This window comes from Streptopelia decaocto (assembly GCF_964273445.1).
Source record: "Streptopelia decaocto genome assembly, chromosome: 4".
NCBI lineage: Eukaryota > Metazoa > Chordata > Aves > Columbiformes > Columbidae > Streptopelia > Streptopelia decaocto.
The window spans coordinates 76,418,938-76,557,620 of NC_138658.1; the positions used below are offsets into that span (position 1 = coordinate 76,418,938).

The following is a 138,683-nucleotide window of genomic DNA, read 5'->3' on the forward strand; positions in this document are numbered from 1 at the left end:
CAGATGTGTGCACACAGAGCTATCACTCAGGGGACACGGGCTGAAAGGGGCCCTGAGGGGTCTTACAATGCTCTTACTCAGCATGGGACTTGTCCTTCCAGCACAGCTCAGGCTTATAAGACTCCCTTGTTGAAGCTGGTAGGGATGTTAGAATTGACCAGACACTAAGTACCATCAGCACCAGGTTTTTCATAGAAACAAAAAGAGGAAAGGCTCTAAGCAGACACTCCAGACAGCCAGTGGAGATCCTTTCCAGCCAGCACCTCTGGAATTCTTCAGAATGCACGGAAAACACATTCTGCAAATGAAGAGAGGGGCTTGTCGCATGCTGAGGATCACAGAGCTTTGTAGCACCAGAAGATCTCCATCAGAGACAGAGCTTGCCCTGGCCTGGTTGCCAGAAACCCCATGGTCATTCCCGAGCCCTCAAGGAGAGACCAACATTGCAAGCTCTACTTGAGAGACCTCCCAGGACCTCTGCTCTCTGTGGGTTATGTCCAGGGAGCGAAGTCCAGGCCAGATATGATGCTACCAAGACTATTTCACAGAGAAAATGGCCAGCAGTTCTTAAGGCTGGTTTTACACCAAGATTTTGCCTGAACAACGTTGGAGATCCAGCACGTAGCTGATGGGCATCCAAAAGGGCAGTCACGTCGCTTCTACCTGCTCCTCCATCCTTAAGCCTGGACACAAGACATTCCCACTGTGATGCCGGACGACTGAAAGGAACAGCATTGTGTTTGGGGTGGCCCAGTCTCTGCTCTGCAAGCCCTGGAGAAGATCCCGACCTCCTGCTGAAAATGGAGCAGAGCTCCATTCAGCAGTACTCAAGGGCCTGTTCTCTAGCAAGATGGAGCAGGAAAGAAGAGCAGCTGTTTCCCATCCCAGAAAACACTGTGTTTTTCAAAGTTTAATGGATAGAGTTCTCCAGCCAATTGTCTGGTGGCTTTTTTAAAAGGTTTTGTGCATGTCACTCAGTGACAAGGGTTTCAAAGTGTGTCATCGTTGATTTTCTTTTGTCATTAACTGGCTGGTTGGAGGGGCGGTTCAGAGCTGAGCCAGAGGAATATTGGAGGCAAAGCGGACGTGATTAAGACTGTGTTTTGAAACCTTTCTACATCTTGTTTAAATTGTTTTTTCTTCCGCTTCTGCTCAAAAAGAGGAAGAAAAAATAGAAGATCTCCATCCAAGGGAACATCAAAGGGAACTGAGCTATTTTCACTGCTGGTATAAAACCGAAAAACATGCAAAGACCAAACTGCACGACTGATGCTAATAAAGTGCCTGGGAACAGAGCCCTGCAGAGACAAGGCACAGGAACGGACAATAATACCTTGACTCAGTCCTGAGATACTTGCAATACAAAAGCTTCACGTGAACAAAACCCTCCTGCAAAAGACACTGTTGAGGAGACAGCGCGATGAAAAGAATCATGCCAGGAATTATTTGAAACTCAAAGAATGACTAAACTTCATCTTGCAGTCATGGCTTTTCTTTCTGGAAAGGGCAAGAAGGGAGAGAAAACCCAACAAAATGAAGCATAAGAAAAAAAAACAGTTGAAAAAGCCACCTGTTATTTTTATGCCCAGGAGAAAATTAGGCTCTTTGTGCAAAATGTGGCTCATTTTGGATTCACTAAGCCAAGCCAGCAGAACAACTTGGCAGGTTGAACTCCAGCCTTTGGTTGTCTCAAAGACTACATTAGGTCCAAAAGGGTAAATGCACACCTTGCCAGAAAATTAGTCCAAGAACTGTATCGAGTTGATCCAGATGGGAATAGTAAGGTGAATATTCATAAACAAAAGGGACCTTGAAAGGGTGTTAACTTTTTCTTGTTCCTCGTATACACCACTGAGCACGGGAATAACTGGCTTCTCACAATGAAAGTGTATGTTGGCACCAGGGACTCCTCGTCTACACGTTTAGAGGTACCTCTTAGATCAGTCCTTTTGCACTGATGTTGTCTAAGGTGACTTAAGGACTCTCTTCTTTTGTCTTTACCTCTTCTCTACCAACCACAGCCAGAAGCAGAAGGGACAAAAAAGGGACCATCCTTGATCGAGGAGAGCCACAGAGGTGAAACATTTTCCTTCTCAGCCTAGTCCCAAAATCTGTGTCTGTACTCATGAGCTGAGCAGTGGCCTGAACTCAAGCTGCTGAATTGTTGGTCCATCCTGGCACACGTTTGGCCTTAGCACAAAGCACTGTATGACTCTTGCATGGGTCAGCCACTTAAATGCCCCATGAATCATCCCAGCAGACAGTTTGCTGAAGGCCACTTTGTTTTGAAGGCAGGAGAATTTAATAACACAGATGAAGACTGCCCTGTGCCATTGGCCTCAGGACCCCCGAAACGTTCCCAAGCACATTTAATCTGCGAGCACAGCAATGACCAAAACTCCTTGCCCTGCAAGCCTAGGGATGACAAAGTGGATGAAGTCCATCAGTCACAGAGGCTGCTTTGGACTGAAACCACTTCTTTTCTTTATGCAAACCAATGAAGTTTAAATTATGTCTTTATGATGACAAATTAATCTTATTCCAGTTTATTTAAAGCACCTTTGGGTACAAAAGAAGTGGCAGTAATAGCGATAAATAGCCCTCTGTCCCTGGGTGAGTGTCCCACCAGCTTTCCCTGTCCAAGTATGAAGGATGGTGAGCAACATCCCAACCTTCAGTGCTCTTCTGCAAGCAAATGAAGTGGAGGTGTGGGCTGGGGGGTGATTGCAAACTCAACTATTCTCCTGGGCACTCTCAGCCCTGTTCAGTCCCTCGTTAGTCATGACTGTCCTCTGCATGCATCTCATAGCGAATAATCAGTGACCACTGTGTAAAAGAGCCCAGGAAAGCACTTTGAGATGTGTTCCTCAAGGCAGTAATTCCATGCATCTTTGCTAATCAGGCCAGATTAGCTTCTTCTTTGTTTATATATCTCACTTGTTGACAGAGCTGGACACCGGGATCTCATACCATTCGAAGCCACACTGTGGTGTTTCCACCCCCATTTCTACATTCTCCAGCTTCCTAATTTTACTTCTTTAGAATGGTTTCGTTTGATTTTCTTAGCCGAGCATTTGGGACCAAAACACAAACATTACACATGCTCTCTGAAATCCAGGTACAGCCCTATCTCCCCTCACAGATGCTCTTCAAACCATGGTGGACAGCAGAAGCAGCGTCTTTGCATCCAGATGCCACATCATCGTGAAGCCACCAGGCAGGGCTTCTCCTCAGCTCCAAACATTGTCCAAACTTGCTCTGATTTCTTAACTTGTTTCTCTGCGGAAGGTTTAAAAACAGAAAGGAAAAGCTGGAGAGGGAGAGCTGCTTTGACACTGCTGACACAAAAGTGCTCCATCTCCAAGCTCACTTTGTACTTCACAGCACTGGGACTTGAAAGACACTCAGTTCTTTAAGACGCACTTGGAAATTAGAGAGATAAGACATCAGCTTTAGGCAACACTTCAGTGACAGAACTCAACGGGACCCCAGTCTTTTTAGCATGTGCGTATGTGTGTGCATAATATTATGTTTATTTCTCTCCTTCCCTCCTTATATATAGAAATGTTGACACCGTGAATTAAAATCAAGCTGTGCTTTATGCTTTCATTTTTAATGGGACCATTCTTGGCTCTAAGGAGAGAGCCATCAGCCCCTGAATGGGTGGAGAGAGCAATCGCCTTCTGCCAAAGACAAATAAAGTATAAGGAAAGAAAAGGTGCTGGAAGATGATGAAAGGCTCAACTCCCTCAGCTGTGGGAACCTCTTCATTAGCTGCCTCACTGCCTTTTTTTCCCATTTTTCAATTCTTTCTTCCTTTCGCCTCTCTGCCTGCAGCTCTGCATGTCCACAAGCATGTTGTCTCCCTGCAGCTGGTCCCAGTTCAGGTGTCCGTCCCTTTCATCTCCCCCACCCCAGGATGCAACATTAAAATGAGAAAAGTAAAAGGTTGGTTTACATTTTACACAAGCAACATCACCTCAAAGCCACATCCCAAGGGACAGAGCCTGCCTGGTGCCAGGACACCCACAATGAACTCAGCGCAAACTCAAGGAACCTTGAAATTCAGGCTCCAGAGAGCCAAGGGGGACACCTCATTTCCCAAAAAGTCTTCCCCAGAGTGCTCCAGAAAAGCTCCACAATTTCGGAAGCTCATTGGAAGTCACTGGGGATTCAGCATCTCAGTGCAGGAGGATGATGGAGACTGTAAAATCAGATCAAAAAGTTGGAGAACATATTTGTACCATGGGGAGAATGAGCAGGAAGATGCTCCCTGGAGCAGTGTGGGGTCTCCATCACTTATAGGTTGAAGAACATAAGGGCAATTATACCCAGATAGAAGGCTGGCACCAGGCTCCATCAGTCAGGTTAAAATCTGAAAGGAGCTGGGCTTTGCTCCACCTGTCTTCTGAAATATCTAGATCTTGTTGCAGTTCGAAATTGGATTTCAGACTAACTGGACAAAGGGGATGGGCCCATCTTGTCTTCCAAGATGTTACTGGGAATTAAAAGTGTGGTTGCATATACAAGCTACAGCCATAGGATTTGATATAGGAGCTTAGTCTTGAGCTAGAGAGGTTTTTGTCGTCCCCATTTTGATCTCACAAGCTCCGCCACATAGTAAGTACAAGTACTGCTGGATAAATGAGAAATGAATATGCAAAGAGACGACTCAAACCAGCAGTAAAGCATTAGCCTGAGCCTCTCAGCCTCAGCCCTTGCTCAAGACATCAATTGATATGGATTGTTTCAGGACATCTCCACAAGCACAGTCCCAGGTTCTCTCCTACCTGACTGGAGGGGAAACAGCGAGGTCCAGCGTCCCAGCAGATGTGGTATTTTGTGGACACTTTAATCCCAAAAGGCAACAAGACCAATGCCAAAAAATGCAGGTGGGCTAAAGCAGGTCACAGCACTCAGTGTACTCACCCTGGTCCTGGTCTCCACATTGAAGTGCCTACAGGGACAGACGTGATGTATGAGTTGGCCTCTACAGCAAAGCTGAGACAAGCACCCAAAAATGCCAAGGTGATGAAGGTAAAAGTGGTCTGATCTTCTTACCCACACTCACCCCCTCCCAGCAATAGATGGATGTCTCAGTGTCCCCAAGTTTCAGTGAAATGACTGAGATGGGACAGCCACCGTGAAAGTCTTCTCCTTTCTCCTTCACCAAGCACATGCTGTCTGAGCAAGGCTCAGTTGGCCAAGAAAGTGCCTTTGATGCTTGAAGACAGTACAGTGAAAGGCTGTGGTCATTTTCCAAAGGTACCCAAGCTTGCAACAGTCCCCTTTAGAAAGGAGAAAGCTCCACTGGGACAGAATTCAAGCTCAACAGCTCATCAGAGGAACTTGGCAGCTTTTATGTCCAGCTCACGCTTTTAATGGATTTGCAGATGATGGAACAGGGGAGAAAGAACAAGGAGAAAAGCTGCACGTGAGGATCTGGTCCCTGGAAATCCCGGCAACAACTGAGAGGGAAGGTTGAGCAGGGGATTTGCTGGTGATCTGCTGCCATCTAGTGTCATCTCAACACCCAAAAGCCCTCTCTGGTTTCATGAATTTCTCTAACCAGGCCTCAAGTTCTGCCCAGCCCGTGGACCACAGGCTACATCTTAATATTTGTGGGTGCATCAGGATGTATTTCATCCATCTGCACCCCCTATGGCCACCTCAAGTTAGACAGAACCAGCAAACAGACCAATGTGCACCATCCCTAAATGATAACCCCTCCTTATATCGCTGCTCCCAGAGGGGACCCAGCGTGCAGGTTGTTCTGGGCATGAGGACTAGGAGGGTCATTCCCATCTCTGCTTCTCTTACCTGGGGATGCAACGGGTCATTCTGCACCACAGCACAGCCAATGTGCCTCAAGAAAAACCCACTGGTGCACACAAGGACATCTCCCAGGCAAGAGAAAGGGTCTTTGATAAGGGTAAAAATACCTTTGAGCACTTACTATGCTGCTGAGCAGAGCCCTAGACCAGTACATCTTTGCAGCATCCCTGTGATCAAAAATGGGGGTTTCTATTAACTCCTTTCTAGCCTGGATATCTCAAATTTAGCCCCCAAATGTGCATGTCCTGGCTCAGCACTGTCGGTGAAGTTTGGGTGGCTGTAGAGGGTGAACTCCCCATTTCTCCCCACTGCCAACATAAGGAGACAAAGGGAAGTGTGATGGCCAGGTAGGTAACATTAATGGGCAAGAATCCATGGCCAGGGACATTGCGTCAGCTTGACATCATTACTTAATTGCTGACCCCCAAATTAAGTTGAGATTTTTTGACTGCAGCACCATCATCCCTCGCTTTGTCATTAAGCTAATGGTCCAACTCATTGAGAAAAGCTTTTCCAACCACTTCATCATTGCAGTGGCTTCTCCAAACCCTCTCCAACTCTTCAGCCCATAGAAGGGGGGATATACACAGGCAGGGAGCAGGGTTTCCCCTCTCCAGGAGCTTTGTAGGCTCTTCGTCAAGTCTGACCATGCCCAAAGTCCTTGGGAGATCACTGGGAAAAAATGAGACCTCGGAAACGTTTAGGGGGCAGTTCATTTATCCTGTCCTCTGGAGGTCCCTTTCAACCTAAATGGCTCTGTTATTTAGTGGCTTGTCATCGGATTAAGACAAGCTGCTGGATCCTACATCCTGCCTGGATGTCCCACTGACCAAGAAAAATATTTAAGTACTAGAGATGCTTCAGGGAAGACCCATGGGCATGACTAAAGACCGCGAAACAAAGCCTGATCATGGAACGACAGCTTAGGTTAAGGTGGCCTTAACCACAACCTGTGATTAGCAGCCCATTATTTAGCATTGAGGGTAATGAAACACCAGAACAGTTTCCTGAGGGTTGTCCCTGAGCCTACATCCTGAAGAATCTTTACACTGGTTGGACATCGCTCAAAAAAAGATCTGCCCTAGGTCAGATGGGATCTACCCAGGGTAGATGATATGTTGGACCAAATGATCCCAGGTTTAAGGGCTAACAGAAGGGGCTCCAGGGACATCTGTTTGCACTGGTGTGTGGTGGGAGACACAGAGCTTTCAGTGTCTAAAGCAACTTCTGAGCAATAAAAGAGCCAGAGGAGCCAAGGGACTGTACAAAGCCTTTGTTCGCATTTCAGACCCTGACAGAGCCGCATGTCAAGTCATAGGAAAGTGGCACCATATAATACTGTGCAGGTCAACAGCACCTTTCATCTGAGGATTGTAAAGCCCTTTCAAGATATCAGTTTGTTAAACCTCACAACACCCCTGTGAGGTAGGTATTACCCCCCCATTTTACAGACGGGGGGAACTGAGGCACAGAGAAATGCAATGGCTTGGCCAAGACCTTTGGGCAAGCCAATGACTCAGGCAGGAGGTCTTCCTGCTCTTGTTCCCGGCTTGTGGCTCCTTCCCCCTTTGGACAGCAGAGTGGTAGCAGCTCACAGAGCCACTGCTGGGCTTGTCCCACGAGCGGGGAACATGCAACGTTGATGGGGGGCTCCTGAGCCCCTTGAAAGCACCCTGGTAACCAGTTGCCACCAGTACTCCAGACATTAAACCATTTCCCAGACATCTTCTCCTTCCAGGTAGAACCCCACGATTGTCACTGTTTTTTCTTGTGCAGTCAGCCAGGAGGAGCCTGAGAACTTGGATCCTTGATGGAAACGTCCAAGCACAGTCCAAACTGGGAACCACGTTTTTTTCATGACAAATGTCTCCCCGGAGACAATGCCCAGCATTGGTGGCAATGGGTGGGGGTTGAGGGGTCTCATCAGGCATGGAGGAGAAGGTGGAGGTAGCTAGTAGGATATTACACGGCTTTCGCTGCCACTGTCATCAGCATCTTTCATCAATGTTGGATGTTCCCTTGACCCCAGGTCACCCCATCCCAGCCCATGTGCAATGTCAATAGGAAATTAAAGCTGGGGGGTAGATTGGCCAGGAAGCGATGCCAGGAGTGGTGGTGGAGTCTCCATCGTGGCATCCCCACCACCAGCCCACCCGAACCCTTGGTTATGTCATGGTACCGATTTCCCGTCTCCTCCCCCCACCACTACAGTTTTTGTGCTGAATACATATTGTCTTATAAAAATAGTCCTCTGGTATCAAAAGACAAATAAGAGAGGAATAAAAGACCCCTGTCGCCAGCATCAGTGCAAATCGGGAGAGCCAGCTCAGGAAGGATGGGCTTAAGGTGTCCTTGGTCTGTCACTTCTTCAAGGGGAAGGAGGTTGATTGGACTTTGATGGCTGGGACTGGCCTGGAGCAAGAAGAAAGGAAACAACTTATTTGAGTGCAAAGACCAAGCATCCTTCACTTCCACCACAACCATCTTTCCACAGCTCAGGGAAGACAGACTAGCTGCTGTCCCTGAGACCCGAGGGGACCTGGGACAGTCATGCTCACCCATGTCCTCTCTCAAAAATACAACACCAAATTGTATCACTTGGAGGTGTTTTCCTTTGGTGTACCCTCAAAACGCCAATAGGATGCAGAGTCCACCAAAGCATGTGATGGCACCGGGCAGTAACCAGCAGTAATCAACTGGGACCCCACCGGCCGCAGGAGTGATGTCCCCCAAGGGGTTACTGCTCGTGGCTTCCCAAAAACAGCCGAGGTGGTTTGTCCACTACCAAGAGACATCACCAAATCAGACAACCCGATATGGACCCTATAGTCCATCTTGGGAATCCATGAAATCTTCCACCTCATCCATCCAGGAAAGACAGCAGTTCCCTGGCCCTCTCCTAGCACATTGACAGTCTCAAGTCATGAATCCAGACCAGGACCACAGGCATGTCCTGCCCCCTGGTACAAGTCTTGCCCTGCCAGTCAACTCTTTCTGATCTGGGCACCATTTCAAGAGAAGATGGCCAGGGACTGCTCCTGGAGCAAGGACAAAACCACACTGCCTGGGGAGGGAGCCAAGTTTGGCTGATGGGATGTGCCAAATGTCCCTTTTGGGACCACGGAAAGGCCTGTCATATCTACTAGAAGAGACCAGCGATAGTGATTGAGTTACACTGAGAAATTTTGGGGCATATTCAGCCTCCTTGTGGTGACAACTACAAAAGCATTAGAATCTAAAATAGTCCAAGATGGTCAAAGCAGTAATTAGCAAAGCAGACTGTCTGGACATGAGGGTCAGCTTCAGTCCAGAGTGATGCCTTCTCTCCGTGGTCTACAGGAGGATATGGAAGTGCAGTCCCATGAGGTTCCACTGACCCATTTCCAGAGGATTTAGCAATACAGCAAGAGCTGAGAGCATTAGCGATATTGTAAAGGACTTAGACTGAATCTCCCAGTTCCAAACTGGGAAGTCCACGTCCTCCATTCCCTTGGACACAGTATTAAGAGGGGCAATGTCCCGCTCATCTAAGAGCCCCTGGGAAGGGGTCCCAGCCCAGTGCTTAACCAAAGGCCACCCCCCACAAGCAGCACAGACCATCCCCCCGTGGTCCTGCGTGGTGTCTGTGACTCACCTTTGAGGTGGCATCGGCCTGTAGGGAGGAAAGATGAAACAGAGCATCAGTGTCCATCCCTTCACTCCACTTGCTCCCAGCATCTCACCAGCAGCCCTCTCTGTGCTTTGAGACTGGGGGCCGTACACATTCATTCACGTCCCTTAACCTATCAGGACCCTATAAGACCCAAAGGCCCAAACTTGGTCACCACTGGCCAACTTTGGCCAAACCCTGTAGGTTCCTATCAGGTGGAAGCACTCCTACAGACCCCAGACACCCACAGCTACCTTGTGCTGGTGGTCAGGAGGCTTTTCTCCTGCACCATGCAAGATGGAGCATGGGTACAGGGTTGTTTGTGTACATAGGGTACACTGGGACATCTGATTTTCTTTCTATCTCTTGTTGCTGCCCCAAGATGCTCCATACAAGATCCCCAACAGCCTACAGACCAGTTACCTCAAAGCTGGTGGGCTTCAAATGCCTCTGTAGCTACAGCAGCAGGTACAGACCTGCAGAACCCAGAGCCCAGAGCATTTCTCCTGCTCCTCAGCAGCCTGACCTGTACACACCAACCATATTGGGGAGGAGCAGGAGAAACCCCGGTCATGGTGAAGACACCACGAGGGCCAGACCAGAGCACATCAGTGACATTTGGAACGTCCCACCCAGACATGACCCACAAGACCCCCCACTGCATCCACCTGCAGGACCCCAGTGGTGGTTGGAGGTAGCTCAGCTCCTATCTCCACTTACTTTAATGGCCTCGTAGGGTGGCTCATGGCGCTTATACCCGACGCCTTGAAGTTGGTAGGAGGGACCATGACCAGCAGGGTCTGTCCATGTGCAGGAGGCAGCTCTTTGGCCAGAAGAGGACTTCCAGGCAGAGGGCGACGGGGAGGCTGGTGCTTTGGGACGACCTGGGATGGGGAGAGAAAACATCCTTAGAAAACATCCAGTGACCTTCTACAAACATCTATCCCCTGCTGCAGAACTGAGATGCTTCAAAGCATGTAGGAACACCACCCAAACTACCTTAATATATTCTCATTACCCAATGAGCTTTCCTCACCATTGGAACAGATTAATCTCTTAGGGTGGAATGACAGCCCAACCCATAGAATCATAGAATCATTTTGACTGGAAAAGACCGTCAAGATCATCGAGTCCAGCAGTCCACCCAGCACTGCCAAGTCCACCACTGCCCCATGTCCTAAGAACCTCATGTCCGTCTGTCCAGCCCTCCAGGGATGGTGACTCCAGCACTGCCCTGGGCAGCCTGTTCCAATGCCCCACAGCCCTTTGGGGAAGAAATTGTTCCTAAATCCAACCTCAACCTCCCCTGGCGCAACTTGAGGCCGTTTCCTCTGCTCCTGGCGCTTGTTCCTGGGGAGCAGAGCCCGACCCCCCTGGCTCCAAGCTCCTTTCAGGCAGTTCAGAGATCAGAAGGTCTCCCCTCAGCTCCTGTTCTCCAGCTGAACCCCCCAGGTCCCTCAGCCGCTCCATCACACTTGTGCTCCAGCCCCTCACCAGCTCCGTTCCCTTCTCTCCACTCGCTCCAGCACCTCAAGGCCTTTCTTGGCATGAGGGGCCCAAAACTGCCCCCAGGATTCGAGGTTTGGGCTCCCCAGTGCCCAGCACAGGGATGGTCACTGCCTTGGGCCTGCTGGCCACACCAGTGCTGGTACAACCAGGATGCTGATAGCCTTCTTGGCCACCTGGGCACACTACTGGCAACCCAAAAGAGCCACAGGCAGCCAAAACACAGGGGATTTCTTTAAGTCTGGAAGGGAAGTACAGCCAACCAGCAAAGCTCACCAGTGGGGTCCTCACGGGGCTGCAGGGAAGAGGTTTCTTTGGAGGCGGCAACTTGACCTGTGAGACAGCTGTTTTGGTGGGGACCATGGGTGATCTGGTGGCTGGTGGAGGTGGCCTGGCAGGCTTGGGGTCTCTTGGGCGTGGAGGGATGGAGTGTGGAGCCGGGCGAAGAGGATGGACAACATTGACAGGCTGGGAGCTGGGCTGGTAAGCGCTGGGTTTGGGGGGGAATGTGGCCCGTGGTGCCTGCAGAGATAAGAACAAGAGAATTATGGAGAAAATCCTTAGACATGGTTTCCTGGGTGCTGAAACGCAGATGTCACCTCAAGGTCTGGGTGCTAGGGAGTTGCAGGAGGACCATTGGGTATTTATTACATTTTCTGGGACCACCACTTTCACCATCCTGCCTAAAAGCTGAAAGGTTTTGCTCCTCGCTAACCCTATGAGAGCACACAGGGATGAGAAAGGTGGTGGGCTCGGGAGATCTGGAGCAGGGCCAGCTCTGGTGAATCTATACCAGATCTCCACCAGACAGAAGACATCATCCATTCTGACCTCTACCTGTTGCTTGTCCAGTTGGTAGAGGGAGATGTGATCACCCACGAGTATCAAGTCTCAGAGAGGGAAAGCAAACCTGGAAGGTGAATTATTACTTACTTTATTAGTGTGGCTTGAGGTGGAAATGTTCCGCAAGGTAAAAGCAGCTTTGGGATGGCCACCGGTTGACTTCCGACTGATGGTTTTGTTCCTGCCCGGGATCGAAACGTAAATCACAGTTGGCAAAATAAAGCAACCACTTTTGCAACATCTGCTTCCCGAAATGCCGCACATCAGCGAAATCCTGTCACCATTAACAGATCGTTAACAGTCTCGCAGTGCTGGGCGAACAGGGATGACAAGTCTGTCTTGAGATAATGAGGGTAATGAAGTAGATTGTTTGGTTGTGGTGTTTTTTTCTTGAATTATTGCAGGGGCTTTGACGTTTGTGTGTGTGCATCTGTACTGAGAGGGGAAATAATGAGAATATCTAAATTCGGTGCTATTTCAGAGCCCTTCCGACTCTTGCAGCCTGCAAGGAGCACATGGTGAGAATCTCCTCAGTACCAGGCCAGGTTCATCATCACTCTCTGGGATTGTCCTGTCCAAGAGACCATTCCTGCCCTCCTCAGACTGTCCCAGGACAATCTGAGGATGCTTGAGATGCTTCACATCTCAACCAGGTCTCCTATCAGTTGGGAACAGGCCCTGTGCACCATCAGCTCCCCCACACCCATTCCTACCAGGCTGGATGCTGCCAGAAAAAGTTTCAGGGTCACACTGGGTCTTCAAGAGAAAAGGGGGTTAGGACATAACACCCACCTATATGTCTCCTGGCTCCTCCTCCTCATTTCCTTTATCCATTTATTCAGGAGCGAGTTCTCCCGCCGGTACCAGAAGTAAGTGATGATCATCAAGGCCGGGAGGAAGAGCAGGAAGATGAGCAGAAGGGATATGAAGATGGCTTCGTGATCTGGGAGGGAAAGCACAAAGGTGAGCGTGGGCCTGGGAGACCCAGCAGCCTCCAGCTTCACTCAATGCAAACATCAGTCCATTATCCTCATTCCCAGCCACCCAGGCTGGAAATATCAGTGCTGATCGCACCTCCAAAAAGGGAGCGGTACCATCTGGTGGCTTCTGATTAAAATCGGTGGCCACAGAATCACAGACTGGATGGGATTGAAGGGACCTCTGGAGATCATCCAGTCCAACCCACCTGCTAACGCAGGGTCACCAGAGCAGATCACACAGGATCATGTCCAGGTGGCTTTGAATGTCTCCAGAGAAGGAGACTCCACAGCTTCTCTGGGCAGCCTGGGCCAGGCTCTGGCACCTCAAAGTGAAGAAGTTTCTCCTCATATTGAGATGGAACCTCCTGTGTTTCCGCCTGTGCCCATTGCCCCTCATCCTGTCATTGGGCACCACTGAACAGAGTCTGGTCCATCCTCTGACATCCACCCTGGAGATATTTATCAGCATAAATAAGGTTCACTCTCAGCTTCTCTCCTCCAGGTTGCCACCAAGAAACAAGAGCTGGGCACAGGCTGTGAGTCAACCTGAACGCACCCAACCCAGCACGTCTGGGAGCAGGGCTGTCAGCAGCTTTATGGCCCCATCTACCCCTCTGGTGTCATCACTCCAGCCCCACCAGTGTCACAAGGCACTGCACCAGGAGTCATGACTCACTGTCGCGCTGCACGGGGCCACTGTCCACGCTGCCACCCAAGCCTGGCTTCTCACAGTAGGGGGGAGCCCAGCCGGCATCACAGTGACAGTTCTTGTTGCTGTTGCAGACCTGCAGGATGAGAAGGACAGTTGGAGACCACAAGGGGCACATGGAAGTGATGGTCCATATGGTGGGGATGAGAGGAGGTCGCCAATGATAGGAGTCTGGGTTGAAGGAGCTTAATCCCTCCCAATATTCACCCCTTGAACATCACTCAGATTGTGACTGTGTGGCCCTCAAACGTGTGATTGCAATGTACAGAGGTGTTTTCTTAATGACACTTCCATTACTCTGCTTTTTGCAGAAACCTTGAACTGGTATCTGATATCCCCAGTTTTCACACCACTCAACTAGACAAGCTTGATGCCCTTAATACTTTGCATTAGGCCAGAAGTTTGTTAAAAATCTTCCCTGAGGGTTTTTCCCATTAAGCCGCAGCAGTTCTGAGGTGGAGAACCCAAACCAAGAACCTTAATGACGCTGAGCAGAATGGAAGGGTAAATTTGAGTGTTTCGCATATCACATTTCTCTACATAATCCAGCAGTGATTTTCTTGTTGCTTTATCTGACTAAGTCCTGCATTTTGCAGAGGTCAAATCTTTGTAGCCTTTAAGCTCTGGACAACAGCAGCTCCTATTTGCTGGACCATTTTGCTGCCTTTTTGCAGCCCCAGCTGTGTTTCTGACTCTTGCTTTGCTCTCAGAAGGAACAGCCACCTGCCTTGAGCTCTAAACACTTCTCCATTTCAAACTGGACCCTAATCCAAATTTTGCAGATGGTCCTTACATCACGAATGATCTCCTTCCTCTAACTTGGACACGGGTAAGCAAAGACCTCAGCTCTGTCTCACCCATAACTGATGCATGTTAGAGTTATGAAAAGCAGGTGCCCGCCACCCTGCAAGGCTCATCCCTGTGGGAGATGCTTAAAAATCTGCTCTCATCCCAGGAGTCTGCCGTAGGTCTCGGGCAGTAACTCACCCCATGGCCGTTGCACCGGGAAACACACTTTTCCAGCTCAAAAAGGGAGGCATTCTGGCACCGGCGATCTTTGCAAACCTGGGAGAGAGCCAAGAAGCTGAGGTCAGAGAAAGACCCAAGAGAGGGGGTATGGCGATCTTCTGGCTTCACAGATGGGAGCCCTCTGGAAGGATGTTGTCCTTTGGAAATGCAGGTTGGTTAAATCGTATTGTTGCAGGTCGATGCATTTCACTCCAGTTTTCGGCACAGCCCAGGAAACCTCTGCCATCCCCACATCCAGGACAGCTCGGCAGAGACCAGCCACCCTCCTCCCCTGACAACCCACCTGGCAGCTCCTGGAGAAGGCATTTCCCATTTGGCCCTAAAAGGCATTTCCTATCTGGCCCTAAAATGCAGTCACCAGCCAAAAAAAAAAAAGACACGGTGTTGCAAAATAAGCCATCCTTTCTCATTAAAATGTCAACATTTTGGCCTTCCATCCCAAACCGGTATGAAAATTTCACAATTAAAACAGCAAATAGCAGAGGTCCCATCTCCACCGCGAGCTCTGTCTGGCAAGCACCCCTGCTACCATGTTGTCTACCAGGCTTCTGCCCTTTCTCAGCTGAACTGACCCTCTGTAAAGTACTTGGAGATGCAGGGGATGTAAAAGAGACTAATGCTCAGTTACCAGCATCAGTTTGGATTCGTCATCTTGATTCCTACCACGGCTTTCCCCTGGGAAAGTTTATTCGTAGGAGGAAGCCTCATCCATCAAGCCCCGGGGCATGAAATTCTTTTTGGGGTTGCTCCACAATGTATTAAATCAGTAAAGTGTGGAGGACAGAGAGAAAAATTTGGTGGCCTACACAAGTATCTGGTGATGTCTAGAAATGCCTCAGCTGAGATGTCACCAGGGCAATGTCTACAAGTGTGTGGGAAACCACATCCCACGGCCAAGCTGTAACACAGAGAAGAGTCAACGATCACATTGGTGCTGGGATAAGAATCATAGAATCAAAGAAACATTTTGGTTGGAAAAGACCCTCAAGATCAAGTCCAGCCATTAACCCAACCCTGACACTACTCCATGTCCCTGAGAACCTCATCTCCGCGTCTGTTCAACCCCTCCAGGGATGGTGACTCCACCACTGCCCTGAGCAGCCTGTTCCAATGCTCCTGACGGAGACCGCAGCTCTAGGAAGATGTACTCACCATCCCATCTCCACATTTTGTCCCAGTCATCACCAGCCCGGGGTCAGACAGGTCTTCTTCATCATCCTTCGCTGTGTACATGTAGGTTCCCCGGCACTTCACCTCCCGCCCATTGAAACGGATGGTGGTGTCGATGGAGACAGTGTTGGTCCCCTGGGGCTTCTTAGCTGAGCTCTGGCACTGGATCTTCCCACACATCGCATCCCTGGGAGCAGGACACAGCCGAGGTGAGGGCAGGAGAGGTGGCTACCGGCCACCTCACCCTCCATGCCCCTTCACTCCCTGCCCGCAGGCCCACCTCCCTCTGAATTTATAGCCACAGGAGGTTGTGATGGGAGAGGCCCAACAGGGTCATAGAATCATAGAATCATGGGATCATGGAATCATAGAATCATTTTGGTTGGACGAGACCCTCAGGATCATTGAGTCCAAACGTAACCTAATGCTAGCACTAACCCATGTCCATGAGAACCTCATCTCCATGTCTGTTCAACCCCTTCAGGGATGGTGACTCCACCACTGCCCTGGACAGCCTGTTCCAATGTCCAACAGCCCTTTCCAAGAAGAATTTTCTCCTAATATCCAATCTAAACCTCCCCTGGTGCAACTTGAGGCCATTTCCTCTCATCCCCTGGTCAGAAAGGGCCTTAGATAAATCATGGACAGCACAGAGAAATGCTGGAGGGAACAGGCGAGGTGGTCTCTCTAACATCCCCAGTTTAACTGGGAACACTGGAGAGCACACTCTCCCTAAATAGCATCTCCTGCTGATGCTGCCTCTGATTTTCCCTCCAGGCTGGGCTGGGAGGTGGTGCGTGGTGGGACAACCTCCCAGCACTGATGGGGACTAAGCCAAGGAAGAACCTGGTGGCTTCCTCAGGTCCAAAATGGAGCTGTCCCAAGCGGTGATGCCAGGAGGGTGGACAGCAGAGGGCTGTGGGTGCGGGAGGAGGAGATGAGGCACCCATGGGTGCCAGCGCTGCACCCACCTCTTGTCACATTTCACGTAGCGCCCCTGGCTGTCTTTGCCGCAGTTGCCATAGGTGTTGCCAGCCATGTTCACATCCTGGAAACAGGCGTCTGGGGCTGGCCAGGCACCTGCAGGGAGGGAGGAAAGGTCCTGTATGGGATGGGAAATCATAAAATCATAGAATCACAGAATACCGTGTTGGAAAGAACCATGAGGATCATCTGGTCCAACCTTTCTTGGCAAAAGCCCAGTCTAGATAAGCTGGCCCAGCACCCTGTCCAACTGAATCTAAAACATGTCCAATCTTGGGGAATCCACCACTTCCCTGGGGAGATTATTCCAATGGCTGATTGTTCTCATCATGTTCCAGCCTTGGATCATTTCTGGGGCTCCTCTGGCCCCTCTCCAGCAGGTCCATGTGTGTCCTGTGCTGAGGACCCAGAGCTGGACCAGCACTGCATGGGGTCTCACCAGAGAGGGGCAGAATCGTATAATGTATGGGCTGTTTGTAATGTATGGGCTGTAGATAATGTACAGGCTGTATTTAATGTACAGGCTGTATGCAGTGTAGGGTCCATAGGCAGAGGGTAGATGGGCTGTGCAGAGCAGAGAACCAGGCACCTATGGATGTGTGTGCAAAGCACCCCTAGACCTCCATGGCAGCCCCATGGATGCAAACGCCAACCCTGGATGGGGCCATCAAGGACCATGGGGATGCAGAGACCCAGTGTGGCTCCTGCTCTGGAAACAGGCGACAAGGAGGCAGGGCTGGGGCTGGTGGGACTCACCAGGTCCCCAGAGCTGGACACATTGCTGGTGGTGGGTCATGCACATGCCGTTGTTGCAATAAGCCTCGCCGTAGGCACAGGAGGAGCCGTCCAGCAGGTAGACGTTGGCCGGGCAGTAGGGTGAAGCACCCGTGCAGTATTCGGGGAGGTCGCAGGATCCCGCTGCCTCCCTGCAGATCGTCCCAGCCACCTTGAGCTGCCACAGGAGGAGAGAGAAGCATCAGGACCAAGGGGCAGCGAAGGGGCTAAGACAGGAGTGACGCTGCCTCCCAGCACAGCTTGGGGCCATAAACCATCTATAATGTCCCCTGTGGAACTACATGGGGCTGCCAAGGTATAAATCTACATAAATGAAGATATCTATATAGATATATATATAGATATATATATAAAGCTGGGCTCCAGCCGCAAAGCAGCCAGTAGAGATTCCCCTGCAGACACAAGTCTATCAGTAACCATCTGGCATCAGGGGGGCTTTGGCCATAGGAACATGAAGCACACGAGTCCTGAGGGAATGCTGGGGATATGTATGTCCCTGCTCAGCCCATGGGCATGATGGGGGTACAGTGGGGTCTTACCTTGCAGTTCTGGCAGCAATCGCCATGGGCACACTGGGCTCCTGCCTTCAGCGTGCAGTTGTGCGCGTTGCAGCATGGGTTGGTGCATTCCTGGGTGGGGAGAAGAAGAAGAAGAAGACACCACCATGACCAGTGAGTCCATCCCTTCCCCTTTGCTGCCTCCAGCCCCTTCTCCACCCATCGCAGCATTGCTTTTGTCACTTTGGTGATGGGGAAACTGAGGCAGGAGGAGGATGAGGAAAATCTGAGCACTCTGGGGTAATGTCAAGAAGAAAGCCAGGATGCTTTCCAGAGGTGGTAGATGTTCCATCCTTAGTGACATCCCAGGCCAGGCTGGACAGGGCTCTGAGCAGCCTGAGCTGGTGAAGATGTCCCTGCTCATGGCAGGGGGGGCACTGGGGGAGCTAGGAAGGTCCCTTCAACCCAAATTATTCTGTGACCAGGCTAAATAGATTTAGGATGATGGGACCAGGAAAAACCTTTGGGATGGAGACCCTGTGGTGACCAGCAAACACCTTTCCCTTGGAAATACCCCTCTCTACATGGTTTACATCCTGCCACCCACCAGCTGAGCTGAGCTGAGCTGCAAAAGCCTCTGCAGGAAAGCGATGCAGCACCCATCACCGTACCTCCACCTCCCCGCAGTCACAGTCTTCTCCTTCCTCCAGAAAGCCGTTGCCACATTTCCGTCCCACCACCAGGTCCTTGGTGTCGGGCAGGTTGAACAGACACATGCCACCTCCCTTCTGGAAGTAGTTCTCCAGCTGCCTCTTGCTGCAGGAGCTGAACACGCGAGGGAAGGGGTGTCTGTGCAGGGGAGACATGGGGAGGGATGAGAATTGAGGTGATCGGGACGTGGAGAAGGGGGAAAACCACAGTGAGAGCTGGGAAATAAGGACACGGGAAAACAGGCACAAAGCCTTCCAAGAGCAGAAGACAACTTCATGCATTAAGATCACTAACATAAGATGGCCTCAAGTTGTGCCAGGGGAGGTTGAGGTTGGATGTGGGGACCAATTTCTTCCCCAAAGGGCTGTGGGGCATTGGAACAGGCTGCCCAGGGCAGTGCTGGAGTCACCATCCCTGGAGGGTTGGACAGACGGACATGAGGTTCTCAGGACATGGGGCAGTGCCAGGGGTCGGGGAACAGTTGGACTCCATGAACTTGAGGATCTCTTCCAACCAAAATGATTCTATGAGCCCCTAAGTTCACCCATGTCTGCAGGCTCTGCCAGCTCGATGCTGGTGTAGGTGTCTCCTCTGTGCCTCGGTCCCCTGCACCTGGGACACCGCAGCCCCCCTGTCCCGACCACAAGGCAGGTCTGCACATCTGCAGTGACTATCTGCCCAGGATGTGTGCTCAGGATGTGCCTGCTCGCACTGAGCCGCTGACGGGAAATACCCGTGTGGGGCTACATAAATAACTCTGAGCCCGAGATGGAGAAAAACCCTCTAAAAAATAAAAATGGGAAAGAAACACAAAAAAACCTGTATTAAATCATTCACAAGGCCTGAGTAGCAGAAAAATAATTAAAAAGACCATTCTACATTTTATATCATTTTTCTAACAGCACAACTGGCCTTTCCCCTAAGGAGCCAGAGAGAAACGGTGATTTTCTAGAAGAGCTCTGAGCACATCTCTTCTGTAATTTTGCACAAGTTCATGGGGTTTTTTTGGTGTGCAATGCATAAAGAAGGAGGAAGCAGAGAGTACGGGCTGTGCAGCGCTCTCCACTTCAGACCTGGTTTCATTTCCTTCTACCGCTGAAAAAACACATTTTCATTGCATATGAGGACATCTCAATTTCCGAGATGACACAGAGGGCTTTTTCTAAAAGTAATTTTGAAGTCTGGGGGAAATCTCTTGAGCTATAGGGAAAGCTCTAAGTCCACGTAAATTATGGGAGGGTGAGCAAATAAATATATCTATAAGCTGGTGCGTGAAGGTGCAAAGAGGGACAGGCTGAAGATCGCCAAAAATTTGTTTTCTGCCCATGTGGGGAAAAAGTAATTAAGTAAAAGAAGGAAGAAATGTCACAGGAGACGTCAGCTTTGCCTGGGTGGGGTGAGCAGGGGCAGAGCTACAGCATCTGCTGTTGCTTTGCACTGGTGGGTGGGGGCAGGATAATTAATTAGTAGGAAGGCAGGATAATTAATTAGCAGGAGAACTAAACAAACAAGGGCACAACTGTCTCATCCTGGAAAACTGGTGATTTTGCCCAACACAATCCACCTAGGCAGAGATTAACCCTGTGAGGTCATGGAAAAACAGCGTGAGGACACCCCCAAACCACAGCATGGGGTTTGGATGTTATTTATTAATTGGAAGAGCTGGTGGGTTCAAATAAGGGGAATAAACAGCCACTTTTCTGCAGTGCAGTGAAATTTGGGATGACCGTGTTTTCGGGAGCTGGAAAACCCCACAGGAGAAGGAACTTTGAAAAGTGGCACCAACCAGCTGAATTACATACGGTTCTGGGATGAATTAAAGGGAAAAAAAACCTGGAGGGATGTTAGAGGGTTTAAAAGCCAATGGTGGCCTCTCCAGAGCATCCTGCACACAGATTTAGTGGGGTTGGGGTGAAGGATGTGAGCTCACCCCCCTGCAGCATGGCTGGGGACTGGGCACCCCTTGGCTCCTCTGGTCTTACAATAAAGAACAATTCCATTGTGCTGAGGTGTGGGTTAGCACAGGAAAATATTTTGGATTCCTGTAACGTGTCTAGCAGATAACATGATAAGGAGGCTGAGGGGAGACCTTCTGATCTCTGAACTGCCTGAAAGGAGCTTGGAGCCAGGGGGGTCGGGCTCTGCTCCCCAGGAACAAGCGCCAGGAGCAGAGGAAACGGCCTCAAGTTGCACCAGGGGAGGTTGAGGTTGGATGTGGGGACCAATTTCTTCCCCAAAGGGCTGTGGGGCATTGGAACAGGCTGCCCAGGGCAGTGCTGGAGTCACCATCCCTGGAGGGTTGGACAGACGGACATGAGGTTCTCAGGACATGGGGCAGGGACAGGGGTGGGTTATGGTTGGACTCAATGATCTTGAGGGTCTTTTCCAACCAAAATGATTCTCTGATTCTATGCAATGGGACACTGCACCCATGGGAGACTTGCAGGATAGGACCCCTTCCCTTCTATTCAGCCCACTACATCCCATCCCACCCCCATCACCACTTACCCAGTGGCCGCTGCCATGACACAACCACCTTGTTCTGGGGTGGCCTCCACACAGCAGCCAGTGCTGTCGTGGCTCATGCCAAAATTGTGGCCAATTTCGTGGGCCATGGTGGCAGCTGCTCCGATGGGCTGCTCCGAGTGGTCCTGTGTAGGGATGAGCAATGTGTCAGCACAGCAGCTGGGAGCAATGGAGAGGGGTGATCCCACAGCAGAGAGTGGGGCTGGGGTGATGGAGGGACCACAATATCCCTGGGATTGCAACTGGATCCCGTGGGAGGGATGGAGGAGGATTCAGGGTAGAGTGTGGTTTGGTCTCCTAAAAGTCCAATGTGGGACTGTTGGGAAGCTCTTTTGCTGGAGCCAACTGCTGAAAACCTGGACCCTTGGAAGGTGCATCCCAAAAACCAGAAACCTCAGTACCCCATACCAACACGCTACCCAGGGACCACAGGTTACCAGGGCCACCATCTCCCCATCAGGAGGAGAATAAGAGTTATCTGACGTGGAGGTGGCCCTACAAATCCGGAGAGTGCAAGCAGGGAATAAGCAGGGGCTGTTCAATATGAGGGGCAGAAGCAACATAGGAGATCCCAATGCTGCTGCAAGCTGGGGGTGTACATGGGGTGGGAGACCTTCAAATCAGCCCTTACTCTCTTTGGCACTTGGCCAACATCAATGAGGGTGGTAAAACACTGGCCCAGGTTGCCCAGAGAAGTGGTGGATGAACCATCCCTGGAGACATCCCAGGCCAGGCTGGACGGGGCTCTGAGCAACCTGAGCTGGTGAAGATGTCCCTGCTCATGGCAGGGGTGACACTGGATGAGTTTGGAAGGTCCCTTCAACCCAAACTGTTCTATGATTCTATGATATGAGAGGAGTAAGGGGCTACCAGCACCACTATTCCCTCTCAGTCTGTATCCCAGGATCAACCCCAGAAGGTTGGTCCTCCCATCCCATGAAGAACCCCAGCAAGACAGGATGGTGTTGGGTTCTCCCAGCCTGGGAGGAGCATCTGGGACCTCCCTGTGTCCCTCTTACCACGCTGACACCCCCGGAGTTATCCGCACTGCACATCCCCTCCAGCGGGGCCATGCCGATGGTTGTCCCCCTGAACGTCTTCCCTCTGTCCGGAAAGCAGAACAAGGGGACAATTAGCACCCCAGGGTGGTTTGGAGACCCCAATCCAAGCTGGGACCCCTGCCCCAATGTCCCCATGTGCATAGGGCAGCTCACGTCAGCAGCTGGGCATTGTCGTGCTTCTTGCGTGACCTCAGGGCCTTCTTCCACTGCAGGAAGGCCCAGAGCGTGGCGTTGGCATCGCTGGTGACGGCACACTGGTCCCGCTCCGTCCACACCTCCAGGCCAATCAGGGCCACCTTGATATTCAGTGACCTGTAAAACTGCAGGGAGGGGACAGGGATGGAGAGGACAGGAGTGGCATTTGCTGTACATCCTCCATCCCTGGCACCACGTTGCAGCTGATAGGTCTCCATGCTTTCCTTCCAGCTAGGTGACCCGGGGACACACTTGTCCCAAATCCATTGGCAAGTGTGAGCTCTACAGGCACAGGTGTGGGCACAGGAGCCAGTTAGGGTGGCATGATGCCATCCATCAGCTGACAACACCTAAACAAGTCCCTCTTTGTTTGAAGGATACCGGCATGATCCCCACCACCATCTAATTCCTAGCCCTAGTGACATGGGACAGTCCCTGAGAGCCACCACCAGGCTGGCCCAGAGCTCAGGTGCTTTCACAGGCACTGGGAATGATGGAGATGGTCACAAGGGACCTGCAGGTCCCTCTCACTGGCAGTTACCTTGTCCACGTAGTTTGCGATCTCCACGATGCGCTGCTTGGTGTGGCCCAGGTTGAGGTTCTGGTTCCTGTACTGCAGAGAGATGGGGATGGGGAAGAGTCAGCAGAGGAAAAGCAGGGAGGGAGACACAGAGGAGTCCTGGCTTTCAGCAAAAGACCAAGTTTCTGCTTCCCACAGCACTCACCAGTGTGTGATCGGCAACAATGAAGAGCTCCATGTACTTCATGGTCCTCCATGCATCTCGCTTTGCCTGCATGACAGACAGACAGCAAGGTTTGGAGGAACAAAGGACTAAGCAGTCCATGGCTCTGGGAATCTGAGGCTTCCCAGAAACCACGGAGCTGCTCAGGAAGAACAGCGGAGAGGGGAAACTGAGGCACGAGGTGACAAGGAAAGTTTCATAGACTCATAGTATAGTTTGGGTTGGAAGGGACCTTCAAAGCTCATCCAGTCCCACCATGAGCAGGGACATCTTCACCAGCTCAGGTTGCTCAGAGCCCCGTCCAGCCTGGCCTTGATTAAAATTTGACCGGCTACAGTGTGATGCCCAATGTCACCTCACACCATGTCCCACACGGTGTGATGCAGCACCAGTACCCAACCCACACATATTCCCTTTGAGGTCTCCTGCCCAGACTCAAACCAGATCAGCTGCTCACACAGACACCTCACAACCCATCTGCTTGTGCAACCCTGACCAGAATCACCAAACTGTTCCCCCAGCCCTGGCACTGCCCCATGTCCTGAGAACCTCATGTCCGTCTGTCCAACCCTCCAGGGATGGTGACTCCAGCACTGCCCTGGGCAGCCTGTTCCAATGCCCCACAGCCCTTTGGGGAAGAAATTGCTCCCCAGACCCAACCTCAACCTCCCATCAGGATGATGCACACCCCACCCCACTGCAGGCATGTATTAGGGACACACACAGTTCCTCTGCCCCTCCATGAGTGAGGGAACCCCAGGCTGGACTTACTCGGTGATTAACTGGCTGGAAGAGCTGAGCGATGTCAGCGATGGTGCTCCCCAAATCATCACCATGGCCACAGGTCCCACCTTGGATGGGCAAGTGCTCTGCTCGGTGGATGACATGTTGGTGGCCCGGCTCAGCGGTCCCCAGGGGTTTCAGGTAGTAGCTGGAGTTGTTGCTCAGCACTATCAGACCCCTGGAAATGGAGAACAGCCCCTATGGCTCCTGTGGTGTTTTCACTTCACACCCGCAGCCCCTGCTGAGGCCCCACAAACTCACTGCACCTCAGCTTGGCCAACACTCGGGGAGGGAAGGGGACAGACAAGAGGTGGGTGTCTCTGTCAGTACATCCTTGGCATTAAAACCCCTGCACTGGGCAGACCACGCAAATGCGGGACAGCAGCTGGTGGTTGGAACAAGACAAAGCTCATTTCTGGGGCACCCGCTGTGAGGTGCAGGGTCTTGTTTTCCCCAGAGATGAATTTCCTTGAAGGCAGCTCGTCCTGCCAGAAAAATGTCCTCTCCCCATTCTGCCCACCCTCAGGGTCGGGTGAAGGCTGGGAGAATCATAGAATCACAGAATAGTTTGTGTTGAAGGGACCGTCCCAGCTCCCCCAGTGTCCCCCCTGCCATGACAGGGACATCTTCAGCAGCTCAGGGTGCTCAGAGCCCCGTCCAGCCTGGCCTGGGATGTCTCAGGGATGGTTCAGCCACCACCTCTCTGCCCAACCTGGGCCAGGCTCTCACCACCCTCAGGGACAACAATTTCTTCCTCATGTCCAGCCTGAATCTCCCTCCTTTATCTTAAAACCATTACCCCTTGTCCTATCACAACAGGTCCTGGTGAAAAGTCTGAACCCATTGGGGAACAATGGAAAATCAGCCCCACGCAGCACCCAGAGCTGGGCTTGCAGGACCATCGGGGCTGCTCTGGGGGGGCCCCTGCAGAGAAGAAGGGGGCAGCCAGATCCACCTCCCCATCACCAGCCCCACAAGCCCCCCCACCCCACACCTCTCCATACCGTATTCCTGAGCAGGTGCTGAGGACAACCCAGGAGCCACCATAACCCTGGACGTGCCCATGGTAGTAACAGTGGTCCTGGGAGAGAGGCGATGGAGATCTGTTAGGAACCACCTTAGAGGGCTGGGCAGCAACAAAACCCACATGCTCATCCCCAAAAAACCCGCCTATTTTGCATTTCTCAGCACCAAGGAACAGGAGGGATGGAGCAGAGAGGCTGCCGGCTCCGGCGGTTCAGCCCAGGACACAGACAGCCCCACGCCGAGCTCGGTGCTTTGGAAGGGTGACAAATAACCGGTGGAGGGACATCGGGGAGAACGAGAGCTGCTGGAGCCCGGCGCTGCCTGTGTTTATCTCCCGAGGTGCTGTATCGCGGCCAAGAGATACAGGAGCCACGTGCTGCTGCATTCCTGCCGCGACAGGCGCCGGGGATGCCGCCAGCCAAAGCACCGCGCCGGGTCCCGGTGGGGAGGCGGCTTCATCCCAAATACCAAAGCACCCCGAAAAATGGAGATAAGCTACAGCAAACCCCCAGCACCCACCATGTGGTTGGGGGTCACTGTCACAGGCTGACCATCCGCAGCGTAGTGCGTCTCGGTGTAACCTGGGGCCAGCAGCCTGTGGAGAGAAAAGGGGAGATGGGTGAGGACACTTGAGCTGTTCTGGGTGTCACAGCACAGGGACAGTGCTGGGGAGGCCAAACCGCGAATCCTGGGGTCAGTTTTGGTCCCCTCACACCAAGAAAGGCCTTGAAGTGCTGGGGCGAGTTGAGAGAAGGGAACGGAGCTGGTGAGGGGCTGGAGCACAAGTGTGATGGGAGCGGCTGAGGGACCTGGGGGGTTCAGCTGGAGAACAGGAGCTGAGGGGAGACCTTCTGATCTCTGAACTGCCTGAAAGGAGCTTGGAGCCAGGGGGGTCGGGCTCTGCTCCCCAGGAACAAGCGCCAGGAGCAGAGGAAACGGCCTCAAGTTGCGCCAGGGGAGGTTGAGGTTGGATCCGGGGAACAATTTCTTCCCCAAAGGGCTGTGGGGCATTGGAACAGGCTGCCCAGGGCAGTGCTGGAGTCACCATCCCTGGAGGGTTGGGACAGACAGAGGTGAGGTTCTCAGGACATGGGGCAGTGCCAGCGGTGGGGGAACGGTTGGACTTGATGATCCTGAGGGTCTTTTCCAACCAAAGTGATTCTGTGATTCTAAGGTCCTCCTGGTCTGGGACAGGGAATCTGCACAGGGGCAGCACCCAGCCACGGGATGAGGGGCCCCCTTGTCACCACTGAGGACAAGGAGCCAAGCAGGGTGACATCACCTCCCTGGGGACTGAACCCCATGGGACTACCAAAGTCCCCTGGGAGAAACATCTTGCTGGGAGAAGAGGTCAACCCCACGCTCGGGGTCCAGTTGGAAACAGGAGGTTCGGAGTCTCCGACACAGACAGCCCCTCTGGCCCTGGGCATGTCACTTTGCCTCACCTACATCACAGCGAGCGTGATGCTCCCAATCCAAGATCCCAGCATCAGGGCAGGGGATCCCCAAAAATCAGAGATGCTCATAGCAAAGCTCAGGCTGATTTTAGCAAATCCTGCATCTCCCTTCGCCCCCTGCCTCGACTTCACCCAATGTGCCTCAGTTTCCCCCCAGCTGCCAACTATCTCCCCCCAAATCTGGTCCTGGAGCCACTTGTGATGCAGCCCTGTCAAATGCATGAGGCTGTGGGTCCCGGAGAGCAGACGTGGGGGATTTAGAGTGAAACAACCCCACGTGTGGTGGGAGAGAAAAGAAGGGGATGAGGGTTTTCCATGCTGACAAAGGCCATATGATCCTGCCCAGATGCCGGGGTGATGGACACCGCACCACAAGCTGATGGCCTCTGTGGGGACAGCAGGTCCCGCAACGGACAGCACGCACACAGGCGTCTCGGTCACCCGAGAAAGGACAAAGCAGGGCTGGATTTACCACTGCAGACAGTTTGGTCCTCGATTTGTGGGGTTTGGCCTGGGCCCAGAGGTTTTATTTTGCAGCAGAAAATAAACCAAGCAGTAGGTCCCAGAATAGTCCTCCCGCCTCTTGGTTTCTATTTTGCAACCGGTTCAGCCTCAAAAATGTGGCTGTGGGCACATTCCCGGCTTCCCAGCCCGCTTGTGAGTGGGTGCCTGGCAGCAGTAACTCCAGCAGCAGTGGAGAAAGGAGACAGGAGCTCAGTCTGGGTCCTGGAAAAGGAACCATGGGCAGCCTGGTGAGATGAGCACCTGGCGAGTGTGGGGACAGATGGGTGGTGGGATGGGGACAAGGATGGGGACAGGGATGGGTCAGCTGAGAAGAGCAAACAAGCAAAAGCCTCCATGCCATGGCTGGGAATGAGGGAACTAAGAATGATAGAATCATGGAACAGTTTGGGTTGAGGGGACCTTTTAAGGTCCCCCAGTGCCCCCCCTGCCATGAGCAGGGACATCTTCACCAGCTCAGGTTGCTCAGAGCCCCGTCCAGCCTGGCCTGGGATGTCTCCAGGGATGGTTCAGCCACCACCTCTCTGGCCAGCCTGGGCCAGGCTCTCACCACCCAAGAAGGAAGGTTGAGTCAGTCTCCCAACCAGGGGCACAGCAAGTCCCAGCACAGCTCAGACCCCCAGGATGTCCTCTCCAGGGCAGGCCAAGGACCAGGAGCTTCAGGGAAGGGAAGACAGGGAGATGCGGCTTCTCTTCCTGCACAAGAGAAGACCTTGCTGGAAAACAAGTTGCCCCAGAGGAGGTTTAGATGGGATTTTGGAAACAATTTCTTCCCCAAAGGGCTGTGGGGCATTGAACAGGCTGCCCAGGGCAGCGCTGGAGTCACCATCCCTGGAGGGCTGGACAGACTGACATGAGGTTCTCAGGGACATGGGGCAGTGCCAGGGGTGGGTTATGGTTGGATTCAATGATCTTGAGGGTCTTTTCCAACCGAAATGATTCTATGACAAGATATGTAAACACCAGCAGGCCTAGTGCACCAGTTAGAACCAAGACTAAGCTTTGCACGTGAGCTTTCAACCCCCACTGCCCACAGTCATAAAACACAACGTGCACAGAACCCCCAGCTCTCCATCCCACACACCAAAAGCAGCTCTGTGGGTCGCTGGGACCTGCTGCCTGTTCGAGGGACACCATGGTGGCTGCTTTTGTACCCAAACAGCAGCAAGAAGAGGGTTCTGCCAGGCACAAGCCTCCAAAGAGCTGCTGGTGAGAAGCAGAAGTGGCAGGAGAAGCCCGTCCTACAGAGATCAGCTCCCTGCCCTGCTCCACCACAGGCATCAGGAGGGACCTGAAGCCAAAAAGGGACAAATGCCACAAGGTCTTGGGGAGAGGGACTCTGAGAGCAGGGCAGGAGATGGAGATGGTTCTTGTCCCTGCTCCAGCCCCAGCACAACGGGATGCCAGGCTGGGTGAGTGTCACAGGGGACAGATGCTGCTGGCACCTCCATCCTGGCCAAACCAAAGGAGAAGCCCAGAAAGGGTCAAGCGAGGCTACACGGCAATGTCACCCAGGAAAGGCACCCATAGAATCATAGAATGTTCTGAGTTGGATGGGACCCACAGGATCCTGGAGTCCAACTCCTGTCCCTGCACAGGACACCCCACAGTTCACACCATGTTTCTGAGGACATTGTCCAGTCTCTTCTTGAACACTGTCAGGCTTGGGGTCATGACATCTCCCTGGGGAGCCTGTTCAGTGTCCAGCACCCTCTGGGTGAAGAACCTTTTCCTAATAACCAAACTAAACCTCCCCAAGACCAGTCCGGCAGAAGAACAGCTGAGGTTTCCAAATCCCTGCCAGCAGCCAGCATTGCCCACCAGAAAGACACTATAAAGGCCTTGCAAGATGAGCCCTACAGTGGGGTGGCAGCCCAAGAGCCCCCAGTCTCGCTGACCTGGCGCATCTCCATCCCTGTAACACCCCACACCACCTCTGCCCATGCTGGGTCCCGCACCGTGGAATCGAGCCAAGGCTGGTTCTTGCACAACAAGGGTGTGGACAGTGGAAAAAGGAACATTTTAGCCCAAACTGCCAGCAGGAAGCCACAGTGGGCTGTCCCTTCCCTTGCGGGCAGGAGAGCCAGGACGGGGTGGCCAGGATGCTCCTGCTCCAGGTGGGACCGCGCCAGAGACACCCAACGCCCCTTCCCCAACCCGACACTTACTGATTCCTCTCCAGCACCAGGACGAGCTCTCTGCCCTCAGCCACCACGGCCACCTTTGCCCGGGTTGGTGCCGGCACCTGCGGAGGAAGCAGAGGGATGAGGTTAGAGATTACATAGCCAGACGGGTGTCTGTCCATGCTGCTGCCTGCTTGTATTACTGTAGAACCTACTGCTCTGTTGGCAACACAAAGGCAAGCAGGTGCAATGGATTTTGAGCATCACAGAATCACAGAATAGTTTGGAAGGGACAATCAAAGCTCCCCCAGTGCCCCCCCTGCCATGACAGGGACATCTTCAGGAGCTCAGGTTGCTCAGAGCCCCATCCAGCCTGGCCTGGGATGTCTCCAGGGATGGTTCATCCACCACCTCTCTGGCCAACCTGGGCCAGGCTCTCACCACCCTCATCACCCCTGTTTGGGAAAGTGGGAGCTGCTTTTCCAACTGCAAAAATGCCATGGGAACAGGGACATCACACATACCCCAGAGCAGGGATAGGCATGAGTGAGGACAAGGGGACAGGAGGTCCTTGAGCATGCCCAGCCACTCCTCAGGGGACATCCCGCACCGACCCACACCACCTCTCACCTCCCAGAAACTCAGTCCCTTGATTCAAGCTGGTAAAGGATCAAGGGGCACCCCCGTGCTGTCCCCACCAGACACCATCTCCTCTCGCTCTCTGCAACTGCCTGAAAGGAGCTTGGAGCCAGGGGGGTCGGGCTCTGCTCCCCAGGAACAAGCGCCAGGAGCAGAGGAAACGGCCTCAAGTTGCGCCAGGGGAGGTTGAGGTTGGATGTGGGAACAATTTCTTCCCCCAAGGGCTGTGGGGCATTGAACAGGCTGCCCAGGGCAGTGCTGGAGTCACCATCCCTGGAGGGCTGGACAGACGGACATGAGGTTCTCAGGACATGGGGCAGTGCCAGGGGTGGGTTATGGTTGGACTCCATGATCTTGAGGGTCTTTTCCAACAAAAATGATTCTGTGATTCCATCCCATGGCTGATCCTGAGCCAGATCCCCCACAGGCTGGTCCCGGGGTGGGTCGGCACCTGTGTGCACCCCCGCAGGGTACAGAAATAAGTAGCAATCACCCGGGCACCGGATAACTGCACCGTCAAAAATACCATGAAACAGCAAGAGGAAGCGATTGACTCAGCTTCCCCAGGATGCCGGTGGTTTTACTCACTCCCTCACTTTGGAGGGCGTTCAATGGGAACCCTCCGCAGGATCCACAGCAGCATGGCCTGTCTGCACGTGACAGGATGGGCTGGAGCCCAAAATCCTGCCCTCCTCTGATGTCCCCACATCCCTTCTGCAGCTCCGTGGATGCTAAAAGCATCACCCTGTCTCTGTTTATGGCCCAGCTGGTGGGGTTGGCTCCATCTCCCTCGCTTGGTCCCTCCCCATCCTTGACGGATGCCGGGAGCCCAGTGGGATCAGCACCTCAGCCACGACCTGGTGGGGTTTTTTCCAGCTCTGGAGGGAAAGGGGAGAGGAAGGAGCCGTCCCCGCAAGGCTCTGGATGCTCTGAGCATCACGGGGTTTTGCAGGAATGCAGCGGGGAGGGGGTGATGCTGGGTGAGTCACAGCTTGGGCTAAAACAGAACCATAGAACCATTTTGGTTTGAAAAGACCCTCAAGATCATTGAGTCCAACCATAACGCACCCCTGTCCCTGCCCCATGTCCCTGAGAACCTCATGTCCGTCTGTCCAACCCTCCAGGGATGGTGACTCCAGCACTGCCCTGGGCAGCCTGTTCCAATGCCCCACAGCCCTTTGGGGAAGAAATTGTTCCCAAGATCCAAAAAACAGGCTAAATCCTGCTGTCTCCTCTCATCCCTACAGAGATAGCAAGGAAGACTTTGCTCCTCAGTCCCACCCCTATGCCCTGGGCACTGGGAACACTGGGGACACTGGGGGGACCTCCAGCCTCACAGCCCCAGCGCCACCCTCCTGGGGACCATCATATTTTTAAGGGACAGCATCAGGGGACAAAGCATTTTGCAGTGCAGGCCAGCTGCTGCACCCAAGAGACAGGTTTGTGCTCGCAGAATGGGTGTTCCTGCAGGTCCACCCCAAAATTGAGCCCTGGGGATGGAGACACCTGGTTAAGCTGCTCAGACTGGCCATGGTGGGGATGTTTCTGACCCCAAGGAGAAACGGGGGTCTGAGCCCTCTTTGCCCCATTTCCCGCGGGTGGCGGCGTGGGGACGTGGTGACGGAGTCGGGCTGGCGGAGCCACCCCCCTCCCTCCTCCAGCACCATCTTCCCAGCTCCAAAAAAGGAGACCAGACACAGTGTTTTAAAAAAAAATAAATAAATAAAATAAAATAACAGCCAAGCAAGCTGAGCGCAGGGCTCTGCCGCTTCCTTGGTCACGGTCACGGGCGATGCGGGGAGGGGGACGCTGGGGCACAGGGCTCCCGTCTAGCACTGGTGGGAACGGGCTGTATTTTTAGAACATGATCTTATACAAACATCACTCCCTGGCCAAACATGGGCTGTAGGTTTTTCCTGATGTTTCCCTTCTTTTCCCCCCCACCATTCCCTTTTATCAAGCCCATTTCTCCCCGTCTCTGATCTCCCCGACGCCCTCTCCCCACAGCCCATCTCTTCCTCCTCCTCCTCCTCCCCAAGTCCCTGCCGACTCCTTCCCGGTTTTGAATTCCCCAGCAATTACTCCTCGCCTTGACTTAGGGGCCTTTACTGGCAAAATGCTCTTTCCCAGCTGCCGTCTTAAAGGGACACGTGTGTGCACAGAGTAATCCCGGCATTTGCTGCTCCCCGTGCACAAACTGTCACGTCTCCCAGGCTGGAAAACAAACCGCTACTAATGGGATCCGTGTCTGACCCCTGGGAGGTGATTTGCTGCTCCCCGTGCCTCAGTTTCCCCTCAGAGCACACGGCAAGGCAGTGGGGAGCAGGGGATTGATCTCAGTTTCAGCTGGGATGGACTGAAACCAGCTCAGCCCCTGGAGAAATAAATAGCAGTAAAAAGGGGGAGAAGAGGGTGCGAGCATCACTCGTGCCTGGCAGGAGCCAAATAACCCAGCTCTAAGGCCAGGAAAGGTTATTGTGTTAATTAAGCACTGATTATTTTGCCTTAAGCCTAACTGGCAGGCTGTTGGGTCCCCAGGAGATGCCGCCAAAGATGTTGTGCAGTAGGAACGAGCAGGGATCAGCATCTACTTGGGCTTCAGCAGCATCCCAAACTCCAGCATCATCCCAAGCTCCAGTACCATCACAAGCTCCAGCATCATCTTGGACTCTAGTATCATCCCAAGCTCCAGCATCATCTTGGACTCCAGCATCATTCTGGGCTCCAGCAGCATCTGAAACTCCAGCATCATCCCAAGCTCCAGCATCATCCCAAGCTCCAGCATCATCCCAAGCTCCAGCATCATCTTGGACTCCAGTATCATCCCAAGCTCCAGCATCATCTTGGACTCCAGCATCTTCCCAGGCTCCAGCATCTTCTCAGACTCCAGCATTGTCCCAGGCTCCAGCAGCATCCCAGGCCTCCAGCAGCATCCCAAGCCTCCAGCAGCATCCCAAGGCTCCAGCATCCTCCTGGGCTACAGGACCTTCCTGGGCTCTGGCATCTTCCTCCTCCATCCGAACACCACCTGCTCCTTCCTCCCACAGATACCAAAAGGATGCTCTGGTCCCCACCAGAGGCTGCAGGAACCACTTTCCATCAGCTCTTGCTGGATGCGGAGCTGGTGGCCCTTCTCCAGGACATCCCAGCAAAGTCAGTCCCACCAGAGGCTGAGCTGGGACAGGCAAAGAGCAGCCAGGACAAATCTGCCCTGGCCGGGACCCAGCCCACGAGCAGCCCAGAAGACGCACTAGGCCAAGCTCAACTCCATCTTTCTTTTTCAATCCGCTGATCAGAAAAAACACAGCGATGTTTGTGGAGAAGCTGAGGCCAAGACGTTTGTGCCGCTCTTGGAGAGGAAAGATGATCTTTGTTTCTCCACCACTCCTGAGCATCCTTCTCACCCAGGGTCCCTCTTCCATCCTTGCTGGAAAGCTCCAGGTCACCTTGCCCAGGAGTGTGCTCAGCACCGAGCTCCTTGGGAAATCACTAGTTAAGCCAAAATCCAAAAGCCATGTTCAAATCACAGCCCGGCCATCTGCTTGGCCAGGTCCCACAAACCCTGATTTCCTAAGTAAATACATGCGAGCCTGGACGTGACGAGGAAGCTGGGGCTCAGAGTCACCAGGAGATGCTCCATAGAGGATTCGGTGATGGGTTTTGCAGCTGGAGCATCGTGGTTGAGCCAGGTCCTCCCCAGGCAGCTGGATCCCAGCAGCAGAGTCGGGATTTGAAGAACACGGCTTGGGGAATGCATCGCCTCGTCCGAAATGGTTGGACTCAATGATCTTGAGGGTCTCTTCCAACCCAAATGATTCTGTGATCATATGATTCTCCACCTTGGTCTCCGCCCTGGTGAGACCCCATCTGGAATATTGTGTCCAGTTCTGGGCCCCTCAGTTCCAGCAGGACAGGGAACTGCTGGAGAGGGTCCAGTGTAGGGCAATGAAGATGATTAAGGGAGTGGAGCATCTCCCTTATGAAGAAAGGCTGAGGGAGCTGGGTCTCTTTAGTTTGGAGAAGAGGAGACTGAGGGATGACCTTATTAATGTTTATAAATATATAAAGGGTGAGTGTCAGGAGGATGGAGCCAGGCTCTTCTTGGTGACAACCAGTGATAGGACAAGGGGTAATGGGATCGAGCTGGAACACAAGAGGTTCCACTTAAATTTGAGAAAAAACTTCTTCTCAGTAAGGGTGGCAGAGCCTGGCCCAGGCTGCCCAGGGGGGTTGTGGAGTCTCCTTCTCTGCAGACATTCAAAACCCGTCTGGACATGTTCCTGTGCGACCTCACCCAGGCGTTCCTGCTCCAGCAGGGGGATTGGACTAGATGATCTTTTGAGGTCCCTTCCAATCCCAAACATACTGTGATTCTGTGATCATATGATTCTAAGTGCACACCAGGATTAGGATCCGAGACCTCAAGCACAAGGCTCCTGCTGGAAAAGCACCCTGGGGGCAGCCAGCTCCAGAGGAATTGCGGGAAACCAGGGTTTTGGTTGTTTGGAAGCAAACTTGGCTCAGGGATCATGTCAGGATTTGCTCTGTCCTGCCACAGGTTGCCAAGGGTTTCGCTGCAGGAAACAGATTGCAGGAGTGCATGTCCTCAGCACCTGCAGCCCATCCCAGACCACGGGCGGTTCTTCTCCTCTCTTCCTCCTCAAGAGCAAGGCTGTGACCCCACACATGTGTGATGCTCCCCAAGGAAAGGTCAGAGAATCACAGAAGGGTTTGTGTTGAAGGGACCTTCCCAGCCCCCCAGTGCCCCCCCTGCCATGACAGGGACATCTGCACCAGCTCAGGTTGCTCAGAGCCCCGTCCAGCCTGGCCTGGGATGTCTCCAGGGATGGTTCAGCCACCACCTCTCTGCCCAACCTGGGCCAGGCTCTCAACACCCTCAGGGCCAACAATTTCTTCCTTATATCTAATCTAAATCTCTCCTCTTGCAGTTAGAAACAGTTGCAGTGAAAAAACACACTTGGGAAAAAGCAATTAAGAAGGGAAAGAAATGAGGCCGGGAACAGCACAGGCAGCAGAACAGGCTGGCTGGGTCCCCAGGGTGGGGACAGGCGACTCCGGTGCCTTGGGGCTGGACACTGGTGGGACACCTGGGCCATGATGCTGGGGACACCTCCATCTCTAGCTCTGAAGGGCTGGAAAAGCCCATGGTCAGCTCTGGTGGCCTTGGGGTTGGAGTGGGAGGAGGATGAGGAGGATGGTGGCAGCAGCAGCAGGATCCCACCCCAAGGCAGCAGCGACCAGGGAGCTGTTTGCAATCCGGGTCCCCACGACCTCCTCCCTGGCCTCTCTGAAATCGCTTCCATGTGTGTCGGGAGCCGTGGAGCCCGCGGGGAGTTCAGCCTCAAACAATAGGAGAGAGGAGGGTGTAGAGGGGGGAGGAAAGGTCCAGCTCCCCCCAGCATCATGCCAGCCCGCACACAATGGGACCGCAGGGCCACCACCAACCTCCTCTTCCCACTGGCCTGACCTCACTCCTCTGGGATGAGGGACAGGAGATGGGGTGATGTCCCCTGGGACCGTGGTGTGGGCCACCCCACAGCACCCCACCCATGGGGGAGGGATGAAGGAGCTTCGAGCGGTCACCACGCTTGAACCCATCATCATTTCACCCACTGGGATGTTGTCTCCTTGCAGCCTCCCCCCCCAAAAGCCGACAGTGCCCGGACAACCAGAGCAGATCTATTTCCAGCATCTTTGCTGGAGGGCAGGAGGAGACGGGACGGGATAAATTTATCCAAAAAGAAAAACACATTCAGCAATACCAGGGCAAATAGGGACAGTTTGGGGCTCTGTCTGCAAAACAGGAGCCCACTCACCTCCACTCCATCCTTTTGTTGCCACCGTCCTTCCCCAAAAAGCTTCTCCGCTCCCGATCGTGACCCCCCTGCCTCTCCCTACCTTCCCCCCGCTCCCAGGAACAGGAGCCTCCTTGTTTCGGGCTGGCTGGGGCCAGCGGAGGCAAAGCAGATGTCAGGAAACACGCCAGGACCAGCACAGCCACCCCGTCCCCAGCTGGTGGCCACCCCAGCCCCAGGGTCCCCGGTGACCCCCCAGGCCCCCTGTGCTCACCCAGAAGAATTCTGAGCAGGGGGGGTGTAAACAGGAGTATAAATAAACCTCCCACTGCCACATGTTCCCCGTCTCGAGTGCCCTCCAGCCTAAATTTAGACCAACCCGGGGCTGCTAGGAAGGGAGGGGACGTTTCTGCAGGGTGACCACAGCATCCCCAGCACCATAGGCTATTTCAGCTACTGGAGACGCACGATTCCCAGCAGCTGGAGGATGAAGCGATGCTCCCGATTCCCCCAGGAAAAAGCATCGTCCAGACCCTCAGAGAAGACACAGAATCACAAAGCTCCTCTCTGCTTCACTGCTGGGAATCAGGGCTGATTCCCCCCTTGTATCTCCTGCCTGGAACAAGGGCACCTCACTTGGAGGCATCTCAGGTGGCTTCACTGAATTGTAGAATCACAGGATGGTTTGGGTTGGAGGGACCTCCCCAGCCCCCCAGTGCCCCCCCTGCCATGAGCAGGGACATCTTCAGCAGCTCAGGTTGCTCAGAGCCCCGTCCAGCCTGGCCTGGGATGTCTCCAGGGATGGTTCATCCACCACCTCTCTGGCCAACCTGGGCCAGGCTCTCACCACCCTCAGGGACAACAATTCCTTTCTCAAGTCCAGCCTGAATCTCCCCTCTTCTTAGCCCCATTCTCAGCCCCTTCTCCAAGGAGATGCCACCAGAGAAGATGACTTCCCAGCACTTAGTTCTTCTCAACCCCAAAGCGCAATGGTTTCCTGCAACCACTCACATATCAGTGCTTGGTCTGCTGGGAAGCAATTTGATCCGCCCTGAAGGAGACCACAGCCCTGGGGACCTTCCCAGCTGCTGGGTACAAGGACCAGCTGCTGCGGCGATGGGCAGCTGTGGAGCCCATTGACCCCAGAGCTGGGCAAGGGGCCAAAGCCAGGGGAGAGTCACCACAAGCACCTCCTGACATGGATTTGGAGACACTGGGGGCGGTGAGGAGGGTGTGAGAGGCCAGCAGAGCAGCCCTGGGAAGAGATGTCCTCTCTGCCACACAGCCCAGCTCCTCTGCAGTCTTCCCCAGGACATCGCTCCTAAATCCTGCGGCATTTTCCCGTTACCAGATACTGTTGTTCTGTCTGTCCTGGCAAAGCCACCGGTCTGATGAATTACCTCCATCTCCTCTCTCCAAACTGCCCAGCTCCTTTCTGCTCACCCTGTGGCTCCTGGCCGTCCTACCTAGGCCCCAACACTTAGGACCACACTTAATTCACAGAAAAATAGAACCATTTTGGCTGGAAGAGACGCCCAAGATCGTAGAGCCCAACCATAAACCCAACACTGTCACTAAACCATGTCTCTAAGAACCTCATCTACACATCTGTTAAACCTCTCCAGGGATGGTGACTCCACCACTGACTGGACAGACTATTCCAACACCTGACAACCAGGAAGAAATTTTCCCCAACATCCAAGCTAAACCATCCCTGGTGCAACTTGAGGCCAGTAATTAACTCGCTGTTGAACCTTCTCCTTTCTCTGATCATCAGCTAAAGAAGATGATGGGACCTGCAAACTCAACGTCTCCACCCAAGTCCCACCATGCAGAGCCCTGGGTGAAGGACCCAGCATGCGGTGCAGGAGAAAGGAACCATCTCTGCCTTTACCTTTTCATCCAGGCTGACGGCTCGTCTGGTTCGTCCCCCGAGGAGCCAGTGAGGGGTGACACGTTCTCCATGGGACAGCGGACCTGGAAAGGAGAAGACCTGATGAGCACGAGGACGGACCATGCAAATCGCTGAGAGAAGCGGCTTCTCTGCAGCCACATTGAGGGAGAAATGGGGGGAAGACACAGAGCTGGGGGCTCTGCCCAACATCCAGTGCTGCCCCTGCCACCAACCAGCCAAGGAAAACCCTATCGAGCATCCCCAGGGTTTCTTTTTTTCAGCTTTATACTTTTACACCATCGATCATCGTTATTTACAGGATGGGGTGAATGATGCAGTTTGATCTCCCAGAAATCAAACCATCATCTTTCCAGCCAGAACTTGGCTGGAGCAGGAGAGCTAAAATAACCACAGCACGTTACGGGTTTCTCTGAGCGCCCCCAGCTCCCCCAGGCAGAGCAGCACAAGCAATTAATTCCTTGGCTCCATTAGACACAGGCAGACTTTCTAAGATATTTTCTTCCCTAAACAACGTGTCTGCCTTTGATTGTGGCAGCCAGTGATGATTTAAGCCTGGACAACAACAGATTAAAATACAATCTGAAGATGCTGCAGAGAGGGGATGAGCAAAAACATCGAGGGCTGGACCGCTTTGCCAAGCCAAATGTTGTCAGAGAAAGCTCAGACCCACTAACCTCACCCAGCTAATGATAAAGTTATTTACTAAGGGAGTGGAATAACAGGGCTTCATAATTTTATATGCTTGTTTTGGTTCCTCGTGCCATGATCTGGGGGGATTTGGCTTGAGGAATGATGGAGTTATTGGAAATAAGAAAGAAAATTAAAATAAAAGAGTTATGGGTTGGGAATTGCAGATTAAGTTACCCAGCCCGGCCACGTCTGTCCCACCAGGCCCCAGTCGCCGCTATCGCACAGTGGCATTTAATCAGTTTTCATTATATATAGCGTGTAATCAGATTCCAGGAATAACTGCAGATAAGGTGGTGGCACCATCCCAATTTCCTTCTCCTCACCTCCTCCCAAAGCCTCGGCCAGGCCCCCCAGCCCCCCCAGCCGTATATGAGCCTTCTTATCTGGTGGGGAAACTGAGGCACAGCCGCAATGTGACTCGTATTCAGCCACAAAGAAGAGGCAGCTCGGGTTGGGGGGGGGGGGGGGGGGGGTTGCCTTCCCATTACAGAATAAAAGAGGAAAATATCCTATTTTTGTCCCCGCTGGCCACTGCAGAGGGAGGACAGGGAGATGCTCCATGCTCAGAGCTCCTCTTTCTCCCACGCTGCCTGGGGAGGGGACGCGGGGGGCGGCCGTTCTGCTGGGATTACTGGTTTGGGCTCCAGGCCACGTCGTAAAAACCCCTTGGTTATTATATTAAAGCTTCTCGCTGTTTTGACTTCAGCTTTTGCTGGGAATGGGAGAGACCCAGAGCATGAGACAGAGCCTTAAAAATCTAAGTCAAATAAACCCAAACGCCGCGCAGAGGAGGTTTCCCACCCCCTCCCCTTCTCTTTTAATTTCTTTTCCTGGAAAACACACATTCCCAGCCCTTTCTGGGAACGCTGCGTTGTTTCGGCGGTTGGGATGTCGGCACCATTGCAGCCCTGTGTTTTGGGGATGCTTGACCCCAAAACTGAGCCCCCCCAGCACCCGGACTCCACACGAAGCCACCGGCTTCCCCGTCTGCTTTTCCTCTCCCATTTAATCCAAACAGAGGGTTCTGGCTCCCAGCACCCTCCCCGTTCCTCTCCCAGCTGCGCGTCCCTCTCCGAGTTGTCGGAAAACTTCTTTTCGGCAGCCGCAGGGAAGCCAGAAAACTCAAAAGTATAAGAATAATAATAAAAATGGTGCTTCGAGTGGAGAAGCAGCCGCCCCAAACTTCTCAGTGGGGTTGTGGGAGGAATTAGGGATGGAGAAGAGAAACCAGAGGCTGAACCCAAGCGGGTAACCCCCCCTTTCTCCTATTTGAAAAGCGATAGGAAGCTCTAAGGAAAATAATGTGTTTTCTCAGCAACAGAAAAAGCCAAGTTTCACCCCAAAACATGCAGCAGCAGCACAAGCACCGTCTCCCTTCTGAGGTGCCCCCGGCCGGGCCTGGGAGGGTTGTGGGGACCCAAGGGAGGTGTGAGAGGGGGGGACAAGGGGGGTCTGTGCCAGTTGGGGGGTGAGGAGCCGAATCCATGGCCTCTGAAGGGAAGGGGGAGCTGGTCCCAGCCCTCCCATCCCAACCGGACCATATAGAGTCATAGCGCAGAGTCCACCCCCCCCACCCCGGGCAGCGCTGGGATGGGGCTTGGGGGGGAACCCACCCGAAAGGGGGATTTGGGGGATGCACATCCCCAGCAGTGCGATGGGGCCAATGGGAGGGAGCGCTGCCCGCCCCCCGCCCCCACCCCGAGCCCTGGGACCCCCCCCAAAACCCAAATCCATCCCCCCCCTGCAAACCCCGGGGTACCCGCCCCCCCCTCCCCGCGGGGTGAACTTGGACTTCGCCCCCTCCCCTTTCACCCCCTTTTTTCTCTTACCTCGTGCTCCAGAAGCATCTCCCCTCCCGGGCAGCAGTAACAACATCCCCAGGACAAAGATACGAGTCCCCCCAAAATCCGCCGAGCCCCGGGGGCCGCAGCGTTTGCGGGGCCCCCCCCCGGCCATGCCGGCCGCTCCCCGGGGCTGTCACCGCCTCTGCTCGCCGGTCCCGGCTCTGCCGTCCCCTCTTATCGTCTCGGGTCCCCTCCCCTCCGCCCGGCTTCCCCCCACCAGCCCCATTCACTCGCCCCGGGGTCGGTCCCGGTCGCCCCCGATCCCCCTCGTTCCCAGGCGCCCGGGCTGGATGCGGGGCCGGGCGGAGGGTGGGGGTTATTGTTCGCCTTTATTTATTGCTGTGTTTCTTGGCCCAGCCGGATCGCTCTAATGAAAACCAGACCGGAGGAGAAGGCGGCTCCCAGGCTCCCCCCGCCGGGAACAGCCGCTGCAGCCGCGCCGGCAGCTGCGCCCCCCGAACCGGGGTCCCCCCGCCGCCCCGGGTCCCCCCCGCAGCTTCAGCCCCTTCCCCGGGAGGAGAAACGGGACGGGGGGGGAACGAGGCGCTGCGTGCACACGAGAAGGGGGAAAGGCGGTTAATCACTTTTAAAAATACAATTTAAACATTAATAAAAAGAATAAAATTGAAATTAATAAAATTAATAAAATTACAATTAATAAAATTAATAATATTAAAAGTAATCAAATGAATAAAATTAAAGTTAATACAATTACAATTAATTAAATGAATAAAATTAAAATTAATACCATTAAAATTAATACAATTAATAAAAATAAAATTAATCAAATTACAATTAATCAAATAACATTAAAATTAATCAAATTATTAATAAAATTATAAGTAAAAATAAATGCATTCATTAATTTTATTAATAAAACTAAGAATTATTGATTAATATTAAGTATTGATAAATTAATAACAAATGATACATTGATAAAGTTAATAAATGGCAAAAATTAAACTAGTACAATGAATAAAATAGAAAATAACTACAGTAAAGATAATCAAATGTACACAATTAATAAAATACATAAAAACAATAAACACAACTTTAATAAAATAAAATTAAAATAACATTAATAAAATAAAGCTAATAAGAACAATTAAAACAAAATCAAATTAATAAAATTAATAAAAATAAACCCATCCACCCCAACCAGGGCAGGATGGAGCAGAGGCGCTTCTGCAACCCTCACCACACTCCACAATGCTTATTATTATTTTTTATTATTTTTTATTATTCTTTATTATTTTTTATTATTATTTATTATTAGCAGTGCTGGAGTCACCATCCCTGGAGGGTTGGACAGACGGACATGAGGTTCTCAGGACATGGGGCAGGGACAGGGCTGGGTTATGGGTTGGACTCAATCTTGAGGGTCTTTTCCAACCAAAATGATTCTATGACTATTATTTATCATTATTTAATTTTTATTATTTATTACGATTAAGATTTTTTTCCCTGAGGAACCAGCTCGGTGAGCGTGGGATGAGGTGCCGCTCACTTTCTGTCCCACTCACACCCCCCCCTATCCCACCTTCACTGCTTTGGCCCTTTTGGGTCCTTTCCCTGGGTCATCGCTATTTATTAAAGTCCTAATAATATTATTGATTAACAGTAGTAATTAAAGCTTTGTGAATTATTTTACCCTAAAAATGGGGGTAGCTGCAAGATGCCCCTACCCGAAGGGCTCTGGGGATGCCCACTCGAGGTGACATCTTACGAGAGGAGGGGACAAGGGATGTTTCTGGGGTTTCCCAGCACAAAAGGACAAATCTCAAGCCCTCCCAGCACCCAAACACATGAGCAGGTCCTGTTACAGGGCCCTGGCATGCGACCGGCAGATGCAAACATCTGGACGCAGCGAGTCTTCCCCTTCAAGTCCCACCATAAAGCCTCAGATCTGGCGAAGAACCAGGAAGGACTCCCTGGGGAAGTTCAGCATATCTGGGTCCCACCACTTCCACGAGAGGACAAACGCTGCAACAAACCAAGTCACCCCAAAGAATAAAACCTGTGAGAAGCGGAGGGCGATGCCGTCCCGTCTCGGGTCCGGGCAGCTCGGTGGAAGCCGAGCGGAGCAGCTGGAGATGAGCGGCCTGGCGCACAACGAGGAGACGCGCAAACTCACGACGGGGCTTCCAGACATTGGGAAACCATCAGCAGCAAGGTCCAGAGGGATGAAGATACGTGGAGCTGCGGAGAGGTGGGAATGTCTCCAAGAAAGGGCACTTGGTGGCCAGGAATGCTGCGGAGAACCAGGGGCCGGGATGGAGTAGGGACCATAAGCTGGAGGAAACCCTGAGTAGATGACAGACTCCAGTCTATACCTCAGCAGCCTGTTGCTATATGTGACACAACGTTTTTCGTCATTCCTTCACTTTCTCAACCAGTACAAATTACAGAACGTAGGACACTAAAAGAAGGCAGAAGTTTCTCTGCTTCCCAGCAGCACAGGGAACACGAGTGTGGCCGTTGGCCATGGAGGGGAACGTGGCCCTACATGGGACTAGGGATGGTCCACAGCAGCTTATAAAAGGCCTTTTTGTGAAAGGAACAGGCGTTCTTCCCCGTCTGCAGCCTCAATCACTTGATATCTCTGCTGACAAAAGCCGACAGAAGCCGTGGCACCCGAGCGTGGTCCACAGCTGGGTCACCCAGCCTGGCAGCTGAGAGCGGGGATTTCTGCGTCCTGGTGTGAGCCAAGAGCAGCACATGTGGAGCGGAGGCGGGATCGCTCACAACTGGGGAATGAAAGGGAGAACCCGTTGGTATCTATTTTCAGCACAGAATCATAGGATGACAGAAAAGTTTGGGTTGGAAAGAACCTCCACAGCTCCCCCAGTGCCCCCCCTGCCATGACAGGGACATCTTCAGCAGCTCAGGTTGCTCAGAGCCCCGTCCAGCCTGGCCTGGGATGTCTCCAGGGATGGTTCATCCACCACCTCTCTGCCCAACCTGGGCCAGGCTCTCACCACCCTCAGGGACAGCAATTTCTTCCTCATGTCCAGCCTGAATCTTCCTCCTTTAGTTTCAAACCATCACCCCTTGTCCTATCACAACAGGCCCTGCTCAAAAGTCTGTCCCCATCTTCCTTATCAGCCCCTTTTAAGTCCAGAAAGGCCGCACTAAGGTCTCCCAGAGCCTTCTGTTCTCCAGCTGAACACCCCAACTCTCTCAGCCTGTCCCCAGCAGAGCTGTTCCAGCCTCGGGTCATTCCTGTGGCTCCTCTGGCCCCTCTCCAGCAGGTCCATGTGTGTCCTGTGCTGAGGACCCAGAGCTGGACCAGCACTGCAGGGGGGTCTCACCAGAGGATGCTCCTGTGCTCCCAGGAACTCGTGCTACAGAGTCATGAAGGAGACACCAGCACATGGAGCACACAAGCACAGGAGATGCGCTCAGCGAGATCCCGGGCACCCAACCTTGGGCCTCCCACCACGGTGTTGTCAGCGCAGTCTCAGCCTGTCACGGGTCCTTCTGCATAGGAGAGGACAGTTGTAGCATAGCAAAACAGCTCTACATCATTCATAAACACCCATTGCCCTGACAGACCAAAAAAATAACATCTCCCTAGGCCAAATTTCACATAATCTCCTATTAAAATGACTATTCCATCTGCACACATTGCCACAGGATCTCAGTTCTTCATGCACTGACATTCAGGAGGCTGCAGCTTGTAGTTGACATGGCACCTGCTCCAGACCCAACCGGGAAGTCTCAGAGTCTGGTTACTCAGGAGATGACTCACCAGAGAGTTCCCTACGGCAAAGTGATTCATGGGACACACCAAATCGAACCTGGGTACAGGAGTCACAGAATCACAGAATCACTTTGGTTAGAAGAGACCTTCAGGATCATCGAGTCCAACCGTCCCCCCACCCCTGGCACTGCCCCATGTCCTGAGAACCTCATGTCCGTCTGTCCAGCCCTCCAGGGATGGTGACTCCAGCACTGCCCTGGGCAGCCTGTTCCAATGCCCAACAGCCCTTTGGGGAAGAAATTGTTCCCACATCCAACCTCAACCTCCCCTGGTGCAACTTGAGGCCGTTTCCTCTGCTCCTGGCGCTTGTTCCTGGGGAGCAGAGCCCGACCCCCCTGGCTCCAAGCTCCTTTCAGGCAGTTCAGAGATCAGAAGGTCTCCCCTCAACCTACTTTCCAACACAACTTTGGGAAGATGAGCTGGAATCTCTCCTTTGCATCACAATCCCAAGTTTTAAGTAGCTTCTGATAAAGCTACAAAGCAACTGGGCTGCAGCACATGAATAAAATTAGATTGCATTACAAAAAAATAAAATAAAATAAACAAAAACCAACTTCTCCTCTTTTGAGACTTCTCACAACTGTCCTCATCACCGTGGAATTTGAGCGCCTTCCAGAAGTGTATTAATCAACTCGGCTTTCATTTGTCACGCGGAGGTCAGTCACCCTCCCGCAGGGTCTCATTTGGCCTGGAGAATTCAGTTTATCTGCTGATGTAGGGAGAAAAATATTAATAAAAAGTTTGACTTCCAAACCTCGCTTGTGTGAAAGAGCCGCATCTTTTCCATTTACAGCCGTTCAGCTGAATTCCTTCCCCAAGCCCACGACGAGCGTCTCCAGTGACTTCACGGGACACTTTTAAGCCTTACAGAAGCACAGTCGCCCAGCTGGCCAACCAAGAACTGCAGCATAAAGGAAACAATATGTTATTAATTATTGGATTAAAGTTTGGGCTGAGCTAATGAACAGCCAGTCAGGAAGTCATTTCTTCGTTAGGGTATTGTTTCAGGAAAAGTGGATTATAAAACAGCAGAAACCACTGGTTTACCTGCGTTTGCATGGGGCAAATCTCTTTCTTCAGTCTCTTCCTCTTCCAAGTCGTTGGGTTCTCCTATAGACACAAATTCACCCCTGACAGCGGCAGGAAGCAGAAGTGCTCCTGGGATAAAGTTCTCCAGAAGTCAACCACCCCGGACCAGGCCAAATACCCAGTAACACAACTATATTGTGTGGGGAACTTCCTTTTCCAAGGAAACTGGCACTTCAACTGTATTTTTACATCATCCTTGTAGTTGCTTTCCATAGCGATCTTGCCGGTTACCAGAGACGTCTCAAACATCACTTCAAGCCTCATCACTGATCACAGAACCATGGAATCATTTTGGTTGGAAAAGACCCTCAAGATCATCAAGTCCAACAATTAACCCAACACTGGCACCAACCCACGTCCCTGAGAACCTCATCTATGCATCTTTTAAACATCTCCAAGGATGGTGACTCAAGCATTGATGCGACAGACATCTAACTTGAGACTGGTTCTCCATAGAAAGGTCCCCAAAAACATGCACCAAAAGCCAAAGGACTTACCGTGGTCTTATAAACGGGCCATCAGGGTGGAACACAAAAGGCAGAACTAGTAGAAATGATCATGAAAGAGGAAACTGAAGTTGTTTCCGAAAGGCAAACAAGCCTCTTATCTTAAAATAAGGAACCGTTCAAAGCATAAGGTGGCTTTTTACATCCCCTTTCTGCTGTTTCTTTGCCATGTCCACCTCACCCACACATCCATCACGCTTCCCACCTCAAGTTCAGTTCGTAGACTACACATCTACAGGCAATCCAAAGCCAAAGACCAGTCGTTGTATTTACTTAATGATGAACACGATGCAAATGAACAACAATCAAAGCTACTTTCAGTTTCTAGAGACAACACACAACTGTGCTCCCTTTTCCCATTTTTGAGATAGCAGCTCCAAAATCTGCCCTTTGGTGAGACTCAAACATGCATTTGGCATCTAAACAATAAGCATTTTGCATAGCAAATGCTGATCAAAGAACATTTCTGATTAACTAAGAAAAGCCTGTTCCTGTAGGGTTAAAAAAAAATATAGATCTGCCCTCTTCAAACTCACAAAGATTTGCAGAATTTACCCTAAATGTCCTTGTGTAGCAGTGGATTAAGATGCGATTACTCCACTCTGGAATCAACACAAGCATAATTTCCTGAGTATTTGGAAAGATGCTTTGCATGTTGGAACCAAGGACTCCAAATGTCAACAGCCTGCTTCCACGGAACTGTAAACACGGGATGCTTAGACCCAGAACAAGCTTTATCTGACCTGATGACAACAAGGAACGGTGGTGGAATGGGTGTGAGTCAGATTCATGGGCATCCCTCAGGAAGGAATCGAGGGAAGGAAGGAAGGACAATAACGCAGTCAGAGTAGGGGTTGAGGAGCAGAGCCGCCTCCTTTAAACTATGGCACACAAGGCCTACTGCTCAGTAGTTCTGAGAGGCTGCAGCTCCTGCCAGTTTCATAGAATCACAGAACAGCTTTGGTTGGAAGAGACCTTCAGGATCATCGAAGTCCAACCATTAACCTCACACTGCCACGTCCACCTCTACCCCATGTCCTGAGAACCTCATGTCCGTCTGTCCAGCCCTCCAGGGATGGTGACTCCAGCACTGCCCTGGGCAGCCTGTTCCAATGCCCCACAGCCCTTTGGGGAAGAAATTGTTCCCCACATCCAACCTCAACCTCCCCTGGCGCAACTTGAGGCCGTTTCCTCTGCTCCTGGCGCTTGTTCCTGGGGAGCAGAGCCCGACCCCCCTGGCTCCAAGCTCCTTTCAGGCAGTTCAGAGATCAGAAGGTCTCCCCTCAGCTCCTGTTCTCCAGGCTGGGATTGCAGGTGCTCACTCCTCTGGGGAGAAAAAGAAAACCAAACTCATACTGTTCCTCTACAAAACTTTCTTTTTCCTTTGTGTGCAAAGCAAAGAGAACATTTGCTTCACGCTATTTCAGAAAGCAGAGTGTAAACTCTTGGTGTGGCCCAAGACCAGGGTAAAACATAGAATGACAGAATGGTTTGGGTGGGAAGGGACCTTCAGATCCCACCCAGTGCCCCCCCTGCCATGACAGGGACATCTTCACCAGCTCAGGTTGCTCAGAGCCCCGTCCAGCCTGGCCTGGGATGTCTCCAGGGATGGTTCATCCACCACCTCTCTGGCCAACCTGTTCCAACATCCAAGCCCAGCGTTCAGATCACCGATTCTGACACATTAAAGCATTCCAAACCAGACGATTGTTAACAGAAACCAATGCTTCCCTCCTGGCAGAGAAAAAACACACCACAAAATTACCACCAAACGAGGAGTTGCAGCTCCTTGTCACTCAGCCTCTCAAGCTGCAACTCTGACAACTCACAGAATGACAGCGACTGCCAGACAACTTCTGTAGTGAACATTTTTAAGCAAGGTAAAACATCAAAGATATGCAGCAGCTCTTTGTTTTGCAAGGTTTTCCAATGCCTGCTTCCCTACTTAGATGAAGATGGGTACTCCAGCCAGCTGAAATTAATTGCCTCTACCTTCCTTCAATTTGCAATGTGCTTCCTTATTGACCTCTTTGTTTTCTTAACACAGACACACTACATTTAAATAAAAACAACCATTCTCCGTGTTATCTGACTGTAATAAAACTTCCAAGCACCCCCTGAGGCATCAGCAGGGCCCTTAAGCTCTTTTGTTTTTTCATTAGTTGAAAGCTTAAAGGCATATTTATGAAGGTAACTGGCTTTAAATGAGCAAGAGCTTGTCCTGATTCCAACACAGGACAAGTCTATTCATATGGATATCAGAGAATCTCAGGACAAATCTCAGTACCAGCACATTTTAGCACCTTCTGCTTCAACATACAAAGCTGCTTTCTAGCCCCAAAACAGCAAAAGCAGAGCGGCAACTTGCACCCAAATTGATCCCAAGGACAAGACAGTGGAAGGAGCATATAGGTAAAAAAACAGGTTTTAGAAAGTGGAAAGGGGTGAGGAGATCAGAATTCTATGAGCGGATCTATCGCAGCCATGTAATAGTGTATTATTGTTAACCTGCACTTTTAACTTCACATTTCTGAGACCAGATGTATTCTGAGATCTTCTGACGTATTAGATCATGGTTTTGTGGTGGTTGGGCTTTTTACACGCTATTCTGGTAAGAAGAGTATATCTAAATAAAATATAAATCTTATACATGCATATGTTCTGTCACTTGACTCTGGATCTAACAGCACATGGTACCACCAGCACAGGGCACAACTTGAAAAATACTGTGTGCAACCTTTGTCTGGTGTGATTTAGTGCAGGTGTAATGACCTTCAGGGAATCACGTTATTTCCCAGCATCTGAAGATTTGATTCATTACAGCCCAATGTGAACTCCGGGGGTTCACAGCAGAGCTGGGCAGCTCAGCCAAGGCCTGAAACAAGACGTTCTGTGAAACTCTTGGTGAACATCAGAAGCCAAAAGTTGTGCCTCGCCCTTCTCAGAACCCGGTGCACCCTTGCAGCTGCTCCTTGAACTAAATCGCTATGAATAGCTGAAGAAAGGAAAATAGGAAACCACTGTTCACACCCATTTAGATTTGCTCAGAGTCTTTTCCTGTTCAATACAAACTCCGTTACGATAAGCGGATGAAACTCAGAGTTCAGGTTTCTATCAACAAGAACCACAATCTTTGTATTTGTATTTCATCTGTTGCTGGTGAAATGTAGACCTGTCAACCCATGAGCATCTAATGAAGTGAGGGGGACTCACCCAATATCACAGAGAATGTCTCAGATTAGACTCTCCTGGTTCACACAGAAAGATGCAAATCAGTGATGTACAAATAAAACCCAGTTTAAACAGCTCTTACGGTTACCTGGCCAGTTCTTACGTTCTGTGCTGAGCAGAGGAATTGCTGATTATATCCCACTTTCTTTAGGTGAGGTCCATACGGACAGCAAAGATGTATTTCACAAGCGCTGCAGTAGTTACTACAAACTGATTCGATGTTATTTATTTAAGGGGTTTTTGCAGTACAAAACATTACAAGTATTTTTTCTACATCAAGATAAAAAATTAAAAATCATTGTTCAAAGCAATTAAAAAATATATATTAAACTGCTATTTCCATCAGGTAGTTATAAATATATTATGAACCAAGTGCTTCCAAACTATGTTTAGTTTGGAAGTGCATAACACCGCTACAAAAACCAGCCATTTATTTAAAAAAAAAAATCTGTCATTTATATCAAATCATTGATTCTTAAATACAGCACGATTATATTAGTACAAAAATGACACAAGTGAATAGCACAAAACATCCACTGCACAAGTATTTACTGCATTAGCTTTTTCACATCACAATTTCCTTTGTGCTACAAGTTGATGAAGCACAAGAACAGATCGTTATCAGTTCCAGGGAACCTTCCTCCCTAAGACACGGTTGGTGATTTTCTGAAAAGATAAAAACAAAGTGAGAGATGAGTATTACTGCTCTAAAAATTAAAACCACTAAGCATGAAGGTAGTGGGAGACACAGAAGGTGTTTTCTATAATAAATAGTAACTGGTTAAATGAGGATTCCTCATTACAGTGGGAGGGATGAGCCACAACTGAAGGGGAAGGGATCAAAGTCTGTACAATCCTGAGCAGCCTGAAGCAGGTGAAAATGTAACGTTATTTGCAGATTCTTCCAAAAATAATCTGGGGAGGCATAATGTAAAACAACAGATTATAAGTTTTAAAGAAACAAAACAAGACGACGCAGAATACTTGTAGAGTCCCAGCCTTGTGCACTTAAGCTGTGGGACCCTGCCGGTTACACTTCACAAAGCAAATGGACAAATCCCTGCGAAAAAGAAAGTCCAAAGATGGATTCGAAGCCCCCTGGACACGAATCACAGCAGAGCGTTCGAGCACCTTTGAGAATCGCTGCTGCAGCCGGCTCTGTCATGGTGTTCTTCCCCACGCAATCCAATAACGGAACAGCACCTCATTCTCCAGCTCACTGATGTTTTGATGTGTGGAATATATATATTACGTGGCTTTATAGATGCGTACGATAAGGTAAGAGCTTTGGGTAACTCAGGTGTTACTAACAGCAGTGGGGATGATACAACCGTTACCTTAGGAGACCTTTCGTATCGCACAGATGAACGCAGCTCAGCTCTTCATACACACACAATATATGCAATATATGTGTATGTAGATACTCTATATAGTGTATATACCAACACAGAATCCTCTGGACAGCCCTTAGAGCTCACAGACCCTTTTGCCATCCAAGCAGCAATTCGATATGATCTCCCCTCTTGGCTTCACTTCCAGGAAGCGACTGCAAACCAAACCAACCCTTAACATGTTGCTGACAGGAGCGAAAATGTAGCCAAGGGGATGAAAAAACAAATATTAAACAAAAATAAGACTCTGAAGCAGCCAAAGTGTGATGCAGTTTTACACCTCTAGAAGAATGTGCTGTTTCCTTTGGGGTAGTGACACCTTGTGGCCTCTACCTTGTATTGGCTCTAAAAGACACGTCCCACCCATAAATAAAATGGTGTTTAGTGTTCCTGAATGCTGATATATTTTTAAGGATTAGAGGGAAATACATAAATTAATAACTTTGCTGTCTCCTTTATGAAGGTTTCTCCCATGCGCCCTATTTACAAAAATGGAAAAGGCTCAGTAATGGAACCAATTTGTATCTGATAAACTCATAAGGTTCATTTTCATTTCACTGAGGGTAGAAAGAGTTCTGATTGGTGCTGCCATCAGCTCCGAAATCTGTCCTGACCATACGGTTTTCAAAATTAAGAGCATGCACCATTCCCTTATCTGACTAGTATAATTTTATGCTCTTTTTGAAATTAAAAGTACAAAAGCAAAGGGACACGGGGAGAGAACATCAGCCCAGACCCATGCGCATCCTCTGATAAAAAGAACTTTGCTATCTTAATAAAGATAAGTATTTAACAATTGGAAAAATTAAGAAAGCTTGTGCAAGCCTCAGTCGCTTTCCAGCACAGGAATTTTAATACATTTTAATAGGTTTTCAGTTCTCTCCTCACCCAGTGCAAACAAAACTCATTTTGTTCTCTCTTCACCTCCTGTTGCTTTGCCCCACATCAGCACATAAATGCCTTAAAACGGGGTGTCCCGTATAAGTATTTCCCGTTGTACTTTACAAAAGGTAAGTAAATTTTGTTCATTTTTATTCACTAAGTTGGGGCCTTATTTGGAGCCAAATAAACTCAGTTTGATCTCATCCCTCAACCTGGACACTAAGATCATTATTCCCTAAGGGGGATGAGGAGAAGACGCCACCTCCAGCGAGCAGCACATCCCAGACTGGCTGTTATTGCTGCGAACATACAATTCTGCTTTTCTCCTCACAATATATTTCCAAGAAGCTGGTGTTCATTTTCCTTCTGAAGCATCAGCCCATAAATGGTATCAATATGCAGTTATACCTAACATACCTTTAAACTCTGGTGTGAGGATTCTTCAGCAAACAATCCTTGTCCACATTCACGTGTTGTGTGTGTACATGTTTAATTCATTGCTTCCTTGCCCAAATTTTTATCCCCTGGGTGCCCTCAACACCCTGTAGAAATGGCATGAACGATGTAGCGCTTGCTAATCCCATCCTCGGAGCCAGCTATTAGTGAGGTGTACACCTAGTTTTACTTCTAAATGTCCGCTCCTTAGGTTATCAGCGACAGAAACAGAAGAAACCAGTGTCCCAGCGCTGTATTCTATCCCAGCTGAGGTGTAATAAATGTAAGATATAAACACATTTCATTATTACAACAAAGTGTTCAGCCAAAGGTGCTGGAAGAAGAAAATAAGTGCTTAGTCTCTCCTTCACTAAGCCAAATTATCTGGCAGTTTTAAGACAATCCCACCTGCCCAGCGGTTTCCTCTGCCAGGTGTTGTCTGCACAGCAGAAATTCAGCCAGGAAGATACAAATGGAGACCTCGGACACCCCAGAACAGGATCCCCAGCACACACTTTCACCAGCAGTTTCACCTACAAGCTGCTCTCTGGGGTGGCGGGGACACAAATTCATCCTTTCCCCATCAAGGTGTTGAGTGCTGGCTTGTTAAAATCCAAAAAGTGAAGAATAAAGAAGTTAATCATTAAGGATGTGTGTCTGGGTACACGCCAAATGCTCTTGGGAGGAATTGTCCTCTACCATCAGGCATAACAGGACTCCATTAGGTGACTGCAATTAAAATAAATTAGATTTATTCCAGAGTACTGATCTGCTGGTTTACATCAGCAGTTCACAAACTCAGCACTGAGAAGGATATGATGCTACAGATAATTTAAATGATACAACCCTAGATTACATACATTTTCAGTCTAACTTTTTTACCAACTGTTTTCTTCTCCTAATAATCTCCTAATTCCTGTGTTATCTTCGGAGTCACTCCACACAATCTGTGGTTCTTTTACTTCGTGCATAATCAGATCAGCTTAGAAACTGATGCTCTCAGCAACATATTAACCAAATTCTACACAACCCATTCACTGTATTTACAGAGACTCTCTACAGCTATTCCACATCATTGAAGACGACAAAAAGATGACAGTGTTTTACTGCAATGAACCATCATCTCTCTTCCAATCAAAACCACACTTGGATACAAACCTTCTGATCTGATTCCCTTTCTGCTTCCAGCTGACTTCGCTACTTCAAGTCAACAATTCCCAGCATTTATTCCCTCTTAAGACCTTACTGAGATTCTCAGACTAGTTAAAGAAATATGTGCTGGATATACCCTGCAAAAGCACAGCATGGAATTGAAGCAATTCTAGCGGCAAGTACCCACAATCAGATTAGGGAAATATTCTGGATAACCCATTGCGTTACGAACCCTGACTTTTAAAATCCAATTCCTGCTGTTCCCAATGAATAACTAACCCTGTTATTCCAGCTCTGGTAGGACAACTCAGCCAGAAAAGAGCTGCAATGCTAAAGCTGAAGTGCAACCTTAAGATCAATAGGAGAAAAAGAAAATCAGGTTTAATTAGTGTCCTTAAACCACTGAGGTTTATTTATTTACAATGTAGTTTATTGCCTGCTGTCAGTGTTCTCCACAAGGCCACGTTTTATGGTATATAGGTTAGTTAAAAAGTGAGAAGGTAAGTCAGGTTAGAATGTCAGTGTTTGTATTGCAAACTGTTGCATCTTAATAAGTCTTAACAGAAAGCTTAAGCATATGGATGCCTAGAACAGCTCAAAACGCAATAATGTATACTGGTCAGGTTTGGAGATGCACTTCTCAGAGGGGACTGATGGGTGTCCTCTATCAGAACATTTATTGCATGACTGTATAAACTGATATAGCTTGTTACACAAAGATATCAGATAGGATGATGTGGGCACATAGGAGGGGACAAGGACAGAAGACTCTTATCAGGCTTAAGCCAGGGTTTTTCAATCTTTCTGTCATTAATTACACTTGTGTTTAGAGAGAGACACAAAGCACGCGTTACACAGCTTGAAGAGCACGAGCAACAGTGTTTAGTGGGGACAGAAGCGGGGATCTCACAGTTTCACAGCAGAATGAATCCTAGAGAAACCCAGAGAAACGGGCCCCACTGGCAGCTTCTGCTGCTCCCCAAAATCCCAGAGCCCTCACCTCAGTCTGCTGCTGGTTGTGTGGTGAGGCCCCCAGCATAGACACCGTTCTTGAACTGCTGGGTAAGTGTTTGTGGTCCAAATTTAGTCCTATCTGCTCTCAGGGATACTGGTTTATTCAACAGAGGAGGTCCCGTGCTGTTCAGTGCCATGATGATACAACAAACACTTACTGGTGAATCAGAGAATCATGGAATAGTCTGTGTTGAAGGGACCTTCCCAGCTCCCCCCGTGCCCCCCCTGCCATGAGCAGGGACATCTTCACCAGCTCAGGTTGCTCAGAGCCCCGTCCAGCCTGGCCTGGGATGTCTCCAGGGATGGTTCATCCACCACCTCTCTGCCCAACCTGGGCCAGGCTCTCACCACCCTCAGGGACAACAATTTCTTCCTCATGGCCAGCCTGAATCCTCCCCTCCTTTAGTCCTCTTGTCCTATCACTACATACCCTTGTTGAAAGTCCCTCTCCAGCCTTCTTTTCAGCCCCTTTTAAGTACAGAAAGGCCGCAATAAGGTCTCCCTGGAGCTTCTCTTCTCCAGGCTGAACACCCCAACTCTCTCAGCCTGTGAAACCCACAGCCCCCCCCAGTTTAACAGGTTACCACCAGGATGGCCAGTTCTCCACTGGAGCAAAATAAAGAGTGATGACTCCAGGCTTTGTTAATCACGATTTTGTGAGAGCTAAATCCATCTACAGCAAGGGTACATGCGACCAAAACCAGCAGCCTTCAGTTCAAAGAGCCCATCCATGGAGTATCTTCTTTAAATATGCTCCACAATCCCTCTTGTTCTGCCCTCAATACCTATTTTATATGGTTTAATCAGGACTGTGCTTCTTTGTCTTTTTCTCCATATACCACGCGTAGCTACTGGAAGGATTTCAGGTTAGGTAGGGGGATTCTGTGTCCCAGGTTTTGCTAAGCTTGACTGCTTTCACCCTGATTAAATGTTAATATATCCTAACCACCTAGAAGCTGCAAAATCATATCACAGAATTAATGTGTAGTAAGTGTTACTATCACGCTTGTGACCTCAAGAAGAAAAAAATTCTGCAATGTTTGAGTATAAATACTTGACCAGAACACTCACTGTTTTGTAAAGCTGTGCTTTCAGGCGGTATGAGTCGTATTCCATTTTCCTCTTCTCTTCCTCTCGCTTCTTCTGCACCTCTGGCAGCTGCTCATAGATCCTGCAGTGTAAACAGAAAAAGCCAAAAATAGTGACTTGGAAGGAATTTATTGATATTAAAAAAAAAAAATTAAAACATCCTCTGTTTTATCTTCACATTCTGTTAAAAGCCACTGGCCAACCACATCACAGAAACATTTATTTGGGGGTTTACTAGTGTCACACAGGGAAAATGAGGAACACGGAACAGTTGTGATACCGGAAATTCCCACATCCCATAGTACTTTTCTTTTACAAGCAGCACCCTCCTGAAAAGTAATATTTATAACATTAAAATGAGCGTACAGCTGATATGATTATCCAGCTGCAAAAGGTAGAGTTCACTATCTTCAGTACAGAACAGCCCCATTGCTTTGAGACTATTCTGGGGATATTTACCTATCAATACCAATAGTTTTATTGCAAGAATAACTTGATTTAAGCTATTCAGGCATCTTCCGCCCTGTTTAGGTCAATGTTTTGTCTTCTCCAGTGCTGAACTTCTCCCTATCAGAGCCAAAAAGCGAGGGATGCTTCGTATTGATGGAAGATGACTGAAAATACTTCAACGCGCCCCATTTTGAACATTTTAAATGAATACAGCCCGCTGGCCAGGAGGGGCAGCTCTGACAGTTGTCCTGGTACTAATTCCAGTAGGAAAATAATATTTCAAACCAGCAAGAGAAGTGATGGAGGCAAATGTGCATCGGTTTGCACCCGTCTGCTATTCAGTCGGTACAAGTTGGGTGTCGCTTGAGTGTTTCAGAAGAGAGAAGGACGAGAAATTAGCTGGAAAAGTAATAGGAAGCTGTAGGATAATGCAAAACTAAGAAAGGAGAATCAAGAAAGCAAAGACGTTTGTTTACCAGCTGTGAGAGTCGGTCTGAAGATGGAGCAGAATTTGCCTGACCATCGCCATCAAGAACTTAGAGAACTGAGGCCCTGACAGAAAGAACAGATGGACAGTGACTTGGAGAGAGGCCCGAGGAGCAGCATTGTGTTGCACTGGTTTCTCTGACATGGGGGGGCTGCTGCTCACAATGGCTGATGTGTGGACTTTGCTGCTTCAGCCAAAGAAGCCCCAGCCTCCTGAAGGCTGTTGGTATGAGGGTCTCTTCGACCCAGGGACAACAGCTGCTGTCCAGCAGATGTGTTCTCACCTGCAGCCTCAGTTGCACGTGTCCCTCACCTGCTCCCCCAAACAACGGCCAACGACAAGGAGCATGCCCAGAAGCTCACCAAGGGTCCTGAGCTCACCCAATGGACCAGAGAAAGACCCCTGAATGCTGGACACGTAAGCGTTGGCAAAAGAAAGCGTGAATCTCTCGAGCCTGCGCAGTACGAGCCTGGGATGCAAAATCAAGGCAGAGATTGGCCTGAAACAATGGGAGCAAGGGGGGTGAAGAAGCATAAAAGATGAGACCAGAATGAACCACCAGAGGATCCCAAACCACGACAGAGGACCGGCAGGACTCCACGGGACTGGAGACCAGACAGACGCTTCTGGAACTCAACTGGTGATAAACGCAACCTCATTTCTCATCTTTACTTTTACTTATCCCTGTTTCTTTTCCCTTTTCCTTTTCTTACTCTCTCCCTCTATCACGTGCCGCTTTACGGGCAAATTAATAAAGTGACACTGCTTGATTGAATTATAACCCCTTGGCATTTTGGTTGCCTTAATTTTGCGCTCTGAGATCAAAGTGAAAGAACCATCACAAGTCCATCACTGAATGGACCGTGACACCAGCCCATCAAAGTTCAGACTGGAACTGATAAGCAACCAAATACACACCCAACACCTAAAAGATAATTTAAAAAAGCAACTGTAGTCTTCCAGCAACCTGTGTTCCATGTATCCCTATTTTCCTGCTCTGTCTGCAGCTGCTTGTAGGTCATATTTTCTAAAAATGTCACTACCCACACTACCACTATAGAAAAGAGGAAATAAATCACATTTTGATGTTTCTTTTACTCCTCTTACACTTTTCTGGAAGGCCTATTGATGTGATAATGGATGGGGGGAGATACCACCAAGATTTGGGGGTTTGCTTTATTACCATCTCACCATCCTCTCGAGGTTTTTGCCAATCCAGGGCTCCCTCAAAGAAAGATCAAGATTCCCCATTATAATCCATCCAACCATAAAGATGTTTAAAACAAGAAGTGAACAGCGCAAAATTGTAGGTAAATTCATTGCAAATTGCTTTCACTCCCTCTAGCTAATTTGCCATGAGAAATTTCATTTATAGGCTCACAGCGAAAAAGCTTCTGCACTCATTATAGGTGTGGATTCCAAAAGAATATTACGGAACAGATTATTTCTCAGCTCCAACCGAGAGCTGGAATACGACAGCACAAGAACAAAAAGAAGCGGCCAAGCGTGACGGCCTCGATCAGTCTCTGTGCAAGTCCTGCTGACTTGGGTTATTCTGAAATCAGAGTTCCTGAAAATTCCTGAGTTCAGACACATCGACCTCCCAGTCCAAGAGACTCAAACACGAATCCTACCTCAGCTAAAACACATGGAGGTGCATTCCCTCACAAACTGGTATATTTACCATATTTACCACTTTTGCCACCTCTCTATTGATGCCCTAAAAATACTTGTAAATGCCACAGGCTATTAAAATAAAACATTTTTTGATTCTCCCAGCTTATATATCAAGGGGGTTATTCTATATACTGTGTATGCCAGTAGATATTTTGTAGAATCACAGTATAACTTATGTTGGAAGGACCTCTGGAGGTCACCCAGTCCAACCTCCTGCTCACAGCAGGACTCACTTCAAGGCTGGATCAGGATACTCAGTTCTTATCCAGCCAACTTGTGATTATTTCCAAGGATGGAGATTCAGCCACATCTGTGGGCGCTGGTCCAGCACTTCACCACCCTCCTTGTGAAAAACTCATCTCCAGTTGGAATTTCTCCTACTGTAACACGTCACCACGGCTGCTTGTCCTGTCACTCCTGTGCACCTCCAAGAAGACTCTTCCTCTGCCTTCTCCAAATCTCTCTTCTGGTAGGGAAGCACCACTGCCACCTATTACTTAGTTCACACACCCCACATTTCCTGTCCTTTTGGTACCTGCAGAGTTTGCTGCAGTGCTTGGAGGGCAGATACCACAGCAGAATACTCAGGTTTAGGTAAAAATAACTTTTCCAAAGTTATATTGTTTCTTGGGTTTTCTAAATAGGTGCTTTCTTCCTCTGATAAGGTGTCTACATCTTGCACTGAAAAATCTGAATTAGGCCCAACACCCAACTCTTTGACTGCAAGTACAATTTATCCATCTTTCCCACCCATTTACTCAAGTCACTTATCTACCCGAAACAAAATTTACTTAAGCTTACCGTTTAGATCTTTGAAACATTTCACTCTTTGGAACTGTTCTTCTCTTTTCTCTCATCAAAAAGCCTAAATGGAAAATGTTGAGATAAGAGAATGGTGAGCAAGTCTGTTTCTCAGTAAGAATACTGCCGCAACGATAATGACTCCTTTGTAAGTTATGGGTTTTTATAGATAGGAATGTTAAATAACTGTAACACTTTTATTAAAAATACACGCAAATTTAAGTAGAATGTGGGAATTCCTTAATTTCTATAGGATGTACAAAGCAGAACCATGGAGGTACCTCTGTCAGACAGCACGTGACTTGCGTTCCTGTAGCCCTTTCTTTTCTCCGGGGGGTTAAAAAGCTCTTGTCGCTCGGCCTGCAGGACGCTCTGCATCCTCCTTTCCTCCATCACCAGCTTCAGGTGCTTCACGCGCTCTCCAGAGCGGGAGATGAAATCAGGACGATGCACTGCAAGGGCCTCCTAAAATTGATGGAAAAAACCAAAGGGTGAAGTGGCCGGATTGTCTCCCTACAGCTGGAAGGGAATAATCAAAATATCTAACACCATTAACCAAAGCATGGAGAAAAATCCTAACAAAATACTATTTGCTATAATAGACAAACTCTTGTATCCTTGATGCTGAGTAGTTCCTCAGAGATCTTGTTTAACAAACTATAAATGGCCAGAAATAATAATTAGCAAAAAGGACACAAACCCCTTCGCCAAAGAGTGTAGCGATGTTCACAAAGTTGAGCCCACAGGACAGATGATTTTGTAACTTATTAGTGTCTCCCTTGCTATAAATCAGTGGGCACACCACAATCAGCAATTCATTTTGGATTAGAAGTGGAATTTTGAAAGCGATCTGCTGATATCTCCATTTGCCGCACTTCAGTTTCCACCACAGGGCAGTCTCAGAACATGAGCAGATGTAACGCAATTTAAAGAAACTTCAGAAGTGGCCCTTAATTACCAGCTCCTCCTTTACATTTCTCTTGTTGCGGACAATCTCTTTCAAAAATATTTTTTATGGCTACATCTGTATTTTTCCACAGATATTTAGTGATCCCACCTGCAGCGTACACTGCATATGCATGTTAAGCATGCACACAACGGACGTCTTTTGTGCTGTATGAATTAAAGTCCATTTTAATCGCATACTATGTATATCACACATTATTATTCTTGCATGGAAGCAAGTACAACACTACCTCAGCTCCATACCCTCTAGTTCCTGAAGCCAAATGATTTAAGCCTTAAAATATCAGGTCAATTCAAATATATTAGCACATTGTAGAAAGCCAGGTTACCATAACAAAACTCACAAATTCATTTGGTTTCTTGTTTTGTTGGCTTTGTGTTTGGTGGCTTTTTGTTGTTTGGTTTTGGTTTTGGTTGGTTGGTTTTGGGGGATGTGTTTGGTTTTTGTTTTAAGCAGAAGCCGTCTGTAACATGTTGACTTTCACTGATGACAAAGGTGAAACAGCAATATCCAAATATCCAGTCTTCCTCCCCAAATCCCACCGAGGCCCCGGCAGCCTCTACCTGCAGCGTGAGCTTCACGAGCGGCCGCGAGGGCCTGTTCTCGGCAGCTCTTTCTGGGCCCGCTGGCTGGATCCCGTTGCTGCGCTGCTGCTCCTGCCAGTTCTTCTCCCGGAGAGGTTCTCGCCAAGGCTTTGTGCTGGTCAGAGGTTCAAACCAAGCAGGACCGGGACCAGGAAAGAAGTTGGAATGGTTTTCTTTCCTAGATTCAGATTTCAGGTCTTCTGCTTGGACAAACCATGAAATCCCTGTTGAAAGGCCACAGAAGACAATAAACGTCTGTAGACAATACACATGTCTATTTTCCATCCCCATCTATGGCCCTTCGTAGAACCACAGAATCATTTTGGTTGGAAAAGACCCTCAAGATCATCAAGTCCAATCGTTCCCCCACCCCTGTCACTGCCCCATGTCCTGAGAACCTCATGTCCGTCTGTCCAGCCCTCCAGGGATGGTGACTCCAGCACCGCCCTGGGCAGCCTGTTCCAATGCCCCACAGCCCTTTGGGGAAGAAATTGTTCCCCACATCCAACCTCAACCTCCCCTGGTGTAAGTTGAGGCCGTTTCCTCTGCTCCTGGCGCTTGTTCCTGGGGAGAAGAGATGGTTCGTGCCCAAGGTCTTAGACAAATCCAATCAGAGGCCCAACAGCGCAATAAATACTTCAGTTTAACAACAGTGGGACTCTGCAGCAAACACCTTCAGCAGTTTCGAAAGAATTTGTTTGCCAAGTGTCATAAAACCAGCAAGTCTTTATCAAACAATACTTGTGAAAAAGCACAAAATGGCTTAGTTTGCAAGTATGTCTGTTGATAGAAAGAATAGTTATTCATCAGCAATTACACATTGCTGTCCTAAGTCCTACGTCTTCTTATAGATATTTTTGAAGATCAAATGCTTTACATCTTCCAAATGTTAAATATGTGTATAAGAATTAGATTACTCACAGTTTACATCCATAATTGAATGGGAATGCATCAGCTAGTACTGAGTAGATATTCTAAATTTTCTAAATCAAACTGGTATAAGAGAGAATGATGTGTCCCTACAACAACAATGATGACTAGTGAAAATATTTTTAAACATTTAATCATGACATTGTGAGGACTGACAGGAAATTTAAATGAAAAAAAGTCTGGAAGCTACACAATCAGCTCAAAAACGCAGCTCTATCCAGAAGAGGGAGATGAGTCTAGTTCTTCTGGTACAACAACCTTCCCCCATGTATTCCTGAAAAAATGCTGGTTGAAGTCTCAGTACATGAAACATTAAGTACAACTTAGAGTGACTGAACTTAGAGCTTAACGGAACCTTTTATACCTTGGAAATCAAATTTAAGTATCTACATGATTCCCACCTCATCCATCTTTCCTCGCCTTATTCTTTGCTCCCTATCTACAACCTTTCCAGGTTCCAGTGTAAGTTGGGGAATGACCTATTAGAGAGCAGTGTAGGGGAAAGGGACCTGGGGGTCCTGGGGACAGCAGGGTGACCATGAGCCAGCACTGGGCCCTTGTGGCCAGGAAGCCAATGGGACCTGGGGTGGGTTAGAAGGGGGTGGTCAGTAGGTCAGAGAGGTTCTCCTGCCCCTCTGCTCTGCCCTGGGGAGACCACACCTGGAATATTGTGTCCAGTTGTGGCCCCTCAGTTCCAGCAGGACAGGGAACTGCTGGAGAGAGTCCAGCGCAGCCACCAAGATGCTGAAGGGAGTGGAGCATCTCCCGTGTGAGGAAAGGCTGAGGGAGCTGGGGCTCTGGAGCTGGACAAGAGGAGAACGAGGGGTGACTCATTCATGGGGATCAAGATGGAAAGGGGGAGTGTCAGGAGGATGGAGCCAGGCTCTTCTGCGTGAAAACCAGTGATAGGACACGGGGCAATGGGTTCAAACTGGAACACAGGAGGTTCCACTTAAATTGGAGAAGAAACTTCTTCCTGGTAAGGGTGGCAGAGCCTGGCCCAGGCTGCCCAGGGGGGTTGTGGAGTCTCCTTCTGTGCAGACATTCCAACCCGCCTGGACACCTTCCTGTGTAACCTCATCTGGGTGTTCCTGCTCCATGGGGGGATTACACTGGATGAGCTTTTGAGGTCCATTCCAACCCCTGACATTCTGGGATTCTGTGTTTCTGTGACATCTAACAGCCTGATTGAAAGTGCCACTATATTCGAGCACTAGAGAGCTCACTTGATGTGGGGTTTTTGCTTAAAATTCAGTGATTAAAACCAGAATAAGAACTGGCCATACTAGTGACGGACAACTCCATGTCCTAGCTAATCCTCCTCATGGATTTTGCTAGTCGCTGTTGAGGTGTAGAGCTTTTCTGGTCTGGTGAGAAAGCAGATCTTAGGCTGACCTTGTGGTAAATGCCGCCTGCTCCTTTTTGTCCTTTTCTCCAAGAACAAATGGCCCGGCTGTCCCTCCCGCTTACCCTTGTTTCCTGCTGCCCGGTGATCTGCGACCAGACCAGCTGACTCTCCAAAAATACCCTGGACACGATGCCAGGGTTCCTGCGGCCGTCGATTCGGCTGGTTGCATCTCGGGGTAGGAAAAGTCACACCAACATCGCGAGTGTTTTTCTTGGTTGCGCTGTTCACTATTTCCAAGTCTCCTGGAGTCAAAAATGAAGCAGTAACATCTTATTCCAGAGCAGTTGGAAGTATAATATTAATACTTACAACATCAGCACATGTGACGTGCATCACTCAGGAGGTGAACCTCAATTTTTACTCTGAAGGGTCACTTTCTTTATGCCACCTTCGAAAGGGAAAATCTTCTATATTTTCATTTCCAATTCAAGGAGAGTTTACAGTGACTCAGGTTTGTTACTACATGATAACCTGAGTAACACTAACATGGTGTAAACCAAGTACCCCAAGGAAAACAAGCACACATATGTTTATATATGTATTAAATATATATATGTTTTTAATTATTTAATTCTTACCCCCCATATAGATATATATCTACACAGATATCTCACCCCCATATAGATAGATATCTATAGATATATATCTATCGGGGGGGTGAGAATTAAATTATGAACTGATTATACTCCTTGCTGGGGATCCAAGTGGACTCTCTCAACTTCAAAACCAGCTGCTGAACAACACAATGGCAGGTCAATGTACAGCTTTACATTTTCGACAATGGAACTACAGGTTTTCTGGATCTGGTTTGCCCAGAGCACCACAAATATTTGACAGAAACAGCACCACAAATATTGAACAGAAACATGTGAAGTGGAAGGTTTCAATGAACGTTCAAAAAGTCGTAACACGATCCTGAAAACAAGCCATGCAACTGCTTTTCTGATTCAATCCACTTGCATGTGGGGAGGAAAAAAACAGTGATAAATAAATAACTGATATGTCTGACAAATAAAACAGTCATTAATCAATCTTAGGATGGGAAGGAAGGCATTGAGTAAGGCATTTGACGCAGTCTCCCACAGCATCCTCACAGCTAAACTGAGGGAGTGCGGTCTGGATGATCGGGTAGTGAGATGGACTGTGAACTGGCTGAAGGGAAGAAGCCAGAGAGTCGTGGTCAATGGGAAGAGTCCAGTTAGGCCTGTATCCAGTGCAGTGCCTCAGGAGGCAGTGCTGGGGCCGGTATTATTCAATATATTCATCAATGACTTGGATGAGGGAATAGAGTGACTGTCAGCAAGTTTGCTGGTGACACCAAGCTGGGAGGAGTGGTGACACTGGAAGCTGTGCTGCCATCAGAGACCTGGACAGGCTGGAGAGTTGTGCAGGGAAACATTTAATGAAATAGAACAAGGGCAAGTGTAGAGTCTTGAATCTGGGCAGGAACAACCCCAGGTTCCAGTGTAGGTTGGGGAATGACCTATTAGAGAGCAGTGTAGGGGAAAGGGACCTGGGGGTCCTGGGGACAGCAGGGTGACCATGAGCCAGCACTGGGCCCTTGTGGCCAGGAAGCCAATGGGACCTGGGGTGGGTTAGAAGGGGGTGGTCAGTAGGTCAGAGAGGTTCTCCTGCCCCTCTGCTCTGCCCTGGGGAGACCACACCTGGAATCTTGTGTCCAGTTGTGGCCCCTCAGTTCCAGCAGGACAGGGAACTGCTGGAGAGAGTCCAGCGCAGCCACCAAGATGCTGAAGGGAGTGGAGCATCTCCCGTGTGAGGAAAGGCTGAGGGAGCTGGGGCTCTGGAGCTGGACAAGAGGACACTGAGGGGGGACTCATTCATGGGGATCAATATGGAAAGGGGGAGTGTCAGGAGGATGGAGCCAGGCTCTTCTCAGTGACAACTAATGGTAGGAACAAGAAGAAATGGGTGCAAACTGGAACACAGGAGATTCCACTTGAATCTGTGAATAAACTTGTTCCCGGTGAGGGTGGCAGAGCCTGGCCCAGGCTGCCCAGGGGGGTTGTGGAGTCTCCTTCTGTGCAGACATTCCAACCCGCCTGGACACCTTCCTGTGTAACCTCATCTGGGTGTTCCTGCTCCATGGGGGGATTGCACTGGATGAGCTTTCCAGGGCCCTTCAACCCCTGACACTGTGATTCTGTAACTTGGTGTGTGAATGAAAGCAATGGAGAAACTGATAATTGCCACCAGAAAAACCCAAATGCAGAACTGCACCAGTCCAGGATGAGCTTGTTTTAAATAGGATATAACATCCAAAATATTACCAAGAACATGAAACACTGCAGTTGGCTTCTGAAATAGCACATGCCTACAAAATACATTCTGTGAGTAACAGATGGCTTGAGGAGAAAACAATACATAAAAAATTATAGTTAGTCCACCTTTACTATTGAAATGGATCAGAAGTTTATTAGGTTAATAAACTTCTAAGTGAGAAAAGTGGCTATGCGAGCAGACCAAGAACGGAAATTAAATTGCTTATTTTAATTACAACGTAACACCTTTCTCTAAAAATATTTGAAGGGAATTTGAAGAATGCTGCATGTACGTACCCGTCACCAGCAACACGCCACAGACTTTGGAGACGGTTTCCAAAGAGATGAAAATCAGAAGCAAATACAGAAAAGTCTGGAATTCAACACCTCACCTGCTTGGATCCCTTTGTTTAACATCCGTGTGCGGCGCTTGGTACTAAGAGCAGAGCTTGGCCCCCAAGAACCTGCAGAAGTCGAATCAGACGAAAGGGAGATCACGTTCTAGAAACAAAAAAACAGGCAAGAGAACGGAAATTCCTGAATTACTAAAGGAACAGAAAGCAGGTTTTAAACAGCAAAAAAAAGTCATCACTCTTCCCTTGATTTTCCTGTTACTGCTGGAGGGACAAACTGTCTTGAAAGACGAACACGTTGTTTTGTAAATTCATACCGAAGCACTTGTATGAAAGAGCAAAGTTCTTGCAAACCATGGGAAGGTCCCTCAGCCTGGGATCCTCGTTACACAAAGTTCTCCAGGTGGGGAACATTCAACTCGACAAAAGCAAGAAATAGAAGACGCTTGGTAAGGCCACAGCTTAGGCAAAATAGTAGGTTCACATCTTCAGAACTCACCCAACCAGCAGTTCCAGGTGCAGGGACGTGAGCAGCACAACGGCGTCACAATAGATTAATTTAAATTTTATGACACGTTCTAACTTTACAGCCATTTAAAACGGAATATACTCTACAAGTGTATCTAGCCCACAAGTTTTTGGTGCTATAGAGAAGGTTAGTGCTTTATTAACAGCAATTAACTGATAGAGCATCCCCAGGCTTCATACGCAGTGTGGCACAGACCAATCTCTGCAACTCCGTTTTTCATTAGGAAACAGATTTTTTTTTCCTCCTTGATCATAGCAATTAGTATCCTATTAGTAACTCATAACGCCAGCCCCGATGGACGTGAACAGAGGCTTTTTAATTACCTTTTTATTGAACCTCTGCTTTGCTGCAGATCGTAATTTCATTTCAACATGAAAAGGAGGCGACTTTTACTCTGGTGCATACTGACAAAAATTGGGTTTAGTTTCATAAAGCTATTTCAGCTCTTGTAGAGCGCACCAGACAGATGTAGTAGTTGTGCATCTTCTTTGAGAGAACAGAAGCAAATTTGAATATGTGTTCGGCAAAAGACAGCATAAAGGAAAAAACTTCAACATTTCCATGTAGATCGGCTCACAGAAATAAATATAAGCAGCTGCTCAATACTGAATATTGACATGAATATTCCTCTTTGGGTTAGAACATTCAGCGCGGTGTTTTCAAAGCCGTTGAATAGCGTCACCTTTTAGCTTTGTACCTGCTACCAGATGGCAGCTTGAAAAGTGCTTTAGAAATACCAGAAACTGGAAGAGAGAAAAACCTGCTGGGCTGGGTTTGGCAGCTATAAATACATTTCTCAAAAGCTGGAAGCAGGTTTTCTGGAAGCAGAGCTGACAATAGGCTCGTATTGAAACAAAATGAGCTGCAAAATGCAGCATTTGCCTGAAGAATTTGTACAGGGATCTGTCTAGGAGGAGGGATCCTAAACAGATCTTAATTTCTGTTCAGCCAAGCATCACAGAAATCCCCCAAATTTGGATATTAAATTAAGTCTGCCATCAATTTCCTCTCATTCCTTATTCGAAGTGGGTCCTGTGTCTCTGTACGTGTATTTTTAAGAAAGAACAGTGCATTGGCAGGTAAAATATGCTGCTTTCTAAAGCCATAGGGGTTCAACGCAATATCAAGCACTGGGAACAGCGAGCTTTTAATCTAAATATTACTGTAATCAGAGATTTTAACAGGCATAAGCCTAGATATTTTTTTTAAGGTCCAAATAGACACAGAAAGATTAGTCTCATGAATGGAATATGGAATATAAGCTCCTCCAACCACGCAAGAAATGTTGGATCCTAATTTCATTGTTAGTCAGGGTTCTGATTTATGATCACAAAGTTTATGACAATTTTCTTTTGCCTTAAAATAAAGATTATAAATAAAAATATTAATTAAAAACATTTCTAAACCATTCTTAGTCTTGAAAAGGGCTGTTTCTCCCCCAGACATGCACTCACAGAGTCACAGAATCCCAGAGTGTCAGGGGTTGGAAGGGCCCTGGAAAGCTCATCCAGTGCAATCCCCCCATGGAGCAGGAACACCCAGATGAGGTTACACAGGAAGGTGTCCAGGCGGGTTGGAATGTCTGCACAGAAGGAGACTCCACAACCCCCCTGGGCAGCCTGGGCCAGGCTCTGCCACCCTCACCCCCAACAAGTTTCTTCTCAAATTTAAGTGGAACCTCCTGTGCTCCAGTTTGAACCCACTGCCCCTTGTCCTGTCACTGGTTGTCACCAGAAGAGCCTGGCTCCATCCTCCTGACACTCCCCCTTTCCATCTTGATCCCCAGGAATGAGTCCCCCCTCAGTGTCCTCTTGTCCAGCTCCAGAGCCCCAGCTCCCTCAGCCTTTCCTCACACGGGAGATGCTCCACTCCCTCCAGCATCTTGGTGGCTGCGCTGGACTCTCTCCAGCAGTTCCCTGTCCTGCTGGAACTGAGGGGCCACAACTGGACACAAGATTCCAGGTGTGGTCTCCTTAGCTTACTTGACACACAGACTAAGTTTGACTTGTTTCTATTAAAAACTAACTCATTTCAATGAAATCTGTTAGTACTGCTGACACTATCACTTTCTTCTGCTAATACAAAATAAAAGAAAAATATTTTTGCCTTGTTCCTATACTTTTCAGCATCAATGTTTATCACAGAGCACCAAAACTCTGGATGTTCTTACTGTAATCTTTTAATACGCCCAAACTGCCAAGTACAGAAGTTAAAGAAGAAACTGAACCACCAACACTCCACAATACAAAATAATTCCAACATTTCAAATAGAAAAACAGTAATAAAATTCAAATAATTTTCAATTTTTATGAAATTTTCATTTCCAATTTTTATGAAATGCTATTTATCGAGATATTGATGCAGCAACATGGAGTCAAAAATCTACAAGCCCAACGTACCCTGTGGTGTTCAGGGTTGCGAAAGCACAGACCCTGCAGAGAACTAGAAATCAGATAGAGCAGGATCTGCTTCCCAAGATAAATAAGAGGAAAAAAAAGACAAATACGAAGAAAGGGGAAGAAAACACGATTGATGTTTTAAGATCATTTGATCTCATCCTTATTCTTGGAAAGGCAGAGACTTGTTAGACCTGCTTGGATCAAACAGAGAAACCAACCATATAAACAATGCGCTCTGGGAAATTTTAAACGATTCTCCGAGTAACAAACTCTACAACTTATATAGTAGTCTAAGAGTTTCCATAAAGACTATTTAAAATTGTCTTTTGGTCTAACTGACCACATACCTGGATCTCTTTCCTTTTCCTGTGTCTCTCAGAAGTAATTTTGGAATATTCTACAGCCACCGCTTTGTCGCTTCCCTTGTCCCGCTTTTCCGAGCGGTTTTTCTGGTGGTCGATGGTACAATAAAGCCGGGAGAGCCTTGGTGACACCCGTACCCTTTGGTGCCCAAAAGCCCTGATCAGCCTGGCCGTGTCGATGGTGGAACTGGAACTGCTCCCCTCGCTCTGGGTGGTGGTTTCCACCTCCGTTTGGGTCGCCACGTCCCATTCCGAGGTGGTGGAACTGATGGTGGTGCCGTGATCTCCGCTGAGCCGCGGCTCCGAACAAGTGTCACTGGGAGTTTCCAAGTATTGCTGGCGCTCCAGAATTTTATTCATGTGACAGATAATTTTCTTGCTTGACCCATTTTTCCTGAGCTCAACAAAACTATTTTTATCATGGGTGATGCGTGGTCCTTCTTCAACACCAGACTCTAAAGTACTTTCAGACACGTTCTTTTCTGGCAGTCTTATCTTCTTCTGCTCTCCTCCATCAAAAACATCCTTTTCAGAATTTGCTGGTATTAGTGTATGCTTGATGGGGTTCTGAAGGACCCTGGCCAGTCGATCGAGGCGTTCAACAAGGGAGAGCTCACCGCTCCTCCTAAAATCATGGCACTGGTGTCTCTTCTGGCGCTCCAAAAATTTAATCCAGAGCTCATCTAAGCTGCCACTGGAGCGGGTTCGGTGTCTCGGTGGTAGATCTTTCTCCAGAGTCTCATCGACATGAGTCGTTTGGCTACACAGCAAAGGATAATTTCTACCTGCCTTTTGTTCTGCTTCTCTTCTGCCAGGCTGAAGTTGCTCCTTCCCTGACGTATCACTCTCCAAAGATGCGGTAACATTTAGCTCCTCGTTCTTGCTGTCATCTGCTTCTGCGGTGAGTGGAAAGAATTCATTGTCACTCTCCTTTTTATGACGAACAGAGAGAAGCCGTTGATGACGATGTGCTTTTTTCCGACTGTGCAGCACAGCTCTTGAGGAAGGTCTGGGGTGTCCGACACCAGAACTGTCTTCTGACAACTCGCTGTTGGACAAGAAGAAGCTCTCACACGTGGGCACTGGATGATGAAGGTAGAACCGGGCAGATTTGAAGAGCGAATGAGTTGTTCTGATGGCCTTCGGGTGATCTGTGTGTTCTAGGAGAGAAGAAAACACTTAAAATTGTTGTCTCTCTACAGCAAATCTTAAACAGGATGATTTTCATCCTAACACACGTCGAAGGGTTAAAAGCAGGAATCATTGTACCCATTCTCAAACTGCAACAAATATAGACGTTTCAGCATTATTAAAAGAACATAAAGAATATTTTCTATCATTTGCAACATGGAACCCAAGTGAATATTATACCCAACTGAATCTGAAGGACGAATCTCATTACACCACAGGTAATTACCCCGACCAAAATTTGGACTGAGGGTTTATTTATATATATATATGGAAACTCAGGACAGGCAGCCACAACTCATTTTGCCTCTTTTTAGACCAATGCCCAGGAGCAAACATGCCCTGAACATCCTCTCTTACCTCACTCAGAATACCACTATATATAAGCCAAATAGTACCACTTACTCCTAGAACCATGTCTGATATCACACCAAGATCCAGATCTAGCTCTGCTTTGCTTTCAAGCTCAAATGACACATTTTAGTTCAAAGCAGCAGCGAAAATCCCCCCAAATATGCTTCTATCTGAAATTACAAAGGACTAGATGCAGAAATCCAATTATAAACTCATTGGTAATAGACATACAATTAAGTACATGCACAGCACGTGCGAGCAGGAATACACTCCAAAATAATTTTAAAGCCATTTGTAACCTACTGTAAAAAAAAAAACAAACTAAAAAGCAAAAATGTGTTTCACATTACGTTCTTTGCATAATGGACCAAATTATACAATGAACCATAAGGGCTGAAAGTAAAAGTTACAGACACGAGTGCAAGAAGGATTTCCCAAGTTGCTACACTTACTGCAAGAAATTCCACGCTGTTTTTAGCCAAGTACGTCATTCAAAGATGCTTTATAGTGTAGTAATAGCTTTAATATAAATAAAAAGTCAATGCAAAAAAAGAACAGTCCATTGACTAATGGTAAGAACAACGAGTCGATGATGCGGAGCTGGTTTGCTTTTCTGTCTGCATTTTTGTTGGTTTGTTTGAAAGAGTCTTGTGTCAATGACCTACAGATGACAACAGACCTGGGAAGCAGCTTTTCTTTGCTTCATCCGAGGAAGTTTTGTCACTGATTCTGCAGCAGGGTGGCAAGTCAAGTCCCACAGCCAGGAGGAAAACAACCACCCACCTCAGCAAGAGCCACAAGCTATATTGGTATAAAACCTCAGTTCCAGGTGGGAAAAAGATAAGCTCAGGAAGGGTAAAACTGCATTAATTCATACCTTATTTTTATTTAGTCACTTGTTTTGCTCACGTTTTATCCATCTCTTGTTTCCCAACACAGAAGATGCTTGAGTACAATGTCAAAACAGCATCACCAGAGCTGGTCTCAGCAACTCTGAAAATGGAGGAATTTGTCTTTCCCTACAAGATCAGCAGTTACGTATTTATGGAAGACAATTCCTCCTCATCCTCCTGACAAATGAGATCAGGCTTGGGAATACTATGCAGAATTGTTGCTATTTCTGTATTTTTTAAAAGTTGCCAACAAAATGGAAGGAATGCAAACAGGCAAAAAATAAAAATAAGTTTATACAGCGAAACTTTACCACCACATACATAACTTGCATAATTTTACACTCTAGACAAGCCCTGTGGGTAGAGCTAAACTTTTATTAGACCATCTAAAAATAAAGTTGCAGAAGTCAGAGAAGGTTTTTGACATACAAGTCTCTTCAGAAAACCTGTTTAAATTTCTACCCATACTGGCTGGTTTAACAAAAGATCATTTCTTCCTACAGATCTTTTCTTGCCTGTGTCTTCAGACCATCACAGCTACAAGAAAATACTATTATATAATTTTATATTAACACATGTCTTACCCTTTTCATTTTTATCTGGGCTACTCAGAGACAGGTTTCCATTGATTTCTGCTCCAACAGGATATTTTGTCTGTTCCTGCAGATTTTTGCTCAGAGAACTCACTTCTATACACAGACTCGTTCTCCACAACCTCCATTCTTCTCCTGAGTCACCCACAGTCAATGAAGAAAAGCATTTTTCTACCTCACTCCACTTGTTTCCTCATCCTCGCATTTAATAAATGCTCACAGAGAATTATTTCTTCCATTAGAAAATAAGACAACGTTATGACACCAAACTGGGAGGAGTGGTGACACTGGAAGCTGTGCTGCCATCAGAGACCTGGACAGGCTGGAGAGTTGGGCAGGGAAACATTTAATGAAATAGAACAAGGGCAAGTGTAGAGTCTTGAATCTGGGCAGAACAACCCCAGGTTCCAGTGTAAGTTGGGGAATGACCTATTAGAGAGCAGCATAGGGGAAAGGGACCTGGGGGTCCTGGGGACAGCAGGGTGACCATGAGCCAGCACTGGGCCCTTGTGGCCAGGAAGCCAATGGGACCTGGGGTGGGTTAGAAGGGGGTGGTCAGTAGGTCAGAGAGGTTCTCCTGCCCCTCTGCTCTGCCCTGGGGAGACCACACCTGGAATCTTGTGTCCAGTTGTGGCCCCTCAGTTCCAGCAGGACAGGGAACTGCTGCAGAGAGTCCAGCGCAGCCACCAAGATGCTGCAGGGAGTGGAGCATCTCCCGTGTGAGGAAAGGCTGAGGGAGCTGGGGCTCTGGAGCTGGACAAGAGGAGACTGAGGGGGGACTCATTCATGGGGATCAAGATGGAAAGGGGGAGTGTCAGGAGGATGGAGCCAGGCTCTTCTGCGTGAAAACCAGTGATAGGACACGGGGCAATGGGTTCAAACTGGAACACAGGAGGTTCCACTTAAATTGGAGAAGAAACTTCTTCCTGGTGAGGGTGGCAGAGCCTGGCCCAGGCTGCCCAGGGGCGTTGTGGAGTCTCCTTCTGTGCAGACATTCCAACCCGCCTGGACACCTTCCTGTGTAACCTCATCTGGGTGTTCCTGCTCCATGGGGGGATTGCACTGGATGAGCTTTCCAGGGCCCTTCAACCCCTGACATTCTGGGATTCTGTGAACGTTGCCTTTATCGTTGCATTAGTTCAACTATTGGTGCTAGGTACACTTACCAAAAAATATAAATGAACATAAAATAATGAAGTCCAGTGTGTCTTCTACAAGCATTTTAAATTGTCTTCTAGAAGTACCAAAACCTCTCCATTCTGAAGAGGAAACCTTCCAAGAAAACCCCTTCTAAAATGAAGAATTAAAATGATCAGAAGGAATCCTTATTAATCCATTGGCGCATCTCTGTGGGGTAACCTTACCCCAGGCATATTGAGCTGCCTGCTTAAAAAGGACAATAATAATCACACTGACGTATTCCACAAAAATCTGTTTCATTAAATGTCTTCATATAAGGAATTTATGTGATACTAAGAAAAAAAAATGGGCTCCCAAGAAGCCTATATAAATATATATATGAGTGCCTAGGAGAGAGCACAAATTGTCTAATTCAGAATCTATTATGCTGATGTTCATATATTTTTGGGCCTCATCCCTCGTTAACAGCCACAATTATATTACCTCCTTGCACAATTATATTACCTCTCTTTGTTTAATACATGTTGCATAATGCAGTATGTGCAATAAACAGCTTCCCTTAGGAATTAGTAGCTGTATTTAGGAGATGGCAGCCACTCAGCAATTCTCTGTTCCCAGTTACTTCTGTCCAGGAACAAGATGGAATTCTCAACCACCACAAAAATCCTTGTCCTTGCTCAGTTTATTGGTCGCTCAAAATCACAGAATGAGGTTTAGTACAAAAGGAGTGTCCATCAGGACTAATTTTAGCTATTGTCATAAGATAAAGTGTCAAAATCATCAGTTAGCACAGTGCAGTTTCATTTTATCAGCATTCTCAACAAATAAAGTCTTAAAGCAGGCTACTATAGTAGTAAATCCTGACCTTCATCCTGCAGGAGTACAAGGTTAACGGAGGGGAGAAAGAGACATCAGTCAAATCAAATTAAAATTCAGTGAAATACCAATGTTACAGAGATACTTTACATGGCATCACCAGACAGCAGTGGATTTGTGGGCAGGAACATAATCCCAGCCTGAGCAATTCCCACCTGCTCTTATTTACCAGGGAATTTATCTCATTTGCAACATGGGCATCCTTGCTACACTTCAAGACTTCACACTTCACAAACTTAAGAGTGGCCAAAAAATATATATAATACTAAGGTCCAAGTATTTGGACAGTCAGGAAAAAGCATAAAGATGGGGAAGAGAAAAATGAGTCGAATTCAGCATCTTCAGGCAGATTCTCAGCAATATCATGAGACCAGAAATCATGGATCCTGAAACGTAATTCTTTCTCTCTACTTTCACGTGTATGAAAATACATGTAAATTAAATAGACATTTGAACTACCTGAGGAAGCTCCCAGTGGTACCACCTGCTCCTCAGCCCAGGCCAGCTTGGGCTTGACCCTTTTACTATAAATTCCTTCTTTATGGTCAATGGCTGCAATGTCGGGAGGATTTTCATCCCTTAAATGGAGCAGGTTTGCTGGAAACCTTGGAAGAGGAGCATCATTTGACCCTAGAGGGAAAGAGAGCAACAATTAGGAGTAATAACAGAAAGCAGGAAAAATACTGGTGTTAAAACACAACATCTGAAAGAAAGCTGGTTATCCAATATCAATGCCAGCACATTCACCACCAATCACGATCCCTAGAGAGCAGTTCCTGTGACTAATGCGGCAGCAATTGCACCGTATTATTTTCCATGATTTTTGGTTCTTCCCCGAGAGGTAAATTAATTTTATCTATTCTACAAAAGAACACAAGAAAAATGAGCATTAGACAAGGCTGCTAGGAAGCCAGACACAGGATTTGGAATGTCCAGACTCCCTCCTGTTCTCATTAAAATTCCAGACATTTTCACTGATTGATGTAAATATCTATTTTCCGAGCTGAGAATAAGCAATGGAGGAAAAACTGGAGCACTAGGTCTGTGTAACCTCTAAATAAGAATCCAGGGCAAGAAGAGCAGAGCACTCTTACTATCGTATCGCTGTTACCCAATGTTAAAAACCTAAAATGTCCCTTCAGTGATTGATCATCCCTGTCAACACCACCTGGTTACATTCAATGGACTTGACTTAGTTTCCTTCAGCTACTGCTCCAAACTGCAGCAGGCAGCTTAAAAAACAGATTTAGTTTTGAATTGTGCCGTACATTTGCTGGAACCTTGCATTGCCTCGTATGCATATGGAATTTTTACATCTAGCGTCGTAGTTTCTGCAAAACAACAGACTCGCCTCGCATTTGTTCTCTCATTTTGACCATATTACAACAGACAGAGTGGGAAAAAATAATGATGGGAGACACTTAAGGAATGACAAGCAGGATTTGTGGCTATAATGACCATTCTGTGCACTTACTGTCAGTGTCGTATCAAACTGCTCCCCTGGGGCACATCTGTCAGGAATGGGACATCTCTGTCCTATTAGTTTTGTCTACAAATAACTTTGGATGTCAAAAAGTTCTGACTGGAAACAATCTGCACATAAGATCTATAACGCTTAAGTGATGCATTCTGTACGTATATATAGGAGAGAAGTGAAAAATAACAGCAGGGAAAGCAAAAGAAGTTGATGAATCACAGACCGCCCTTTCCTCCGGTAAATGAGACGTGTTTTTACTGGGAGGATGTGGGGAAGACGTGAATATATGTTTCAAAGCAGAGTTACAAATGACATTGTTTATAGAAAGGCTTTCTACACTGGATTCATCTAACGTGGAGGAAAGAAATTTAGGGCTGAAAAAGCTATTATCTGGAATGGGTGGTGTATTATGCAGATACTTCAGAACACACACATAGCAAATTAATAAGAAAAGGTGGAGAATGTACATAAATAACGGAGCTAAAAAGGAGAACTGGCAGAGATATGAAAGAGTTCAAAACTGAACAGTAATTCCCAAAGGAAAATAAAGAATTTCCAAGCTGTAAAATATGGAGCCTTGTTTCTTGTCACGGCCAGAATGGAGCTCTAACATCCTTTTCATCACAAAAATTGAAACCGCAGCCTTCAGCCAGGACTCGTACATCTTTGTGTTATGAAGTGGTGTGAACATGAACAATTTTTCTAGTAAAATCAATGCATTTACTCTAAACTGGTAGGACAAGAGCTCTGAGCTCAACTGAGCCAACTCCGCATAAGAAATGGATACATTTTGAATTACATGAACTACAACCATCATTTTGCGTTTGGGAGACCCAAGATAAAGAAGTACCTGAGTGAGAGCTCCCAACGCTGGTTTCTGACCCGAGTGGAGGAATTTTGGATCCCGCCTTTCGATAAGGAACATAATACATCCCAGTGCTCCCAGCAGGTTTATACGGCAGCAGCAAGGGCTGGTCTGTGGGGACAGAAGGCAAAGGTTTAAATCCTTTAATGCAACCAAAGATAAAAGCAACAAATCAGGAACCAAAGAGACTCCTGAAGACATTCACTGTGGTAAATCTGGAGAAACAGCATATTCTTTCGGAAAATAAATTGTAATTATTGATTATTTCATTAATACCCACCCAATGGGTTGAAGGTTGACTGTCGCTTCACTACAACAAAATAGTTTCCTTACCTATTCAATATTAAATTTCTGACTAAGGTGACAAATACTAACTTAAAAACAACAACTCACATAAACATGGATCAACTGGGAGCTATGTGGGTAATGAAATTATTTGAAATGAGCATGGATATCTGTCTCTCAAGCCAATAAATCAGTATGTTGTCCTAACAGAATGCCAATAAATGTTTGGACCAGGACATTGGCAAAGAGAAGAGGTGATCATGTAAAATACGCATTTTTTTGCGCTCTAATGAAAGAATCTGCTCTGTCAACTCATACTGTTTTAAACACCTTGGAACAGAGACACAAACCCCAGGAAAAATAATGAAAATGACTCAAGTTTACACACAGCAGTGGTAGAAACCACCACTGTGGGAAACCACTGCTCACCATCCCCATTCTTCCATTGACAGATTGTAAAGTTCTCCGTGTCTTCTATTTTACTCTACAGAAAACTGTGATGTTCCTATTCTCCTCTCAGCTTTTGTACTCCCTCGACTAGAGAGTAAATCAGTAATTTGATATATCTCCTGCTAAACTCTAAGCAGTGAACTACATCAAATCATCTAGAAAATGTTGGAAAATCATCTGGAACCAGACTTGTACCCAACAAATCCGGTTCCAGACAAACCAGAACTAAACTGTATCTATACAACACCCTACCATCAAGACTACAGAGCACAAGTTTAAAGGTTGGGCTTTGTCCCATCTGAGCGACGTTAAAGATCAAAATTATCTCAAGAATGTTATTTCCACAAAAAAAGTTGGGTTTGTTTTTGGTTTTCTAATACCTATGAATACCTTGAACTCGACTAGATGATCTTTTGAGGTCCCTTCCAATCCCAAACATACTGTGATACTGTGATGCTGTGAATAAAGTCTACATATACAAATAAGCCACTAATTTGCTCACCACCCTGCCGTGGGAAAGAGGAAACCTCATTAAGAGATGAAGTTGTAGTGGTGGGAAGTTCATGTGCTTTCTGGAGGGACGACTGGCGGGCATCATTTTCACTGTCTTGCGAATTAACATAAATTTCTGCTGAAAAGGTGGTTTTTTCAGGACTTTCTGTTGTTATCTGCGTGGCAGCATCCGAAGTACTTTTCCCAGTTTGTGCAGGCACCGAGTTGAAGATATTCTTCACATTACACCCCCCTGAACCCAGAACTTGTGGCCTCTCGCTGCTTTGCGGGGGCAGCTCTGAGCTTGTAACAGGGGGAAGCACCAGGCAGGGGTCTCCCGAAGATCCTGGTGTCCAGAAAGGTGAAGATCTTTGATCTTCTGGAATGACATCAGCAGCTGATAATTTAGAAACAGCTTCTGGAGTTTTTAAAGGCACTGGTGGAGCATCAACTACAGGTTTATCCCACGACCTCGTCTCATTTGCAGTATTCAAGTCGCTACGCAGCTCTGAGTCGTTACACTTTGGGGACAGGGTGATGTGGACACAGGACAGAACTTTCTTAGTTGGTGATGAAGGGGATAGAGATGTGGTGGATAAAATCTCATCCACAGGCGAGTGGTGAGACATACCGATTTGTTCTGTCGTAACCTCCTTCTGAATGAGAGCTACTTCATCAGAAGGGCTTTTCTCTTCTTCTTCCAACAATTTAATCTGGTCCTTCAGCAAATCAGTTTGTACGGCTGGACCTGAACCTTCTAAGCTTTCATAGAAGCGGCTGTGGCCAGGTGAGCAGCTTTTGTCCTGCTGGTAAGAGCTTCTAGAATGGGGTTCATTAAATCTGTTTGTTTCTTGGCTGAATCCTGTATCGCAGTCAAGCCCCCCAAGCCTGGCACTGTGCCTGCCAAATTCACTCACATCTTGCGGCGGAACGTCACCATTTTTTGCAGTAAGGGTCTGTCTTTTAGCAGCACGGATGCTTCCAGAATCCTGCTCTGACAAACAGTCTGTTTCTCGATAAGCTCCAACTCTGTTCCTGTCAGTGGAGAGACGATGAAACCCGTCTTTCCCAGCGGTAAAAGCAGTTTCAACAGACACTGAGCAAGCAAGTGCTGGACTCAAAGGACGGGTCCAAGATCTTCCCCAGTGCTGGCTGCCATGGCTCTGTTCCTCAGAACTGGTGGAGTCAACCTCCAAAGGCATCATCCCATCCAGACCATCTGTGGTCAGACCGCTGCTGCGTGCCAGGGAAGCCAACGGTGACTGCAAACGTTTTCGGGACGAAAAGGTGATGGATGTAATTTGCTGAGCCGGATCTTCAGAACACTTCTCCATCCACAGCTGCTTCTGAGCTGGTAAATCAGTGTCTGTTTGTGGATCGGAAGCAGCTACAGACCTGATTGCACGTGTGTCCCATTCCTCCTGCACTGGTGGATGAAGTTCAACAGCATCAGAATGACCAGTTTCAACTGTCTGTTGCTGGTTGCAATGAGGTGTTTGAATGGTACTCAGAGACGTAAGCTGCGTGTCCTTCAGCAGGCAACAAGCGGGAGGATCAGCTCTATAGAACGGCAGGACGTGTCTTAAGCTGGTCTCTAAAAGTTCCTTAGTCTTGACTGCTTGTGTTTGTCTGTCAGTTTGAAACCTTTTGTCCCTTGGAGCTTTGAAACGCTCTGTGTTCTGTTCCTGATCACGGTTACACTCAGAAGCAGCTTCCAAACCACATACCCACGGATCCTGAAAAATACAGAACAATTCCCATCAATTATGTGGGGAATTTCCTGCCTTTGCCAAACTCTGCATTGCAGAATTCAAAGAAACACCAGGGCTGTCAACCATCAGGAGTCTGTCACCACGAATGAGCACACGCTTTCTCTGGAACTCATCTGTTAATGGAACTAATTAAACATTTGTCACATTTGAAGCGCCAACAAATTAGCTGGCGTGGTTTTGAGGCTGTAACAAACAGCAGTGACATCTATCACGGAACACATTCATTTTGTGAACTATAAAGTTGTAACTCTGATAAATAGGCAAAGTTCCTTCAACATCACTCACAGGAAAACAAGAATAAAACTTTCTATCAGTCAGCTTAATACAGAGCTCAACATTTGTCATAAACCCAGCTCAGAACATACTAGGAAAAATTATTATGTTGAATTAATATCCACTAAGTTCAAGGGGATTTATAGAGATGCACATGCATCGCTAAAGCTTTGTGATTTCAAGTTTGTTAATTAAAATATAGTCAATTAGCCACACAAAATCACAGAAACACTTAGGTTGGATGTCTGGAAGTCTCTCACTCCGAGTAGGGAACTTGAACTTGGAACAGGTTGCTCAGGTCCCATCAAGTTTTGAAAATCTCCAAGGATGGGGATCTTGTATATGACTCAACTACATGTGATCTGTAAATTACTGATGAAAAGTGTCTCTCCAAAGCTCCACAGAAATAATAAAACACCACAGAAACCCACATTTACTTCCAGTTGTAAGACTCAAAACTTTGATCAAGAAATCACAGACATGCACTAAAACCCTTCTGGTTTGGACCACGGTCCGAACAAACTCCACGCTATTAACGCTCTACATACGTGACATTTTAGGGTTACAGGGACGCTTCTGCATCAGATATTTGCTGTGCCATAACTATCAACACACGAAACAGAGCTGGATAGAAAAGGTTTCCCCTTGCGCTTGAATTATTTCACTCTAGCGGTTATGAAACAAATAAAATGAAAATAATTCAGTTAAACGGGAACAAGTGGGAAGAAAAGCTGTTCATCACAAAGCATGAGAAAATATTTAATTAGAAAAGGGTTAATTTTCTCTAACTGATATTGCTCTTTTCCCCTAAAACAAGGATGCCAATTTCCCCCTCAGACAAGACCTGTAATAAACCGTATTATGGTCCCCACCCACTGCTGACAATAATTAAAAAATGACTGAAAATAATCAGAGCTTTGATTTGCTCTCTAAGGTACATGATAACGTGTGAAAAGTTTCCAGTTCTCAGGTGCAGATCATTTTCCTTCTCCCACCAAAACAGATCCATTTGCCACAAATATTACTTTTTGGTTGGAAAGCTGGTGACGATGCCGCAAAAATTAAAAGATATCCCTAGAAAATGACACAAATCCCACCAAAACTAAGTTCACTGTCAGTTGTCTCCACTCATTAAATCTTTTCTATAAATAAGTTATATTTACACATTTGTTTCCATAAAATTGTCCCACATCTGTATCACCCCCAGTATCACAGCCACTATATTTGGGATTCTGCTATTTGACTACATGTATTCAGGCATCTCTGCTGCGTATTTACGTAACGGTGTGTCTTAAATTACCTACCTGTTGTCATATGGGAAACCGACACTAATCATTTGCTTTACTACTAATTTCAGGCCTGGCTTCTTTCCCTGATTTTATGAACCATTCCCATTTTCAGCATTCTCTCTCATCCTCATTGCTTGATTTCTCCTGTACCTCGAGCCCCTTTCCACCATCAAAAAACAAGTCCCAAGAGCAACAATCAACAGCAAATTATCATACCAGGTAAATAAAATTAAGCAACATACAGTATTGCCCCTCAGCAGAATCAGAGCAAAAAAATCCACACCCAACTCTGAGCAGACTCAGATGATGCTGCCTTTCAGCTGCCTGTTAATGAGGCTGATTACTGATGGTTAATTGGGAAATTGCCAGGGTTACAGGAACCTCCACCCTCTTCTGGCATCTCAAAACGTAACCTGATTTCTCAATGCACCTTTTGCAGACAAAGCGCTAAATATACAGAGATAAAAGGTATGAAGGGCTCAGCAAACGGCCCTCGTTACTTGCCAAGTGAAGCAGAAATGTTACTAAATACTCAATGAAGTTTGGATATTCCAGACCCTTCGGCTCATTGTGAACAGCAGCTACTAACAGAGCACATTCATTTTCCTGCAGAGATTTACCGAGGTTGATAAAACAGATCAAACAAAACGTGATCCTTTCTTTCCGCCTGGTTCCCCACCCTCGTGTCCCTACTTTCTGCCATTCCCAGTGCCCGCGGAGGGACCAGGAGGGATCTTCGCTTCCAAGACTTCCCTCATTGCAGCAGAAGCTCCCAAACGCCGCCAGCTGATGTTTGCAGCTACTTACCTGGTTGGTGGTAAAGGAGCAGGTAGTTTGGAAGAAAAGAAATGCAAATACCTCTAGATTAAAGGTCACGCGACAAAAGAAGCGAATAAAACATCACGCTGCCAGGTGCATGCAGAAAGCCTGTCAAAGAGCACAAAGAGAGCCTTGCTAGCGAAACTGGGAAAATCTTAAGTTCCCACTCTTAGTGATTTATTATTGTCAGCATTGATCAAAAAACTGCAACAGATTTTGCCCTGGAGCAAATTAAGGCAACTACTCAGCTGATCTGTTACCAATGCACCTCCAAGGAGGGGCAATAACCAAGCAGCTGCAACACCAACCTCTGGAAGCAGCTGGATTGATTCTGGAGAAATGAACGTTTATTTAAACACCAAGATTCCCTTCAATTCAATAGGCTCTAACTAAAATGGGTATCGTACAGTCAGTCCCACACCACACTTCACACCACATGCTAGAAAGCAGCTCCTCCTTACATTAATTCCCTCCGATTCTTTCAACGCATCAGTTTGGAGTCAGGGCCGGTATCAGGGTTAGTGGACACTGGAAACAGCCAAAAGACAAATAATTTCATCAGCATCCAAACCTTGCATCAAAATCATTAGAGCTCACATTAGTGTGTGTGAAACTATAGGTCACCAGAATTTAAGTGTGGACATAATTTTATTAATTTACCAGTATCTGCACTTCCTTAATTCAAATGTCGTTAAAAATGGCAATACTTAAATTGAGGTGCAGAGAGTTAAACTGAGATAAATGTACTGCCATGGAGAGAGAATCACAGAATCATTTTGGTTGGGAAAGACCATCAAGATCATCAAGTCCAACCAGAACGTAAATGAAGCACTACCCCATATCCCTGAGAACCACATCTATATGTCTTTTAGACCCCTCCAGGGATGGTGACTCCACCCCTGCCCTGGGCAACCTGTTCCAATGCCCAACAGCCCTTTATGGGAAGAAATGTTTCATAAAATCCAATCTGAACCTTCCCTGGTGCAGATGGTCCAGATAAGCTTATTTAAAAAAATAAATCTAGACTATATCTATTTTTTCCTACTGATTGGAACTACTATGGAAACAGCAGAGCGTATTACATTAATAAAGTGCATCCCTGGATGATGACATCTTCAGCAAGAAGGGACCGTAGCAACTCCTACTACAGAAAGCAAGCACAGAAGTTGCTATAAACTCGTCTTCCCAAACCTTTCACATGTGTTATTGTGCTTGTTATGTGTCATCTTTCCAAAAAAGAGCTGTGTGGCATATGATCCGCAGGAGATCGCAGCGCAAATTTAGAGCTACAACTCGGTGAACTTCCTGAAAAAGTGAGAAAGCACAAGGAGTGGAAAAATACAGCATCTAGTGGAAGAAAACCACATACTAAAGGAGAATATTCTTAGGTAAGTCAAGAGGTAGCTCTTTGGCACCCATCAAAATACAGGTGGGTAATAAGGTCCTCAATTTAGAAGGAAAGTTCTTTGGTTTAATATGCTGGAGCTTTACCTGCATCTAACAGCAACTCAATCTCACCTGGGGGACCAAAACACACGTACCAAGGGCACAAGAAGGTGGTTAAATCTGACAGTGTTCCTGGAACAGAAGCCCACCTGCAAGCCTTTGGTTTTTCCCAGTTTCTTATGCTTGCAATTGAAGACTCTGATGATTTCAGTGGAAGAACAATAACGGTTGATTTCTGGAGCCCAGGATCCACTTTTCGCTTAAAAATCCCAACAACCTTAATGTCCTATCACTCTTTATGACCGAAGAGCATCATCCACCCTCGTGTTAAACTCCTCAAGCCTATCAACATAATAAATACCACCAATTTACCGGCTCAAGCAAAAACGAGATCTCTACAGCCACACCAGGAGGGTCACAGATGCAGGAATTATTTATCAGACACAAAACTATCTAAGGAATGTCTTGGTGACTCTGCTCCCTCCATCACAAACAGGTTTACAGCAAAGTACCATCACAAGTTTCACAAGACCCACCTTGTTCCAAAGCATTTCTGCCAAGTTTTAGTGTTTATTATAAAACACAAGTGTATTTTTCTCCTGGTGTAATGGACAAGCTATAAAATCACCAGGAAGACTCCACAGATTGAGGGTAAACAGATTGACTATGCAAGGATTGTCAATTTTACAGCAGAGAAAACAAAACAGAGAAAATAAAGCGGTGCGGTCTGCTCATGAGCACTACTCGCTATTAGAGATACCTCTTCAAAATTCAATTTTCATACCAAACGTTCCCTTTTTTGGGCTGTGCACTTGCGTACATATTTGCAGCCCGTTTATGAGCGTATGTCCCAATTACCTCCTCAAACGCTCAGCAAGAACTCGAGAAATCATTCTGATGCTTCTTTCTAGAGCGTCTGTTACCACATCACCAGTGACAAACAGCCAAACAGACCCTCGACTCTCTCAAAAGCTGGAACAATCTTTAGAAATAAAAGATCCCTGAGAAGAACCTTCCCAAGCCGTCCTGCTCCTTCCTTGCCTTGTCTTTTTATAGCCGGGCTTCACGCGCTTCCTGCGGGAACAATAAAACATCACAGCGCCACATTATAGTTCTTGAGTTGTCACTTAGAAAAACGAAAGGCAGAGCCTAAAGTTTCTAAAAAGAACACTCATCACAAGGCTGCAGCAGCAGCACTAAATAAAGATGAGGGTCTGACGAAAGAATTGTTTGGGAACAGTTTGTCTTTCTCAGTCTTCAGAGTTTAGAAGCAAAATATCTTTTCAGAATCTCCGTTCCGTTCTTTTGAAGTCAGCACATTGGCAGCTTTGCTCTTTAGATTCAACAGGTATTTTACAGAACAGTTGCTAGTAGATTATTTTGTCAGCAATAAGAGCGGCTGCATTTCTTTCAGTTAAACAGTTTTCAACGATCTGTATTTTTCAGTGACATGTTGTTTTTCTTGGAGGGAAAAAAGACATTTATCTCCAGCATAACAAAAAAGAAATCCAGCCACCTTCATTCTGTAAATCCCAAACCATTTTTTATCTCAAATTAAAGTCATCGCAGAGCAAAAACATTTTCAAGATACAGGCAGAAAGTGTTGTGCTTGGCCTGAGGCAATTTCTTGGAGGCTTGGTTTGAAAAGCTGATTTGTTTCTTATTTTAAATCAGTATAAAACAATTCATCGCTGACACTGAATCACATAAAGGTAAAACACTTGGGTCCAGTCTGTACCAAGTTAATGTCAGGGACAAAGCTGTTACCTGATAAAACCTAAAAGCTGGAAAGAAAGTAGGTTCAAAGCCTCCAGTTTTTAATGAGCAAACTGAAGCACAAATGCATTTTGTTCATTTTTTCCTGCCTAAGAATTGCCTGAATTTCTAAAAGCAAATCAAATTGTTAAAATAGATTGTTTTTCAGGCTCCCCACTCAAAGATAACGTCAATATGCGAATAACCAAGAGCTCAGTCTGATGGGTTTTTGGAAGCTGATATTACCCACACTTTTCATACCCCAAAAACTACAAACACAGGCACACACTACTGTTAAATTACTATTTTTCATTCAAGGGCATTTATGTGAAACACCCAATTTAGGACAGATGATGATTCTCTGCATAGTGCCCTATTTGAGGACACTTGGACAGCCCCTAGAAATCATGACATAATTAGACTGGACATGAGATGGATGCTGGAAATAAATATTTCAAGTCAAACGGAAGGTGATACTTTCAACTTGGATACACTCTGTGTTAATATATGAACTAGGAATGTTCCATATGAGATACGCAAAACATGACAGCAACACAATGTGAGGTTTCCACAGGAAAATAGAGCTGCGAGAGACTGAAAGCTCACCCAGGCTACATCCCTGCCCCAAAGCAGCATTAACTACACTTAGATTATTCTTTACTGATACAAACACAAGCTCTTCTTAAAAAATACCATGATTAACAGTACATGATCTTGCTCTCATCATCCTTACCATTAAGGAGTTTCTTTTTTAATAAGGCTCTTCCTTGCACTTGAAGCCCGTTGCCTTTGATGCAATCAACATAAAGGAGGAACAATTTCCTCCCTTCTCCCCTGAAGCATCCTCTCGAAAATCATTATCACGCTCCTTTGTAAACGTTTCAGAACACACGGGAAGTAACACGACAAATGCTCCTATCACCAAGATAATATTGCATCGTACAATCAACTCCTTCCACAGAAGGAGGAGTTTACAAGGCACCGTCTGCCTAAATAGTTTGTGAGAAGCAGAACTCATTAAGCCAATTAATGAGCTTAATGGCTGGTCCAAAAACACACATAAGAACTGATTAAAACAAGCCTCTCTGCTAAACAGAGCTCTCATTAGTTTGCATCCCCCTCTCCCTGTCTAAGCACTAATCTTCAAAAATCTTGCAGGAATAGAATTCATCATTTTAGGACGACAGGCCAGACCGCAGCATTTATCCCCCACTTCAAACATTCTCTCCAGAGCAGCAGGTCTGGTGGTTTGTACCTTGGCTGGGGCAGATTTCTTGGCGCTCAGAAGCAGCTCTGCCTTGATTTCCTCTGTTCTTCGCTGATCCTCTTCATCGAAGCCGGACACAGATTCCTGGGAGCGGCTGGTCAGGCTGAGCTTCATCCATGCTGCACAAACAACACAAACCAGAAATCTATTCCCTTTCTGTTTCTCACATCATGTTTTAGAGTGTTATGACTTAAAAACAGAAGTTTGCTAAGCATTTCTAGCTACCATGGGAACAAAGGCCGCTATCAAACACCAGAGCTCATGAACTGACCAAGAATACAATTTTAAATGGCTGTTTCGAGCATTTCATTGGAGAAATGGATCCAAACCCCATTGCCTGGTTCTGCCATCTTCACAGTCTCAGGCACAAGATGACACTTTTGCACAAAATCCCTTCCCAAATTCTTCACCAAGCCTAATAGCTATGTGGACAAAACACTTTGTGTCAATTTAAGGCAAAAGAACGTATTCAAACTGGGAAGGTCTAATTCTACCCCATTCCGTCATACTACGTGAGATGACTAAAAAACAGTGATTTGAGCCCCATCCCATCAAAGCTCATCACAGTATCACAGTATGTTTGGGATTGGAAGGGACCTCAAAAGATCATCCAGTCCAATCGCCCTGCTGGACCAGGAATGCCTAGGTGAGGTCGCACAGTAACATGTCCAGGTGGGTTTTGAATGTCTCCAGAGAAGGAGACTCCACACCCCCCTGGGCAGCCTGTTCCAGGCTCTGTCACCCTCACTGAGAAGAAGTTTTTTCTCAAATTTAAGTGGAACCTCTTGTGTTCCAGCTTGATCCCATTACCCCTTGTCCTATCATTGCTTGCCACCGAGAAGAGCCTGGCTCCATCCTCATGGCACTCACCCTTTATATATTTATAAACATTAATAAGGTCACCTCTCAGTCTCCTGCAAACTAAAGAGCCCCAGCTCCCTCAGCCTTTCTTCATAAGGGAGATGCTCCACTCCCTTAATCATCTTTGTTGCCCTACGCTGGACTCTCTCCAGCAGTTCCCTGTCCTGCTGGAACTGAGGGGCCCAGAACTGGACACAATATTCCAGATGGGGTCTCACCAGGGCGGAGGAGAGGAGAAGGAGAACCTCTCTCGATCTACTAACCACCCCCCTTGTAATACACCCCAGGTACCATTGGCTTCCTGGCCACAAGGGCCCAGTGCTGGCTCATGGTCATCCTGCTGTCCACCAGGAGCCCCAGGTCCCTTTCCCCTACACTGCATAATATAATAGAAACACCTTTAAAATCAGAGGAACACACTCAGGACATCTATGTCCATATCTCTTCATTTCAAAGTAATCCCTTAAATTTATACCTAAGTACTTGCCGTTCTAACCTAACGCTTGATGAAACACAATCGAGCCATTTTCTTACCTCGCGCTTTCCTCTCCTCTTCATCTGCACTCTTCTGCAGTTGTGTTGCGTGTACCGCAAACAAGCCATTTGTCAGGTTTTTGACCCGAGCAGCTAGAGAATCACCACTGCTGCTGTCATCGCTCTGTCTCGTGTCTCCTGCTTTGCTTCCAGCCACACTGGCTTTAGATAATGTGCTCTGGAAGCCTCCTGGGACATTGGTGACACTGCCCAGAGGCTCTGAGGAAGGAGGATTCTCCAGAAGGTTTTTGACGTGGGCAGCTAGAGAATCTCCACTGCTGCTGTCATCACTCCCTCCAATACCTCCTGCTTTGCTTCCAGCTGCGCTGGTTTTAGACAACACACTCTGGATGCGTCCTGTGACATCGGTGACACTGCTCGAAGGTTCTGAGGAGGAAGGATTCCCCAGTTCTGAAGTTTTCCCAGCGCTGACTTCACTACTTCCGCTGCTTTGGGCGAGACCCACAAAACCAGGCTGATTTCTGTCTGAAGTTGCACTACTGCAGCCTTCTGGCTCAGATCTTCCTACAGATTTCCCTGCCCTAAACTCTTTGGTCATTTCCTTCATCATCTCTTCACTATTGCGCAAACTGACGTCAAAGGAATTTTCCCACCTTGAATTCCCTGTGTTATAAATCAGAGGTTTCACTGCTGTCCCCTCTTCCTGCAAACTTCTTCGGGTCACAGTCTCATCCCGTGACAGTATCTTCTGACCCTGAGGGACGTTGTCCTTCCCTAACCTGGAATCTTCGGGACTGTTCTCCTTTCTAACCAGCACTGGGGAAGACTCCCCAGTTTCTCTACAAGAGACAGTGGAAAAGCCGGGATCACGCCACCTGCCAGCTATTTCCTCCGCCTCTGCAAAAAGCTTCCGTATTTCTTGCAACGCACCAGACCCAAGCAAAGAATCACTTTCTTGACCCTTATTTCTCTTACTACCTACACTTGAAGTTCGTGATCCTCTGTCAACTTCCAGTTCCTTTTTAACTCCAGCCAAAGAGCCGGCAGCCCATCTCTGTAGGCCGATATCCACATCTTTGGACTCATTTTTAGCTAGTGGATCCTGAAGGCTTTTTGCAAGAAGCATGGGGCTGTCTCCGTCCGAATGGCAGGCAGGTGAAACACTCCGTGGACGCTGGGTTGGTTCTCGCAGTTCGGAGGCAGCTGAACACTCTGTCTCTGGTTGTATGGAAAGCAGAGCAGGGATTTCCAGTTCGTGGAGCGACATAACGCCCTGACTCACCGGTTTGTCTCCAAAAGATCTTGGGAAGCAGGGAGAGAGTTCGCGGGGTGACAGAATATCAGAGCCGACTTCTGAATTCATTGGTATAGACGTACTCAGAGTGGAAGTGCTGGAGTTAAAACTTGTTTGCGTAATTTCAACTGCTGATGGCAATTCACCTACAAAGAAACAGGAGATGAGTTAAGTTTAGGGCTCCAGAAAACAGCTGCATCAGTAAAGACTGCTTTTGCTTGCACTAGGGGGCTTGTAAAGGGAGAGAAGGACTCAAATATTGGAAAATATTTAGGAAACTGTTTTTAGAATAAGACTGGAAGTAAGACTTCATGAGAGTTGTCTACTGAAAGAAATCCCTTAGACCATTTTGGATAAATATCCAAGAAACTACAGAACTTGACTTGCTTTTAAATAAATGCTTAAAGTAGATTTTAAATAAATATACTTAGATAAATGACATAGTGGTGCTTCGATGTCCAGATGTATAAAAGTAGCCCTGCAAGAAACAGGAGGGTTGTGGGGCAGTATTTCCAAAATATCCTTTTGGAAAAGGCAAAGGACACGCTATGGATAAACTTGTTTCCCACTACGGGTCAGAAAGGTACAAAATCAGACAAGATGCACTTTTACCATTTGGATGTGCAACACTTAATTGCTTTAATAATAAATAAATAAGCCAAAGTGTAAATACTGTTCTTAAATCCATGCTGCCAGGTACAGAGCACAGTGAGGAGCCAGCTCCCAGGTATTCTTGCCCACAGTTATTTTGTATGTTTCAAACACAGTTTCATTTCATGGCCCAACCACTGCTATTTTCACATACATCAAGTAGCCCAGGTGAATAATATCTCTATCAAGAACAACTCTACTCCTGTCCTGATTGCCAAGTTGTTTCAGTTGCCACGTCTCCTGAAAGGAGGAAAATATACCAAAAGAAGATAAACAAGCCCAACAAACATGAGAAGAGACACATTTAATCGCTTCTGGTCAGAAAGGTCAAATGCCAAAGCAGAATACGCAAAAGAAAATACACATTTAAGTACTTGCAATGTGCATTTTTATATTTTAATGGCATACTACACGGGCACGCCACTGAGGAACATCTTAACCCTACCCGAGCACACTGCTCTTTATATAGAAGTGACTCAACACTTGTTAAAGTCACAGCGATTGTTTTTTTAGATGGATGGATTTACGAACTGATCTGGTCATTTATAAAATGTGTATAACTTAGTGTCACACTGAACACACTGAGGCTGAGAAAGAAAGGGAAATCAAACATTTCTCTCATAGGAAGAACGAGTCTGGTAACATTCCTTTTAACCTTCAGATGCAAAACATTTCTTTCTTAAGAACTCTTGTAAAAAGAGAAGTAAAGAAGGACAGAATGTCACTGCACTGGCTAGAAGATGCCACATAGACACGACTCCTTGGTGAGAAGGCGTGTTTTCAAAGGTTTTAACACTTTTCCAATGTCAAATATCTCACGCTTGAGATGGGAGAAGATCAACTCAAGCAGAGCATCACTTGAGAAGAAACACACTTGACACAACCAGGCCAAGAAAAACCTCACAGGCAACTCTCCAGTTGTGTGTTCTCCAAGACACAAGGTTCTCCTTGCCCATACCTGGTGGCTGCCGAACGGTCCTCGTCAGCGTGTCGGTGGATTCCTTCAGCGTTCTAAGCTCTGAAGGAGAAAATTCAACTTCTCTGATGGGTCCTCGGGGCACAAACGGCGTCAGTATCGTCCCAGGCGACTGATCGATGCCAAGGTTGCGAAGGTATATCTGGCACAAGAAGAAATAAGTAACACATGCGGCACTCTCACAGAATGGCAACAGATTCTGAAGTTGCACATTCTCCGCATCGTTTTAAACGCAAACAACTTGCTTTAAAACATCTTGAGCCTCAGTCTTGTTCAACTCGCACTAAGGCAGTCACATACGAGACAGCTTTTCCAGCTTATTCTTTTTCAGACCATGAGTGATGAGCCTTTTTTCTAGCTGGTATGACTAGGCCTATGTAGGGGGCACCTCACAAGCCACATCTATTCCTTATTAATTTATGCTTGGCAGCAATTCACAAAAAAGTTCAATAACTGCTTTGGTGGTGATAGCTTGTACTTGCGCTCACCAACAGTTTTTTTCCTGGGGTTTTCCTGACCTTTCCTTCACCATGTGCCAAAGATGCCACCAAACCAGTGCCCAGCCCTTTCCACAGGTCCAGAAACGATGGAATTGGTAAACTTCAGGCTCACCTGTTTAAAATGACATTTGTCAGCTGGAAGGAAAACACAAAGGTTTGGTTTACAAAGCTTTTTCCTCCCCGAACTATCGAACTATCGCTGCACAGCAATTCAAGCTGGGCCACTGGGAAATTCCTCACTCTTAAGGACAAGCTCGTTACCATAGGCAAGTCTTCAAGGCAAATAGTTGGGAAGCCTTTTGGCAGAGCTGGTTAATAAAAAGAGCTTTTGTGATGTTGCTGTAGAGAATAAACTTGTTCTGGCCAAGGGGTAAAATCACCTTCTGCTGCCAATAGTTTTAGGAAGAAACACAGATAGTCTCAGTTATAATTGCCTCAGTGGCCTAATGTGCAATAACCAAAAACTCCCTGGCTATGAAAACATTTCTGGATACAATGAACTGTGCTGGTTTAACTCTATAAAATGTAGAATACTTGAATATACAAATTCTCTATATAACCAAGACTTAGTTTTACCAGCGCATATATATAAAATTACTATTCAAGTAGAACTGCAGTAACATTTAAACAAAGCAGCTGATTTAGGGAAGCTAAACAAAAACCATACTCAAAATCTAACTTGGTGATATACTAGAGAAAAATATTATGAGGATGAGACCAGTTCCCTGTGCAACATTCCCTATATTAATATATTTTGAAAGCTGGAGGAGTCTCGTGGAGGTAAAATCCTCCCAAAGGCCATCTAGGACCTTCTGAGAATGTAACTCCTTCCCTTTTAATAGAGTATCTGAGTTTACATACAGACATTATATGCAGGAAAAAAAAGCCTTGACTTAATCACCTATAGGGGCAAATTAATTGTAATTCACCTAAATCATCTCCTAAACGAGCCAACAAAATTAAATAAATTACCTTATGGATTTTAGCCAACTCTATTTCCTATTTTATTATAAACCTACGTATTAATAGCCATGTATGTGACCGAATCTCCTTTACCTTGTCAGTGATTTATGAGAGCTGAACTGCTCGGAACTAGGGCTGGAGAAGATGTTTAATTATAGTCATAAAAGAGGTAACAGTGGCCTTTACACCTGATGAATTTCACTTAAAATATCCTCCCTGCAATATTTATATTTGTTTCAACACGTATTTGCACAGACAACCGAGAAGAGCACTTCTGTATCACAGCTCCAAGGGCCCAATGATTATAGGAGTCATCTTGTGAGAGGAACAGCCACTTACTCGGAAGATAATTACATGTTTATCGTTAACATAAATCTGCATTTAATTTTCCCTAACGCTCAAACAGCTATTAGTACAGTAACATGGCTGCCACAATCCACCCTCCATTCTCACCAACCATCCTCAAATGGGGAACAAAAATAGAGAAGAAGAATCTATATTTGCCAAATAAAACATAAAGAGGGAAAGGTACGCAGAGACTTCGAACATCCTTTATGAGGAATATACGAAGACTCGGGAATTTATGCCATAGATACTGGAACGAAGTGAACAAGCAAAATGAGTATTTATAGAAAAAAAGCAAAAGGCAATTTGATTTGCCAAGGAGTTTTGTGTTGGTTTTGCTATTATTGCAGCCCCGTGGGCGGGTGAAGTTCGTCCCTCTCCTCCTGGCGTTTCCTTACTCAGCACTTGAGGCTCAGCCTCGTGTTTGGATAATTATAACCTGATCTTTTGAAAGAATCTGGAAGATGACAAATGGTTTATCAATGCTCCGCTAAAAGAGCTAGAATCCATTTATTTACGAGTGTGTTATCAAACAGATTTCACTTTGTATCACTATGTTCTTGTGCCTTTTATGTTCCATCACCATCAGTCACTGATCTTTACATTTCCCTTGCATTCTGTTACCATGATACTATCATCTATATCTGGAAAGAACAAAAAACCCACTTTCCCATATCCAACCCTTTTGTTGCCTACGTTAAATATACCTAAAGGTTATTTCTTACACCTCTATATTTAAGATAAGCTGAACTAATATCATGGATGAAATCCAGCAGTAGCACAGACCAGCGTAAAACCATTTCATTTAGTCTGTAGTGATTAAATCCTTACCCGAGCCTTATAAAAAAACAGTGGGGAAAAAAGTGGGATAACTCCAAAACCAGAGTTTAAATTAGAATCAGTTATTGATGGTCCTTTAAGATTATTTTTTTAGGCTTTTATATAAACCACATTTGCTAAAATATCTCGACGAACAATGGCATGACAGGTTGGCAACATGACTGAATATCAGAAACTATAAGCACACGCTAGTGTCTCGTTTCTGTGAAAACTTCTGCACTTCTGTACTACTCATTCTGTTACAATTTGTTGTTAGAACTTACTGGGATCCTTTCTTCAATATTAAGCTCCTCTTTCTCCGGAGTTTCCAAAGCAGTTGCTCCAATGGAGATTAAGTTCTCGTCTTTCGCGCTGGTGATGAAGCATCTGGGAACCACTGACGAGCATCTTGTGGAGCCCAAGTTCCCTTGGCCACCTTCCCCTGAACTAAGCGGAAGATTCAAACTATCTGGGGAAATATCACCAAAATTGTCCACACTGACATGGCCAGCAGGAATATCCAGATTGTGAGACCGATTTTCAAGAGCAGCACCAGTCTCCTGGTCAAAAGTTGGAGAGTTTCCATCCTCTCTAAGGAGCTGAGCAACTTCCCTGGAGACAACGACTTTTGGGTCTGAACTTTGCCCTGTACTATCACTTTCTGCATCTTCACCGCTAGATCCAGAAACAATCTCAGCCATAAACTTTTGTGTCATGAAGCCTAAAGTATGTTCAGACACCCCTAAAGCATTAATTTTTTCTTCCAGAGGCTGCACTGCCTCTGTTGAATTTGCTGGTGCAATAAATTCAACCAAGGACGTGTTCCCGCTGGAAACATTTACCACGTTGTCAGACTGAGATCTAGTAAGAGGGTGGACAAGCAGCAAGTCTTTATTATGAAAATACAACCTTCCCAGGGAAGCTGTCTCTCTAGAGGATGCAGCAAGACGATCTCTGGGGTCTCTACAGCTTTTTTGTGTTGACAAAATACGGTTTGAAGAGCTGGCAATGTCACTGTAGGCTTTCTTTCCAGGAGAAACTCCACCTGGGTCACGTGAAGTTAACACCTCAGACGTTTCCTCCAGTTGGCTCACGTTCCAAGCCCCCACCTTGTCCATGAAACTGAGCGAGGGGAGAGACTGAATTCTTCCAGAGTGGGGATATTTCAATTTTAAGGACTCAAAATGTTCCTTGTTTTCTTTCGGAGCGCATTGGAGTGAATGTTGCTTCTCAGCAGTTACAGGTGGAGATGAGTTCCCTGAAGTTTCTTCATTTAAGCATGAAGGAGAGGCCTGAATAGCTGATTTCATCACAAGGACACCAAGTTCTTCCGCTTTAACGTTCTTCTTCTTTAGAAGTATCCCTGGAGTCGACTGATAGCTTGGGTGAGCAAAGTGTACAGAGAATGAACCATCACCGACAAGATTAAAGGAAGGGGAAATGCCTGTAACTTTATGTCCCCTTTCTATGGAAAAATCCAATATAGTTAATTCACTTACTGCAGGTTCTACCTCCACTGGGGCGTCCCCACCACTTGGGGAAGGGGTTTCCACATCGGTCACAACCAGTTTTTTAGGTGCACAATCATTGATGCTGGTCACAGTAGGAACAACCTCCTCCATCTCAAATCTCACCGCAGGAGACAGTTCTTTGCCCTGGGGATCTAGGAAAGCTCCCTGGAGCTCCTCAGCAACGGCCGTGAGCTTCAGGCTTTCAGAGCCGTTGAAATCCACACCATGTTCCTGCGACACTTTGGCTATTTCAGAAATCTTTGCAGAAAAAACACCCTGAGCATATGAATTTTTACAATTGTCTTTCCTCAAATCATCAGATAAACCATTAGAATTATCAAGCTCAGGAGCCTTTTCTTTTTCCAGCTTCTCTAGCTGCTTTGTGTGCCCTTCTGACTCACCCTCAGCCGTTTTCCCCTTCTCCTTTTGCGTCTCTCTGTCACTTCTTCCTGAATTCTCAGCCAGTGCTGTTATACAAGAGGAGTTTTCTGCAGATGAGAACTCATTGCACCTCAGGAACCCCTTTTCTTTCTCCAAAAGCTCAAAACGAGGTACGTTGCTGTCAGGGGAGAAATATTCCTCTTTTCCAGCCGTACTACAGGGCTGTTTTGCAAGAGAAGCTTCTGTTTGGTTCAGTCTGTTTGCCTTGGTGAGCATCACGTTCGAAGCAGACTTTGCTAAGTTGTCACTCACTTGGGGAATCAACGCCTTCTCATTAGTACCATTTTTCCAGCCTCCGTTTGCCTCCAGTTGCCCAGAGAAAGAGATTTGAGACAAAGAGCCACTACAAGCGGCATTGCGAGGTTCCAGGTGTCTGAAGGGGAGGGGAAGGGACAAAGCGAAGTCGTCACCGGGAGCATCCGCAGGAGTTTCTGCGTCCGGCGGCGACGCAGCTTCACGGACACGCGAGGGATCGCGACGCTCCTCAGACAGCCCGGAGACATCCGGGAACCCTCTATATGGGGCAAGAAAAGAGCGTTGCTGAATAGTTTGCATTTCAACACCCATATTCTCTGCTTAAATAGAAGAGGAAAAGCTTCACTCAAACAAGTAACTGGGGTTTAGCAACATGAACATAAATACATCGCCTAAACAGGCTAACATGTGAAGAAATATAAAGTCCAAACAATATCAAAAAGCCCTATAAAGGTTTGAAAATAATATTAGTTTCTACTTAGTATGTCAATATTTTTCATACTACTTAGGACTGAAGTATTTTTTACTAATGAGAGTTTATTAATTAAATAAAATATAGAAGTTACTTACATACATAAATCTGCATGTGATTTTTTTTTTTAATCTAAATCACCTATTTCAGTTTCATTGTATCAATTATTTCTTCAGAGGATACACAATAAGCCAGGTCTCAGAGGAACACAGGTGACAAATTCCTATAAACCTCTAATATTTTTATCGTTAACTTTGAATTAATAATTATTTCATATAAAAATGATGATCAAACCCCAATTCATATGACTCCGTAGATGCAGGTCACCAGTTTTGGTGGAACTAAGTTCTGATGCACAAAGTGAAGTCACAGTGTATTAAATTAGGAAACAAATATGTCACCTGTCACACACCAAAAGGACAAAGAAGCCCAAACACCAGTGACGCTGTAAATATCTTTTTTATCTCTTTTTAGTAAAAGGCAGAGGATTTCTTGCCTTCTTTACACAAAAGGAATCATTCGTCACACCTCAAAATGAAGGCTCGGACAAAGACTTTTAATGAAATAGCTATTTATGTATTTATACTTTACCTAAAAATCTTTATTTTAGATTATACAGAACATATATTGTGGTTCGAATATGCTGGAGTAACATTATTCCATGTACATGTATGTACATATTTACGACTGTAAATACAAATTGTATCTGATTTGTGTCCCCAAAATTTGATGAAGCTTATCTGAGAGTCTAAGAAAGCTACAAAGATGTCTCAGAGGCTGGAGTTCCTAATTGTCCCATTTTCTTCAGGTACATTAAGGATGACAAGTTCAGAAGAGGCTTGGTGTGGTTTTCCCTTGTCCAAACTCTTTTGAGGGCAAAATAAAAAGATGTGCAGAAGCCAGACAATGCCTTCTCTCTATATGAGACAAACAAAGAGGAAACCACACCTCTGTCTTATTGCTGTGACCAAAAACCTGTAATTATTTAATTATCCAACACAGGACAATTTATGGTCACTCAGGAAAAAAGGTTTCGGTTCTGCCATGACAGCAGGTGATTTTATCCTACCTTAAGGGAACAAAATCCATCTCTGATCGCTGGAGAAGCGTCTCATCTGAAAATCTTGGGCCTTGCGTTGGATACATCAAGAGTGGGAGACAGGGAGAGAATTGACTGTCCTGGATATCTGTTAAAAACAACAGGAACAGAGTCATAAACCTGGCCAGGCAATCCCTCTTTAAGCCACCCTGCCAACTAATACAGCCTTCAAAATTCAAAACACGCCAAGCGCCGTGAAAACGGTGTAATCCCATCATTTCAATCCTCTGCTGAAGCATGTTCCCTCGTGGATTTAATCCATTCTTCTTACCACGGATCACACTGGGGTTTCTTCTCGTCAATCTCAAAATGCTCCATGACACTGACAGCTCCAACTCGCCCTCTTAAACCTCTTTTTGGGCACATTTCTGTCCTTTTCCACTCACTGCTCAGCACCTCCCCTCCTGATTTCCATGCAGTCTGATGCTCTTCCCAGTCTCCATTTTTCCATAAAGGCTGTATAGGCTTTTCTTTACAGTTTCAAGATACAAGTAATAATAAACTTAGTCACTACAATTATACCAGTACCACTGTCTACTGCTTTAGCTGTACATTTAATTTATATCATACATTTCTTTGCTCTTTGAGCACTTCTTTTTTCACTTGACTGCTTACAAAACCCAATGGAAATGTTTTATATTGCAGGAATAAAACCAACTATAAGCTGCATAAGTCTAAAAGACTAAATACATGTTTTGATGGGTGAAAAAAATTACTTTTAACGCTTTGACAAGTGAGATTTTCTTTTGAAAGCAAAAAAAGCTCTTTGTTGCCAAGACTATGACTTTCGGAACCATATTAAATGAACTGATGTTCATTTAATTTAGATTTATTAGTTTTGAACCATCTCAGCCAAGCTCCACTCTGTGTCACTTACAGAACGATAATCACATCAGACACGATGACCATTACATATAAGGAATTAAGTTTACATTACATCAGCTTTATCCTGAGGCTTCCTACAGCCTGTATTACATCACCTGATGAGTGATATCCAACCACAAGATGACCTTTCTGATTCATTTTTAATTTAATATTTCCAATTAAAGGGGTTTTTTTAATTACTTTAGAACTCTACGCAGTGAGTGGATAATGATATGGATAAAAATAATTCTACACCGCACAGCAAAACTGGCTCAAAATTTGGATGCGCCCCTAGGCCCACCCCAGCAGCAGCTAGAAAATAATGATGATGATGATGATGATGATGATAATAATAATAATAATAATAATAATAATAATAATAATAATAATATTGCTATACAGTTTCGAAGCTTCCCTTCTACCTCAGCAGCTGCGTCCACCACATGGCCAGCCTCATATCCCCTAGATCCAGCCAAATGTATATTGTAGCATCTATAGTACAGATGGCACAAACATGCTACAGCAATTTAAGCAGGGAGTCTCTGTTCTTCTAGCAGCCAGTACCTGTGCAAAGCTGGGTGGAAATATCATTATAACACACACAGAAGGGTTAAAGAAAGTACAGAAAACTCACGACTGGCAGCATCAGCACAGAGGGAACGGGAGCCAAGAAAATAAGGAGCAAGGTCAGAGGTGTCTCATCTATAATGGAACAGCAGCTCAGGGCTCTGTATGTTACAGGGCACAACAAGATCGTGGCCTAATGTACCAGACTGATGTGATTTTAATCACTATTTGATTCATGATTTAAAATCATGGAACAAGAGACTGATCTAATTCACTGTAATCTCCTTCGAATTTATTTTAAATGTATTTCACAGGAAACAAAGAGGTTTGTTTTCAGTGGCTGACACTGACTTAGAACCAAATAAATCTTATTCCTTATTCCCAAGCACTAACTAGGAGTAGACAATATTTACAATGCGTTTATTCTGTTTAGTGTACATTTACTCAAACAATTTTTATTATACTTGAAAATACTGAGTACATTTACCATAGTTAGCTTGGATAGTGAATTTTATTAAAGAAACAAAAACATATATTTTAAGAAACATTAAGCAAGTTGGAATCTAATCTATCTTAGATGTGTTCAATGGACTATTTTCCTCCCAAAACTTGCTTTATATTTAAAATCATATTACTGAATAAAGGCAAGGGTAGTTGCAGTTATTGAATTAGACTCCTCATCTCACATCACGATACGCTTCGTGTTTTCAGAACTGGCATCTCATTTTTATTCACACAATAGAAGAACGAGCTTTCCTGATATTCAGCTCAGCTTATTCACTTTGAATGAAAATGTGTTTTCCAGATAAACTGGAAATCAGGAGTGATTAAAGAAAAAGCTTTTGCACACAATTAAGACCGGGTGTGCTGTCCCTGGAAATGAAGAAACAAGAAAGACTGAGGGAGGGAAGCTGTCAAACACCATCAACAATAGATCTTGCCAAACAATTTGAATGCATCTACGCCTGTATTGATAAAATAAATGTGCGTGTACACACACACAAGTCACAAATCTGGCTGATATATTAATGCTTTACAGATTTATATCAACAAAAATTTAAGTATTGCTGAACATTCATATTAAGAAAGTCAACCCAGCACCCCAACAGATGAACAATAATTTTGCGTTCTCCAAGCAGACTAATAAACAGGAAATCCTCACCGTGCGGGGATGGGTCCAGTCGGTCCCTTCAGAAATCCCCACATTCTTAAAGATATTTGCCAAATAATAAATGTACAGGGCAGCCTGGGTCACCTGCCATCACAGCACAGGATAGATAATAAGGTTTAATCCAGCCATAGGTTGGTGGGAACAAAGCAGCCCAGCAAACCTAACAAAGCCAAGAACTAACTCAGAAAGCAACAACTCAGACCACGATGAACAATCCATCGACAGGCGGCAAGTACAAAATGGCACACAGATTTGTTGTATATATAAAATAGAATAGTGAAGAAGTAGTAACAAGGAGTATTCTTTCCAACCTTTTACTAAAACTACCATTGAAATGGTGTTTGCAGGTTCTGATGATCAGGACTCCATATGCGTAAAGAAACTACTGTAGGATGAGAGAAAACAGCTAAAAGATCGGTGCCTCATCACAAGAGCCTCCTGGAACTAAATCTGTTTCCTATAATTGACAAAAAGATTAAGGGTGACTTGGTTACATCTGTACGTACATATGTAAGACCAGAAATGTGGCCATTAAGAGCACTTCAGCTGAGATAATACACAACAAGAATCCAACGGAAACAGTGAAGCTGTGCAAACCTAAAGACAAAGACAACACTTCTGAGTTCATGGACACAACACATCACAGCCTGGCTCTCTACAAAACGTGCAAGGCCATTTAGATCATTAATGGCTTTGACAGCTATTTAGCAGCATGAGTTTTGCTTCAATTCTCTCTTCGTTCCCTCCCCAAGCACTCACACATAGCCCTGAATAAGAACTACCAGTGTTTGGCTGAATAAATATCTTGTAAAACTTCAGGCTAACATTTTGCTCCCCTGGTTTCTCTGCGGAACGTCCTGGTTTTGCTGTGCAGCACAAATCTGCCTCGGGCTGACAGTCCCAACCTTCCCCAGAGGTTTCCAGTCACAGGAACTGTGGTGGTGATCACTGACCTGAAGAGAGACAAGGCCAGGAAAGAGTGAGGAAAAAAGGGAACAGGAAAAAAAGGAGGAAAGATAATAAGTCAAGCTACTCTGCAGTCACAACCTCGGGGGAAACCCTGATTTCCAGCTTGGCCCCTGCAGAGCTGACCTGTAAAAACACAGAATCACAGAATCAACTGGGTTGGAAAAGCCCTCAGAGATCATCAAGTCCAACCCTTGGTCCAGCTCCAGCCCATTGACTAGATCATGGCACTAAGTGCCATGTCCAGTCTCAGTTTACAAACCCCCAGGGCCGGTGAGTCCAGCACCTCCCTGGGCAGCCATTCCAATCCTGACCACTCTCTCTGCACAGAATTGCTTTCTCATCTCCAGCCTCAATTTCCCCTGGCACAGTTGAAGCCCACGGCCCCTTGTCCTATTGCTGATGCCTGGGAGAAGAGCCCAATCCCCACCTGGCTAGAACTGCCCTTCAGGTAGTTCTAGAGAGTGCTGAGCTCAGCTCTGAGCCTCCTCTTCTCCAGACTAAACAAGCCCAGCTCCCTCAGCCTCTCCCCATAGGGCTTGTGTTCAAGTCCCTTCCCCAGTCTTGTTGCTCTTCTCTGGACCCTCCAGCACTTCAATCTCTTTCCTGACCTGAGGGGCCCAGAACTGAACACAACACTCCAGGTGTGGCCTCCCCAATGCAGAGCACAGGGGAAGGATCACTGCCCTTGTCCTGCTGACCACGCTGGTTTGGATACAGGACAGGACACCACTGGCCTTCTTGGCCACCTGGGCACACTGTTGGCTCATGTTGAGCTCCTGTCCATTAGCAGCCCCAGGTCCCTTTCTGCCCGACTGCTCTCCAGCCACTCTGTGCCAGCCTGGAGCGCTGCAGGGGGGTGTTGTGGCCAAAGTGCAGCACCCGGCACTTGGCCTTGTTGAACTTCATCCCATTGCAATCAGCCCATTGTTCCAGTCCATCCAGATCCCTCTGCAGAGCCCTCCTGCCTTCCAGCAGGTCGACACTCCCTCCCAACTTGGTGTCATCAGCAAATTTGCTGATGGAGTTCAATAAAAGACATTTAACTAGGGCTACAAGACTAATTTTTCATCTATATAAAATATAACCCCAACCACGTCACATATTCTGCCTCCTCGGGCTCTTCTGAATGTTTTCTATTCTTACAGCACTAATGCTTTCAGTAACTTATTTTCTTCAGGAGGCAGAAAGATCATCGCTATCATATTTTGGATGCTTAGAATGATTTAGGGGCTCATTACGCTCAGGCAGAACCTGAGTTTCGCAGGCAGAAAAGCAGGTGCTCGATGCTGAAAGCAGCAAGTGACGTCAGTCCGACACTCTTGGAGCATCTTGTGTCAAAACAGTAATTCTTCCTGCTGTCGCTCTGAAGGTCAAAAGCTTCCTCACAGTTGAATTCACTGAACGAGCAAAGCTGGGCATGTTACTTTATCTTGCAGCCTGCTGACAATTCTGAATGCCAGAGTCAAATTGCCATTTGTGGAAGATTTAAAAAAAAAAAAAAAAAAAGGAAGGCAAAACAAATAGAAAACCTTCTTGGCTTTGGCAATCTGTTCCACAATGTAGCAGCAATGTCGATACAACTGTCATTGTGATTTCCCCCCCCCCACCAAATGAAATTCAAAACACTTTTTGAAGAGGAGAATGAATAAATTAGAATTATAGCTTATGTTTCTTCCTCCCCTCTCACCTTTCCTCCTATCCCTTGAAATTTAAGTGCATATACAAAAAGGCTGCAGCGACTGGCACAAAAACTAGAGAGTAACAAAATACCAGCACCATCCAGAATTCTTACATCTAAAAAGCCTTCTACCTTCTTTTTAATTCCAGCTGCATTTAAAACCAAACATTGATAAATATCAGGAAATTTTTCTTGATCAAATGGATTCCAGTTCTGCAAACCCCAATAATGTAGGTTAAAATGCTATAAAGCACACTAAAGACAGCAATCCCATGCAGAGGATGTAGGCAAAACCAAAGCATTCCTAAGCTACCATGTCCATCTAACTTTTAATACCCACCTTAAGCCTGAATGTCCCACAAATCAAAAAAAAAAGGGGGGTTTTATCAATATTAATCGACTCTAGCTGACAGCAACTCGCTGTGATGCACATGCGGCTTTTAATCACTGAGCTGTCTGTAGATTCAAACATGAGATAGATAACCAAGAGTGCTTTTTATTTCATAAAGGAGAAAATCTCTTCACAAATCTCTCGGAAGTAGCTCCAAATCCACAGCAGCCTGTAATTCATTCAGTCATCCCAAGCTTGTCTGCCTGTGTTAATGGTAGAACAGAATCTCACTTCATCTTCCTAACGCATCTAACAACATTTTAACAAGCTTAGCAAGGGACTGGGCTGAGTGTTCAGTGTAGACTAAAAACAACTTATTAACTCTGTATGGGCAAATATTTGGAATTTCCAATAAATTACCCACACTTTCTAAGGAAGTAAAAAAAGTGCTGGCCTTTCCTTTAATGTTTTGGTATGACACAGGATTTTACAAGTTCCTTCAGCACAAGTATTACCACTCCCAAGACCACCCTCATCCCAGCTTCTGCCTTTACAGACAGAAGTTGGCTTCTGTCTTATTTTTTTTCATGGAAATCCACGTATATTCACCACCATAAAGTTAACAGAGAACCATTTACAAGAGAAGCATTAACTGATAAAAATGAGCAAGAGCTGCACATTGTGATAACAGCCTGTGAGAGTCGGCCTGAAGATGGAGCAGAATTTGCCTGACCATCGCCATCAAGAACTTAGAGAACTGAGGCCCTGACAGAACGAACAGATGGACAGTGACTTGGAGAGAGGCCCGAGGAGCAGCATTGTGTTGCACTGGTTTCTCTGATACGGGGGGGCTGCTGCTCACAATGTGTAGACTTTGCTGCTTCAGCCAAACGAGCCCCAGCCTCCTGAAGGCTGTTGGTATGAGGGTCTCTTCAACCCAGGGACAACAGCTGCCGTCCAGCAGATGTGTTCTCACCTGCAGCCTCAGTTACACGTGTCCCTCACCTGCTCCCCCAAACAATGGCCAACAACAAGGAGCATGCCCAGAAGCTCACCAAGGGTCCTGAGCTCACCCAATGGACCAAAGACCCCTGAATGCTGGACACGTAAGCATTGGCAAAAGAAAGCGTGAATCTCTCGAGCCTGCGCAGTACGAGCCTGGGATGCAAAATCAAGGCAGAGACTGGGCTAAAATTGGGAGCAAGCGGGGTGAGGAAGCATAAAAGACGAGACCAGTATGGACACCATTGAAGATCTTCCCACCAGAGGATCCCGAACCACGACGGAGGACCAGCAGGACTCCATGGGACCAGAGACCAGACAGACGCTTCTGGAACTCAACTGGTGATAAACACAACCTCATTTCTCATCTTTACTTTTACTTTTCCCCATTTCTTTTCCCTTTTCTCTTTCTTACTCTCTCCCTCTATCACATGACGCTTTACGGGCAAATTAATAAAGTAACGCTGCTTGATTGAATTATAACCCCTTGGCATTTTGGTCGCCTTAATTTTGCGCTCTGAGATCAAGGTTAAAAGAACCATCATGAGTCCATCACCGAATGGACCGTGACAAAGCCAAACTCCTACAACCCTCAGGAGTTGCCATGAATGTTTCTCAAGCAATTTCAACTCCATCTCCTTACTCATCCCTGAAAAAACTTCGCCCAATGGTGTAACCAAAGCAGCTTTAGAAGCACCTTTATTCAGCAATTTCAGTTGCACACTGGAAAAGTGAGTCACAAATATAATAACCGAAGGGGTTGGGTAACACTTGATTTTGCAGAGTGATCCTCTAAGGGATATTAATACAAAAAGACACACTTTGGGCTTAGCAACAGCATTGTTAAGTTATGCGTTTCCAAGGAAGCGTATGCAAGTATATTCATAAAAGGAGTCAAGGTGGGGTGTTGTAAAAGTAAAGAAGAAAGAAAAACACGCGTTAGCAGCAGGTAAGAAGTTAACAGATGACAGAACAGTAAATTCCAGTGTGCACACACAAAGGTTTGCATAGGAAAAATTAACAATTCAGTTAGATTGAGACAGAGCTGACCTTGAAAGCCAAAAGGTAACATACAGCGGTTGAATTTGATGTTAGAACTGGTGTTTAAGAGTTGCAAAAAAAGAAATCTATGCCTAAATGCAACAACTACAAGTTTAAGAGTGGAACCGAGGGGTAACAGCCATGTCCGGGGTCTGGGAACCGTTGTTTAGCACAAGAACTTGGATGCATAAGGAAGCAGAAATGCAATAAACAGAAATAAAACAACTGAAGTAAGATAAGCAAGGAAAAAATTTGAGCTTGGGTAAATAGAACGGCTATCGATAATAATCTTGGCTAATTTTGTCTTCTATAGATAGCACAAAATGGAAAGTAAAACACAGCCGTATGAGTATTGTCAACTACACGTCGCTTAGTGATGCTTTTGCTGGTTTTGATTTCGTTAAATGTGCACGTACAAAAAGGGAAACATAATTCTTTCCAGACTGATTTCCACAGCTGAAGCTTGAAATTAAAAAACAAGAGGAAAATATGAGCATGCAAAGGTAATAAAGAAAAATGGAGCTGATAAAAGTTGGGTTTGTTTCCAAGAAGAACAAGTTTATCTTGTTGGGGAAGATGTGTTTTCAATGATTAACAGCAATGAGGGAAAAAAGTGAGTGTCTCTGTCTCCATCATTTTGAGGATTCTTAGAAATTATTACAAATATGGTTTGTGTCTCAAGATGCAGAGAATAATACTGCATTATAAAGAGAAATTGTCTGTTTCAAAGATGTACTACTACCAGTGGACTAAAAATTGTATCACCAGAATTAACCAGAACACTCTAATCCCACACAAATGAAAATGAACATAACCAAGAACAGATCCAGGTGAATCTCAAACCATCTTTTACTGAAAATAATCCATCAATCACTTTGGACAGCTAAAGCGAGAGCTTGATACATCACTAATGGTAATGAGTTAAAAATGTATTACAAAAAATGGAGTTAGAAACTACTTGCCACTGCTGTGTTATTCTTAAAGGACGCTCATAGCTACACCTCACAGTGCTGTGAGGTTTGTTTGTGTTTCAAATTGTATTGTTAATTATAACACTTAGAATAATAGAATATCAGGTTGGAAGGGACCATAAGGATCACCTGGTGCAGCCCTTCTTGGCAAAATCTTGTAATGCACCAATACACCGCACAGAGGCTTTCACATCTCAGTGCTGACAATAGCACACCTATTAAGGAGCCATTCTGAGGCCCAGATGAGCAATATATTGGAAAGAATTGCTATTCACATTAATGTGGTACATTCCAACATGTGTATTGACCCAACCCAGAAAAAAATGTAAGAACTTGTAACAAAGATAAGTTTATAGACACATTCTCACTCCATTATTATGCTTAAGGACCAGAGCTGAGAACTCCTCCAAACAGAACAGTTTGTGTTGAAGGGACCTTCCCAGCTCCCCCAGTGCCCCCCCTGCCATGAGCAGGGACATCTGCACCAGCTCAGGTTGCTCAGAGCCCCGTCCAGCCTGGCCTGGGATGTCTCCAGGGATGGTTCATCCACCACCTCTCTGGCCAACCTGGGCCAGGCTCTCACCACCCTCAGGGACAACAATTTCTTCCTCATGTCCAGCCTGAATCTCCCTCCTTCAGTTTAAAACCATCATCCCTTGTCCTATCACAACGGGCCTTACTCAAAAGTCTGTCCCCATCTTTCCTTATCGACCCTTTTAAGTCCAGCAAGGCCACAAAAAGGTCTCCCTGGAGCTTCTCTTCTCCAGCTGAACACCCCAACTCTCCCAACAGAGCTGTTCCAGCCTTGGGTCATTAAATGCTCCTGTGCTGTGACAATGGGAGGATGACAAGGTTGCTGTATTTCTTGCACACAGCTCCTTTTTTGTTAGCGCAACAGGACAGCAGAGCACAGCAAAGCAGCGCCCCAGCACCTCATAGCTACTATACATGGGCCACTGCATCACTGGCAACTGAGACCACTTGGGGAAAAAAAACAGAGAGTTGGTGCTTGTAAGTACAACAGTGAAAGTGGGTGAACATCAACATACTTGGACATTATCACCTTCCCCTTCCATGTTGTCTCTGTTATGCTGACTTCCTACATAAGAAAAACCCCTTTAATTAGCTAGTTTTGGTTAAACCTTGCTTGTACAGTGCTTATAGCTATAATTCCTCAGTTTTTCCTCTTATCTGAAATGGAATACAAAAGTAAAGAGCAGTAATGCTTATAGGACAAGTTTGTGAAGGGCTACTGAAAACCTTTAAGAACAGTATTTGGAGTTTACTTCATCTATAAAGAAATTGTGTAAGACACCATGAGACATAGAAACAGCATATAGTAGTTTGAATATATGAAAAAGGGGTGCAACTATGAGCACACTTATCGGTTATAAATACAATTATACCTGCCTTAGTATTTTGAAATTAATGAAGATTTTTTACTAACAAATTAATACAGATTTTGAGGACACAGAGAACTACTGCCTCACCTAGAGAGAACCCCAAAGATTTCTAACTTTACTCAGGTTTACTAGCAATTCTAAAGGAAAACAATTCTACGGTTTTACCTGAGACCAAAGATAATCAGCTCGCCTGTTAAAAGTTCCAGGGAAGATATACAAACCCTCTGTTTCAGTTTGAAGATGAGCTTTGACAATAAAATTAAACAGGATGTATTTTGTAAACAGCAGTTTTCACTAAAAGAAGTCAAATCCAGGTTAGGCATTGATTCAAAAGGAAAACTAAAATGCTAATTGTTTAGCCGTTAAACAAAGGGCAACGTTGAACATACTCAGCAGTAAACTATGTGCTGCATCTCCAGGAAACCGCCTTCTCGATGCTTCTGCTGAAGGCAACGCTCCTTCCTCCAGCGTGGGGAACTCCGTCAGGTCGCTTCTGTCACAAGCCAGGCCAACCCTGGTCTCCGAGGCAGCAGTTGAATGGCTGGCGTCCACTTCTGCTGGAAGCTGATACCACGGCTCGATTCCCTGAGAACAAGCAGGGAGACAAGTGTTCAAGCATCGAAAAAGTTTTACAAGACACATTTCCAAAGGAAATGAAGACTAAGTACTGAAAAAGTGGAATTATTGCCTCTAAATTGTATTTCTTATACAAACAAGAATTGAATCTCTCACTCAGAAAGATCTTGATGAGGACAAATGCTTCATTAGGATGCTGGGCCAATAGTGCTCTTGACACTGTAGTAAAGATGGTTTGCACCGAACAACTGGGGAGTAACAAGCAGCACAGTTTCTGATCTGTCTTTAAAGAAAGTTTCTAGTTAATTCTGATTCTGATTCTAATTCTGAGTTCACACAGATAATGCCTTTGAATGCTACGTAACTGCTTGGTGTATTTTAAGAAAAAGACTTTTAGTTCATGTTCAAATGGAAAGGAGCATCTTCAGTTCAAGTAATTCACTACAGAATGTGCATTGGGATTACCGTGGAAGTAATTAAACAGAAATTTTAATTATAGAAAAGGCACAGACCAGTCTTCAGTTCGGAGAATTAAGAATATCAATCCTATATAAGGCAAATCATTACCACCACCATACATAACTCATAATTACATATACAGTAATATAAGCAAGAATGTCCCAATGAATAGAAAGAAGGACAGTACTACCCCCACTTAATAACTGCAAGCTCTCTACCTTTTGAAACACCACTATGGTATTAAAAGCTACCCTTCACATCAGAATTTTGCTATATGAACTACCATCTTTGCACAATGTTCTTATAATCATTTGGAAATAAAATTTCTGATCAACTCAGTCTTTTCAAAACACCTGTGATCTTATGCCATTCTCAGAGTAATTAATTATTTGGCAGCATATCCATCGGATATAACTACTATGACTGTATCATGATGCGAGAACGGTTTTCCTTAATCATATACGGAATGGGTAATTAAAACTAAGATCTAAAAGTAGCCAGATTCCCCATGAACTGGAGCACGGCTCTGTGCTAACATGGAAATCCACGGTTTTAAGGCAGACAGATCCAACAATTTAAGAGGCAGGAGCACGACCAGGATTATAGCAAATTCATACTGGATACAGATCAAAGACACTGTTGCAAAGAAGAAAACATTACACTGGAAAACATCGTTGGCTTATAACCAGAAAACAGAAGGAGGGGGAGAAAAAAAAATAATAATTAAAAAAAAAGAATTACTGGGGATTCAGTTTTAAACGATATGTCAAAACGGTTTGTAACAGTTGGATCAAGATTAGACGACTTGTCAGAGTTTGCAAATCTCCTGGTTTTCTGCACTTCCAAGATACAGAAACACAGACCTTTACAGGGCAAGGATGCTGGTCTGAACTATACAGAAAAAGCACTTCATATTCTTTTCAATCATATAATTAACTGTGAAGCACAAGCAAAACAAAGCACAGTGCAAATACCGAATTGAGGGCAGTTTTCTGCCGTATTGCTTCTCCCAGGGAGATCCCGCTGGTCCCCGATGTCTGCGTGTCGCTGCTGCTGCGGCTCAGGGAATCCTCCTGCCACCCACGGGCCGGGGGAGTTGTTGCAATAGGCTACAAGAAAGAATATGCGTCTTTAAAACAGAATTTCAACACGGCGAATGAAATATATAAAATACACAAGTCACCCCTAAGGCCAACAGTTTTGTGACTACTTCAATGCACTTTGACAGTGACCCAAGTTCCATCGAGAGTCCCAAAACTTAACTAAAAGGGGCAGGTTCATTTGCCACTATTAATCCCCAAAAAAACAGTGAGTATGATTTTCTGCACGTTAGCCAAGCATTTCTGAGGGCCAGAGATTTGTTTCTCATTTCCAACCCATATACACGCAGCTCTCAGTAAATCAGAAAATACCAAAAAGACTCATCGCCTTGATGAAAGTCAGGTTCTCACATTTGTTCTGTCTGGTTGTTAGGTTTTTTAATACTCATTTTTTAAATAGTTGTTGGGTTTTTTAATAGTAATTAATAGTAATTTTAACACATTTACTACTTTATTAAAAACAGAAGGTTTTTACTTATATAAAGGTTGTAAACTAAACTTTCAACGCCATCTCGCACAGGTATCTTAAAGCAAATCGTGGTTGATTTCTATACTACAATTTAGCAATACTGACATACTTTGAGGCCATGAAATGAAGTTAAATTGGACGGCAGCCTAGAAAAGCAGCTGTAACCATTTTCTCTTCCCCACGAGGTAACAGAGGAAGCTGTTGTGAAGTCAGAATGAAATATCTCTTCTGTGCCATCCCATGGCTGAGGTCACAGCGACCGCAACAGCTTTCCCCAGAAAAGAGAGCCAGACGGGTTCAAACACAATGGGCTGTAATGGTGAAAATAGACATTTCTGGAACACCAAGATATAGTCCAAACACAAATCTTCCAGGAAAGTAGTTAAAAAAAACCCCTAGAGACTCAAACTGGAGAATATCAGGTAATATTATTAATTCAACATGAAGCCTCAACCAGAAGGACTTGTAGTAATACCCCACCTACCCTCGTCCTCTTCCTCGTGTCAACTCAAGTTCCAGTTTAACTCAATAATAATAATTTTTTAAAAAGCCAAGCCAGCCTGGGAGGTATTTTTAGGGATTAAATCAGCAAATGGTGGGGTCTGAAGAACATGGCAGTGAGGACAAGCCAAGCTCTTCATCACCACCTCCTGTACGGTGAATGATGTATCTGTCTGGTGGTATCTGGTTGCCGTGAGAATTACAACGGCCATAATTTGGGCAAGAGACCCGTGAAGGGCAGAAGTAAAAGGTAAGAGATGGAAAAAAAGAGAGCGTCAGCGAAAAAGAAGCACTGAATTCCCAGAATATGAATATTTATCATACTGTTGGATATGCGCCTTCGGTTATGAAGTCCTCCAGTGACAACTGGCTTCTCTTCCTGACAAATTGGTCTAATATTCATTTGGAAATTTCCGTTCAGCGGTACAGATCTACCTCGACAGCCTGAGCGCATCATTTGTAACCTTTAGCACAACAGAAACCAAGCCCTGGAATTTTTCATGAAGACATTAATTACATTCTAAGAGATCAGACTCAAGTTAGAGAAAAGCCCAGAACGCAGACCTGTGTAAAAGAAACACGTAAAATCTAACATTTGAGATTGTTTTCTGTAGATGTGACTACTACCTACTAGATTAAATTGACACCTGAATTCTGTTTCATTCTTCTTACGCATTAAATGATGTGGTTGGTTTTTAATTTATTACAAAATGCTAGTCCGTATTGGACCTTAGGAAAGGTGAACTCACTCTTGACTGCTTATGGCACCTCAGTTGAATGTGATCCTTATATAAAACATACCATCTCTGCATTTTTCAAGCACAGTTACCAAAAGCTCAACTCTCCACAGCAATGTCACAAATTTTCACTTTTGGAAGGACAATAATTTCCAGAATTTCAGTACCATATGCCATCTTAAATCTTTCAACCAAACCGCATCACTGCAATAAAAACAATGTCGCTTTCTCTACAGGTCAGCACCAGCAAACAAATTACTTGGAACAGCAAGTATATTTTTGTGCACGTTTAAAAAAGCTGTAGCTTGTTTATTAACAATGATGTGTAAATTATACCTGGGAAACTAGGACTCAACCAGGCAGAAAATACTCTTCCAAATTAATTTCCTGCACAAAATAAATTTGTTTGGGCTTTGTATTTGAACTAACAAAACCAATTGGAGCCTGTATCCATATACTCAATTCCTATTGCATTCCCCTAGTTCCTATTGTTCATACTAATCAAGTGATTAAAAGAAGCAGCACTGAAGTGTACGTGACAATAACTTTGAATGCAAAGCATTCCAGTAGCTATTTGGTAATTTAATTAAGGCCTATTATTGAAAATTTGGGTTTACAATACGCATCTATAGAAAAGGGCAATTTTATTAATCTGGAAATTAATAGTGTTAGGTACTGGAAATAAATAGCGATAGGTAAGGGAGCCATACTGTGATTATAAAACTAATTCCACAAAAAAAACAGGTACTGATTTTATTTAGATAGGCTGGGCATTGCTAATTAAGTGGGTGTTCTAGAGTTTAGAATGGATGAGTAATGACAGTATTCAAGATGCACATGATGAACAAAAGACTAAACAACCCAACTGTGCATGTTGTTGTTCATTCTCTCCTTTCAAATGACCTTCTCTAGCCTATGGTGAGCAACCCCTCTCCAAATTGTTTAATTACCTGTCAGCCACTTCAATTAAAATCCTTTTTCTAGGCTGCAGCAGTCGCACTACAGACTTCCCTCATCACTTTGCATGAAGGGAATTCTTCAGTTCCCAAAGCCTACTGATTAACCTAAAAAAATAGAAGTTGACTGGCAACCTAAAGAAAAATCTGACCAAGACAATAATTTAATTAAGCCTTAGAGCCAAACTTTTTCAACACACGTGAAGTGACATATTCTTCGTCACAACACTGCAAAGAAACAGCATGAAAAACATCATCTGAACAGGTTTCTTCTACCTGTAGCTTCATTTCTTCATCTTTTACCAAAATATTTTATTATAGAATGGAAAAAAAAAACAAACCCACAATTCACTATCAACTAAAGCCAGACAGAACTCTCCTTGGAGAGAGAATTTAACTTAAACAAGGCAAATGGGGATAAAATGAGAGTATAGAACAATAAAATACAACTGAGCTTCTGTTTCATGGGAATTTCTTTCCTCCTCCTAAATTTACAGTTTTCAAAAGCCGTTCATTTCACATTAGAATTTTGAATAGGTGTGACCAGTCTTATTTTGGGAAAAGCCAGCCAGTGATGTATCACATGCAGATTTCTCAAGAAGAAATTGGTGGAGAAATGCTAATGAGTTATGATGCAATTACTACAAATAGCAATATTCTAGAAGAGTCAGAGTACAATCCAGAGCTACCAAAAGCTCCAATACTCAGTCACCCAGAAGAGCAGGATGGATTCAAATCAGCATTATTATTGCTAAGAGTACTCATATAGCATCTTCCATGCAAAGACCCAAAAATGTTTCAGAAACACTGATTCATAGCACTACTTTAGAACGTACATAATAAATATTTATCTTGCTTTTACTATACACAGAGAACTTAATGTACAACAATATGGGAAATCAGCTGCAGAACTGATTTCCCAATCAGTGTGATCTGACCGTAATGCTGCAAATGTCTCTTATTTGATGCTTTAAAATTTCATCTGTCTTTGCCTGTAGGTTCTGAAAGAAAGTCAAAAAGAAGAACAGCTACAGCATCACAAGGCAAGGAGATTAGAGCATGAATGAGAACGTGAAATAAGATATGAAATCAATGTTTCTATTGCAATTAGGTAACATGATACCCTTTACACATTTTAATATTCCATGTAAGTAGCTGCTGTCATTGTCACAGCAATGCTGCAGCATCATGAACATTAAGAGTGGTCTGCACAGTGGCAAAACTGTAGAGATAAGATAATTATAGAGTCGATTGCTGTTAACACATAATTCAAATGATTTTGCAACTCCCTCATATAAACAAGAAACATACTTCTGTTTTGTTTAAGCAAGCAGAAAAAAATATTACAGAAAAGCAAGAAACAGTCGTTAGTCTCCCAAGTCCAACCAGGTTTTCCAGTTTTGATTTCCAGCTGTCAACATTTCTTATCAAAATACCCATAAACTATTGATCTGTGGGGCAAGAGAGGGGAAGAGCGTTTGAATTGGGGGGGGGGGGGGGGGCTGAAGGGAGATGAAGTAGGACCTCAAAAAAAGTAATATACTTATAATTAATCAGGAATTCTCCCCTGAAACGCCCCCCAGAAAACATCAGTAGTGTTCAATCCAAGAAATTTCGTGTCAAATGAAAAATGACCATCAATGATTGATTTTCCCAGGAAGGCTGGGAAAAAACAGCCACAGGATAAAGCAAAAGCTCTAGAAATGAAGCAGCAACCCCAGCGCCCCAGGTCCAGAGGAGCCCACCTGGGAAATGCTCAGCAACACCACAAGTACCCATCCCAGCACCACTCATTAAATGTCAGCCCTTGCACATCATCACAAACACCATCTCCATGATCCTCACAAACTTAATCATACCAACGCATTTCATCAAATCTTCCCAGAAAAATCTAATACTCCTTTGGAGTTAGATCTTTCAATATTTCCTTCAAATAAAATTCTAAAAGGCAAGTTTTTACACAACTGTGTATATCCACAACTACATAAATCCAGATTTTATGGTGGCAAGGCTTAAGCCTCATCTTAGCTGTAGTTTGTGCTGTGTGTTTAGCATCGCTCTTCAAAGGAAGGAAGCAAACAGGCAAGAGCACATTCTGTTTCATGATTTCATTTTTAAGCCTCACACCAAAAAGCAAATATTAAAGAAACAGCCCAAGGGAAGAGATCTGCCTGCGTGTCCCAGGGTGGGGGTGCAGCACAAAGCAGCTGCAAGCAAAAAGTAAATTAGGATTTAGTACGAGTATAAGCATCTCTGAGGGCTTCCATATAATTAAAGTCAAATGAAGAAAACTTAACAAGGTTTTTCTTCCTGGAATCCAATACAATAAAAGTTAAGCTTTTGCTGCTAAATGCATACTGAGAGGAAAAGGCAAAAATAAAGCTGAACAACTACAACCACCCCCACAGAATGCAGTGCCATTAACTTAAATGGTAGGAACAACCGATCCTGTTTGGCGTTCCTGACCAATGCTGCATTTCATAGAAAGAAAAATGAACATTTCTCAGTTTTGAGCAACTGAAAGTTCAAATATCCAGGCTTGGCTCTTCTTACTTTATTCTGACCTACAGACCACTGAAAATATCCCAGTAAAAATATCATACAATAGCACAACAAATCAATATATCTAGATAGACACGGGCAAGAGAACTACCTAGGTTATTGACTCTAACAGCCTGATCATCCCAGAACATCAGAAATACACTGTAATTTCTTTCAAACAGTTCATTTCATCTCATTGCTCCCTCCTAAAAATCAGAGGCACATGGCCAGGTTAATTCAGTATAAATCTTGTGTTTCAGTTCCCTTGTCTATCTCAACATACAAAAACACGCAGTGGAGGTCAGGACCAACTATTCCAAGACCCACGAGCAGCTATCCAAAGGAGGTGATCGCATAAAAGTGCCAGAGGTAGATCTCAGTCTGAAATCACCTTTGCTGCATTTCATCTTCCTAACTTCAGGACTTATTTTTTCTTATTTTGTCAAGAGTATTCCAGATTCTGCTACCATTTTCCAAAGCGTTTATCACTTGCCCCAGCATAGCCTTATCTACTTATTTTCGGGGTCTCACCATATAACAATCATGCAATTCATCAGTGAAAATACTTAACAGGAATGAGCCTGGAAAAAACATCAAAACTGTACCTGAAATGCCTTCCAAACTGCTGCATATTTTCTTAGTTTGTCCCAAGATCATAAACCTCTTCTGAGGCCATGATACAACCATACGCCACCACCCCTTGAGCTACTAGATCACTTACCCTCTCAAAGATGATAATTAAATGGGTTTGAATACAATTGTCCTTAACAGAGCCACACTGGGTATTTTCTTAATTTACTTAAAATGGTTTCAAGTAGTTTGTTCTAAATTGTTGTGTTTCTCTGCTTTCGTTGCCTATTCCTAGTGGATAAACAAGTATGCAATATAAAAACCACAAATAATGAATAATTAAACAAGGTATAATAATAATTAAATAATAATTACATAAACAAGTAACAAAGGAACACGGAGAAACAGGCACAGATTTACCTCTCCAAACATGGAATTAACCCTGAAGAAACAATTTTGCCAGACCACGAAGAATGTAGGTTGCACTGTCCCATACATACCTGCTCATTTATGACACAGTTATCAGCCAAGGAAAAGCAAAGCAACTGTCATGCAAAGCACTTCAAAGGCTACATGAAAACTCAGAATTCCCTTACACTACATGAACGCAACTGCATTTCATAATAAAGCCATGAGAAATTAAGTTGCTGGATTACAGTCCGTATCAACCCTACTTCGTGTATCAGAACACAAAGAAAAAAAAACAACCTCATTCAAATGCAGAAGAAGTTTTTACAGAAAAGATTTTTTTTTGGCCAGAAACCCAGTAGCACAAGTTGCATGAAAATTGTCAGTATTTGAGTGCAGCTACTGAAATCAGTAACGAAATTCCCATTGTCTGCAAACAGTTCAGCACTAGAAGTTCATCTAGAATCATAGAACACTTTGGGTTGGAAGAGACCTTCAAAGATCACCTAGTTTCAACCCCTGCCACGAGCAGGGACATCTTCAGCAGCTCAGGTGGCTCAGAGCCCCGTCCAGCCTGGCCTGGGATGTCTCCAGGGATGGTTCATCCACCACCTCTCTGGCCAACCTGGGCCAGGCTCTCACCACCCTCATGGGGAAGAATTTCTTCCTTATATCTAATCTAAATCTCCCCTCTTTCAGTTTAAAGGCACCACACCTTGTCCCAATACCACCCTGTAAAAAGTCCCTCTCCAGCTTTCCTGTAGGTTCCCTTGAGGCACTGGTGGCTGCAATAAGGTCTCCCTGGAGCTTCTCCTTTTTCTTTTTTCCTTTTCCTTATCTCTTTCTCTTCCTCATCAGTCTCATGGGCACCTTTTAAGTCCACAAAGGCCGCACTAAGGTCTTCCCGGAGCTTCTCTTCTCCAGCTGAACACCCCAACTCTCTCAGCCTGTCCTCCCGGCAGAGCTGTTCCAGCCTCAGGTCATTCCTGTGGCTCCTCTGGCCCCTCTCCAGCAGGTCCATGTGTGTCCTGTGCTGAGGACCCAGAGCTGGACCAGCAATGCAAGGGGGTCTCACCAGAGTGGATCAGAGGGGCAGAATTCCCTCCCTCCACCTGCTGCCCACGCTGCTGGGGATGCAGCCCGAGATACAGTTGGGTTTCTGGGCTGCAAGTGCACATTGTCGGGTCACGCTGAGCTTCTCATCAACCAGCACACCAAAGCCCTTCTCCTCAGGGCTGCTCTTAATCCATTCTCTGCCCAGTCTGTATTTGTGCTTGGGGTTCACCCAACCCATGTGCAGGACCTTGCACTTGGCCTTGTTGAACTTTAGGAGGTTCATACAGTCCCACCGCTCCAGCCTGTCAAGGTCCCTCTCGTCACTGATGTCCACTGGGACACAGAGCCCTTGATCCCAACTCTTTGAGTGCAAACATCCAGCCAATTTCTTACCCACTGAGTGATCCATACATCAAATCCATATCTCTCCGAGACAAGGATGTCATGCAGGACAGCGTCAAATGCTTTGCAGAAGTCCAGGTAGGTGATATCAGTTGTTCTTCCCTTAACCACCAACGCTGTAACTCCACCTTAGGCCACCAAGTTCGTCAGGCATGATATGCCCCCGGTGAAGCCATGTTGGCTGTCACCAATCACCTCCTCATTTTCCATGTGCCTTAGCATAGCTTCCAAAAGGATCTCCTCCATGACCTTGCCAGGCACAGAGGTGAGACTGACGGGCCTGTAGTTCCCCAGGTCTTCCTTCTCACTCTTCTTAAAAATGTGGGTTGTTTCCCCTTTTCCAGCCAGTGGGAACTTCACCAGACTGTCACAACTTCTCAAATGCAAAGGACGTACCAGTAAATAACATACATTTAGAAAATATTATTCAAAAAAACGTAAAAATGATTTGGTGCTGTCAGGTATGAGAAACACAAATTATTTGAGATGTAACTTGCTTTTTCAGTAAGGACCGGCGTGCTAGCAGCACTTTCCAGACCCACACCATTCTGGCATGAAGGGAACACCAACCAGCGCTATGTAAATTCTGAACTGTTTTATTACCTTTGTGCAACAAACTTTGGGTTTTCAAACACCTACCAGAGATCAGAACCAGCGAAGCAGATCTCAAATGAAAACAAGGGAAGATTCAAAACATAGTAAACTGCCAGGGTGTGCTGAAAGCATTCCAGAAAGGTAACCTGTATGTGTACACAACATACACTGATTTTGAATCCTTTAAAAATCATAGTTTCAACTGTCAAGTTTATAACATCAATAGCTTTACAGAGCATCCTAAAACAACAAGTAGAAAATTAACTACCACTGATTTGCAGCAAGTCTGCCTGTTTTTTGCTTGGTTTCCTAAGACAGGGAGGCTTCCAAGGCTGAGAACACCCTGCTCAGTGGCACTATAAGGCAATCTAAAAGCCGATTACTGCAATACAGCGTAATGCCCGAAGCAGAGGTTTTATTCATGTAATCACAGTGTAACTTATGTTGGAAGGACCTCTGGAGGTCACCCAGTCCAACCTCCTGCTCACAGCAGGACTCACTTCAAGGCTGGATCAGGATACTCAGTTCTTATCCAGCCAAGTTGTGATTATTTCCAAGGATGGAGATTCAGCCACATCTGTGGGCGCTGGTCCAGCACTTCACCACCCTCCTCGTGAAAAACTCATCTCCAGTTGGAATTTCTCCTACTCTAACACATCACCACAGCTGCTTGTCCTGTCACTCCTGTGCACCTCCAAGAAGATTCTTCCTCTGCCTTCTCCAAATCTCTTTTCTGGTAGGGAAGCACCACTGCCAGGTCCTCACCTTCAGCCTCCTCCTCCTCCCTAGGGCAAAGCAACCTCTACAGCTTCTCGTCATGCATCATGTGTTCCAGCTGCTGTCTTGGTGGCCTCCACCAGACTCAGGTCATTTTGCTGACCTCTCTCTCATCCTGGCAGCCCAGAACAGGGGACAGGATCCAGTTGTGGCCAAGAAGAGGGAATATTCAGTTCCATCCAGCTGCCAACTATACTCTTATTAACGCAGCCCAGTGCAGAGCTGGCATTTATTGCTGCAAGACATAGCTGTCACCTCACATTCAACTTGCTGCCCATCAGGTCCTCACGCTCTTCTCTGAAGGGCCACCAGTTGGTACTGATGTACAGGAATTTTCTTCCTGGGTGAGAAAGACTGAATTTTTCATAGCTAAAGCTCATGAGATACCTCTTGGGCCATTAATCCAGCTTGCCAAGGTCCCTCTGAAGAATCCCCATGTCCAACAGAGCCAACACCAGCCGGCTCCAAGATGGATCCACTGCTGGCCAAGGCAGAGCCAGCCAGCAATGGTGGTAAAGCCTCTAGGATAACATATTTAAGAACAGAAAAAAAAACTGCTAAGGAACAATAGCAATGGAGAGAGGAGTGAGAATATGTGAGAGAAACAGCCCTGTAGACACCAAGGTCAGTGAAGAAGGATGGACAGGAGGCGCTCCAGATGCTGGAGCAGAGATTCCCCTGCAGTCTATGGTGAGACCACCTGTCTCCTGCAGCCCATGGAAGTTAAAGGCGGAGCAAATACCCACCTGCAGCCCATGGAAGTTAAAGGCGGAGCATATCTCACACTGGAGAAGTTCATGAAGAACTGTTTCCCTTGGGAGGGATCCCATGTTGGAACAGGGAAGAGTGTGAGGAGACCTCCCTGTTCTTTATATATAACTTCTATGTACGCTCTGCTTTGGACCACTGAAAAAGGAATGAGTATCCCCGATTTTTAGACTTTTGTTTGTTTGTTTACATGGTACTGACAAGAGCTGTAACTTTTCTTTGTTTAGATGACATTGATAAGAGCTGTCCTCTGACTTTAACAAAAATGTTCATTCCTTTCTCTTTTCCACACTAAATTACCACTGAAATAAAAAGTACCACTGTCAGAAGGACCTTATTTTGATGTTTCTACTTGGATTAATCAAGAAAAAAAGAAAAAAAAAAAAGAGAGAGAATAATTTCTATTAATGATGGGCTTTTGGCAATGTAGCTATCAATTTGCAGCATTTAAGAACAAGAACCAAAGACTTGATCCTACAGGATCCTGTTTGTAATCACTATGCTTAGCTAGATGTAGAATCAAACACTTTGCAGGACAGGATTTAAACCCTCTTCATAATCAAAAATAAACTAAAAGAGGAAACAGACAATGTTTTCACTGCTAAAGGAAAACAGCATAAACAGTAAGAAGTATCACTATGTTGGTTACAGAAATTCTTCTCGCTCTTACAGTCTGATGCCAAAAGTTCAATAATCCCTTTAAACTGTCACAAACAGGTACTTGGGCTGCGAGATACAGTCCCAGTCACTCCTCAGTAAGCGAAAACTTGAGGTTAGAGCTGAGTAGATGTTTCTTAAGCCAATTTTAACCACAATTAACAGTTCAGCTGGTTCGTTGTCTCTTGGAACATAGCACAAAACAACACAGAGGTAACAACAACTACCCAGGGCACAACAGCACAGGTCACTTCATCTGACAGGCAAGCTGGGACTTGCAGATTTATAGCACTCCTGAAACTACAGCCATGCACATCACTAGCTACAAAGCTTTTCAGTGTTATTCTCTCTTTGTCAATTGAAATTAGAGCTAAAAGGGTTTCTTGCAATAGAAATACGCAATAAAGGTGTAAAAGCAGCCATGCTACAACAGACAGAAGATGTGCCCAGTCTATCCCCTTGGCCCAGAAGAACATCAGAGCGTTAGCAACAAGCCTGGTATTCCCAGAGCTGGGCGCTGGTTGTCAGAGCAGCAATTAAACCACAGAGCAAAACAAACACCGAGAAGGAAGCAATGGCCACCGTAAAACACAACTTGATAGCCAAAAAGGATCAAAATAAGCGGACCTGTGATGAACATGGTGAAGGTGAAACAAGAAGCAGGAGGGAGGTTCACTGGGCTAGAACATCACATACAACTTCATAAAGTTAACGAGAAAATTTGCCTGTAAATCAGCATTCAAATGAACTTCATTCCTACTTAAATATATACAAGAATACACAGTAGTGGAAGAATCGTCCCTTTTACTCGGTGGCAAATTAGCCTTCCTGAAAACACAGGGTGAAGGTCCTTCAGCAGATGGTTTTTGAAAACCAAATTAAGATCACATCATCCAAACTCCCATATACACATGTTCATTAAGGCTGGTCTTGCCTTTAAGAGATCATATTTTTTCACACAGCGGCTTCTATTCTTTGTTTAAGTCTCTATTAATTTTCCTGATAAGACTGAAATGTATTGATCCTTGGTTCACCGCAGGGAAGGTTTATGAAAATTGATACAACATCTGCTACTTGTTGCCATTTGGCTGTTGCATCTCCAAGTTCCTTCAGAGCTCTGGGATGATGCTCTGGAGTGATCACTGACCCTCACAACTTTTCATCTGGGGTTGTCCTCTGGCACCTTTCCTAATACAGACCTGCAAACGGGACATCCATAAACACCTCCAGACCCACGTGTCCAACATCAGGCACCCTGCATAAAGATGCCTCGCAACAGTTTGCAAGAGTCAGAACTTGCACAGGTACTACAAGCCCTTTACAATTCTGGAAACCACCACAAGAACAGCAGGACAGATGAGACCAAGGGCCAGAAACACAGAATGTCAGGGGTTGGAAGGGACCTGGAAAGCTCATCCAGTGCAATCCCCCCATGGAGCAGGAACACCCAGATGAGGTTACACAGGAAGGTGTCCAGGCGGGTTGGAATGTCTGCACAGAAGGAGACTCCACAACCTCCCTGGGCAGCCTGGGCCAGGCTCTGCCACCCTCACTGGGAACAAGTTTCTTCTCAAATTTAAGTGGAACCTCCTGTGTTCCAGTTTGAACCCATTGCCCCTTGTCCTATCATTGGTTGTCATCGAGAAGAGCCTGGCTCCATCCTCCTGACACTCACCCTTTATATATCTGTAAACATGAATGAGGTCACCCCTCAGTCTCCTCTTCTCCAAGCTCCAGAGCCCCAGCTCCCTCAGTCTTTCCTCACACAGGAGATGCTCCACTCCCTCCAGCATCTTGGTGGCTGCGCTGGACTCTCTCCAGCAGTTCCCTGTCCTGCTGGAACTGAGGGGCCACAACTGGACACAATATTCCAGGTGTGGTCTCCCCAGGGCAGAGCAGAGGGGCAGGAGAACCTCTCTGACCTACTGACCACCCCCTTCTAACCCACCCCAGGTACCATTGGCTTCCTGGCCACAAGGGCCCAGTGCTGGCTCATGGTCACCCTGCTGTCCCCAGGACCCCCAGGTCCCTTTCCTCTACGCTGCTCTCTAATAGGTCATTCCCCAACTTATAGTGGAATCTGTGATTGTTCCTATTCAGATGCAACAGTGCAATACCACAGGAAAGGAGCTTCCCTACGCTCTCACAAAAGAATTATGATGTTCATCCCAGGACATGAGGGTGGCAGCATATGATGGGACACCTGTGACCTCCAGAGATCTCCCCTTGCCCATCTCCAGCACTGGGATGAACACAGCAAAGTGCACAGAGCCAAATATGAGCTCTTCTGGGGCACCAATGGCTCCACGGGGCCACTGGCTGTGACCACCGAGGAGGGTCAGTGACCAAACCAACTACACCGGTCAAGCCAACTGCACCCAGCCTTCCCCAGGGCAGAGTAAGGCACGATGGAAACAGGACAATGACACACACAGGGGGAGGAATCAGACCAGCTGCAGCCCCCGCGTTCTCAAAGGCAGAGCCTTTGCATCCTCCCTATTGCTGGGGCGGCACAATGAGCGCCAGCCCCTTCCCGGGGCACAAGGCGAGATCAGGCCAGCTTCCACACACAGGCAGGGAAGGACAAACACGAGTGAAGCCGGCAGCCACTCCCCTGGCGCCAAGGCCGGGCTGAGGGGCAGCCCAGGGCAGCCACCGCCTCCCCGCAAAGGCCGCCTGCGCCAAGCCCTCCGCAGACCACGTACTCACAGGAACCTGCTCTTCCTCCTCCTCCTCTTCCTCCTCCTCTCCCGGCTTCATGGCGACAGACGGACATGCAGACAGACACACGGGCAGCCTGGACTCCCCGTCCCCTCACAGCGGCCACCCGGTCCCGCGCCGCCGCGCATGCGCCGCCGCCCCGTCATCCCGCCCCGCGTCGTTAGGGGCTCGCTCCCCGCCCCGCGCATGCGCAGCCGCCACCGGTGGCCGTTGCGGGGCGGGGCGGGCGCCGCCGAGCGGCGGGTGGGAGGGCGCGCGGCGCTGGTTTTGGCGCGCCGAGCGGTGGCGAGTGGCGGGATGGAGGGGGTGTACATACAAACACGTGCACACAGAATCGTACACTCACAGAGTCGTTTTGGTTGGAAAAGACCCTCAATGTAGGAAACATTTTGCAAATGTTATAGGCTCAGGCAGGATCTCTCAGCAAGGCCATTTTTTTAAATAACAATATTGCAACACTGGGTGTTCTACCTAAACGTAGTTGTGTACACATAAGCAGACACGTCGCAAGAAGAGCCAGAGGCCATGAATGCATTGCAAAGAGCAAGTTTTATTTTCGTTACCTCTCTACTGGGGGTTCTCTGAAGTCGCACTTGGGCTCCCAGGCAGAGGTGACAGCAGCGGGGACACAGGCGCTGGTCATTCCAGCCCTGCTGGAAGATCACAGGGTCTGCTGAGCTCGCCTGTATTTCACGGCTTCAGGCAGGCACAGCCTTCTGCTCTTTCTCACAACAAAGCAGGAATCTCAGACATAGTGATAAGGTGCCTAGAGTTTCTCACAGGCCTGTGTTATCTAACACAGAGGTTCTACTCACCAAGCACACAAAGTCAGTAAAATAATTAGTGTGATGTATGTGCTTCTTCTGCAGACAGGTGCAAGTCACTTGAGTGTATTTACATTGAACTAACCTCCTCGCCAATCTTACGCTACTTTCCCATGCAGTAGGTACACATAATAGGCAAAAAGCCCTTGCTTATATCTCCCCAAAATCCCAGCTGTAATTTCCCTGCCCTGTTCCCCATTGGCTGGGTACTTCAGGATTTACAGACTATCCCGATGCACACAATACCCTTCCCCTTACCAATCTATTTAAGATATGGATTCCTGATACTTTGGCTACCCTTCCCCCTAAATTAACTTGTAAATACAGGCATCAGAATGCATACAGGTGTCAGTATATAGTCCAGGAAGAGACTGTGTTTTACATTGAGGATTCATAGTCCGATGTCTCTCGGTCCTTCCCCCCTGCTGGGGTCACATGCCAAGTCCTCAGTTATGTAAAAACAACAGTTCTTTGTTAAATGTTACTTACACTCAAGATCAAGGAGTGCAACCATAACCCACCCCTGGCACTGCCCCATGTCCTGAGAACCTCATGTCCGTCTGTCCAGCCCTCCAGGGATGGTGACTCCAGCACTGCCCTGGGCAACCTGTTCCAATGCCCCACAGCCCTTTAGGGAAGAAATCGTTCCCCACATCCAACCTCAACCTCCCCTGGCGCAACTTGAGTCCATCATGTCAGCAGCCCTACCAACACATCCTGTGCCCTCCCGGCTCTCAGGGCAGCCCGCTGGGTCAGACTGAGCTCGCAGTAAACGCACAATCACAGAATGTCAGGGTTTGGAAGGGACCTGGAAAGCTCATCCAGTGCAATCCCCCCATGGAGCAGGAACACCCAGATGAGGTTACACAGGAAGGTGTCCAGGCGGGTTGGAATGTCTGCAGAGAAGGAGACTCCACAACCTCCCTGGGCAGCCTGGGCCAGGCTGCCCAGGGAGGTTGTGGAGTCTCCTTCTCTGCAGACATTCCAACCCGCCTGGACCAACATGTGTGATCTGCTCTGGTGACCCTGCGTTAGCAGTTGGGTTGGACTGGATGATCTCCAGAGGTCCCTTCAACCCCAACCAGCCTGGGATACTGTAATTTCCCCCTAAAAGCACAGTCGTCCAGCGGTATTTTATTTTCTTAGCCTTCCTCTGAAGCACCAAGAGCAGGTGACAGTTGAAGCAACAGAAGATGCAGATCATTGATCTGGCTCTGACAGACCTTCCCCTGTAGCTCGAGATGAACGGAGGAGTGACAGGAGCCTCCAGGGTCACCGACTGCGGCTTCACCATCCGTGCTTCACCTCATTTAATCTTTCATCAAGTTATTGAGCTCCTTCTCAAAAGCAATTAAGCTTTTCTGGTGTTGGTATAAGCAATATATCTAGCTGTCTATATGAATATAGCTCCAGACTGTCCACCTCTCTGCATGTAAGACAATGAATAACTGCACCAGTTTGCATTCTCTACTAAGCAGAGGGAAGCTCAAATAAACTGAAAAATAACATTGCCTCCATAACATTTTCTGTCTCCTGAGTTATTTATTCTCCTCCTAGCAGTTATCTGTCGTGTATCCACTGTAACATCTCCCAAAAGGCAGCGGATGTTCATTTTTGTCTGCGTTGATTCTGCAGTGAATTGGGTGTTATTTTTCAGTACCACATAAATCAGAACGCTAAAGTACGTCAAGGCAAACTTTCATTAAAATAATTAAAATGCTGACAAGAAAACGCAGGTTTGTATCTGAACCCATCTCCTACTACAAATGCAATTAAATTTGCTAGTCTCAGCCCATCCTGCTCCTTGTTTATGCAAATCCCCCCAAATCATCACCTAATAATTTACAAGTAAGGCTTAAGAAAACAAGATGTAGTGGGATGTGTGACTGGGTGAGGAAGAGCCAGCAATAAATAAGTCAATATCGCCGTGAGAAGCAGAGGTTCCACGCTTGCTTTCCCTGGGAAATACAAGGAATAGCCTGATTGATTTCAGTGCCATTTTCCCCTAATTACAGCAGCGCGAGGGAAAGCAGAAATGAGCCCGTACGTCGTGGCGCTAATAACGGTTCCAAATGTCATCTCTGAGAAGGTTTGCCATTTGCTTTTCTCTGCCGCAAGTGACTGAAGGGCTCCTCTTGTCACACAATACAGAAATCCTGTCATTCCCTTTATTTTTAGAAGAGCAATTCACAGGCGGAGAGGGGAGGAGGAAGGGTTTTCTGAATGTTTATCGCTCGCACATCACACAGGAAGCTGTTTGCATTCTTTATTAATTTTCTAACAATATCCAGAGACTTACTCAGTCGGAGATGTAATATGCTAAAATCCTTTCCAATGAAATGTCACTTGAAATGAAGATCGGAGAGGAATTTTAAGAAAGGCCATCGCTGCGGGAGATTATTAGAAAGAGATGGGCCTGACCAGCCCTGCCTGGTTTGGCTTTGCCCAAAACACTGTAAATCCCAAAGCCTTTTAAAGCTGAAATATAACATATTAAAATACAGCGATTGATCAATGTGCTAATTCCAGAGAAGAATATAAAATGCAGGTGTCCCTCACGACTGCGAATAACTTGTAAAAAGGAATATTGAAAAATCAGGTTCTGGCATGTGCCAATGACGTGTTAATTGCGAAGTCTTTGACGTACGGATTCTTTCTATGGAGCGCAGAGGACTCTGGATGTGACCCCAGTGGAAGTGCTTAATAAAAGCAGATACACAATACTGTGAATATTAGAGCCTGTTAATTAAGAGTCTCTGTCCGTTAACACAACTGACGGTACCAGGCAGCTTAAGTGGATAAACAGTGATCCATGGATGTCTGCGATATCCTCAGCTACCGCGCTCTTTAACCGACCTCTTGGTACGCCAGCAAAATACTAACCTGGTTTTCAAGCCTTTTGCTGAAGATCTAATTGAGTTTTCAGGCTGACAGATTTGGATGCGCTGAGGCAGTTGGAAATTCATAATTACTGGGAGCTGCTCAACAGGATTCTTTAGCTGGCTTGGAAAATCTTGGCTATTTTAGTGTTTGCGGATGCAGGACATGAAACCAGGTATTAGGATAATGATGATAATAATGAGTTAGAGCTCGTGACTAGAAGAGAGACACGGAAGAGTCGGTGCTATTTGGGGAAGATGGAAAGAAATGTGTGAATGGGGAGGCTGTGCCCTGTGCTGGGGTTTATGAGGATGCAGAAACAGGAGCTGGAAAGGGTGGAACAAAACCAGGGGAAGTCAATGTGGCTTTGAGGAAAAGTGGAAGAAGATTTCTCTCCTCACTGTCTGCGATGGCACTAACGATCTGCCGGAATTACTGAAATACCATCGGAGAAAGCGGGAGGGTTTATTAGCCGATTCTCTCTAAATCAGATTGAGGGATAAACAGAATCTGGGCTTAGCTTCCATTTCCCATCTCAAAATGGCAAATCAGGATTAAACTGAGAAAAGTGTTTAATGAAATAAAATGATTTGGGCCCAGCATCACTCCACCAAACCTCAGGCTATAAACTCCTGGGTTTGTGTTGGGACAATGGTTGTCTCACCATCCCTACTGAGATACAGGATGAGAGAATGGTTTGGGTTGGAAGGAACCTTCAAAGATCATCTCATCCAACCCCCTGCTACGAGCAAGGACACCTAAAATAAGGTTAAATAGGAGCAAGGACACCTACGAGCAAGGACACCTAAAATAAGGTTAGACTCAAGTTTTAAGGACATGAACATCGAGAAAGCTTGAAATTTCTTTCTGTCAATGGTGCGTGAGTTGTTTAAAATTTTATTCCATATACAAGGGGGAAAACCTTCCATCAAAAAGCTTTGGACATGGGGAAAAACCAAACTTAAAGAGGGTACTAGGAATAAACAGAACCCCTGAGAGAGTGGTCAAGAGGACTCAAAGCTTTATTTTCGGGGTCAGAAAGCTCAGGACGCTGTTAGGAGAGTGGAAGGGCAAGTTGTGATGAGAAGTGGAACCCCAATGCCTTCCTCCCAAAGAGGGGGTGTAGTGCTGAGCCTTTGATTCCAAGCGAAAGGAGAACATTTTAGCTAACCTGACCCAAAGCAGCTGCTGCGAAACGTGCTGTTCATTGACATGCCCATCACCAAGCAGACGGTGCAGCTCCCGCAAGTCTCGCAGTCACAGATTCAGGACCGGTGTCTTGACTCACATCTTATGCAATCCTTCTCCTCCCCAGGAAACGAGAAAAAATACCTAAAACCTCTTAAATCTGCCCACACAGCGTCTCTAATGCCAGAGCTGAAAGTGGTAGGAAATGATGATAGATGCATGGAGCCCTTTCCCCAGGTTTCAGGCAAATCAGGGGAAAGCTCCTTTGGAAAAATGTACAGCTAATTATGGATTTTTCCAGCTGTGATAATGTTTGGAGGTCTAAGTCTTTCTTTAATTAAAATCGGAGGTTTATGACTGAGCGCTTACGTTTCTGGTAGGAGTCTGTAGGGAGTAGCTTTTGAATTAGTAAATGAGCTGGGTGAATAAACCACTTGTCAAGCAAAAATGTTGCATTCTTTGAGTTATGTGCTAAGTTCAAGCAATTTAAAAAGGAGTGAATTAAGTGGGGATGACAACTGAGAAACTGGAAATGCTGGAAACTGGGGTCTTTCTTTCACCCCCCGGGTCAGAAAGGCTCCTGCTGTACAATTTCTGCTGTGCCGTCCCACCAGCGTGTTTCTGCTCTGACAGTGGACTCGTTTTCCCTCCATCACCCATCCAGATCTGGCTTTCCATGCTGCACCCGCCTGCCAGAAATGTATTAATTTCTGCTAATTCTACTGGTGGCTTTTAGACGCTTTGGACCTGATTGTGCCAGGGCTACCTCATTCTTCAGACTCATCTCCCTGATAAAATCTGTAGTAGCATCAGGGCGCTGAGGCTGTGCCCGTGGAAGCCAAGACATCTATTTTATGCTTGGAATATTAAGGGATCTGTTTAAAGTTTTCCATTTGTCTTCCTCAGGAATTAAAGACCGAGGGTGGAGTTCAGCTGACAGATGAAAAGGTATCTGAGTTTAAATCTGGATGTCAAGAGGATGGTCCAGACTCTGTTCAGTGGTGCCCAGCAACAGGGTGAGGGGCAACGGGCACAGACTGAAACACAGGAGGCTCCATCTGAACATGAGAAACTTCTTTCCTGTGAGGTGCCAGAGCCTGGCCCAGGCTGCCCAGAGAGGTTGTGGAGTCTCCTTCTCTGAGACATTCAAACCCGCCTGGACACGACCCTGTGTGATCTGCTCTGGTGACCCTGCGTGAGCAGGGGTGTTGGACTGGATGATCTCCAGAGGTCCCTTCAACCCCAACCAGTCTGTTTGTCTGTAAGTCTCTACACAGCGGTTTCTATGCATCAACTGTGTATTTAAATCTCTCTATAACTGGTGGAAACACAGAATGGGATCCAGTTGCCTGAAAATAGCACCTAGTTCAGTTCAAGGTACTTCCACACCTGCCTGGAGCCCAAAATACAGGTATCTACTCTGGGATCACTTGAATCACTCCTGCACTTAGCAACATAGAATCCTTTTGGTTGGAAGAGACCCTTAAGATCATCGAGTCCAACCACAACCTAACTCTAGCACTAAACCATGTCCCTGAGAACCTCAGGAACTTGACTGTGCTCAACCCCTGTCACCCACCAGCAGACAGATATCCAGTGCCACCTGAGAGGTAGCAGAGTGTCCAAGATGTCCATGCAGCGGTGGTGAATCTGACACCAGACCTAGAGAAGACCTGTGCCCTTATGGGAACTGGAGATGTGACATCGCTGGGTGTCTCAGGTAGCTCTCAATGCCTGTGTTCGAGCAACAGAACTGACTCTTAGATTTTAGTTGACCATGAAGGAAGTGTAGATACCTCATTCAGGTGCAGGTGTTCTCATGTTTGTGTGCTCCTGTTTCAGAAGCCCCAATCTTGTACTTGCAACTCTTAGTCAACTTTCACACTCTCGAGAAGAGCCACTTGATACTCTCCAGACATGTTTTCTCTGGTGGCGTTTTCTGAAACAACCTGCTGTCTTTCAGCATTGACCATAAACACGTGGTGAGTTTTTCCATGATGTCCAGATGACCAGTATTAATTGTCTTCTACACTCAGCCAGCTCATCTCCATCTCGTCTCCATTCTTCAGTCTCTTCCACCCTTCTTTCCCGTTGCAAGGTTTCCCAGCCTTAGCTCATCCCTGATCCCAGTTCTCTGCTCCCATGTCCAGACTGGAGAGCATTTGAGGTGGATCAGCAGCATGGCACTTATCTGAAGTTATATTCCTACGGTACAGACTTCTGATCTGAACTTGGGTGTGTAAACTCACTTTCTAATCCATGGGGAAAAAATTACACTCTATTAGGGCATGAGTCAGCTGATCCCTTTTAGATCTCTATTTTAGGATGAGATGAAGCGTGCCCTGAAAGTTTCTGTTCTTCTCTATTGACACTAGAGTGACTTGCTCAAATGGAGATATCTGTTCTAGCAAAGTCTATCTTTGGTCTGATTATTCGCAACAATGAAGAGGAAGGGTGACTTCATCCATTAGATGTTCATTCTTTTGAGAGGATTCACTCAATCTCGAGTTCTGCTACCTGGGTAATACACTGTTAGACTCTTACACTGTTCACTCTTTGAGGTTCCCTTTCTTCTTTGCTCTGCTTCTCTCCAAGGACATGATCTTGCCTTTCATTCTTCTCCTCCATGGTCACCAATGCAGGAGTTTCTTGGTTGCTTCCACACTTACCTCAAATATCTCACACTCTTTTGCATTCTCTGTTGCCCCATCCCCTACTCTCTCCTTACACACTCACTCTTGACTGCTGGTTTCTCCTCAGTACAATCATGCTCTGGGTTCTGTCATCTCCAAAAACTCTCACTCTGAAACCCATTTGTCACCTCCATTCCTGCCCCACCTTACCTTCTCTCCACATCTAAGCTCGCTGAGCACACTGAACAATTGCTGCCACAGATTCAGAGAACAGTTGAGGGCTGGAAAGGACTTAGCAGACCCAACTAGATCAGGTTGCTCAGGGCTTTGTCCAGTGAAGTTCTGAATGTCTCCAAGGATGGACATAGCAAACCTATCTTGGATTCTTCCAGTGTCCACTCATGTCAATACCTAAGAAATGCTCATGACAGAGTCCTTCATGACTTCTTCAACTCTCAAACCCAATACTTCACCCTCACCTTCACTGACATGTCAATCAATTCCAGAAGTCACACTGATGTTCTTGAAGTCTTCTCCTTCTCTGGCATCTTCCTATTTCTCCAGTGGATCCTTCAGTCTGGACTTTAGAGAATATTTCTCTTCTCGCTCCCAGGCTCTCTGTGTATGTCTCATGGGGCTCTATACAACCTGGGCTCTATGGTCTCCTTGTTCCACCTCCTCTGGGAGAATCATGGACACAAACCCTGGTACTGCCTCTGTCCTGCCCTCCTCAGTCCAGAGCAGAAGCCCAGCCTACGTTTGGTATCCTCATGTTATGGATGTCAATTCAAGCTCCAAATGGCTTCTGCCAGCTCTCCTTGACCATCACTCAAACCTTTAATTTGGGCTGCACCTTTGACTCGAGTCTTCCTCTAGGTCCCTTCAATTAAGTCTGCTAAATGTCTCTGACTCTTTCCACCTGAAGCCTCTGAGATGCAGCCACCCACACCCAGCCAGCTCCCATCCCAAATGCTGCCACATCGCCTTCTCTGGACATCACAGCCTGACAACACCTCTACTTACCCCAGGGGTGGCTGCAAAACCTACAAAAGAACAAGGGGTGATGGTTTTAAACTAAAGGAGGGGAGATTCAGGCCGGACATGAGGAAGAAATTGTTGTCCCTGAGGGTGGTGAGAGCCTGGCCCAGGTTGGCCAGAGAGGTGGTGGATGAACCATCCCTGGAGACATCCCAGGCCAGGCTGGACGGGGCTCTGAGCAACCTGAGCTGGTGAAGATGTCCCTGTCATGGCAGGGGGGGCACTGGGGGAGCTGGGAAGGTCCCTTCAACCCAAACTATTCTATTATTCTGTCCTCCGGCTCCCTCCTCTCCGTTGCCTCCAACTTGAAGCCTTACTCTTCATTTTCAAGACCTTTTTCCCTTACTCTCAGCACATCCCTCACCTTCCATCAGCATCAGGACACCGGCTGTGTCCGCCAGCAGTTCCAGCCGTCGTTACCTCCGTGTTCACCTGCAGACAAGCGTCTTCACGCTCTTTCCCATGCTGCCTCCCGCATTTTCCTGCGATTCCTGCAAAAAGCTGCCTCCCAGACTCCCGGGGTGCTGAGCTGACTTCCCGTCATGCTGGCTGACATTGGATCATTGTTTTCGTGCTTTCCTCCATCTGTCTGATTCCATCTGTTATATCTTGCCTTATCCTTAGACCGCAGCCTTTGCGAGACAGAAACTGTCCTTTTCATTTCTGTCTCTCTGCAGCGCAGGGTACAGCGTGGCCCTTGGCTGAAAATGGGGCTGAAAGATACTTTAATGATAAATATTTGATAGAATAATAGTCTGTTTCATTGAACCCACAGCGATGGGTGCTTAGCCTTAAACTCCCACAAAAATAATTAAAACAAAAAGAGTGGCCTTGAATTTGTACAAGACTCCACCTCTATTCCCCAAATCTTCTTTGGGGGCAACAGGAGTCTACCGCAGTTTTAACCATCCTGATCGTCCTTAAATTCCTCATGTTATAATTATAAACCTCCGAAGAAAGACTAATAACATGCAACTGTAGTTCCTTTTCAGACTTGGCTACAAAAAGGCTGTAACCAGACTGAGCAATTTTAATGTAAGCAAATTAAGGATTTAAATTTAGCATGATAACTAAAATCCTATGAATTGTAAACCATCACCCCATGTTAACTGCACCATCATCTTCTCATAGTTCGATGTTATAGAGCATCCTTATTTCTTGGTTTCTGACCGGTCTAAAATCATTGTTACCATATTAGTCATGCAATTAATGTCTGGGAACTTACAATGCTTAACATTTTGCTTCTTTCTTACTTCATGGAAGAGGGTTTTTGTATTATTATTATTACTTTACTATTAAAGTACAGTACAGTACTATTTTTGGATATAAACCTTTAAAATTAACTGAGTTTTTATACTTCATAAAAATAAGACACCTATATGAGAAACTGTCTATTTAAATGCTCATTCCTCAACTTAATATTGAGTACCAGAAGCAGTAAAAGATTTTGCTCCTAATCATATTAATGAACTTTATTTTAGGAATACATGCTGCCAAGCAGGTTATCTATTTTAGAATTTAATAGCATCACAAATTAAATGTAGCAATTAAAAGAAAATGTGTAGCAAATAACAGATCCATGATGGTTTTGACAGATGGGATGGTGTGGCAGGGGGACAATAGTTTGGAGACAATCTAGTCCCAAGTATGTGTTTTATAGGATTCAGTTGTCCCAGTTGGTCATTCCCAGCACAGTCAAGAAGGAAACAGGATTTCCTTGAACAGAAATTAGGATTATGTTATCAGTAGATGTTTTCTCCATGGGCCTCCTTCAGTTTTTAGTTTTGATATATACCCCAGAAACTTTTCAGATTCTGGATACGAAATCACTCTGGGGAGATCTAATAATAAAATGGAATATTTATGTGTCGCCATTTTAGATGTCCCAGCCAGAAACAAAGTGCTGGGCACTGTCCAGGTGGGGAAAGGAGATGTTTGCTGTACAGTGAGTGACCCAGCAAAGGTTGAGACAAGAAGTTATTGCCAGAGGAGCCACAGGAATGACCCAAGGCTGGAACAGCTCTGCTGGGGACAGGTGAGAGAGTTGGGGTGTTCAGCTGGAGAAGAGAAGCTCCGGGGAGACCTTAGTGCAGCCTTTCCGGACTTAAAAGGGGCTGATAAGAAAGATGGGGACAGACTTTTGAGCAGGGCCTGTTGTGGTAGGACAAGAGGTGATGGTTTAAACTAAAGGAGGGAGATTCAGGCTGGACATAAGGAAGAAATTGTTGTCCCTGAGGGTGGTGAGAGCCTGGCCCAGGTTGGCCAGAGAGGTGGTGGCTGAACCATCCCTGGAGACATCCCAGGCCAGGCTGGATGGGGCTCTGAGCACCCTGAGCTGGTGAAGATGTCCCTGTCATGGCAGGGGGGGCACTGGGGGAGCTGGGAAGGTCCCTTCAACCCAAACTGTTCTGTGATTCTGTGATACCAAACCTGCACTGTGGTGGGGACAGTCACCTCTTTGGCTGTTGAAAAGTCCCATGAACCTTTGCTTCACCACTGACCTACTAGAAGGATCTTCCTCTAGGATTCCCATCATGAATTGTGAGCTCTTCCTAATCATCCTCCCAGATTTTGTTCCCAACTCCTCTTTCTGACCTGTACTTTGGAGGCAACAGGTTCTTATGGAAGACAGAGCAGAGCATGAGGACTTGGAGCCTCATCTATGCTGCCTCCATCATGTGTAAGCCTGTCTTCAAGGCACCCTCTGAAAGGGACGTTTATGTGATAGTGCCATTTACTTCTCAAGAAGATCAGACAGGAAATTATCCTGAAAATTATCCTTCACCATCGCAGCGGTTTGCCAGTTCTAATGAAGAACTATCACTGCTGGGGAACAGTAAATGTTTCCTGTTGGCAGGTTTCCTTCTCGCAGCCCACAGCTCTCCGTGAGGGTGGCAGCCACTCGCTTTGCCCAAGCTCAGAGCCAGCCTCAGTGAGGAAAAGGATATTCAGGGCTCAGCACTCGTCAGTTCTAAATCATTTGTGCCCATTTCAACCCACAGATGGATTCTGGTTGGATTTACGACGTGGCCTCTTCGCTGCCTGGGAAGAGCTCGCTTACTCATCTGTGCCATTGAGAACCATCCGGTGATGCAACGTTCAACACGTTGTCCATTTAGACGGTGTTAGGGCTGCCAGCCTAGAGCTGAAGGGTGATAAAAGAAAGATGAGATGAAATTAAATGAAAGATGATTGATAAAAATATAATTCCACTGATAATTCCATCTGTCAGTCCAACAACTCGCTCGTAATGTTTTTTTAATAATCATAACTTGTGCTTACATAACACCTTCTATAAGTGGCTTTTTTAAGCCGTTTGTAAGTATTAATTAAAGCCCAAACCAGCCGTGTGAGGCAGGTGGGAATTCACATGGAATATCGCTATCATCACTCCCTCATTCCCCAGGCAGAGAAGTTGGCAGAGCTGGCTGCAGACCTACCAGCGCTGCAGGCCAAGTTCTGTTTGCTGTGAACAAACTAATTCCTCTCCATGGCATGCAGAGACATAAGCACGGAGCACGGTCAGACGAGCGAGCAGGAGGGTTTGGGCCACCTCTGTTTCATTCAGATTTCAGATCCAGCAGTCCCTGAGGGAAACGTCTGCTGTCGTGAGCCAGTGGAAGCTGTGCTTGTTGCTGTGACATTCAGAATTCATAGAATCATAAAACACTTTGGGTTGAAGGGACCTTCAAAGCTCCCCCAGTGCCCCCCTGCCATGAGCAGGGACATCTTCACCAGCTCAGGTTGCTCAGACCCCCGTCCAGCCTGGCCTGGGATGGCTCAGGGATGGTTCATCTACCACCTCTCTGGGTACCTGGGCCAGGCTCTCACCACAAGGTATTAAAAGAGCCATTGCTTAGTTCTAAATGCAGGAACTTAGGTGAGTCCTTTAAAAATAAAATAATGTTCTGAATTTCCACCACTCTGAATTCAGACCTGAATTCATTAAAAAATAAGAAGTTATAGTACATAGAAAATTAGTGTTTATGCCTAGACCATTGTGGACATAGAAAATGGTGGTATTGGTGGCATTGGTTGCATTAACATTTAACAGACGTAACTACTGAAGTATCACAGTCACATTAGTTACTTCATTTAATAAGAGAAATTGACATTTCCCACGGATTATTTGTATGATGATTTGTATCATGGGCGAGTTGAGTTCCTGCTGCTCTTCTCTGCTTACACGGTGCATCAAAGATGGGAAACTTCGTAATAAAAGTGTTTGGGTTACCTAGCTGAAATTGAGAGGGAAGAAACTGAAGCCATTTGCTGACAACAATACAGAGTATTTGAACTTATATCAAGTGTCCTTGAGGGCAACAATCTCTTCGTCATGTCTGGCCTGAATCTTCCCATAGAATCATAGAATAGTTTGGGATGGAAGGGACCTTCGAAGGTCATGTAGTCCGACCCCCCCGATTGTCTTTGTCTCACTCAAAGCTGCTCTAGGTAGCCACCTGCTTTGTGTGTAAAGATGGTGCTGGCAACGGGGATGAAGTGCTGGCTAATAAATCTGGAATCAACCCAGAAAAAGAGTGGGTTCTCTTCATACACAACCCTGAGTTTTCAATAACCATCCTTGCTGTGCTCCTGGGTGGACAAGAAAAATGCGCCTGGCCCTGCAGTGGCTGCTGGGGTGATCAGTTCACTGTAATGCTGTGGATTTGAAACCAACTCCTGCAAATCCTCACTTGCAGTCCCTGCATTCCCTGTGATGACGCAGAAATCACAATATGTCGTGTTATCTGGATCAACCCTTTTTTTTCTTTCTTTTTAAAGCTCTTATTGTTGATATTGTTATCTGGGTCCTGGCTGCAGTCCAACAAAGAAATGGTTCTCCTGGGGCTTCAAGCTACAGAAACACACCAAGGCATCTGGTGTAAACTGAAAGAAATCAGGCACACGAGATGATCCCAATTTTACCTGTCTACACGTGGATGTCTGCTTGTACGACAGGCACCAAAGCTCCCTTGTAGTCAATGGAGATCAGGCAGCAGAGCCTAGGGAGCAACTCACATCCCCTAAAATGGGTGCTTGTATTTGCTGTGCTCTCCTTTATACCACCTGAGCAGATCACACGTACATGGGACCAGAGACACAGAGCCTGTTTATACCAGCATAGAACTTCATCTGGTGATTTAAAAAAAATATAATAATAATTGTAGTAGCCCTCTGCAAATTCTCTTTGCTGAACCAAATATCTACAGCGTGTTCTTTCGCAGGTTTTAAGCTGTAATTCCTAGTTGCAAAGATAAAATGCAAACCCACAGTGTTGCCCTAGAAGGGGTCACACACCCACTTATGTTGCAGGGGGTCGTCAGCTCCTCATTTACATCCCTGAAATCCTGGCACAGAAATTAAACGTACTGCCCATCCCCATCTATTGACCCTTGGTTTCTTGGTGAATCACTTTGTCCATGCTCCCTCAACCTTTTCATGTTCTCCCCAGCTCCTTTCAATATAGAAACAAATCTAAAGTGGTGATGGATTTTAAAAGTGCATTTTGTTCCCTTTCGTGTCTGTTCGGATGTTGCCAGGCTGGTATTTCACACACACGCGCTTTGTCAGAGCCTGTTACCAAGAAAGGATGATGTTGACTTTTGTCTGGCAGGTCACTCCTAGTGTGGGGGTTTATGAATCAACACTTGAGAGGTGCGAGGTGTCCATCCTAATTCCTCGAGCTATCTCAGGCATCTCTGAGCCTGGCTTCCTTGGAAACAAGGCTTAGGTGATGATGCATCCGTCTGTCTGTTCATCTTCCTAATATTAAAGGAATAAAGTAATGGCTGATAGCCATTGGGCAGCTTCAACTAAGTGTTGTTAATGTCCCAGTCATGGAAGGATTTTTATAGGGTCTGTGAATTAGAGCCTTATGAGACACCAGGGGACCCAATTAAGAGCTGCACCCCAGTAGGACATCAGGTTTCACTGGTTCTACTCGTCACTGCCCACCTTGTTCCCTTACATGGTTCATTGCACTTTGTGGGCAGAGCTCACCATGTGTGGAAGCTTCGCTTTCCCAGTATTATACTAAAGTTAAACCTGGATTAATTTCAGTTACCTGTCCGGTAAAGAAGTCAAGCAATGGTTTATGCCCCACTATAGGTCTCTCCCACCTGCAGCCAGCACATTTGTCTATGCTTAGTGTGAGGCATTTGTCAAACCCCTCTCCAGAAGGAGATCCTCTGCACCTTTGGGAAGGACTTTGCTCCAGTTCATGCTCTCCAAGCAGAGTATGAGGCCTAAGAGTCACTGGCCTCCTCAGCAGAGACCCAAAACAGGGCTCATCCCAAGCTGGAACAGGCGTTCAGCGCAAACTGTGGGAAAGAATTGATGTGAGATCTTCCCAGAAAGGGTTGTGGGGCATTGGAACAGGCTGCCCAGGGCAGTGCTGGAGTCACCATCCCTGGAGGGCTGGACAGACGGACATGAGGTTCTCAGGACACGGGGCAGGGACAGGGGTGGGTTAATGGTTGGTCTCGATGATCTTAAGGGTCTTTTCCAACCAAAATGATTCTATGGCACTCTGATTCTGTGATCTTGGCACACGTAAGACAAGTTTTGAGCTCACTTCAGCATCTGGTGCAGAGGGCTTGATGACCTACGCTTTCCTGCAGAACGGTCAGATCCAGCAGGGCAGTGCCTGCTTTTGGATTTAAAATCAGAAATGCTGGGCTGAGGATGCAAGGCAACCCATCTGAGGGCATCAATGGGTTGAGCAAGACTCTTTCCTCTTAGCTTGTCTTTGCTAGAGATAATCTGAGCTCAAACACAGGCCACCACTCTGTCCTGTCCGTGACCTGCCTGTACCAGCACCAGCCTCATCTTCCACAGCCTTCTTTTTTTAGAAGTTACCCCTTCCACCTTCTCAGCTTCTCTTCCATTCCATTACCCTTTTCCCTATTTGGTTTTCCTTTCTCCGTGACATGCCCACGATATGCCAACACTAATTTCTTGATCTTTCACAGTGACTAACGCTTCCGTTTTGCCAACCGTTCTGAATCATTCTGGCTGGTTCAGCACATATCCACAGACCTGACACGCATCATTATTCTTGGACACAAAGTTGTATTGAAGGAATTGCGTCCCCTCAGGTTGCTTTTCTAGTTGTCATTTTTGGCTACGGGATCATCAAGAATTTGCATGTGAAAAAAATATGAAAGCCTATGTGGTGTGGGTGTGTTACAGTTTTCAGTAATTTTATCAGTATGATTTCTGTATCGTTCCATCTGTGAAGCAAGATGCCCTCAGCTTATATATTTGTCATCCACTCTACTGTAAAGATTTTAGAAGCTCAGAATTGGTTGTCTTTGAAAATCTGTGCAACTCAAGTTCAGGCTTTGCTATTGCCAAACAAAGCCAAGCATGGCTAAACATGGATCCCTAGAAAACCCTGGAATCCCACTTTCTCAGAAAGAGAAGACACCAGCTTTTGGGGTTCACTCACTACTGAAACAGAGTACAATCATTAAGACCAAAATGCCCATGTTTTTGTCATTGAGGCAGGTAAAACTCAGGAAACAAGAGGCAACTCCGGACAGTGCCGACAAGCAGTAGACATTTTTTTATTATAAGAGTGGTAAAATACTGGCCCAGGTTGGGCAGAGAGGTGGTGGCTGAACCATCCCTGGAGACATCCCAGGCCAGGCTGGACGGGGCTCTGAGCAACCTGAGCTGGTGAAGATGTCCCTGTCATGGCAGCGGTGGCACTGAAAGAGCTTTGAAGGTGCCTTCAACCCAAACCACTCTATGATTCTATAGCGCTTTGCCAAGGACAGTGTTGCCTGGACAGACGCCAACTGTTTAACTAAAATGAAGTTTCAAGGATGTGGAGCTGAAGAAGCTGTTGCTGTAGACAGCACATACAGTCTGCTGCCGATTCCTCTTGCTCCAGCTGCTCCATTCATTAAGGCAGTTTGGCTTTTCCCCTTTCCAACGCCCGCTTTCAGCTGCTCAGAACTTTTGCCAAACTGTAATTGTCTGGACAAGAATTTTCTGGGACAAATGTCTCCCTCCCACTGAGATTTAGTGCAAAGTTTCAGATGAAACAGTTCTGTGGTTTTCAGGAATGGGGAGGCGGGGGCAAATATGTTGTTTTGCCAGATTAGAAAACGTTTTGGAGTGTTATAAAATGTGTTATAAGATGATCGAGGAGATACCTGTCCCAAGAAAACCCACCTGAATGTGCTTATTTCACCTTCGAAAGAATCTGGCTTTTTCCTTGTGTTCAATGAGATTTATGGCCAATTCGCAGGCATCTTCTGTGAACATAGATGAGTGTCTCTTGGTCCTCCATGGTTCCTAAATGTGACCAGTATGTGCTTCTGCTGCCTGCTTCTCCAGCACATTGGATATATGTTAGGAATATAGGAGCTCAAGATGACTTTCTTGGCCAGCGCCAAGTATGATGTGGGCAAGATCTGACATGAACAGCAGGAGTCTGACTCTTCCCGAGGCACCATGGATGGGTGAGGTACATGTCTCTGATGTAGAAGGACCAAAGGGATAGGGAGGAAAGGAGACTGGGAGAAAGGAAAGAGAGGGAAGATGGACTGGGAAGAAATGGAGTTGGTAATAGAAGAGACTGGGATTCAGGAACTTAAACTGTGGTATCTGGTGTCATGACAAGGTGCTCTGCTTGAGCTCCACCTGCCACCCCACGAGGTCACATGTCTTCTGCTGAGCATCCATCACTTCTGGAGACATCAAGGAACACCTCTCATGACTCCAGATGCTTGTTCCTTCTCCAGGAGTGAACAGCTCAGATGCACAAGGAAGAAAAGAGGTACAGCTCTCTGTAGCCTCGTCCTTCATAGAATCACAGAATCATTTTGGTTGGAAAAGCCCCTCTAGATCATCAAGTCCAACAGTTCCCCCAGCCCTGGCACTGCCCCATGTCCCTGAGAACCCTGAAAACCATATCTCCCTCTGTTCAACCCTCCAGGGATGGTGACTCCACCACTGCCCTGGGGAGCCTGGCAACCCTTTCCAGAAATCATTTTAGGACTGGGACATCAAGGCATGCTGTACCACTTCTGACATGGCTTCATGTCACCCTGCAAAGGATCTCACAGGTAACCTCACTT

The 138,683-nt window shown here is 46.4% G+C and overlaps 2 protein-coding genes across 4 annotated transcripts; both read right to left on the bottom strand.

Annotated features, from left to right (window-relative positions):
- Positions 1–7,093: 7,093 nt before the first annotated feature.
- ADAM33 (ADAM metallopeptidase domain 33) lies at positions 7,094–40,391 on the bottom strand. 3 transcript variants are annotated; one of them, XM_082050908.1, is made up of 24 exons: positions 40,034–40,391; positions 37,494–37,576; positions 29,190–29,266; positions 25,562–25,637; positions 25,021–25,097; positions 24,005–24,194; positions 23,216–23,281; positions 23,032–23,103; positions 22,449–22,615; positions 22,254–22,338; positions 21,217–21,359; positions 18,669–18,846; positions 18,040–18,129; positions 17,462–17,657; positions 16,693–16,801; positions 15,704–15,908; positions 14,510–14,587; positions 13,490–13,598; positions 12,626–12,776; positions 11,924–12,014; positions 11,267–11,512; positions 10,205–10,368; positions 9,470–9,487; positions 7,094–8,247 (listed from the first exon to the last, which is right to left on the bottom strand). In XM_082050908.1, the coding sequence occupies exons 1-24, from the start codon at positions 40,158–40,160 to the stop codon at positions 8,196–8,198; spliced, it is 2,850 nt and encodes a 949-aa protein (XP_081907034.1). In that variant the 5' UTR covers positions 40,161–40,391; the 3' UTR covers positions 7,094–8,195. The 3 variants fall into 3 exon arrangements, with proteins under 3 accessions (XP_081907034.1, XP_081907033.1, XP_081907035.1); XM_082050907.1 differs by lacking the exons at positions 37,494–37,576; positions 40,034–40,391 and adding exons at positions 32,425–35,144; positions 35,621–35,782; XM_082050909.1 differs by lacking the exons at positions 7,094–8,247; positions 9,470–9,487; positions 10,205–10,368; ... (3 more) ...; positions 37,494–37,576; positions 40,034–40,391 and adding exons at positions 13,025–13,262; positions 32,425–35,789.
- An 8,684-nt stretch (positions 40,392–49,075) lies between these two features.
- Positions 49,076–121,160, bottom strand: ALMS1 (ALMS1 centrosome and basal body associated protein). The gene is made up of 19 exons (XM_082051886.1): positions 121,020–121,160; positions 107,749–107,883; positions 106,129–106,324; positions 95,713–95,830; positions 92,249–94,430; positions 89,320–89,479; positions 86,456–87,856; positions 85,049–85,179; positions 76,450–78,175; positions 75,198–75,323; positions 73,330–73,500; positions 67,812–68,986; positions 64,576–64,684; positions 61,967–62,146; positions 59,546–59,790; positions 58,297–58,480; positions 58,016–58,079; positions 54,583–54,682; positions 49,076–49,303 (listed from the first exon to the last, which is right to left on the bottom strand). The coding sequence occupies exons 1-19, from the start codon at positions 121,068–121,070 to the stop codon at positions 49,259–49,261; spliced, it is 8,499 nt and encodes a 2,832-aa protein (XP_081908012.1). The 5' UTR covers positions 121,071–121,160; the 3' UTR covers positions 49,076–49,258.
- Between the last annotated feature and the right edge of the window lie 17,523 nt (positions 121,161–138,683).

Coding starts and splice junctions, on each gene's coding strand:
- ADAM33 (XM_082050907.1), bottom strand. CDS start 32,751: ATGCTGGAGCCTTGGGATGCTGCTGGAGGCTTGGGATGCTGCTGGAGG. Junction 23,104..23,215: donor TTGTTGCCGATCACACACTG/GTGAGTGCTGTG, acceptor ATCTCTCTGCAG/TACAGGAACCAGAACCTCAA. Junction 10,369..11,266: donor GCCCCGTGAGGACCCCACTG/GTGAGCTTTGCT, acceptor TCCCCATCCCAG/GTCGTCCCAAAGCACCAGCC.
- ALMS1 (XM_082051886.1), bottom strand. CDS start 121,070: ATGAAGCCGGGAGAGGAGGAGGAAGAGGAGGAGGAGGAAGAGCAGGTT. Junction 75,324..76,449: donor CTCTTTCCCACGGCAGGGTG/GTGAGCAAATTA, acceptor CTGTCCCCACAG/ACCAGCCCTTGCTGCTGCCG. Junction 68,987..73,329: donor ACCACTGGGAGCTTCCTCAG/GTAGTTCAAATG, acceptor CTTCTCTCCTAG/AACACACAGATCACCCGAAG.